The sequence below is a fragment of the Hyperoodon ampullatus genome (genome assembly GCF_949752795.1).
Source record: "Hyperoodon ampullatus genome assembly, chromosome: 4".
NCBI classification, from domain to species: domain Eukaryota; kingdom Metazoa; phylum Chordata; class Mammalia; order Artiodactyla; family Ziphiidae; genus Hyperoodon; species Hyperoodon ampullatus.
The window spans coordinates 65160033-65304211 of NC_136917.1; the positions used below are offsets into that span (position 1 = coordinate 65160033).

The 144179-nt window shown below is 39.1% G+C and overlaps 2 protein-coding genes and 2 pseudogenes across 4 annotated transcripts; 1 reads left to right on the forward strand and 3 right to left on the reverse strand.

Moving 5' to 3' along the window:
- Positions 1–2705: 2705 nt before the first annotated feature.
- Positions 2706–108184, reverse strand: RAD50 (RAD50 double strand break repair protein; the record flags this gene model as incomplete). Its single annotated transcript, XM_079702373.1, has 25 exons — positions 2706–3041; positions 4516–4649; positions 6984–7126; positions 7668–7753; positions 37108–37332; positions 39650–39777; positions 45728–45841; positions 45930–46022; positions 46476–46586; positions 50168–50361; positions 50997–51123; positions 51568–51757; positions 54807–55044; positions 55537–55712; positions 58915–59072; positions 59678–59860; positions 60895–61101; positions 61520–61713; positions 63259–63424; positions 63657–63785; positions 74346–74550; positions 74909–75094; positions 77416–77567; positions 105710–105793; positions 108056–108184. The coding sequence occupies 25 exons, from the start codon at positions 108182–108184 to the stop codon at positions 2855–2857; spliced, it is 3939 nt and encodes a 1312-aa protein (XP_079558499.1). The 3' UTR covers positions 2706–2854.
- LOC307052201 (regulatory solute carrier protein family 1 member 1-like) lies at positions 47812–50061 on the reverse strand (annotated as a pseudogene). The gene is made up of 2 exons: positions 50036–50061; positions 47812–49021 (listed from the first exon to the last, which is right to left on the reverse strand). The product of its transcript is annotated as a regulatory solute carrier protein family 1 member 1-like (transcript).
- LOC307052410 (large ribosomal subunit protein eL21-like) lies at positions 70663–71490 on the reverse strand (annotated as a pseudogene). The gene has a single exon. The product of its transcript is annotated as a large ribosomal subunit protein eL21-like (transcript).
- An 8968-nt stretch (positions 108185–117152) lies between the features above and the next one.
- Positions 117153–119375, forward strand: IL5 (interleukin 5; the record flags this gene model as incomplete). Its single annotated transcript, XM_079703682.1, has 4 exons — positions 117153–117296; positions 117501–117533; positions 119038–119169; positions 119277–119375. The coding sequence occupies 4 exons, from the start codon at positions 117153–117155 to the stop codon at positions 119373–119375; spliced, it is 408 nt and encodes a 135-aa protein (XP_079559808.1).
- Positions 119376–144179: the final 24804 nt, after the last annotated feature.

A 144179-nucleotide genomic window follows, 5' to 3' on the forward strand; every position in this document is an offset into this window, starting at 1 on the left:
AAAAATGGTTCTGAAGAACCTAGGGACAGGACAAGAATAAAGACGCAGACGTAGAGAATGGACCTGAGGACATGGGGAGGGGTTAGGGTAAGCTGAGACGAAGTGAGAGAGTGGCACTGACATATATACACTACCAAATGTAAAATAGATAGCTAGTGGGAAGCTGCTGCATAGCACAGGGAGATCATCTCCGTGCTTTGTGACCACCTAGAGGGGTGTTATAGGGAGGGTGGGAGGGAGATGCAAGAGGGAGGGGATATGGGGATATATGTATATGTATAGCTGATTCACTCTGTTATACAGCAGCAACTAACACAACAATGTAAAGCAATTATACTCCAATAAAGATGTAAAAAAAAAAGTCATTTAATCCTCATAACAATGCTGCAAGATAGGCACCATTTTAGATACTTTTACAGATAGGGAAACAGGAGCAAGAGGATAAATGACTTGCCCAAGGTCCCAAAGCTAGTAAATGGTGGTGCTAGAATTTAAGTCTATGAGTCTGGCTCATATTCTTTACCTCCATACTGCGATGCCTATTCATCTCAAGTGTGTGTGTGGGGGGGTTAATGGAGGATGATGTAGAAGCAGCAATGAAAAGCTTAAAAATGGCACCACCACCACCTCCAAGCCCACTGATACAAGGGAAATGGGAGAGAAATCCACTCTCAAAAGGGCTGTGAGGGAAGTCACATCGTCAGGGGAAACCAGACTTGAAATTGGGAAGTTTTAATTTGTAAATAACTTTGTTTCATTTGCCTATATCTTGTATTCCTTTTTGTCATTTCTTGTTGCAATGGCTAGAGCTTTCAAAAGTATGTTGATAGAAGCTACCTGGTTTTTTTATTTAATGGAAAATATTTCATCTTTTGCTATTAAGATGACTGTTAATTTTTAATTCATGACAAATAATACTAAGAAAATATTCTTTTATTCTTTGCAAAAGTATGAGTTTACTAAAGCTAGGAGATGTTGAATTTTATCAAATAACGGTCAGTGTTAGGTGTCTATCAGAATTTTTCCCCTTTGGCTTTATTATGGTGATGATTTGTAAACAGTTATCTTCTGAAATATTCTTGCATTCTTGGGATAAAGACACCTTGGTTATTATGTATGTTTATTTTAATAGATGACTGGAATTGATTTGTTCTTAATTTATGAATTCCTGGATGTGTCCTCTGAGATTGGTCTGCTGTTTTTTTCTCATGGTACCTTTGTTGATATCATGCTAGTTTGGCTAATAATGGTGATTTTAGTTTTTCAAAGCTAATTAGGATGACTGAATATTGTCAGTCAGTGGACAAGAAGCAGGTGGCTGGAGTGGTGGCTCTGCTGCTTGGCCCTTTCATCCATGGACTGGGTGAGGGTCTGGACCAGACCTTCTCAACCAGCATTCTTTCTGTGAACCACAGAACATAAAAAATGGTAAATAACCTTTTTTCAATTGTCTCAAGGATAGTAGTAACTAGTATCGTATTAGATATACAGAAATTGATTATATATACAGTGGATAGTATATTAGTTTTCTATTGCTGCTGTAACAAATAAGCACAAACTCAGCAGCTTAAAACAAGTATTATTCTCTTATGTAATTCTGAAGGCTAAAAGTCTGAAAATCAGTATAAAAGTCAAGGTGTCAGCAGGGCTGGTTCCTTTTGGAGGCTCTGAGGGACGAGTCTGTTTCTTTGCCTTTTTCAGCTTCTAGTGGTTGCCAAGTGGTTCTCGGCTCCTGGTGATTGTGCCACATGACTGACAGACTGACTCTGAAAGTCTAATTCAAAAGTGCATCACTTGGTAGCATTCTGTGTGGAATGCTTGTGAAAGGCTTCAAGTTGTCAGCTGGCAATTCCAGGGAAAGGGTATGATTAGGCTCTTATTAGAAACAACATCTGGAATGAAAATGAGGCCTGCTTTTCCAGGTCTGCTTGGATCCCACGGGGAGCCAGTCTTGACATTGAGCGAGCTCTGCTTCCCTTCCACACCAGAGTTGCATACTTGGAGAGCAATGGGGATTCATGGTAAGGCCAAACTGATAAATAGCACAGACATATGGGAAAGTTACAGACTCCTTCATGAATGCAGGTCAGGCCCCAAGTGAAGAGAGGCCTTGCTCTTGGGCAGAGCTTTCCAAACGTGGATGTGCACAGTGGGGAACTTCCTCCCTCTAGAAAGAGCCCAGGTTTGGATGACTACCTAGTAGGGATATGTGGGGAGGGAAGACAGTGGGTATTGAATTAGATAATTAAGGTTCTTTTCAAACCCTGAAGCCCCCATTCGACTACTTCAAATTTTAGTTGGGGAAACTGAGGCCCTGAGAGGGAGAGGTCACTTGCCCAGATTTATAAAGTTAAGAGCAGAGCCAAATATTAATATTCAGTCATTTCTGTCATCTTCAGATATTAATACTGATAACGCAGTTTTTTAAACCATATCCAAAGAAATAAATTTACAGGTAACACTTAACACTGACTTTTTAAATGCCCAAGCCATAAAGTATCCAGGCAGGGAACTGCTTCTCACTAATGCTTTGAGAAGTGAAAGGTGAGTAAGAAGCTTCAGATCCCATAGACTCCTTCATCAGTGCTAGGAAGGGAAGCAGGGAAGCTGAGTCCAACTGTGCTGCTGTTGAGCCCCACAGGCCTGTCAGAGGCTGCCTGGAGGGGGATGAAGTTCAGGGAATCAGTCCAAATTCCATGTGAAACAATTTTAATGATTTTTCGAACCTCTCAGACATTAAAAACCCTAGACACAAGGCTCATTTGAAAGAACATATTTTCATATTGACTAAATACCAGAAATAAGCAGTTGGCTGAGGACCCATGTTTCTAAGGCATATAAATCTTGAATGTTTTTAATGAACATTAGATCCTAGGGAACTAATATTGCATTTCACGATCTCTGAGCACTGATCAATGTTCTTCTTAATCCTGTAGAATTTCTCCACATATTCAGAACGCCCTAAGAGCTCCACAAAATCTTCATCATGAGTGATCACCAGAAGCTGGAAGTTACGCTGCTGTGAGCGACTTTTTATTATCCTGAAACAATATATTTATAACATTTTATTACTAAAGAACATACATAACCCTTCCTTTTATTTGAAAAAAGCACTGAGAACCTTGCCAGACACATAAATGTATGCTGTGTGTGATGACCAGGTTTTTCCTGTGCTGTGTGAGTATCAGGGAGGACCTCTGATAGCCCTGCAGGAAGTGGCGGTGGGGAGGGTGGTGGTGGTGGATCCAGGCCTTCAGCCCAGCCAGGTAGCAGTCCCGTCTCCTCTCCAGACAGTGGGGATGCATGACTCTTCACTCAGGTCTGGCTTAGAGACTGGTGAGAATACATGATCTAGTTTATTCTTAAAGCAGGTGGAAATGTTTAATTGAGTTTTCCTTAATATCTGTGCTGCTCAACTTTAGGGGTCTGATTATTCCTTTGCCTGGGGTTTTCTTGACCTGATACTAGTTTTCTCTGGAAGAAAATTACATTAAAAAAAAAAAAAAAGACAAGACAGACTACAGGCAAGGGGAATAACACTGTGAGCCCCACTGCCTTCTTAGGAGCTGGGTCTACTTAGAATTCTGCCACCACCAGTCACTGGATGCATCACTGGTATGACACACAGGGGGCCTGAGTGGGTGTACTGAGAACATTTTTGCTCCTTATCTATGTGCTGAGGTAATTAGTTACACATCTGAGACTTGAAAGACTTTTTCTTTTACCTAACCACTTATTTATCCCTTGCCTGGAGCTGGATGCACTTAGGTTTCAAAAGCACAAGCCCTTACTTGTTGGTCACACGGGACTACTGAGAGATGGCTGGAGAAAGGTGGCTCTGTGGCTGCTCAAGTCTCCTTCTGGCTCCATCCCGGCTATCACACAGGAAATGTTTTCTCTGCTAGAAGGAGTCTGTCTGGAGCAAGAAGTACCCAAAATAGCTTCTCTACCTCACGGAAAGTGCCTTTCCTCTGCCAGCACAGCCCATAAGCAAGGGCTGCCCATCCCTAGAGCGTGCACCCACCACAGGTGAACTATGGTGAAAAGTGTATGCAGTTTTACCCTCTGGATTCTACTTCACCACTAATACACTTTTTGAGTAAGCACTGTCATTCTTCATAGATGCTGACACATGTGAGAAGCTGGGGAAATAGTCTAAAACCCACTGTCACTACCGTTACCACCTAGAAAGGCTTTAGCAGGGAATGCTAACTCCTGTACAGGACATGTGGGCCCCTCTGGTGGGTTTACAGGAAAACCAAACAAAGCCAGGAGACCCTCACCATGGGTTTCCCTATGAACACTCTTGGGGAGATGCAGGATGTGTCTGGGGTGGCTGTTCACCATGTAGTTCTTTTTTTAAGCATCTGAAGAATTACGATCCAGGTAAAGCCTAAGGTCTGGCAAAACCAGTTTCCTCAAGGAAGACACATCTGCAGAGGATTTTCATCATAGAATTCTCTTAACCTTACTTTAAAAACTATCATAACTTGGCCCCAAATTTGAGATACTTACTCAACCAGAGCATGTGCAAGAGATTCAATGTTTTCTCGGTCAAGATTTGTCGTTGGCTCATCCAAAGCAAGGATGCCACAGTTTAAGCAGAATGTTTCAGCCAGGGCTAGGCGAATGATGAGTGAGGCTAATACCTGGAACAAAAGCACCAGAGCTTAGCTGCACTGCACATTTTTCTCATTCACCTTAGAAAAGCAGGCAGGCCTGGCATAATGTCTTTAGAAGGGAAAGGTGGGGCAATGTCACAGGATCACTGACCTTAGGTAAATCACTGCTCTTTTGTTTGGGAGAGCCTGGCACTGTGACCAAACGCTCATGCCATTCCAGAAGGTGAACTATCATTTGCATTATCTCATCCTATCATTTGCAATGAAATACAATGCTAAAAGCAGTGCTGACCCTGCACAAACACCTCACATCAGCTACAACAAAACTTCAAATTACAGACTTGAATCAGAAATGCATTAACATTTATCTGTAACTAGTAATTTTAATAATGCTATAAGATTAACAACCTTAAAAATTCATGACCTGGCTATTTTCCTGATAATGAGATTTGTTAGAAAACTTAGACATAACACATTTTCCAGACACCTTTTCTCTCAGAGACATCTTTAAATCTCTATGTTCTGTGAGATCTATGGCTCCCAAAGAGGCACCACTGCTCTAACCCACACTTAACTGTTTATGTGTATGATTCTGAGGGGGAGAGGGAAAGGAAGGGAGGGGAAAAAGTACCAGGAGTACAGAAGTATGGTTTTATTTAAGCTTGACTGTAGGAAATCCAAGCAACCCAAACTATGAGGCACTTTTGTGGTTAATAGAAGCCTAATACTAAACTAGGCCACCGCTGAAGCCATTTGAGGGTACAAGGGACAAAGAATTAAGAGTGAAGAACTAGTTTAGGAAGTATACACTACTTTCTGTGTGAGCTGTAATGCCCCCCCACCACCACCCACCCCGATTTGTGAGTGAAGGAGCATCAGTGAGTGAGTTAGTGATTTCAGAGCAGTTTATAGCTTTGCTCTGACGCTGGCCCTCTGCGGATGGGCACTTCTCTCCTGCTGCCACCTGCACCATGACCCACTCAGAGTGGGGTATGACTGGAGCTCCTGGCCCACCTCTACCAAACCATTTGTCTATTCTGTCACCCAACACCAGGGAAGCAATTACTGCTAATTAATTTTTATAATTTGGAGTAGCTATAAGAAATCTGCTTTTGTTCAGAAAGTATGTTTAATCCAAACGGACATGTTTCAAACTATTTTCTCATTCATAATTACCACAAAAAATCATCAATGCAAGTAGGGGATACTGACTGTAGATCACAAATTTGTCATTTTTGCAGACTATGATTAAGATAATAATCTGCAGATGCCTTATTAATTGGTATCAGCTGTCCGGGTTGATGACAAAATGCATACATGCATAGAGTGTCTTTAAGCAAAAATTGCAAACCTTTTATGCAAGTAACTCTGATAATGTGAGCATCCGTTTCTGGAACTATAAAATTTTGTTAAGAAAATCAGGGGTCCAGAGATGTTATCAAGTATAATGTTCTGCTTCTAATCTGAAAGGAGGAAGCTCAAAAACCTTTTTAACATCTTTTACAAACCAGTGCACAGTGAAAGAACCCAGCCTCGTACCCCAAGGATGCAGGTCCCACTTTCCCAACTCTTTGAAACTTTATTCCTCTGTGCTCTATATATCCAACCCAGGCTATCCTCCCAGAGCTTCCCATAGAGCTAGATGGTCTGGCCCAGCACTGAGTCCCTGTGTGTGTGGTGGTGGGGACAGAGGCACCTGTGGGTATCAAAGCCTTTGACCCTGGCAGACCCTTCTTTTAGATGGTCCTCAGGCCCAAAGGCTAGGCTGGGAGTGGTGGTGAGGCTACCTTCTCAATTAGACTCTTACTTATTGTACCTATGATGAGGCTACCTTCTCAATTAGACTCTTACTTATTGTAGTGCCTCATCTGGCTCAATCTAGGATCTGGTTTGCTAATACTGTATGTCACTGATTCTAAAACATACCCTTCCCCCACCCTTTGACTTCTCTGAAATGAGGATGCATCTTACAATTACAATTGAATTTTTTCTTTCTTGGTGTCACATAAAATAGTGGTGTGTCTATAACTGATAACCCAGTAACCTTATTCTCATAAGGAGTGCTGTGGAACAATGAATGGTCCTCAACTTCTTGGTTTACATTTAGGCTATCCTGAGAGACTGTTTCAGGCCCCTCTTCTAAAAACCTACTTTACATAATGTTGCAGGAAATGCTGGTTAGGATTGAGAGAGTGTAATGAGAGTGACTGAGCCTGATTCACTTTACATGGCAGCAAGGACTGCTATAAGGAGCTTCCTACCGTTCAAGGGCAACTTTGGGTGCTTCCACTGCACTGACAATGATTCCTCTTTGTCAATTCTCTGTGTACAGGTGGTTCCCTAGGCTCTTGAGATACCTGCCTTTTGTCCGGCACTGCATCGTCCTCGCATATCCAAGGGCGTGTCTCCCTTTAGCATCACCACTCGGTAGTTGTAATTCCGCCTTTTATCAGAAGCTGATACATTTTCATCGGCATCAGATCGAATTTCTATGTATTCAATATCTGACACAGAAAGAAGAAGATTTTAGGGGAACCTACACTCTGCAGTCTTTTGTCACTTGCAAACCTTATCAAAGTAAGTTACAAGCAACGTGTGAGGCTGACATTACCAGAGGAAAACACTGGCTGGTTTGGAAACTCTTTCTCTGGTGATGAAGATTCCTGGCCAGAAGCAACCAGATGCCCCAACCCTCAGTCTCAGAGGTGGCTTTTTCTTAGTTCCCCTATTAAGAGTTTCTTCCTAATGGTTTTCTTCTTATCACATTTTTGGCTTATCCCTATCTGCACTTCGACAGAACCTATTACGTCATCAACTAAATATAATGTGCACCATGGCCAAATCTGTAAGTCCTGTCAGGCTTTGGAATAGAAAACTTTGCATTTTTTTCTTGCTAAGAATTCTAAGATAAGAATTCTTAGAAAATCGGAAAGAGATGTTCAGAGAGAGGCCCAGAGGTAATACTGGCATGATGAGCAGTCTTATGAGGCAAGAGCTGGATATAGGGCTTTAGAAAGAGCATTCATGATACACCATGTTAATTACCTTGTCCACGATAGGTACTTCGCCAAAGGTCACGAATAATTTTGTTGATTTCTTCCATTTTCATACTGTGAAATTTCATTATTGCTCTGGAAAAAGCCATTGATACTTTAAAGATAACATTATAACAATAAATTTAACAGTATTATTTAAAAATATGCAATGTATTAATAATGTATATAATAAGTAATATCATGAGATAAAATCCCCAATATTCTCAATGATAAAAGTAGAATATAGTAAGAGCTAGAAAAAATAAACAGAACCAAAACCTTGCTATTGGCTAGTATGGCAAACTCTCAGGCATATATAATTCTAGCACTCTGGAGTCCTTATCCTTCTCCATTTTCACTCTCTATGATATGACAAACACTCCCTTAAATGCTCAAATACTGTGAAAACTTCTGAAACAATTTTTTAGGAGACATTTCTTAGGCTTAATGGAAGGACTGTCTACAACTGGTTATAGGAAGCCCTGCTGAACAGATGACAGTGAGTTAAAGAGGGGACAGGAGGTGTACAGGGTCCCTTAGTCTATGGGAAAATAGGTGAATCTCTGGAATTGCTGCCCTTTTTCTCTTCTATTATTATTAAGGTTGACCAAAGTCAACCTCTTAAGCTGCTTTTATTTCTCAGATCTGTAAGCTTTTTACCAACCAGAAGTGTTGGTTCAGAGAGGGTGATAAAGAGGCTTAAGCTGAGCTGAGCCTCAAAACTTTTATTTTCCCTTCCTAGTTGAAGATTCAGAAACCCTAACTCCAAATATGTGCATTAACTTTCTTTGACCATGGCACCCCTCTGCCCCCACAACACTCTTAAAATACTAGTAGTTTCGAAACACTAAAAAGAAGAAAAGAAATGTCTGTAAAAACAAAAGTAGCCTGTCAAAATCTAACACTGTTCTTACTAGAGTCACCTTTCGTCAAAAAGCCCTTAGGTTATTTGGAACTGGGTTTATGAATTAATAAATGTTGCACCAGTCACAAAAAGGCAAACATCACTGCCATTACCATACAAAGGATGTGAGGTGGACATACTTCCATTTACAAGTCTCTTAACTGATACATACAAAAAAAGAAACTGAATGTAATACTACTGCCTCTGCAGAATCATTTCATGATCTTCCGGTTTACCAGCAAAAGAGAAAGAAATGACTCAACATAAATACATTTTAAATATCAGATGAAGGATTGTGAAGTAATAAAAACCAGAAAAAAACATATTCTGCTTGTTGATGAGAATGCAACAAGTCTCCATTTTCTATTTTATGCATCTATCTCAGTCTCAGATTTTATACTTCTGTCAAAAAGACAGACACAACTTCTAAGTATTTGTTTAAAAAAAACAAACCTCAGAGAATGTTCTTGAGACCAATCATGTAATGCTTAGCTTTATACATTACGATCTTGATTTTTCAAATGACTTTTCAAAAATGTCATCTTTCCATTCAAGTTAAAAATCTTCCATAATCAACATAAATAAGCACTCTCAATGTGGAGAACAAGCTCCAGGTGGGGCACAGATGTCCCAGGTGCACACACATAGCCTACACCACAGCTCCCTGGTACAACAGAGGTGGTACATCCTCGCCCATGGGTAGGTCTGCTGAGAGACAACAATGCAGGAAAAAGCTCTAGTCCTTTGAGGGATCCAGACTCACCAACGATCATGGCAGACAGTGGATGCCCACTACTGTTGGCTGGACCATTCACTTATCTTTGTATCTTATCTCTCTGCTAATATGGAGCTTACAACCCCACTGTGCAATGATTACAGTAACTGCATTAATCTACTTGAAGGAATAACAATGATAAGTGGCTACTAGTGATGAGCATTTACCTTATGTAAGGTACAATTATGCTAAATAATCATATTTTATCTCATTTAATCCTTACTACAATACTGAGAGTTAGATTTGGTTATCTCCATTTTACCATTAAGAAAACAGATTCTCTAACAATGAATTTTCTAAAAAAGAAATAAATCAATCCTGTTTACAATAGCATCAAAAACAATAAAGTACTTAGGAATAAATTTAACTAAGGAGGTGAAAGATCTCTACTATGAAAACTACAAGACCCTGATTAAAGAAAATGAAGGCAGAAATAAACAGAAAGGCGGGAATTCCCTGGCACTCCAGTGGTTAGGACTCTGTGCTTTCACTGCTGAGGGCATGGGTTCGATCCCTGGTCAGGGAACTAAGATCCCACAAGACACACAGCAGGGCCAAAAAATTAAAAAAAAATTAAAAATTTAAAAAAGGAAAGGTATCTCATGTTCATGGATTATAAGGATTAATATTGTTAAAATGTCAATACTACCCAAAGCCATCGATAGATACAATGCAATCCATATCAAGATTCCAAGGCATTTTTTACAGAAATAGAAAAAAAACACTCCTAAAACTCATATGGAACCATGAAAGACCCCAAATAGCCAAACAAACACTGAGAAAGAACAACAAAGCAGGAGGTATCACACTTCCTGATTCCAAGCTATACCATAAAGCTATAGTAATTAAAACAGTACGGTACTCCCACACACCTATGGACAATCTATGACAAAGGAGGCAAGAACATACAATGGAGAAAAGACAGTCTCTTCAATAAGTGGTGCTGGGAACACTGGACAGCTACATGTAAAAGAATGAAATTAGAACATTCTCTAACACCATATACAAAAATAAGCTCAAAATGGATCAAAGGCCTAAATGCAAGACCAGATACTATAAAACTTCTAGAGGAAAAACACAGGCAGAACACTCTGAAATAAATCACAGGGCTTCCCTGGTGGCACAGTGGTTAAGAATCTGCCTGCCAGTGCAGGGGACATGGGTTCAATCCCTGGTCCAGGAAGATCCCACATGACATGGAGCAATTAAGCCCATGCGCCACAACTACTGAGCCTGCGCTCTAGAGCCTGTGAGCCACAACCACTGAGCCCAAGTGCTGCAACTACGGAAGCCTGCATGCCTAGAGCCCACGCTCTGCAACAAGAGAAGCCACTGCAATGAGAAGCCTGTGCACTGCAACGGAGAGTAGCCCCCACTCCCCACAACTAGAGAAAGTGTGCGCACAGCAACAAAAACCCAACACAGCCAAAAATAAATAATAAATAAAATTTTTTTAAAAAATCACAGCAATACCTTTTTGGATCCATCTCCTAGAGTAATGAAAATAAAAATAAACAAATGGCACCTAATTAAACTTACGAGCTTTTGCACGCAAAAGAAACGATAAAACGAAAAGACAGCCCACAGAATGGGAGAAAATACTTAAAAATGAAGCGACCAACAAGGGATTAATCTCCAAAATATACACACAGCTCATGCAGTTCTGTATCAGAAAAACAAACAACCCAATCAAAAAATGGGTGGAAGATCTAAACAGACATTTCTCCAAAGAAGACACATAGATGACCAAAACGCAACAGCCAAGATGCTCAAGGTCGCTTAATTATTAGAGAAATGCAAATCAATACTATGATGTATCACCTCACACTGATCAGAATGGCCATCATCAAAGTCTACAAATAATAAATGCAGAAGAGGGCATGGAGAAAAGGGAACCCTCGTACATTGTTGGTGGGAATGTAAATTGGTACAACCATTATGGAGAACAGTATGGAAGTTCCTTAAAAAACTAAAAATAGAACTACCATATGATCCAGCAATCCCACTCCTGGGCATATATCCAGAGAAAAACATAATTTGAAAAGATATATGCACCCCAATGTTTGCTGCAGCACTATGGATAAGGAATGGATAAAGATGATGTGGTACATATATACAATGGAACATTATTCAGCCATAAAAAGAATGAAATAATGCCATTTGCAGCAACATAGACAGACCTAGAGATTTTCATACCAAGTGAAGTAAGCCAGACAAAGAATGACAAATATCATATGATATCACTTATATGTGGAATCTGAAAAAACAAAAAACAGATTAAAATGAACTTATTTACAAAACAGAAAAAGACCCACAGATGTAGAAAACAAACTTACGGTTACCAAAGGGGAAGGGGGGAGGGGAGGGATAAATTAGGATGATGGGATTAACATATACACACTGCTATATGCAATACAGAGAACCACAACGACCTACTGTATAGCACAGGGAGCTATACTCAATATTTTGTAATAACCTATAAGGAAAAAGAATCTGTAGGGGCTTCCCTGGTGGCACAGTGGTTAAGAATCCGCCTGCCAATGCAGGGGTCATGGGTTCGAGCCCTGGTCTGGGAAGATCCTACATGACGCAGAGCAACCAGGTCCACGTGCCACAACTGCTAAGCCTGTGCTCTAGAGCCCGCGAGCCACAACTACTGAGCCCATGTGCCACAACTGCTGAAGCTCGCGTGCCTAGAGCCCATGCTCCACAAGAGAAGCCACCAAAATGAGGAGCCTGCGCACCACAACAAGGAGTGGCCCCCGCTCGCTGCCAACTAGAGAAAGCCTGCACACAGCAACAAAGACCCAATGCAGCCAAAATAAAACAAACAAACAAATAAATAAATAAATTTATGTATATATAAAAAGAATCTGTAAAAGAATATATATATGTATAACTGAATCACTGCTGTACACCTGAAACTAACACAACATTGTAAATCAACTATATTTCAATATAACAAAAAAGACTTACAAAAAAACCCAGTATGGTACCGGCATAAAAACAGACAAACAGACCAAGAGAACACAATCGTCAGCCCAGAAATTAACCCAAGCACATATGGTAAATTAATATTTGACAAGGGAGCCAAAAATACTCAATGGAGAAAGGACAGTCTCTTCAATGATGGTGTTGGGAAAATTGGATATTCACATGTAAAAGAATGAAACTTGATCCCTATTTTACACCACTCACAAAAATAAACTCTAAATGGATCAAAGACTTAAATGTAAAACCTGAAACTGTGAAGCTCCTAGAAGAAAGCTCCTTGACATGGGTCTTGGTAATGATTCTTTGGGAATCACACCCTACAGCACAAGCAACAAAAAATAAACAAGTGGGACTACATCAAACTAAAAAGTGTTTGCACAGCAAAAGAAGCCAACAAAGTGAAAAGACAACCTTTAGAATGGGAAAAAATATTTGAAAACCATGTATTTGATAAGGAGTTAATGTCCAAAGCCCATAAAGAACCCATACAACTTGGAAACAAACAAAAAATCCAATTTAAAAATGGGCAAAAGACCTGAATAGACATTTTTCCAAAGAAGTTATACGAATGGCCAACAGGTACATGAAAAAAGATGCTCACAGTCATTAGGGAAATGCAGATTAAAACCACAATGAGGGACTTTCCTGGTGGTCCAATGGAAAGAATCCGCCTTACAATGCAGGGGACGCAGGTTCAATCCCTGGTCAGGGAACTAAGATCCCACATGCTGCAGGGCAACTAAGCCCATGTGCCACAACTAGAGAGAGAAAACCCACACGCCACAATGAAGAGCCATCGTGCTGCAACAAAAGATCCTGTGTGGTGCAACTAAGACCTGATGCAACCAAAATAAAATAAATAAATAAATAAATAATCTTAAAAAAAAACCAAAAACCACAATGAGATATCACCTCACACCTCTCAGAACAGCCATCACCAACAAGAGATAACAAATGATGGCATGAATATGGAGAAAGGGAAACCCTTGTGCACTGTTGGTGGGATGGACTGTAAATTGGTACAGCCACTGTGGAAAACAGTATAGAGGTTCCTAAAAAAATTAAAACTAGAACTACCATATGCTCTAGCAATTCCACTTCTGGGGATATATCCAAAGGAAATGAAGACACTATCTCGAAAAGTTATCTGCACCCCTGTGCTCATAGCAGCATTGTTTACAATAGCTAAGACACGGAAACAATCTAAGTGTCCATTGTTGGATGAATGGATAAAGAAGATGTGAGATATATACCTATATGTATCTATATCTATATATATCTAAATCTATATCTATAACATATCTCTATATACACACATACACATACATACATACAATGGAATATTATTCAGCCATAAAAAACAAGGAAGTCCTACCATTGGGGACAACGTGGATGGACCTTGAAGGCATTATGTTAAAAGAAGTAAGTCAGACAGAAGAAGACAAGATCTCACTTATATGTGGAATTTAAAAACAAAACAGGGACTTCCCTGGTGGTGCAGTTGTTAAGAATCCGCCTGCCAATGCAGGGGACATGGGTTCAATCCCTGATCCAGGAAGATCCTACATGCCACAGAGCAACTCCTGTGCACCACAACTACTGAGCCTGTGCTCTAGAGCCCACGTGCCACAACTACTGAATCTGCATGCCACAACTACTGAAGCCCATGCACCTACAGCCCGTGCTGCGCAACAAGAGAAGCCACCGCAATGAAGAGTAGCCCCCGCTCACCGCAACTAGAGAAAGCCCGCATGCAGCAATGAAGACCCAACGTAGCCAAAATTAAAATAAATTTAAAAAAATAAAACAAAACACCAGACTCATAGAAAAAGAGACTGATCTGTGATTACCAGAGGTGGGGGCATGGGGAGATGGGGAAATTGGATGAAGGTGGTCAAAAGGTACAAACTTCCACTTATAAGATAAATATGTACTAGGAATGTAATGTACAACATGATGACTGTACTTAACACTGCTGTATGACATGTAAGAAAGTTGTGAAGAAAGTAGATCCTAAGAGTTCTCATCACAAGGAAAAAAATTGTTTTTCCTTTCTTTTTATTTTTTCTATAGGAGATGATGGATTTTAACTAAACCTACTATAGTAATCATTTCATAATATGTGTATATCAAACCATCACTCTGTATACCTTAAACTTATACTGTGATGTATGTTAATTATTTCTCAGTAAAATAAAACAAGGAGGGGGGAGAAAACTGAGATTTAATCAAGTTAGTAATATGCTCAAGATCAGAGAAAAATAGGATATTAACAGTCCTTGAATATAATTAAAATTAAAAAGGCAGTCAAAATGCCGTCTTTAAAGTCATCAGGCTCAGACGGTTTTATAAGTGAATGTTATCAATTCTTCAAGGTGCAGCTAGCTCCCAAGTATATAAAGTATTACACAGCAAGGAGAAACATAAGTAAAAAGAGAGAAAAAAAAAGTATAGGCCTATTTTGCTTATGAATATAGATAAAAACATTCTAAATAAAATCAAATTTAGGACTGAAGGTGTTAAAAACAATGTATCATGACCAAATAGTGTTTATCCCAAGAAACCAAGAACAGTACAACAGGAAAAAAAAAAAATTTACTGCATTAAGAGATTAAAAGAAAAAAATTATCTCAATAGGTGTCAAAAAGTATGTTATAACACTGAGTTTTGATAAAACTCCTCAATAAGAGAAAAACAGAAAATTTTCTTAATTAGACAAAATGACTATTAGATAGCCACATCAAGCATCAAAATTTAATGTTAAAATATACAAAAGTGTTCCTCCTAAAGCTAAGAACAAAAGATACCTCTTATTATTGCTACTCTAAAATAATGTCCTGGAGATGCCTAACAATTGAGCAAGACAATAAAAAGAAATGAAGACTAAATGAGGGGAACAAAAACAGCAACTTGTCATTGTTTCTGCAGATGATATAACTGTACACTCAGAAAACCTAAGAAATCAACTGAAAAACTATTAAGACTAATAAGGTGGTCAGAAATACAATAAACATACATTACCTAGTAGCAAAATCCAATAGGAAACATAATAGAAAATAGGATCCTATTCATGGTGGCAATAAAAACTATGAAATACCAAGGAATAAATCTAACAAAAAGGTACAGGATCTAGATGAAAAGCTATAAAACTTTACAATAGGACAACAAACAAACAAAAAACACCCTGAATAAATATGAGAGACATACTATAGCGGTCCAAAATGGGAGATTCAATATTGCAAAGGTGTCCATTTTCCCCCAAGTAATCCATAAATTAAATGCAATCCAAACAAAACTCCCAACAAGATTAAATAATATTTTTAAATGAAACCCACAAGGTGACTCTAAAGTTCATATTTGAGAGATAATGCAAATGAATAAAATCATAGTACTGGGACAGGAATAAAAACTAAATAAATACACACAGAACTTTAGTGTTTATAACTGACATTTCAAATCAATGGGACAGGTTTTAATAGTGTTGGAAAGAGGAAAAAATTAAAATTATATCACTATCCTTTATCAAATTTCAAATAAAATTCATATAAATTAAAAGATTAAAAATAAATGAGACTATTAAAAGAAAACATTTTTGTAACCGTAGGATTGGGAAGGCCCTTGTAATTGAGAAGTCATAAATAAAAAGACTAAAGATCTGTCTACCTAAAAATTAAGTCACAAATAACATCATAAAGAAAGTTAATGGACAAATGACAAACTGGGAATAACTCCTTGATATGTATGTGAAAAGGATTAATATCTAGAATCCATTTTTTAAAATGATACAAATCACTTAGGAAAAGACAACCTAATAGAAAAATTGGCAAAGAGATGTGAATAGGCAATTCTTGGAGAAGAAATACAAACAGCCAACATATGAAAAGACATTTAAATTTAAGCTATTAAACAGGGAAATGTAAATTGAAGTGAGAGCATTTTTGGTGTAACAGACTGTGAAAAATTAAAAAGGTTGATAGTATGAAAATCAGACAAAGAAATGGGTACTTTCATACATTACTGGTAGAAACATAAACTTTGTGCTTTTGGAAGGCAATGTGGCACTAACAAGTAAAAAATATACATACCCTCTGACCCAGTAATTCTATTTCTAAGAAGCTATCTTTCTGATATATCTGCACAAGTGTGCAAAGACATACATTGTAGCATTATCTGTAGTAGCAAGCATTTAAAGGCTTCCTAATATGTCTATCAGTGGTTAAATAAAGTAGGTAATATCCATTTTATAGAATATTATGCAGCCATTAAAGATAATGAGTTATTTACATATATGAACATGATTTTCATCACATGGTAAAGTGGAAAAAAAACAACAAAAAACAGCTACAGTGTAATACTATTCACACAAAACAAAAAAGATTTGTGTGTACATTCATGCAAAAGCACTGTGAAGGAAACGAAAATATGTCACCAATGTAATACTACTTAAGCGCTGATAAATGTTAGACATTGTCAAGGAAATGAACTGAAGTCCCAGCTTGAACCATGTTCTGTGATTTGAAGAATAATGGAGTGGAGGAAGCATAAATATCTGTAATACAAGGCTGAATGGGTTAAGTGGCACAAAATATTATGGCGTACAAAGGAAGGAAAAAGTTACATGTTTGGGAAGGGCTCTATCAAGGTAACATTCAAAGAACGAGAAACAACATAGTAAAATGCAAGGTGTCTTAAAGAAACAAAATTATTCAGTTTGGTTAGAATATAGTGAGTAGTGAGAGATGAAATGGGAAAGGCCAGGTGTGGAAGTCTTTCCTAAAATTAGAAGAGAATAGCTACCACCACCTTTAAAAAAATTAACCTGGTAGAAGTTTAACAGGGGTGGGAGGGATAATGAGATGGGGGAAGTTACCACAGTAATACAGGTAAGAGTTAAGGAGGGCTTGACTTAGGCATGGGCTGTGGAAGAAAAGCAGCTCTGAAACAGAACTGTGCAGGAACCCTGTGGGAGCTGACTGCTGACTGAACTATACAGACCCAAAGATTAACCTAACACACTTTTTAGCACTTGGACTTTACAAGTAACTAACATTTAAGAATGACCTTGAAGGTCCATGACCTCTAGTAAACTATCATTCTGCTGAGGCAAAGATATAAATTTCATGGGCTGGAAACTATTGTGGGTAAGTGGTCATCTGGCTGGTTGCATCAGCACCACCATGTGTCTGGAGTGTGCATGTCATTCAGTTAAATGCATATAGTACCAACTCATATTAAGTGTATGTTTTGTGAAAACTGATTCCCAAAATAAAATGAAAAGGTCTAAGATCTAAGAAAATAGTGATTTATGAATCAATCTTATATTTAAATATTCTTAAGAATCTGAAAGATTTCCTTGAAAATTTCAGTAACAATCTGTTGCATTTTATGAGGACAAATGATGGTTTTAGTGGTATTTATAATTTTGGTGATCCATGAAAGTCTTAGGATGTGATCCTCACAAATGACAAAGGCCTAATATATTTACTGTTTTAAGGGAGGCACAATGAGGCCAAAAGACAGAAAGACAAATACCAGTGAAACTATTCTATATGATACTATAATGGTAGTCACATGTCATTAAATATTTGTCTAAACCCACAGAATGTACAACACCATGAGTGAACTCTAATGTGAACTACAGATTTTGGTGAGTATGATGTGTGAATGTAGGTTCTTCAAATGTACCACTCTGGTAAGGGATGTTGATAGTGGGGTAGGCTATGGTTGGGGTGGGGGGAGGCAGAGATATACGGGAAATCTCTGTACTTTCTGCTCAATTTTGCTGTGAATCTAACACTGCTCCAAAAAATAGTCTATTTAAAAAAGAGAGAAAGGGGTATGCGCTAGTGTAGTATGTAGAGCTGTTTTCATCCATGCCACTCCTTCCTTCTTCACACAGACACCTCCTTTGAATGCCAAGCTAACTATACTGTCCTTCAGCACCTCTTTGCACCATGGCTTCTGCCCCAGCAATTTCTAGATGATTTTCCTTTGTGTTCTAAGCTAACTGCCTCCACACTTGGACCTGTAATGAAAAGCTTCTGCAAGCCTCGGAGTAACCTACTTTCTAAGTACACATGGGTTCTAGCTTGATGTCACAAATGAAGCACATTAGGCATCCCCAGGACAGTAGTTCAGGGTTTTTGCTGCTGCCCTGCTCTGAGGCCACTTTTAAAATCATCTCAGGACTTAGTCATTAGCAGAGAATTGAATGCCTGAAATAGAGTCATTAGACCAAATGTCATTAGGTCATCAGTCATTAGGTAGACCAAAATCTCACCTGCCAGGAAAAGACCCTTCCAGCTCTTACATCTTTCGTATTTTAGCCATCTCCAGGACTCAAACTACTGAGGAAGGTTAGTTACCATTTTGCAAAATTTGAACTGGATTTCCTCATGTCTCAAGCTATTTCAGTAAATAAAATAGTAATTAAAAGGGCCAAATACATGTGTGCCTTCCTAATAAAAAAATTCATTCAGAAGTAGGATAAAAACAAATTCATGAAGATTACCTAAGCTGGACAAAAGCAGTAGAAAAGATTATACTTACAAAAGACATTTGCCAACAGTATTATCCTCATCTTTGTATATAAAATTGTACCTAACTATGAGATATACAGGTTGCCAAAAAATTGGCTAAGATCAATTTTGATTGAATACTCTTCTCTACTGTAGTTACCACCGTGAGAATTTCCTGTCTTCCTACATTTAGGTCAGTGGAAGCCCTCTAATATAAAGGAAGTGATATGATGAGTATCACATTCTACTGAGTATCACGTTCCAAACTAATAGTGGTTTTTATTACTTAGCACAATTTAAAATCTCTAACTTGCCAAACTTAAGTTGCATATTTAAAAGAAAAATGTCCTCTTTTTCTGGATAAAACCTTTAAGACTATTAAACGAATTTCCTGAAACACTTAAAACTGTTGAATTGCTGTACTTCCTTTAGCCAAACTCTCAAATATCAGCTTTTAAAATTCAGGCAATGGGCCACCCACTATTAACACAGTGCTTGATAAATATTTGGTTAAGAAAACCTGCGAGTGTGAAATGCCACCAGCTATCATTTGGTTTTGTAATCTACTTATTTGATGCTACAGGGGCTGCTGATGTGAAACTGTACCGTATCCAAGACAAGAATGAGAATGGTGGCCATGAGGTGAGTCCTGGTTAAAGCCCTCACCCCCAAGCTCTCCTTGAGTGTAAGAAGCCAGGCTCTGAAAAGACTCAAAGAGAGTTGGCTGCCTTGGATGCAAAACTTACATGTCTCCACTGAGTCTCAGAAGAAATATGACTTAATGTGCAACATTCCACATTTGGGGGAAAATGACAGTGGAACACTTTGGGGATAGGGTAGAACAGTGTACTTTCATATATTCAAAAATCACTTCATTTTAATTGATGTCTTCTTTTAAGGGAGTGGATAAGGGATAATAAATTCTAAATAATGGATGTTTTCCCCCTTCTTATCTAGTGTGTCTCTGACCATTGGCAATGCTTACAATCAGTGATTGTTTTAGATGATTACTAATAACAGATGGTAATCAGCTTTTCTTGAAAATGCACTGCTAATTTCCTGTGTTACCTTAAATAGACAGATGAAGGCAACAATTACAATGACTACGTGCTTCTTCTAAGAGGTGAAACAATATGGGAAATTTTGGACCTTACTTTCTTCTAGGTGAGAAGGCAAATTTAAGGCTCACAGTATAAACCTTAAGAAGATTTGCAAGCATAAGCCCATAAACACTCAGTTTTGGAGAAATCAGTACCACTTCTTTTCTTCTCAGTTAGAAGAACCCATCTGATAACCAGATAACAGAACTCAGTAAACAGCCTGACTTTGTTCCTTAGGCAAGCCTAAATTGCTGGAAAGCACCACTGTACCTCCCCACCCCCACAAGCTCCTGGCTGGCCCCATCAAGCTCCCTCACATGCCCTCACTCCGCTCAGTGTGATGCCTCTATGATTGAGGCACTTTTCTCTACTGAAATGCCCTTCCTTCATTATTCATGGCCCAGGTCAAGTATAGACTATGCAGCACCTACCATGGTCTCCCCTATTGAACAGTTACCACTTTGCAGGAGGGACAGGGTATGATATTTCTGTCTTCCCAGAGTCTGCCAAGAGAAGACAGAACAGGGGTTTTTGAATGAACAGGTGCCTTATTGAGGGAATTCCTCTTGTTCCTGCTGCCAATGGCTCTCAGGGTCTGTAGGGATAGCAGGAGGGCTCCTAGGTATAGTTTTCTATTTAGTTAACACATGAAACCCCAGGTCTGCAGGTCAGTGTACTAAGAGGAAGAGCTACCTTGTAGCAGAATATGTGCACATAAAATTTAAGACAAAACCAACCTACATAATACCTAACTTGGCCCCTCTGTCCCCTCTAGTTAGCACTCCATTTTTCTGCTCCTCTTCACAGCAGAATTTTTTAAAGAATTATCTATACTCACTGTCTCCATTTCTTACCACCCATTCTCTCCTCATCCAACTCTAAGGCTTCAGTTCCAACCATGCCACTGAGACTGCTCCCCAAAGTGATGAACACCCTCCATTTTATCAATTTCAAGGGTCACTTCTTAGTCCTTCATCTCATTTGACCTCTCAATAGCATTAGACTCCGGAAATACTTTCTGTACTTGGTTTTCAAGCTACCACTCCTTTAAAATTTTTCTTCTACTTCATCAGCTACTTTTTCACTGTATTTGTAAACATCGTGAGTTTTGGGACCCTTCCCATTTCTATCCACAGTTATTCCATATGTAATCTCATTCCATGGCTTTAAATACTACAGATATGATGATAATTCCTAAATTTATACATTTCCCCTGAACTCTAGACTCCAGATTATACATCCAACTGCCTGCTTGACATCTCTACTTAGAAGTCTACAGGCACCTCAAACTTAAAGTGTCCGAAACAGAACTCTAGATTTTCCCCTCCCCAATCTTGCCCATTTTAGGGAATGGGAATTTGCTTTCCCAACATCCTACTGCTCAAGAAAACACATGTAGGATCAATCCTTCTTTCTTTTGCTTTTCCTCCCCTACATTCAATTCAGAAGCAAGGCCTGTCAACTCTATCTCCAAAACAAAAATGGAGTCCATCTACTTTTCTCCATTTCCACTGCTACCATCCTACACCAGTCCACCACTCTCTCCTGGGTGCCCCTATAATCCATTCTCCACATGGCAACAAGTGTGATTTCTTCAAACTATGAATCAGATTACATTACCTCCCTGCTTCAAACCATCCAGTGACTTCCTATCACACTTAGAATAAAATCAAACTGTTAACCAAGGCTGCAAGGCATGGCATACTCTGGGAACCATCTTCCTCTGACCTTATTCCCCTGCTCACTATATTCCAGCCACTCTTGCCTTCTTCCTATTCCTTGAACACCTCACGTTTGTACTGGTCTTAGGGCCTCTACATCAGCTACTCTCTCCATCTGGAATGCGTGCATCTCAGCTTTGTGCATATCTTGCTTCCTCTCATCAATCAGGTCCTAGCTTAAATGTCACATTCTCAGAAAGATTCTGCCTTAGAAAAGGCCTAAAGTAGCCCCTCAGTTATTCCCATCACCATAGTTAATTTTCATTGTTTATGGATTTATTTCTCAATTTTCTGTTTCTTCATCCCTGTATACTTAGTATACAGTATCTAGAACAGTAGCAAACATGTAAGCACTCAAATCTTAATTGAACAAAATCCTAATACAAATGACAATATATATTATGCACATACATACATACACACTTTGCTAAGGAGGTATAAAATATATAAAAATAAGTTGACTATTGTGGCTCTAAACCAGGAAGTATGAGTTAATTAACAGTTAGTTAAACTTTCTATATAAATACTGGTATTAGTTTTTTAAAGGTTAAAAAAGGGTGGTGGGGGGACCATGGTAGCAGCACAGCAGAGTGGGAATATAAAGGCCTTAGTTCTGAGATCTAATTTATCTCAACCATTTAGCTGGGCAATCTTGGACAGTCTTCTTAATCTCTCTGATGAATACTTGCCCTTTACAGGTAGATGCCCGATTCAATTAGATTATGGCTAACACATATTAAGTATTGAATTAACATTAGTATCTCCTCTGCAGAGCCCCCACCCTTGAGAAATTTAGTCTTAAAGCATGTTTATATAGAAACAACAGAAACCTACGTTTTCTTGGTCAAGTTCCTTAGTGCTCTTAAGAAATAGAGAATTTAACAATATACATTAAAGAATGTAACACTGGGACTTCCCCGGTGGCACAGTGGTTAAAACTCTGCACTCCCAATGCAGGGACCCTGGGTTCGATCCCTGGTCAGGGAACTAGATCCCACATGCATGCCGTAACTAAGAGTCTGCATGCCACAACTAAGGAGCCTGCCTGCCACAACTAAGACCCAGCACAACCAAATAAAAAAATAAAAAATAAAGAATGCAACATGACAAAGAAAGCTGGACTAAATGGCCTGTAAATTTCCCTTTTAATTCTGACTCTATACTGAATGCTATAATGGAATTTAAAAAAAAAGGTTTCCATTTCATAGATAAGGAAACTGAAGCTCAGGGTATTCAAATAATTTGCTAAAGGTCAACAGTCAGATTCAGATTCAGGTAGTCTCTAGAGACAATACTTTTAACCACGGATTATGGATTTTTCAGGATTCAAGAAGATGAAATTTATCAACTTTTACACAAACATTTCTTGCTGTTTAAAACTCAGTTCAATTTTTTCATCAAAAACAACTTAAGTGGGCTTCCCTGGTGGTGCAGTGGTTGAGAGTCCGCCTGCCGATGCAGGGGACACGGGTTCATGCCCCAGTCCGGGAAGATCCCACATGCCGCAGAGCAGCTGGGCCCGTGAGCCATGGCCACTGAGCCTGCGTGTCCGGAGCCTGTGCTCCGCAACGGGAGAGGCCACAACAGTGAGAGGCCCACGTACCGCAAAAAAAAATTAAAAAACAAAACAAAACAAAAAGAAAACAACTTAAGTCATCCTATTCTTTACAGTAGATTTTTACTGATAAAAATTGGTTTTGATTTTTGTCTCTTAAATAAACTTGCCAGTAAGGACTGGGTTTCCTATTCCTTAGTGCTCAACAAATGTTTGATAAGTTTACCGCACACATAGCATCAGTTGGTAAAGAACTCAAGAAGTAAAAAGCCTTCTAAAGGCATATATGCCTATAGCTGGAAAGACTAAAAGGAATTATGGATTTTTTTTAAAAAAGACAAATGTTATGTATGAATAGTCTACCAGGCAAGGACTTTTTTTGGCTGTGGCACAGCATGTGGGATCTTCATTCCCCAACCAGCGATCAAACCCAAGCCACCTGCAGTGGAAGCGCCAAGTCTTAACCACTGGACCACCAGGGAAGTCCCCGAGGATTCTTTAGTAATGTCTTGCCTATGCTCTTATTTCAAAATATTAAATTTCAACAATTTAAACTGTTGGATCTAAAAATCTAGGAGAGATTTCAATATTTGAAGAGGTTTAAAAAAAAAAAGTTTCCACTTGGTACAGACATACATATCTATGAGCCTTTCTGGACCCAAGGAGCATTGTAATGTTAACTTATTCACTCACAGTGAAAGAGGACAAAAGATGTGTCCCTCCAGAAGTCATTGTAGAAGTCGAACTTAATCCAACAAAAATCTTATTAGTATTTATTTTTGAAAATAATATAATTGGCTCAGTTCCAATGTTCACTTATCTTAAAAGACTATGTACTTTCCAAAATTTGTACATGCCAGAGTTATAGCTAGGTGATTCTGGGGACACCTTTGCTATCATCATTAACTAAAAGAATCCTCATACTGAAAAGGGGGTCTTCCTGTCCTCCTGAGCCTTGTGGTCTGAATGCCACTGCTGAGGCTGGTCTGTTCACTATGCTATTTCCAGAGGAAGCCTTAAAAGAGAAGAGACCCTGTCTGTGTACTTCTCTTAGCACTGAGGAGGATATTTTCCTTTTTAGAAAACAACAACAGATAAAATCTAAGGTGACTGATAATTCTTTTGCTACAAATACCTAGAAATGCTAGACAGATTTATAACAAAAATTGTTTTACATTATAGCTGAGTTTACAAGAAAGAAAGGCAAATCCCTACATGGTAGAAACAAAGATGGAACTAAAAACCAGAACGGTCAATGTGTGATATGATACTGCAGCTGAATTTAGTTATTATTTTCATAACCCAGAGTTTCAGTATTATAACCCAGGACAGAAGATGAGGCATAGGACCCAAGTGAGGCAGAAAGAAGTGACTCCCAACATAAAGGCTGAGACTCTTGAACAGCAACCTTCAATAAAAGAGTGGAAAATTAATAATTTGTGAGTTCAAAGTACTGGGCAAATGCCTTACATGGGTTTAAGGTCCTTTGTTATACCACCAGTGTAGTTCAGGAACTCCCAAACTGAAAAATTAACATAAAAACTACACTTAGGCCAGTGTTATCCCAGAGTGCCCAGCAGATACAAAACAAATCTCTGTATGGAAGGACATCCACACAAAAAGGTCACAAGGGCACTTCATAGGAAAAAAAAAAAAGCACTACTAAAGATGAGCTTACAATTAAACACTACATGAAACCCAAGAAATACCTCACTAGGGCTAGAATCAGCACACAAAATAGTAGAAAGAGACTTCTAAAAATGTGAAATAAAAAAATGACAACATGGGGACTTCCCTGGTGGTTAAGAATCCACCTGCCACTGCAAGGGAAATGGTTTCTACCCCTGGTCTGGGAAGATCCCACATGCCGCAGAGCAACTAAGCCTGTGCACAACAACTACTGAGCCTGCACTCTAGAGCCAGCATGCTGCAACTACTGAAGCCCACATGTCTAGAGCCTGTGCTCTGCAACAAGAGAAGCCACTGGCATGAGAAGCCCGCGCACCACAACAAAGAGTAGCCCCCGCTCGCTGCAACTAGAGAAAGCCCTCGTGCAGCAACAAAGACCCAACACACACACCCCCCAAAAATTAAATAATTAAAAAATATGACAATGTGAAAGAGAATATGAAATATGTATACTTAAAATGAGTAAAGACATACAAGAAGGAATCAAAACACTAAGGAAAAAATACAATATGAAAAAAAGAAAAATTTCTGAAAATGAATAAAATAGAACTTGTAGAATTGAATATACCTTGAAATACTGAAATGAAAAGTAAATTTAAAAAGGACAACTCGGGCTTCCCTGGTGGTGCAGTGGTTGAGAGTCCGCCTGCCGATACAGGGGACACGGGTTCGTGCCCCGGTCTGGGAAGATCCCACATGCAGTGGAGCAGCTGGGCCCGTGAGCCATGGCCGCTGAGCCTGCGCATCCGGAGCCTGTGGTCCGCAACGGGAGAGGCCACAACAGTGAGAGGCCCGCATACCGCAAAAAAAAAAAAAAAAGGACAACTCAATAGGCAGTATAAGCAGCAGCTAAAGAATCTGTGCACTGGAAGGTATTTATGAGGAAGTTACCCAGTGTATTACCAGTATATTCAAGAGGGGTTAAGCAATATGGAAGGAAGAGAATGAGAAGGTTTATTTATGTCTAATGAGAAATGAAGGACAGGATAATAGTAAGAAATGGGGGAAGGATAATCCTTGAAGAGATAATATATGAGAATTTTCCAAAATTAATGAAAGGTATCAACCCTCAGATCAATAGGCATAATTCCTGAATAGAACTAAAACTAAACCTACATCTAGACACATTCTAAAAAAAAGGCAGAATACTGGAGACAAGGGGAAAATCTTAAAATAACCAGAGGAAAAAGGCAGGTTACCTCCAAAGGAATAATTAGAATGATTTCTCAACAGCAACCATGGAGGTCAGGAAAAAATGGAATATTTCCAAAGTACTAAAAGAAAAAAAAACCTTTCAATCTAGAACCTATGCTCAGGTAAACTATCAAGACTGAGAGCAAAGACTTTTCAAAGACTGGAAGAGAATTTACTACTAACAATCCTTCACTGAAAAAAATTATTAAAGGATGTACTTCAAAAAAATAAAAGAGAGAGAGTAACTGAAGCTAAAGAAGGAAGGAGTGGGATTCATAAGAAATTGGTAAACATATGTGGACTTATCCAAATAAGCACTGACTATGAAACCATAACATTAATTATTACTAATTTGAGATGATATAAAAACAAGGTAAAATGAAAATACCAGACAATAAAAACACAGCAGATAGGAGAAATTAATTAACATTCAAGAAGAAGATAAAGCAAGTCATATTAGAGACATGGTTCTTAAACTCTGATGTGCATCATAATCACCTGGAAGGCCTGTTAAAACACAGCCTGCTGAGCCTTGTCCCTAACATTTCTGAACTAACAGGTCTGGAGTAGAAAGTGAGAATTTTCATTTCTAACAAGTTCCAAGGTGATGCTGGTAATGTTGCTCCAGGACCCCTTTGGGAATCAATACATTTGATTTTTTTAGGTCAAATATGCATGTTAAAAAATTAAAGGTAAATACCCAAATAACTAAAGTATAATATATCATTTACAACCCAAAGAAGGGAAAAAGGAGGAATAAAGAAAAATCATTCAATCAATCCCATAGAAGTCAGGAAAGTAGAAAAAAATAGAAATAAATATAACTAAGTAATCAATCACAATGAAATGAACGGACTAAATTCACTAGTTAAAAGACAAAAGATGGGGGCTTCCCTGGTGGTGCAGTGGTTGAGAGTCCGCCTGCCAATGCAGGGGACACGGGTTCGTGCCCCAGCCCGGGAAGATCCCACATACCGCGGAGCGGCTAGGCCCGTGAGCCATGGCCGCTGAGCCTGCGCATCCGGAGCCTGTGCTCCGCAACGGGAGAGGCCACAGCAGTGAGAGGCCTGCATACCGCAAAAAAAAAAAAAAAAGACAAAAGAGGGACAGACTGAATAAAAAACAAAATTTTGCTACATGCTGAATATACTGTAAAGTTGTAGCAATTACAACAGTCTTGGTAATGGCACAGAGACACAAAGTGACCAATGAAACAGAATATAAAACCCAGAACAGACCCATGCACACATGGAATTCTGACATGACAGAAGTGACACTGCAGATCATTAGAAAAGGACAGATTTCTCAATAAACAGCCAGGACAACTGGTATCCATAAGAAAAAATGAGATTGGATTCCTACCTCGTACTGTACATTAAAATTCAATTTAGAATTAAATACTTAAATGTATTTGAATGTGAAAAGCAAAACTTTAAAACTTTTAGCAGAAAATATAGGAATAGGGAAGGAATTCTTAAGACACAAAAGAGCTAACCATAAAAGATTGGTAAATATAACTATCTTACAATCAAATCTGTTTATTAAAAGACACTATAAGAAAGTGAAAAGATAAACAAAAAACTTGAGAAGATATTTATAACACATATAACTGAAAAAGAATTAAAATTCAGAAGAGCTAAAAGAACACATGCAAATCAGTAAGACTACCAATAATACATTAAAAATGGGTACAGGGACTTCCCTGGTGGTGCAATGGTTAAGAATCTGCCTGCCAATGCAGGGAACACGGATTTGATCCCTGGTCCGGCTCCCACATGCTGTGGAGCAACTAACCCCGTGCGCCACAACTACTGAGCCTGCACTCTAGAGCCCGCGAGCCACAACTAATGAGCTCGTGCACCACAACTACTGAAGCCCGCACGCCCGCACACCCTACAGCCTGCGTGCCACAAGTACTGAAGCCCATGTGCTTAGAGTCCGTGCTCTGAAATAAGGAAAACCACCACAATGAGAAGCCCGCACACCGCAACAAAAAGTAGCCCCCGCTCTCCACAACTAGAGAAAGCCCGCAGGCAGCAACATAGCCAAAAATAAAACTAAATTAAAAAAAAATGGGTACAAAATACAAACATTTCAAAGAAGAAACATGATCAAACAAAAAGAGATGCTCAGCATCATTAGAAATCGGGACTGCAAATGAAGACCACAATGATTTACCATTTAAAACCCATTGGATTGGGGGAGCTTCAAGATGGTGGAAGAGTAAGACGTGGAGATCACCTTCCTCCCCACAAATACATCAGAAATATGTCTACATGTGGAACAACTCCTACAGAACGCTGGGAGAATACCTCAGACCTCCCAAAAGCCAAAAACTCCCCACGTACCTGGGTAGGGCAAAAAAAAAAAAGAAAAAACAGAGACAAAAGAAGAGGGACGGGACCTGCACCAGTGGGAGGGAGCTGTGAAGGAGGAAAGGTTTCCACACACTAGGAAGCCCCTTCGCGGGTGGAGACTGCAGGTGGCAGAGGGGAGAGGCTTCAGAGCCATGGAGGAGAGCGCAGCAACAGGGGTGCAGAGGGCAAAGTGGAGAGATTTCCTCACAGAGGATCGGTGCCAACCAGCACTCACCAGCCCAAGAGGCTTGTCTGCTCACCCGCTGGGATAGGCAGGGGCTGGGAGCTGAGGCTCGGCTTCAGAGGTCAGATCCCAGGGAGAGGACTGGGGCTGGCGGTGTGAACACAGCCTGAAGGGGGCTAGTGTGCCACAGCTAGCCGGGAGGGAGTCCAGGAAAAAGTCTGGACCTGCCGAAGAGGCAAGAGACATTTTCTTGCCTCTTTGTTTCCTGGTGAACGAGGAGAGGGGATTAAGAGCTCCGCTTAAAGGAGCTCCAGAGACAGGCGCGAGCCACGGCTATCAGTGCAGACCCCAGAGACGGGCATGAGACACTAAGGCTGCTGCTGCAGCCACCAAGAAGCCTGTGTGCAAGCACAGGTCACTATCCACACCTCCCCTCCCGGAAGCCTGTGCAGCCCGCCACTGCCAAGGTCCTGAGATCAGGGACAACTTCCCCGGGAGAACATACATCGCCTCAGATTGTTGTAACGTCATGCTGGACTCTGCCGCGACAGGCTCGCCCCGCATTCCATACCCCTCCCTCCCCCCGGCCTGAGTGAGCCAGAGCCCCCGAATCAGCTGCTCCTTTAACCCTGTCCTGTCTGAGCGAAGAACAGATGCCCTCAGGGGACCTACACGCAGAGGCCGGTCCAAATCCGAAGCTGAACCCCGGGAGCTGTGCAAACAAAGAAGAGAAAGGGAAATTTCTCCCAGCAGCTTCAGGAACAGCAGATTAAATCTCCACAATCAACTTGATGTACCCTGCATCTGTGGAATACCTGAATAGACAATGAATCATCCCAAATTGAGGAGGTGGACTTTGGGAGCACCGATATATATATTTTTTCCCTTTTTCTCTTTTTGTGAGTGTGTATGTGTCTGCTTCTGTGTGTGATTTTGTCTGTATAGCTTTGTTTTTACCATTTGTCCTAGGGTTCTGTCTGTCCGTTTTTGTTTTTTTTTTTAAGCACTTGTTATCATTGGTGGATTTGTTTTTTGGTTTGGTTGCTCTCTTCTTTCTTTCTTTCTTTCTTTCTTTTTTTCTCCCTTTTATTCTGAGCCGTGTGGATGACAGGCTCTTGGTGCTCCAGCCAGGCATCAGGGCTGTGCCTCTGAGGTGCAAGAGCCAAGTACAGGACACTGGTCCACAAGAGATCTCCCAGCTCCACATAATATCAAACGGCGAAAATCTCCCAGCTCATCTCAACGCCAAGACCCAGCTCCACTCAATGACCAGCAAGCTACAGTGCTGGACACCCTATGCCAAACAACTAGCAAGACAGGAACACAACCCCATCCATTAGCAGAGAGGCTGCCTAAAATCATAAAAAGTCCACAGACACCCCAAAACACACCACCAGACGTGGACCTGCCCACCAGCAAGACAACATCCAGCCTCATCCACCAGAACACAGGCACTAGTCCCCTCCACCAGGAAGCCTACACAACCCACTGAAACAACCTTAGCCACTGGGGACAGATACCCAAAACAACGGGAACTACGAACCTGCAGCCTGTGAAAAGGAGACCCCAAACACAGTAACTTAAGCAAAATGAGAAGACAGAGGAACACACAGCAGATGAAGGAGCAAGGCAGAAACCCACCAGACCTAACAAATGAATAGGAAATGGGCAGTCTACCTGAAAAAGAACTCAGAGTAATGATAGTAAACATGATCCAAAATCTTGGTAACAGAATGGAGAAAATACAAGAAACATTTAACAAGGACCTAGAAAAACTAAAGAGCAAACAAACAGGGATGAACAACACAATAAATCAAATTTAAAATTCTCTAGAAGGAATCAATAGCAGAATAACTGTGGCAGAAGAACAGATAAGTAACCTGGAAGATAAAATAGTGGAAATAACTACTGCAGAGCAGAATAAAGAAAAAAGAATGAAAAGAATTGAGGACAGTTTCAGAGACCTCTAGGACAACATTAAATGCACCAACATTCGAATTACAGGGGTCCCAGAAGAAGAAGAGCAAAAGAAAGGGACTGAGAAATTATTTGAAGAGATTATAGTTGAAAACTTCCCTAACATGGGAAAGGAAATAGTCAAGTCCAGGAAGTGCACAGTCCCATACAGGATAAATCCAAGGAGAAACACACCAAGACACATATTAATCAAACTATCAAAAATTAAATACAAAGAAAAAATATTAAAAGCAGCAAGGGAAAAACAACTAACACACAAGGGAATCCCCATAAGGTTAAAAGCTGATCTTTCAGCAGAAACTCTGCAAGCCAGAAGGGAGTGGCGGGACATATTTACAGTGATAAAGGAGAAAAACCTACAACCAAGATTACTCTACTCAGCAAGGATCTCATTCAGATTTGACAGAGAAATTAAAACGTTTACAGACAAGTAAAAGCTAAGAGAATTCAGCACCACCAAACCAGCTTTACAACAAACGCTAAAGGAACTTCTCTAGCCAGGAAACATAAGAGAAGGAAAAGACCTACAATAACAAACCCCAAACAATTAAGAAAATGGTAATAGGAACATACATATCGATAATTACCTTAAATGTAAATGGATTAAAGGCTCCAACCAAAAGACACAGACTGGCTGAATGGATACAAAAACAAGACCCGGATATATGCTGTCTACAAGAGACCCACCTCGGACCTAGGGACATATACAGACTGAAAGTGAGGGGATGGAAAAAGATATTCTATGCAAATGGAAATCAAAAGAAAGTTGGAGTAGCAATTCTAATATCAGACAAAATAGACTTTAAAACAAAGACTATTACAAGAGACAAAGAAGGACACTACATAATGATCAAGTGATCAATCCAAGAAGAAGATATAACAATTGTAAATATTTATGCACCCAACATAGGAGCACCTCAAATCAAAAGGGAAACACTAACAGCCATAAAACGGGAAATCCACAGTAAGACAATCATAGTAGGAGATGTTAACACCCCACTTTCACCAATGGACAGATCATCCAAAATGAAAATAAATAAGGAAACACAAGGTTTAAATGATACATTAAACAAGATGGACTTAATTGATATTAATAGGACATTCCATCCAAAAACAACAGAATACACATTCTTCTCAAGTGCTCATGGAACATTCTCCAGGATAGATCATATCTTGGGTCACAAATCAAGCCTTGGTAAATTTAAGAAAATTGAAATCGTATCAAGTATCTTTTCCGACCACAACGCTATGAGACTAGATATCAATTACAAGAAAAAATCTGTAAAAAATACAAACACATTGGGCTTCCCTGGTGGCGCAGTGGTTGAGAGTCCGCCTGCCGATGCAGGGGACACGGGTTCATGCCCCGGTCCGGGAGGATCCCACATGCTGCGGAGCAGCTGGGCCCGTGAGCCATGGCCGCTGGGCCTGAGCGTCCGGAGCCTGTGCTCCGCAATGGGAGAGAGGCCGCGAAAGTGAGAAGCTCGTATACCACAAAAAAAAAAAAAAAAAAAAAAAAATACAAACACATGGAGGCTGAACAGTACACTACTTAATAACCAAGAGATCACTGAGAAAATCAAAGAGAAAATCAAAAAATACCTAGAGACAAATGACAATGAACACACGACGACCCAAAACCGATGGGATGCAGCAAAAGCAGTTCTAAGAGGGAAGTTTAGAGCAGTACAATCCTACCTTAAGAAACAAGAAACATCTCAAATAAACAACCTAACCTTACACCTAAAGCAATTAGAGAAACAAGAACAAAAAACCCCAAAGTTAGCAGAAGGAAAGAAATCATAAAGATCAGATCAGAAATAAATGAAAAAGAAATGAAGGAAACGATAGCAAAGATCAATAAAACTAAAAGCTGGTTCTTTGAGAAGATAAACAAAATTGATAAACCATTAGCCAGACTCATCAAGAAAAAAAGGTAGAAGGCTCAAATCAATAGAATTAGAAATTAAAAAGGAGAAGTAACAACTGACACTGCAGAAAAAGATCATGAGAGATTACTGCAAACAACACTATGCCAATAAAATGAACAACCTGGGGCTTCCCTGGTGGAGCAGTGGTTGAGAGTCTGCCTGCTGATGCAGGGGATATGGGTTCGTGCTCCGGTCCGGAAAGATCCCACGTGCCGCGGAGCGGTTGGGCCCATGAGCCATGGCCACTGAGCCTGCGCGTCCGGAGCCTGTGCTCCGCAACAGGAGAGGCCACAACAGAGAGAGGCCCATGTACTGCAAAAAAAAAAAAAAAAAGGAAAATCTGGAAGAAATGGACAATTTCTTAGAAATGCCCAACCTGCTAAGATGAATCATAGAAAGAAATAGAAAATATGAACACACCAATCACAAGCACTGAAATTGAAACTGTGATTAAAAATCTTCCAACAAACAAAACCCCAGGACCAGATGGCTTCACAGGCCAATTCTATCAAACATTTAGAGAAGAGCTAACACCTATCCTTCTCAAACTCTTCCAAAATATAGCAGAGAAGAACACTCCCAAGCTCATTCTACGAGGCCACCATCACCCTGATACCAAAACCAGAGAAGGATGTCACAAAGAAAGAAAACTACAGGCCGATATCACTGACGAACATAGATGCAAAAATCCTCAACAAAATACTAGCAAACAGAATCCAACAGCACATTAAAAGGATCATACACCATGATCAAGTGGGGTTTATTCCAGGAATGCAAGGATTCTTCAATATATGCAAATCAATCAATGTGATACACCATATTAACAAATTGAAGGAGGAAAACCATATGATCATCTCAATAGATGCAGACAAAGCTTTCAACAAAATTCAACACCCATTTATGATAAAAACCCTTCAGAAAGTAGGCATGGAGGGAACTTTCCTCAACAGAATAAAGGCCAAATATGACAAACCCACAGCCAACGTCGTCCTCAATGGTGAAAAACTGAAAGCATTTCCACTAAGATCAGGAACAAGACAAGGTTGCCCACTCTCACCAGTATTATTCAACATAGTTTTGGAAGTTTTAGCCACAGCAGTCAGAGAAGAATAGGAAATAAAAGGAATCCAAATTGGAAAAGAAGAAGTAAAGCTGTCACTGTTTGCAGATGACATGATACTATACATAGAGAATCCTAAAGATGCTACCAGAAAACTACTAGAGATAATCAATGAATTTGGTAAAGTAGCAGGATACAAAATTAATGCCCAGAAATCTCTGGCATTCCTATAAACTAATGATGAAAAATCTGAAAGTGAAATTAAGAAAACACTCCCATTTACCATTGCAACAAAAAGAATAAAATATCTAGGAATAAACCTACCTAAGGAGACAAAAGACCTGTATGCAGAAAACTATAAGACACTGATGAAAGAAATTAAAGATGATTCAAATAGATGGAGAGATATATACCATGTTCTTGGATTGGAAGAATCAACATTGTGAAAATGACTCTACTACCCAAAGCAATCTACAGATTCAATGCAATCCCTATCAAACTACCACTGGCATTTTTCACAGAACTAGAACAAAAAATTTCACAATCTGCATGGAAACACAAAAGACCCCGAATAGCCAAAGCAATCTTGAGAACGAAAAACGGAGCTGGAGGACTCAGGCTCCCTGACTTCAGACTATACTACAAAGCTACAGTAATCAAGACAGTAGGGTACTGGCACAAAAACAGAAATATAGATCAATGGAATAGGATAGAAAAGCCCAGAGATAAACCCACACACATATGGTCACCTTATCTTTGATAAAGGAGGCAGGAATGTACAGTGGAGAAAGGACAGCCTCTTCAATAAGTGGTGCTGGGAAAACTGGGCAGGGACATGTAAAAGTATGAGATTAGAACACTCCCTAACACCATATACAAAAATAAGCTCAAAATGGATTAAAGACCTAAATGTAATGCCAGAAATTATCAAACTCTTAGAGGAAAACATAGGCAGAACACTCTATGACATAAATCACAGCAAGATCCTTTCTGACCCACCTCCTAGAGAAATGGAAATAAAAACAAAAATAAACAAGTGGGACCTAATGACACTTCAAAGCTTTTGCACAGCAAAGGAAACCATAAAGACCAAAAGACAACCCTCAGAATGGGAGAAAATATTTGCAAATGAAGCAACTGACAAACGATTAATCTCCAAAATTTATAAACAGCTCATGCAGCTCAATAGCAAAAAAACAAACAACCCAATCCAAAAATGGGCAGAAGACCTAAATAGACATTTCTCCAAAGAAGATATACAGACTGCCAACAAACACATGAAAGAATGCTCAACATCATTAATCATTAGAGAAAAGTGAGTCAAAACTACCATGAGATATCATCTCACACCGGTCAGAATGGCCATCCTCAAAAAATCTACGAACAATAAATGCTGGAGAGGGTGTGGACAAAGGGGAACCCTCTTGCACTGTTGGTGGAAATGTAAATTGATACAGCCACTATGGAGAACAGTATGGAGGTTCCTTATAAAGCTAAAAATAGAACTACCATATGACCCAGCAATCCCACTACTGGGCATATACCCTGAGAAAACCATAATTCAAAAAGAGTCATGTACCACAATGTTCATTGCAGCTCTATTTACAATAGCCAGGACATGGAAGCAACCTAAGTGTCCATCAACAGATGAATGGATAAAGAAGATGTGGCACATATATACCATGGAATATTACGCAGCCATAAAAAGAAACAAAATTGTGTTATTTGTAGTGAGGTGGATGGACCTAGAGTCTGTCATACAGAGTGAAGTAAGTCAGAAAGAGAAAAACAAATACCGTATGCTAACATATATATGGAATCTAAAAAAAAAAGAAAAGAAAAAAATGGTCATGAAGAACTTAGGGGCAAGACGGGAGTAAATATACAGACCTACTAGAGAATGGACTTGAGGATACGGGGAGGGGGAAGGGTAAGCTGGGACAAAGTGAGAGAGTGGCATGGACATATATACACTACCAAACGTAAAACAGATAGCTTTTGGGAAGCAGCCGCATAGCACAGGGAGATCAGCTCGGTGCTTTGTGACCACGTAGAGGGGTGGGATAGGGAGGGTGCAAGGGAGGGAGACGCAAGAGGGAAGAGATATGGGGACATATGTATACGTATAACTGGTTCACTTTGTTATAAAGCAGAAACTAACGCACCATTGTAAAGCAATCATACTCCAATAAAGATGTTTAAAAAAAAAAAATAAAAACCCATTAGATTTGCAAAAATTAAGAATCGACAAAATCAATGTCACAGAATGCATCAAAGAGAACCCTTATATTCCGCTAGTGGTATAAATTAGTAAAACCACTTTGGAAAACAACAACATTATTTTGTAAAATTGAGCATACCCTGCAACCCAGCAATTTTACTCGCACATGTACTCTAGAGAATCTCTTACACCTTTGCTCCAGAAGACATGACTAGAATGTTCCTAGAAGCAAAGGTTATATCAGTAAAGAGCTGGAAACAACCCAAATGTCCATCTACCCGAAAATGGATATATTATGGTATATTTCCACAAAAGAATTCTGTATATCAGTGAAAATGCATATACCACAGCTATAAGCAACTTAAGTAAAAGCAAAGTAAAACAAGCAAAAAAGCAAATTCTAGAAGAGTACACAGAGTATATCATTTTTTTTAAAGCTCAAAAAATGATACATATGATAAAATTATTTTTTAAAAAGCAGAGAGCAGGGCTTCCATGGTGGTGCAGTGGTTGAGAGTCCACCTGCCGATGCAGGGGACACAGGTTCATGCCCCGGTCCGGGAAGATCCCACATGCCACGGAGCGGCTGGGTCCGTGAGCCATGGCCACTGAGCTTGCACATCCGGAGCCTGTGCTCCACAACGGGAGAGGCCACAACAGTGAGAGGCCCGCGTACCAGAAAAAAAAAAAAAAAAAAAGCAGAGAGCAAAAATCTGTGTCAGTGGTTACAAAGAGTGAGGATGACAAATGGATGAGATAAGGAGGAGCATCTATGTGGATGGCAGTTAGTGATAATGGCAGAGTTCCTGGATTGTATATGGGGGGGTGGGATCATGAGTGCTCCTTAATATTAATATGCTTTATAACTTTACTTCATAATTCAAATAAGCGTGTGTATGTGTACACACATATATACATATATTTTTCCATTCTGTGGTAGGTATGAAATAAATTTAAAAAGTTAGGGCTTCCCTGGTGGCGCAGTGGTTAAGAGTCCGCCTGCTGATGCAGGGTACACGGGTTTGTGCCCTGGTCCGGGAAGATCCCACATGCCGCGGAGCGGCTGGGCCCGTGAGCCATGGCTGCTGAGCCTGTGCATCTGGAGCCTGTGCTCCGCAACAGGAGAGGCCACAACAGTGAGAGGCCCGCGTACCGCAAAAAAAAAAAAAAAAAAAAAAAAATTAAAAAGTTAAAAAGGGTGAAAGTAAGACTAAATTATGCTAGTTGATATTGATTGCAATGGGAACCAAATCCCCAGTCCAATACTTACTGGTCAAGGGTCTTATAATAAATGTCCAGATCCTTGTTCACAAGCTCTGTTGTTCTCATAACAATCATCATTTCCCTATACTTTTCCTCGGCATCCCGAAATTGAGGTTCTCGAAGTTCTTTCTTAAAATGAATAATTTCTTCCTCATAACCTTTCTGTCGCCCTATTGCCAAACTGTGATTTCTTTTTATATTATCTATTTTTTCTTCCAACTTCTGATGTTCACTAGGAGAGAAAATGACAAATGAGGACCATTTGTAGATTTTAGCAGCCTAAAGTGGAAAAGACAGATTTCTTCAGATAGATAAATACCATTTATCATTCTCCTTAGCAATCAGCATATGAAAACAGTCTCTCCTTGCTTTTTCTTTAAGGTTTCAGTACTAAAGAAAACTTTCTTCTTTCCAAATCTCTGAAGCATCTAGGTTTTTAAACAGCTGATTTCTGTGTGCTCAATAAAATACTCTTGTAACATGTGAACACTGAAAAAGTTCCTGACGTTTACACACTAACCTAAGAAAAGTACTCTTGGTGATTAATATTACAAATTCACAAACTTCTCATTGTGAACTAAGAATGCACAGTTACCAACTCTGAGAAGTTACTGAGCAACAGGTATCATCAGTTGGTTCACAGTATGTCAGACAAAAGAAAATTTTATCTCAAACAATTTATGCAGTAGCATTACTAAAAGTTTGTATTTCTCTATTAAAACAAAATTTATCTTGTATAAGTATAAAAAAGCATCAATAAAGAGGGGATATATGTATATGTATAGCTGATTCACTTTGCTGTACAGCAGAAACTAACACAACATTGTAAAGCAACTATACTCCAATAAAAATTAAAAAAAAAAAAAAGAAAAGAAAAACATGGAGAGGAGTTCCAAAAAACAAAGCATCAATACTGACAAAAACGTAAAATACTTAAACTTTTCTGATAACTTGGTAGATAATACAGATTTTAACGTATGCTTTAAAAATCTTCATTTATTTAACAATTACTTATTAGGCATCCTCTTATTTGCTAGGCACTTCTCTCAAGATTATGAACATCCTTATAGAACTGGCCTGATTATCTGTTTTGCTGACATTTCTGTTGTGTCCTGAAGAAAGGTTTGAAAAAGAGAAGTTATGCTTAGTAGTCTGAATGAATGTAAAAAGCACTGTTACATACTAATTACAGAAGGAATTATAAAAATATCTGCTTTTGATCTTTAGTAGCAAGGAATAAACTGTTTCATTTAAAAGCTTGTTCTATAAGCTTCACGTTTTTTTTTTCAACGTGGCAGCAAGAACACCAGCATTACAGTGTTAAAGAGCTGAGGCTTGGAAGCCAGGATATCTGGTCACATTCCTGGCTTTCATTTTTATTTCCTATGATCTTTTTTTCTGGGTCTCAGTGTCCTAATGCATAAAAAACAAACAGGCTGAAAGAAGAAGAGCTCTTCTAGTTGTTAAGTCTGATTTCCTTGATATATGAAAGAGATTTAAAATAGCTAAACCAAGAGAACTTACAGTAACATAGGAGTAACTATTTGTTAGGTTTTAATAACTAAATTAAATTTCAATTTATTATATCCTTTAGAGAAACTTAAGCATTCTTTGATTCAGATTTGTTTGTGAAATCACAAGAAAAATGAAAAATCTACAAGGAATGGCTGAATGAATGAGTATATCCAACCAGCTGAGGTGGTTCCAAAAAATCTATTTGGCTAGTACAACCTTTTATACCAGTCTAGTGCCTTAGCATCAACCAGGTTCTTATAGAATTCCTAAGGCAACTCTAAGGCAGAGAAAGCAAGAATAAAATCTTTTCTGCTGTAGCAGGAAGACAGCAACTACAGTAAGTACCAATAAAACCAGATGAAAGAAGAATTCTACTAATCGCAAAAATGATGCTCTGCTTTGCGCATAATTACACCTGGGACCATGTAGAATGGGTCACCAATGTCAAAGTGCTTTGGCAATAACTCCATTAAGAGTTAAGCATTGGGCCTCCCTGGTGGCACAGTGGTTGAGAGTCCGCCTGCCGATGCAGGGGATACGGGTTCGTGCCCCGGTCTGGGAGGATCCCATATGCCGTGGAGCGGCTGGGCCCGTGAGCCATGGCTGCTGAGCCTGCGCGTCCGGAGCCTGTGCTCCGCAACGGGAGAGGCCACAACAGTGAGAGGCCCGCGTACCACAAAAAAAAAAAAAAAAAAAAAGAGTTAAGCATTAAGCTCTGACCCAGGCAGGGTCCAGAGGCCATATATTCTTTAGGCCATAATCTTGTGAAACAGGCTCGTGAAAATCTGGGAACTTGGTATTTTTAATACTGGCCATCACTGCATAGTCATAGTGTGACTATAAATTCTATATTACTACTTCAGCTTGTAAAGCCATGAAATATATTTGTAAAAAAAGTGCCCATCTTCCTTTAAGCCTGAAAGGACACTTTGGCTATAGGCTTACATTCTTTTTAAAAAACATGTATTGAATATTTTTCACATTTCAATAATAAAGACCTTTATTTAAACTAAAGATTATTTTTTAAAACACACTTTTTCATTTGTAAAACCTGCATTTGACCCATTTCCTTCAAATGTTGTTTTCTTTCTTCTTCAACTTCTTTTAGTTCTTCATTCCTTTTTCTTAAAGTAAGGTTATCCTGTAGCCACCTTTCTTGTATCTAAATGTAAATATTAAATTCGTTAATAAAAATAATCAAGTTACCAACATGTGATTCATAGCAGGCAACTGGTGACAGGTAGTGCTAATTCTGCCTAGAATCATGTGTATCTCAGCAGAGGGAGAAGAAGCCAGTGTAAAGGAATCTCCAGGCCTGGAGGAATCTGGATGGCCCATATACACACAAAACAGACACTAAAATGATGAGATAAAATGATATAACTGGATTTTTAATATTTTATACCTATGCCCCATTGGATCATCTTGCATAAGAACCTCACAATGGAGCCTAGTGATCTAAAAGATAACAAGAGAGCATGACTACTACCAAAGTCTCCCCCACTTTTTTTCCCTAGTTGTATTTGTCTACTAACATTTGCCAAGACCATTATATACTGTTAAGTATGTCAGATAAGATTTTTACCTTCAAGCTGACAGACAATCATACAAGGCGCTAAGAAGTTTCACAAAAACAGTAAGTCTATATACTTGATGACACTTTTCTAGCCACTGAATTGCACTGAAAAATTTAAATTTAGCTGTTCTTGTTGAGTAGTTTTGTCCTTAAAAAGCAGCCACTAAATCATTTGGCGGCGGCAGCAGCACCAATACAATTATTTCAGTACTTTTCCTGGTGATTAAAATGGACTATGTTGTCAAGAGACAAACAGGAAACAATTTATAAGTTGACTCTTTGGAACTCAGGAAAAAAATTTTTCCTGCCGAAAATGGTGGTTTGGCCCATAGAAGCCTGGACAGAAAAAAATCATCCTAAGTTTGGAGTCAGGCCTTCTCAAAGATCCTTCTACAGCAACCCTTGTAGTTGAGATAAACTCAGTGATGTGGGAAGGAGGAGGCAGGGGCAGATCTTTGGTAACACTTTGTTGCCAACAGTACTGACACAGGAGTCACCAGGGAAAAAGGATTTGGGAGGTGGGAGAGAAGAAGGGAAGCCATGGACTTGTCTCATATGTTTAATGTTCACATCCAACGCTGCCCATCTATGAATCACTATTTTGAGGGGTTTTTTTGTTTGTTTTTTTTAACTGTCATTAAGGTTCCTTTCAGTTTTCCTGGAACTAATAATATAAATATATATGTATCTATTAAAGGCATCATTATAAGCAGTTAGAGATGACTAAAATGATATGGTTGTAAATGTCCTTTTGTTGCCAAGGCAACCTAATGTGCCACCGCAGCTGCTATGACTCTCCAAGATTCTCCCATGGGGAACTATGCTTATACATTTTCCTTATTAGGAACAAAAGAATGTGGCACTGTTCGCTTTCATCTAATATTATATAACAATGGAATTTGCTTTCATGAATACCTGAAAGGACTCTTTAAAGGGCTATCACATTTTTAGGTGAGACTGATTTTTTGCATGAAATAACGTTCCTGGTCTGTTATCCTGCATGGTCACCAGAAAGCTAGGGATTTCCTTCTTTTAGGTCAGCTTCTAACTGCTCTTTCATTCTGAGAGAGAGTATATAGCACAGTAGTTAAAGAGCATAGCCTTTGAAGTTAGATATACCTAGGCTCAAATCTCAGCATTACAACTTTCAAATAGGATGACTTTGGACAAATTAGTTTAAATTCTCTGAGCCTTTTAAAGATTAAAATAGTTAGTGTATGTAAAAAGTACTAAGTACAGTGCCTGGCTCAATAATTGCTAGTGAAATACCTTTTGGGTCAAATCTGTCCTTATACTTTAAGCAGTAAAAATTCCAGTTACAGTATTCAAAATAGAAAATAGGAGAGAAAGAAGAGATAAAGTATCAGAGAAAACCAGATGCAGGTATACTACACCAAAACTGTTTTCCTATTATACTAGCAATTTGACAATGTAGGGTCAAGTTCTACCTCTGTTACTCACTACTTTTGTGACCTTGGGCAATTCAGGTCACCTCCAGTTCCCTTCATCTGAAAAATGAGGGAGGAAGATTATTAAACTTCCAAATTTTAAAATTCTGTGGAGTAAATTTAATAGGGCTTAAGTGTGTAAATAAGCCATTAGGCTCCTCAACTCTTAGATAGTAACCCCAATCACTCAGCTCAGAGAGCAGTTAATGCATGCAGCTGGCCACTTAAAGGAACCATAAAAGTTAGCTGTTTTCTAGTTACCTGCGATAGAATAATATGCTGAATAAACCCCATTCCAAAGTCCACCAAAAGTCTGGTTGGGAAAAATGCCATTTATAGAGGATTTCCTGAAAGCCATGCAGTGCTCTGACTCAGTGATTGATAGTTAAGGGGATACATCAGAACCTCTGAGGAACTTTAACAAAATATACATGCGTATGCGTATGCCCATGCCCCAGAGGTTCCCATTTACTGGTCTGGAATGGAGAAAGAGATGTGTATTTTCAATAACCCAGGTGATTTTTTTTTTAAGTTTGAGATGTAATTCATATACCATAAAATTCACCAATTTAAAGTGTACAATTCAGTGGCTTCAGTATATTCACAAGGTTCTCATTCTAGCACATTTTATCACCCCAAATAGAAACTCCATACCCATTAGCAGTCACTCTCTATTCCCTTTTCTTTCCTTCCCCGCAACCCCCAGCAACACTCCTCTGCTTTCTGTCTCTATGGATTTGCCTATTCTGTATATCTCATATAAATGGAATCATACAATATGGTCTTTTGTGATTGACTTCATTTAGCATAATGTTTTCAAGGTCTGTCCATGTTGCAGCATCTATCAATATTTCATTCCTTTTAATGGCTGAGTAATATTCCATGATGGTTAATTTTATGTGTCAACTTGACACCACAGGGTGCCAAGACATTTGGTCAAACATTATTCTGAGTGTCTTTGACAGTGTTTCTGGATGAGATTAACATTTACATTGGTAGACTGAATAAGTAAAGCAGACTGCCCTTCCTAATGTGGGTGGGCCTCATCCAGTCAACTAAAGATGTGAACAGAACAAACAAGGCTGAATAAGGGGTAACTCATCCTGCCTGACTGTATGAGGTGGGACATGGTTTTTTCCTGCCTTCATATTTAAACTGAAACCTCAGCTCTTCTTGGATCTAGAGCCTATTAGCTTTCCCAGTTCTCAGGCTTCAGACTCAAACTGGAACTACACCATCAAGCTCTCCTGAGCCTCCAGCTTGCCAACCACAGATCTTGGGACATCTCATCCTCCACAATCACTTGAGTTAATTCCTTATAATAAATTTCTTTATCTATATCTATATCTTTATCTGTATCTATACTTATTGATCTCTTACTGGCTTTGATTCTCTGGAGATCCCTGACAAGTACATATGAATATACCAAATTTTATTCATCATCTGTTCATCAGTTGATAACCATTTGGGCTGTTTTCCATATTTTGACTGTCATGAATAATGCTGCTATGAACATTCTTGTACAAGTTTTTATGTAAACATATATTTTACATTTTCTTGGTTATTATACACTTAGGAGTGGGAAAAACCCAGGTGATCTTGATGGGTGCCTATAGCTAACTTTTGCTCTCCAAACACTCTTAACATTTATTTTAGGCTCCAATCACACCACCTTCTTCTACACTCATCAAGGGATGATAAAGGTGCTGAAACACACTGCAAAAACAAACAAACAAACAAACAAAACCAACCATGAAGTTTGTTGAAGACCTGCTTTTTATTAATCTATACAGTGTCTTCCTTTCCATGAATGCCTATGGAGACATTTTTCTCTGGTCTCAGTCCAGAGAACTGGTTTGTTTTTAGCTTTGAGATGATGTGAAACTTAATTAATTATGACTTTCTCTCTTCATGTGACTAAAATCTTTAGCAAGCACATCAGATTTCATGGCCTACATTTTATATACTTACTACTCTCCTGGTTTCATTTCCTTCTTCTTGTCCTTATTTCTACATTGTCTCATTTTCTCATCAATTTAAAATGTTATTTAGCATTGCTCTATGTATATAACTTAGTAAACAATTTCTAGAACACGGTAGGTTATAAAAGTAAACTAATATAGTCAGATCCACTAAATTTAGACCTTCAACTTGAAAAGGGTCACAGACTGGTGTATCTTAATTATCTCTCTATATTTGTATGGACATTACTGATTTATAGATTGTGATTTTAAATAGAAAACCCACATATAAGCTAGTGATAACTAAGTATTTTGTTATATACGCATCATAAATTTATATAGCACTTATTAGATGGCAGAGATTTGATTTACCTTTGACTGATATTCATATATTTGACATTCCTGGCACTATGGCCAGAGATTCTTCAGAAAATGGGTATGGCTAATCTTCAAAGAGATTTTAACCATTATTTATAACCAAGTGATTAAAGCTTTCAAATAGCAAATTTCATTCAAAACAGCAGGAACAGAGAAGTGGTGTAGTTTTTAAAGGCAGTAACTATCATGCTTATATAAGGCATGCTGAAAATTATTTTCTTAATGTGATCTTAATTATACTGTGGAAATTAATTTCCTTAATCAAGAAAGTAAATGATAAAGGAATCAACTGAAAAACAACTTAGTATATATATATTTTACTTACAGACAACTTTTAAGAATGATACCTAGGGCTTCCCTGGTGGCGCAGTGGTTGAGAGTCCACCTGCCGATGCAAGGGACGCGGGTTTGTGCCCCGGTCCGGGAAGATCCTACATGCCACGGAGCGGCTGGGCCTGTGAGCCATGGCCACTGAGCCTGCGCGTCTGGAGCCTGTGCTCCACAATGGGAGAGACCACAGCAGTGAGAGGCCCGCATACCGCAAAAAAAAAAAGAATCATACCTAAAAGTGAGAATGAGAATTGGCCGAAGGGGAAGGAGACTTTAATTTTATGCTTTTATGTTTAAACTTTTACCAGGTAAGTCTTTTACTGAAAATAAAAATTAAAAAAGGAAGAAGAAAAGACAATGTTATTAGAATTGCTTTTCTCAGGGAACCCTCCTACACTGTTGGTGGGAATGTAAGTTGGTACAGCCACTGTGGAAAACAGTATGGAGGCTCCTCAGAAAACTAAAAACAGAATTACCATATGATCCAGCAACCTCACTCCTGGGCATATATCCAGACAAAATCATAATTCAAAAAGATATGTGCACCCCTACATTCATATCAGCACTATTTACAATAGCCAAGACATGGAAACAACCTAAATGTCCATCAACAGATGAATAAAGATGTGTTACATATATACAAGGGAACTCAGCCATAAAAAAAAACAGAATAATGCCATTTGCAGCAACATGGATGCAACTAGAGATTATCATACTATGTAAGTCAGAAAGATAAATAACCATAGGATATCATTTATATGTGGAATCTAAAATGTGACACAAATGAACCTATCTATGAAACAGAATCAGGGACAGAGAAAACAGACTATGGTGGCCAAAGGGGAGGAGGGTGGGAGAGGGTTGGACTGGGAGTTTGGGATTAGCATACACAAACTGGTATATATAGAATGGATAAACAACAAGGTCCTACTGTATAGCACACGGAAATATAATCAATATCCTGTGATAAACCATAATGGAAAAGAATATGAAAAAGAATATATATATGTAACTGAGTCACTTTGCTGTACAGCAGTACTTGACACAACACTGTGATTCAACTATACTTTAATAAAAAATAAATTAAAAAAAGAATACAATCAGGTAAAAATGTTATGATGAAAAGAATCACAACAGCTTGAGTTATACCAAATGCACCTTTTTTTATTATTTCATTTTACAAATGAAAATATGTCTGTTTTTATACTGCCAAAGGAAAATTTTGTCTCTCAGTAACATAAAAAAGAAACATACTTTTTATATAAACATATACACATAAAAAAAAAGAATTGCTTTTCTCTACTGTTTGCATTTCTACTCAATGCAAGTATTGAAAATAAACATAAAAAATAAAAAAGAAAGAAAAGAATGTTACAGGTATAAGTGCCACCATAAATCATTAGCAAAAAAAGGACCTACCTTCTGTGTATCAATATCTTGTCTCATGATTCCCATTTCCTTATTAATCTTTTCTTTGTGTTTCTCACATTCACTTAGTTGAGCTATTACTTTATTAAGTTCAGTTTCTTTTTGCTACAAAAATGAAAATTTCTTAAGCACAAGAAATAAAAATATAAATAAATCATTTTAAATTATATCCAATTAAATAGTTTTAAATTACCTTCTTATAGTCATCTTTTCCATCTTGAATATAATTCTCAATGTCTTTCACATAACCATGAATATTTTTAACCTTCTCTTTGATATCATTTATCTGTGGAAAAATATTTATTAAAAATACACTAGTTCGGACTAGGGCATTTAAGAAGATTTATTTCCAAGGAATATCTTTTATTAAGATAACAAAAACTTAATAGGAGAGTACAGTGAAACACTGGCTTGGAAGTTAGAAGCCCTGGGTTCCAGTTTCCATCACCAACAGATTTTATCTGAAATCAAATTTTATGATCTCCCTATGATCTCCTTTATTACCTGTGGAATTAGATTAAAAGGTCTCAATTCTCAACTTCTATTTTAGATCAAGAAGCAAAATAATTTACATTTAATCATTCTAAAAATTTTTGAATGTTAAGATTACATCACAAATATGAAAATACTATTTCATCATGTTTTTAATTTCATGTGAAATACTAGTGTCCAACATGGTGCTCTGAATAATAATTTTAACATATATTTTTGATAAGTAAATATATACATGAAATCTTACTTTATCCTGTGCTATTTTGTTGCTTGTATTTTTTTTGTTGATTAATTCTTCTTTCTCCTGCTGGAACTTTTCCAGTGTTGTTTCCAAAGGGCTTACCTGCTCTTTAGCATCCTAAGGATATAAAAATTATAAGGTCTTATATAACATTCCATTATCTTATTTCAGGTGTCAGACTTCATAATAAAATCACTTTCTATGTACCTGGCTTTAAAAGTCAATTCATTTGCTTCTTCCAACAACCCTATGAGGAAGGTACCATTATTTTCCTGCTATATTTCAGATGAGCAGAGATGATTTGTCCAGGGTCCCAAAAGCCAGTAAATGAAGGAGCCAGGATTCAAATCTCATCCAGCTCCAGAGTCTTTCTCTCATCCAGCTCCAGAGTCTTTCTTTTAACCACTACGCTATACTGCGTCAGCCACTGACTTGATTCTTAATCTATACCACATACTCCCAATTATATGAGCATGTGGCTTCAGGTATAAATTTTCATGAGTTTGTAGGGGCCCATATCAGCTCTGTGTGACTGAAAAATAGGAAAGCTTTTTCAGTCCAGGTCTTTCTTTTATAGATGGAAATATGATCATAAAAGAACTTTTTTTTTCAATTATTCTTCCATTTTCTGTTACAACTGATGAATCATAATACACAGAGCACTAAGTATGATTCCAAACACAAAACCATGTGATCAAGTTTGTAAACCAAAAATTGAGTTAACAAGCCATACCGTGCCTTCAGCACAGACACAGCCAAATTATAAAGTTTATCTGCTTTTAGCTGCATGGGTAGTGGGATTTCTCATGACTTCTGCTTTTTAAAGTATTCACTCTCATTCTAAAATGGTATGCTATACACAAAACCATCAGTTTTATTCCAGAATACATCATCTTAATAATAAAAAGCTTTTGTATGCACGTACTGCCAATACATTTAAAAAGCCCAAATTTTAACAAAAGATTAGACAAGTTCATCAGACAAGAGATCATAAATTATTTTGGCTGAAAAAAAATCTTTAAAAAAAATATGGGGCTTCCCTGGGGGCGCAGTGGTTGAGAGTCAGCTTGCCGATGCAGGGGACACAGGTTCGTGCCCCAGTCTGGGAAGATCCCACATGCCGCGGAGCAGCTGGGCCTGTGAGCCGTGGCCGCTGAGCCTGCACGTCCGAAGCCTGTGCTCCGCAACGGGAGAGGCCACAACAGTGAGAGGCCCGTGTACCACAAAAAAAAAAACAAAACAGGCTCAACATTCTGCTTGCAGGTTTCTACAGTGAGTGAGTGAGTGAGTGAGTGAGTGAGTGAGTGTGTGTGTGTGTGTGTGTGTGTATGTATAGCTTTTTTTAAGGGAATGGAGTATGGTCTAGTCCACTTTTCCATGGTTGTGTAGGAACTACAATGTTCTTTCCTAGCAAAACAAGAAGTGCAAGGTCTGCATTTCCACCAACTCGATACAAAGCCCCAAGAGCTTCCTGCAAAGTAAAGCCAGCACAGAGGATCCAATCAATGTCTGCAGCAGGAAAAATTAATGGTGCAAGAAAGGAGGGACTTGATGATGGATGGCCAGTACGTGGTTCAAATTCTAGAAGTGGCCCTGCAGCTTCAGAACAGACATTTTCTCTGGTCTCAGGCCTGTGTGCCCTGACCCAGATCTTTAACCAATATGAAACTGGATGACAAGGACTCAGTTTGCTCAGAAGTCTGATTGAGTGCATCCTCCTTACCTGCTAAAAGTCTGGGTATAATTTCTACACCAAAGGTGCAATGTAGTTGATGAGAAGTTTCAGTTGAGGCTAAAGTGACAGAACTGCTCTCATTTATTGACTCCTTAGACTTGGGGACACCTTCCTTATCAGTGCTAACAGGCCATCACCTAGACCCCTGAAGTTAATATTTTCTACATCTTCTACTCTAGTGTCATGCTGAAGTGTCTGTTAATTCTTCCATCTTCACTGATACAGATATGGCCTGATGAAAGAAGACCTGTTCACTCTGGGTAGCTGGAAAATGCTCAGTTTGGGTCCATCTTTCAGAAAGGTCCTTAATACCTGTTTGGCCCTCAGTTACTGTCTTTGATTGACAGAAAACCTTCAGATGTGTTTTCTGAAGCTGGTTTACTACTAATGACCAAAAGATCATGAAGTTCCTTCAAGGCTGCTGTTACAGATGAGCAAGACTCCTCTGCTGACTCTACAGAGGGCTGACAACACCCACAGAGACTTAAGAGAAGGGGCAATTCCCATATTTCTTACTTGTTCCAGACATTTCCACATTACTTTCTGGAAGCTGTAAATCCTGAGTGGAAATGGAATTTTAAAGGAAGGGTTACATTTTGATGTTTCTACTTCCAACAAGGGATTATCCAAGGTGAGATAAGATGCACTGACGTTCCTGACATTGGTATTCTGACTGCCTGCTGAATTAATAAGCACAGCAACTAGGGGCTGTTCAACTATATCTACTTCCATAAGTGTTTCTGAATTTGAGCAGCCAAAGCATCCTGAAGGTAGAATATTTTTCTCTGTACCCGAAAGGTCCACAGTCTGCTGTAGCCTGTCTCGATCATAAAGGAACTTTTGATCTTAAGCTTAGTTTGCTGAGGCTAAGTAGATATTTTATGGTAATGAAAGCATACTAGTACATTGACGTTGGTGTGCCCACACTTATTTTGGAAGGAAAGGGGTTTTCAAATAACAAACTATTTTACTAATCAGAAGTCCACATCATTTGGCCTTATAACATCTCTACAGAATAAGTATATGATAACCACTGTTCAAAACCATGATCCTCAAGCACTTTAAGATCCGGAAATATCTAATGAATCCATAAAGGTAGAAACAATTATTTAGTGTTATTTCAATGTAGGAATATTTTATATTAGGAAGTGGTTTGGTGTGGTGGGAAGTCAAATGTCTTACACATCAGAAGACCTACCAGAAAATTAACCTTGCCTCCTACTAACTGTATGAATTTGGGCAAGTCATGGAATATCTGTAAGTCTCAATTTCTTTTCCTATAAAAAGGAGATTTAGTCACATTTATCAAAATGATACACTGAATACAAAATGAGACACTGAATGGTTTAACGTCAAAGTGCTTTATAAGCAATGAAAAATACAAATGTAAGGTAATACATTTTATACCATACTCTAAGCCTCTGTTATTTTGTAATCCAAAACTACTTAAGAAACATTTACAGTAATTAGTAACAGACTCTAATCAGATTCTAACCAGATTTAATTGGTTGGGTCTTAGATTTGATAAATCTAGATGAGGGATGCCAAATGGGTTCCATTTCATGTGTCAACTCAGTGTCTGCTCAGTGTAGTGGGAAGTATTCCGAGACTACATCTGGAATTAAAAAGAAAAAGTGCTATGCCTGAGAGGCAGTGTCTGTCATGGATATAGGATCTGTAGGTAAGACAAACCTCCCATACAAGTAGGAATCCTTATATGGAGTTAGCCAGCCACCACCAGACCACCTCCAGTAACAGGAAGTTCACTACTTAACCAGGCAGCCAGTTCTTCCTTATTATGGTCAATAAATTTTCTTCCAGAAATTTTTACCTATTAGTACAAGTTCTATATACCATTTTCACTTGATCCTCACAATAACCATAGTTCTGGCCATTGCCCCAATAAAGAGAATTTCACATATTTGAACTGATTTTTAAAACTAATATGTATGAATGTTTTTACCTTTATTTCTCTGTATAAGGACTGAACTTCAGTGGATAATTCCACAGTCTGCTCCTCCAGTTGCTGACGACGTTGTAAATTAGTGGATATCTGAAGTTTCTCTGATTTAAGTTCATTTGTTATACTTTTTAGGTGCTGAATTTGTTCCTGCTGGTCCTGTATAAGCTTACGATTCAATTCAATCTTACTGGAAACTGCATGAAAACATATTGATACAGTGATTAATGTAAGGGTATAGAAAATACTATAAGCAGCCTCATTCCAGTTTTATAGGTCTCTGTGGCATTCCCAAAGGCTGAGTTTCTGTGGGTCCCACCTACTGCAATAAAAATGCCACAAGAACCTGTCCAGCTCCCAAACCTGCTTGCTGTCCCCTCCTGAATAGGGCAGATATGACTGAGAAAGAGTACAGCTCATTTGTTACTCATCATTCAAAATCTGTTCTGCAAAGAGAGGAAACAGAGGAGAAGTGATGCCTTTGAGAAAAGAAACTGCATATACCATGGACTGGAAGAAAGACTGTTCTTTGTCCACATAATAGTTATAAAATTTATGGTAGGGCTTCCCTGGTGGCGCAGTGGTTGAGAGTCCGCCTGCTGATACAGGGGACACGGGTTTGTGCCCCAGTTTGGGAAGATCCCACATGCCGCGGAGCGGCTGGGCCTGTAAGCCATGGCCGCTGAGCCTGCGTGTCCGGAGCCTGTGGTCCGCAACGGGAGAGGCCACAACAGTGAGAGGCCCGCATACCGCAAAAAAAAAAAAAAAAAAGTATGGTAAAAAGCATATGTTGGGAATGTTGAAGTCTTTATAAGGACACAGACTCTATTACCTGTATCTAATTTGTGTTGTTTTTCTTGTTTTTCCTGGTTTACTTGTTGAACAGTTCTATCCAAATCTAGTCCTTGGAGTTTAGCTGCTTGTTGTGCAATTTTTCTTTCAACATCCTTAAGTTCCATCTTAAGAATAAATCAAAGTTATTTCCTTTAAGAAACTTATGCCATTAACATTATTCAAAATCTTTAAGAATTAACTGCTTTTAATTACTTTTTAAAATCTAATTTGTAACTGCTCTGATATAATTTTAACAAATTTTCAAGGATAAAAATAAAATTAATTTTTATGATGAAATTAATTTAAATGATGTAAACAAAAGGAAGCAGACTAAAAAAGAAATATAAACAAGACTACTTCTTAATTCTCAGAACTTATGGATAATGAAATCTAAACTCAGGAATATAAATAAGCTAAGCAGTTACTCCCTGAGACTACCTGAAATTCAGGATAGGGAACTCTAAACACAATCTGTACCAGAATACTAGCTACTATCTTTAATACTCACATTTCATATTCAAACCACCATGAAACAAGTTTTATTCTGCCTTAAACTGCAGTAAACTTACCTGGAACCTCTCCATAATTGTAACATCTGTCAGACACACTTTAGCACTTTCTTCCTCAGGTATAATTGTACCCAAAAGTGTTTCCTGTTCCTCTATGTCATTCTTTAGCCGCTGTATGTCTCTGTTCACACTCTGCAGTTTGTTTCTTAATTCTGGTATTTCCTTCTCCTTCAAATCAATTATGCTTTGCCTTCACAGAACACACACAATTAAAAATAAGCAATCTAATGTTTTCTCATAATGAGATTGAGGTTATGTATTTTTGGCAAGAATACCACAGAAGTGATGTTGTATCCTTCTTAGGGCAACATATCAGTGGGTACATGATGTCAGTATGTCACTCTTAGTTAAGATGGTGTCAGCCAAATTTACCCATTGTAAAGTTACTATTTTTCTCTATGTAATCAATAAGTATCATAGGAGAAATACATTGAAGAAAATGTAAATATCCTGTTTCTCCTTAAACCTCTGTCCACTGATTTTATAAATAGTACCTACTGACAGATCTTGATACCAGCAATTTTTACCGTATTGTTTGCCAAACTGAAAGATATTTTACAAATTACCTGACCATACTCATCATAAGGGTCAAGACCATGAAAGACAAAGAAAGATTGTCAAAGACAAAGAAGAACTATGGTAGACTACAAGAGTCTAAGGAGAAATAACAAGTATATGCAATGTGGGAATCCTGAGTTGGATTCTGAAATAGACAAAGGATATTAAATAGAAAGACTGCTAAAATTCAAATATGGTTTGTAGTTTAATTAAAAGGATTATACCAAAGTTAATTTCTTGATTTTGATAACCATATTATGGTTACATAAATTGTGAACATCAGGAGAAGCTGGGTGAAGGGTATATGTGAATTCTCTGTACTATTTTTGTAAATTTTCTGTAGGTCTAAAATTATTTCAAAATAAAAAAGTTTAAAAACTGATGGAAGGACAGAAGAAAGGAAGGAAAGAAAATAGGAAAGGAAACCACTCAGTCAAATGCTACATGGGTTTATGGTACAAAAGCTGTTAAACCCACTTTACTGCTGCTACTCTAGCTAATGAATTACCAACCCTATGGCAGGTACTGGCCCCACACCTATTTTTGTTGATACCTCTGAAACAATAAAACTTGTATGTAATCTTTAAAAGAAAAAGCTAATAAGCTTATTTCAGAAAAATCCCAAATTCTTAAAATCAAATTAGTATAATAAATTAAATTGGTTTCTAATGGGAGCCTTATAATAAACCAGAAACTCAAGGATTAGCACTTAGATACTATTATTACATAATGATTTTTTTAAAGTCCATACTATGACCAAGAAATGCCAACCTGAATTGATCTGAGTGACAGAGACCTGTAATTTTTTATACCAAAGCAATGAAAAAATTCCCTGAATAAATATGAACATATTCAGATTATGAATAATTCATGCTCACATTACTTCCCAGTGTTATAGACCAGAAGTTGGTCTTAAGTTATGTACCCAGTACCTAGAAAGTGACAAAGCCATGATAGCCTAATGACAGTCAAGCATTCACTTGACTGGGACATTTTTGCAGAGAACTACAGGCATCCATTCAATTTTAACCCCATTTTTACATTTTCACACACACACAAAAACCCCTTATTGATGTAGTCCAGGTTTTGGTGCCTTCTTTTCTGATGATTACCTAAGACGCTAAAATAAGTATTCTCAGAAACAGTAAAGATATTTCCTGAGAGAATGGTTACTGAGGTCTAGTAGGGTTTTCTCTTTTGTTTTTTAAATTTTTCAGAAACTCAATTTTGTGACAGCATTCTTTTTTCAAGGGAATTTTATGTAAAAGGGACCAACAGATACAGTACTGAAAAAAACCTGTGGGAAAAATACTGAGTTTTTATTTAAATGAGGTGTTATAAAAAATGAACCCAAGTCAGTACTAAGAAACATGATAAACAGGTACATTTTCAGCTGAAATTTCACTCATGATGGTATGGGACAGGCTGGAAGGGACATGCTATCACTTCTGTTGTATTTTATTGGTTACACAGACCAATCCTGGAACATGAGAGAAGACTAATACAAGAGTGTGAATACTAGGAGGCAGGGATCACTGGGGACCATCTTAGAGGCTGGCTACCACACAGCACATCTTCTTGCATCTTCCCTTCCTTCTTTTCCTTAAACTCCTCTTCAGTTTTCCAGGACAACGTACCCTCCGGGTTTTTTTGCTTCCAGAGTTTGTCTCACTTTCGTCCAATTTATTAACATTAAATTAATTTTCCTAAAACACATCTTTCATTAAATCTCTTAGGATGGCTCCCCATCACCTAATAGAGCTATAACTAGGCCTGAACATAATTGTAGCTCTATCTTCCCTACTTATGTGAATCAATCACTACAAATAAGTTCTCAAATTCCAGATAATGTTTCTACTGCAGCACAGGTCTTACTCTCCTACTCTTACACATACCCTCTCCTCTTTCCCCCTCTTAAATAAGTCAAACCACCTTCCCTGTGCTTTACATCCCTCCTCCTACCCTGTTCTCAAAATCCTATTCTCATTCTGTAGTCCACTGGCTTCTCTCTTCCTAATTAATGCATTTGTTTGAACCAATTAAGTACTTTATTAAGCCCAGCTTTCTATGTCTAATTCTGAGAGCTTTTCTCCTTACATAGACCATCAGCTCCATGAAGGTCATGTCTTATTGGTCTCTGTGACCATCTTTGTGCTCTGGGAGACACCAAGGCAATCATCACATACTTTCTGACTTGATTTTATTTATAAATAGAAAATCATCTGAACTTCTTATACAAGCAAGGGAAAAATAAACAATAGAAATCATCTATGATTCATTCTTTCTGGAAGTGAAAAAAACATAAAAGTATAGTTTAAAATTTGTCTCTTGAGGGGAGCTTTCCGGTACTTTCTTTGCTGGGTTTAGAAAGTGACACATAGTTATAAAATCTATCAAAATTTCTGCCCTCAAGCCAAGTCTCATGAATGAAACAAACATACACAAATTAAAGATTATATCTACCCTGTGACTAGTTTAAGAAACTAGCTTATCTTGAAACAAAATAATTCTTTCTTATCATATAAATAACATGAGATGAGCATACTGGCTTAGAATCCTGACTTTAACCTTTATTCATTCAACTCTTGCTTACTGAATACCTACCATATGTTAGACAGTGGAATAGGTACCTCTTACAGTGCTGCTGTACAGGTACAGTAATGGTAAATCCCTATTCTCACCTCATGGGCACTAGTCCCAGCATTTCATCACGCCGCTTTTCTTTTTTCTTTAGCTCTGATTCTGTTGTCTTGAGCTTATCTGGAGCAAGCCTCAGCTTAGACTGCAAATCACTGATGACTTCTTGTAATTCAGCTTCTGTCTGAAAAACTCTCTGACAGACAGGGCAACACGACTGGTCTTCATCCGTTAGCTGAGTAATGAATTGGGAGTAAACTGCCGTAGCTCCAGCCAGCATGGCTATTTAAAAAAAAAAAAAAAATACTCCCAATGAAAAGAATACAAAATATAGTTTTGTCAACATGGTTATATCCTTTTCTGTAAATACATGATTATTCTTCTTGCTTTATAAACACACAATGAAAGAAATCAAAATTCTGATATTTAAATCTTCCCAAGGGCACAATACATTCAGATTTGTAGAAATTATTTTCTGGTAACACACAAGTATAATAAAACGTTTAAAGCTTGTTACGTGCCAGAAACTATAATCTCATTTACTCCTCCCTAACACCCTACACGTGGTAGGCAATTATTAATGAATCTGAAGTGCAGAAAGGTTTCGATAAATTGCCCAAAGTCACACAGCAAGTAGGCTGTAGAACCAGAACTGAAATTTAAGCCACCGAGCTCCAGAACCAAGTTTAAAAATCTCCCATCCTTAACAGTTACCTGTGAACGAAAATTCAAAAACATCAAAATGCTTTTTCTAATATAAAGTAGGTAACCTACCTCGTTGTTTTGAGGATTTTTCAATTTCTTCTTTAAGCCTGCCTAAGTCACTTTCAAAATCCTGGCTACCACAAACATCAAACAGTTTGTCTTCATAGCTGGACAACTTCTCTTCCTTCCTTTTTAGCTCATTAGTTATATGATTTTTATTTTGCTCAGCTGAAGCCAGTTCCTTGCTAAAATAAGAATAAATATGGATTACAATTTTAAAACATGAGAAATGAAAAGTGTGAGAAGGTAGATCCAAGACAAACTCTGCCAGAAAATATTACAAAGGTCTGCTGTGACCAAGCACTTTTTTTTTTAGAAGTCACGGCAACAGTCCACTACTGCCTGAATCTACCCCTAGCACATGGACTCACCCTGGTCATATGCCTGCTCCCAGAAAAATGTGTACAGACAAAACCCTGCTTGGTTTTGCAGGGGTTCATGGTCTTAGATCTTGGGTTAAGAGCCTCAGCAAGGAGAATATGCTTGCCAGATCTGGAGGGAAGAGAAAAAATGGAGAACATTCTCCTAACTCTGTGTGGACCCTTTCACAACTGTACTTCTGTTCCATCCTGTAGAGACTTTTCCTTTGTTCCCTCCTTGTTGCTGTCATCTACTTAAAACCTGATCATTCACTGCCTCTCATTCATCAAAGACTTCGCTCACTGGTACAATTTATTTCCACTCCAACTCTCTTTTTTTTTTTTTTTTTGCGTTACGCGGGCCTCTCACTGTTGTGGCCTCTCCCGTTGCGGAGCACAGGCTCCGGACGCGCAGGCTCAGCGGCCATGGCTCACGGGCCCAGCCGCTCCGCGGCACGTGGGATCTTCCCGGACCGGGGCACGAACCCGTGTCCCCTGCATCGGCAGGCGGACTCTCAACCACTGCGCCACCAGGGAAGCCCTCCACTCCCACTCTTAAATATAATCCTAGCCGGCCTCCATGCCCACACACAGATCAGGGGTTTTCAATTTACAGGTTTTGATGCATTAGGCAAGTCATATAATCAATTCAATGCATTGTATTCAGCATATTTTGAAAAATTAAGCATAATATGTAGAATATATTGGAGTAGATTGTGTGTGGTTAGGATAGGTACTATTTTAAGAAATTTGTTTCAGATAAATGTGTGTGAGTGCACATGTGCCTCATCTTGATACTTCCCATTGTGAGTCACAGTAAAAATTTGGAAAAAAAATAACATGTAGATGATGCTCTCACCATCCTAGCCATTGAGCATTGCTCATTAAGATCACTATCTCAGCAGCACCAAACACGGTTGAACCCCTCCTTGAAAGACTATTTTCTCAAGGCAACCCAGACATCACTCCTGTCTTGTTTTCACCCTGGCTCCTGGGGCACTGACTTCGCTTGCCCCTCTTCCTTTGCTTGCCAACAGTTTAAATGTTGGTGTTTTCCAGGAGTCTGACTACAATTTTTTCACTTCTCTTTGAATAACTCCTTCAAGTTGACATGACCTGACTCCAATTATCGCTTACAAAGCAACAACTTCCAATCTTCTGAACTTCAAACTCCAGTATTCTATTCCCTAACAGACATTTCCACAAGAAACACAAATTTAACACGGTCAAATCCACTATCTTCCTCAAAAATATGTGTGGAATTTTTGACCCTATTATCTAAGTATACCACTCAAGATGATATTTGAAAAAATTGGTCACTTTTTTAAACTGTGGGAAAAACATAAAATTTAACATCTTAAGCATTTTTAACTGTACAGCACAGCAGTGTTAACTATATGCACATTGTTGTGCAACAGATCTCTAAAACTTTTTCATCTTGCAAAACTAAAACTCTATACCCACTGAAAAACTACCCCCCCACCCCCATCCCCTGGCTACTCTGAACCTCCATTCTACATACTTGCTAAGAGTTCGACATCTTTGGATACTTCACATAAGTGGAACCAAGCAGTATTCGTCTTTTTGTGCCTAGCTTACTTCACTTTAATATCCTCAAGCATAATATCTTCATCAAGTCATAGCATATAAGAGGATTTCCTTCTTTTTCAAAGATAAATAATATTCCATTATACATACACCAGTTTTTCTTTATCCATTCATCCATCATTTAGGTTGCTTCCACCTCTTGGCTATTGTGAATAATGCTGCAGTGAACATGGATTAGCAAATATCTCTTTTGAGATCATGTTTTCAATTCGTTTGAATATATACTCAGAAGTGGAATTGCTGGATCATCTGGTTATTCTTTTCCTAATTTTCTGAAGAACCTCCACAGGTTTTCTACAGTAACTGCACCATTTTACACTCCCACTAATAGTGCACAGGGTTCCAATTTCTCAACATCCTCACCAACACTTGTTATTTTGTTTTTTTTTCAACTTTTTATTTTATCTTTTAATTGAAGTATAGTTGATTTACAATGTTGTGTCAGTTTCAGATATAAAGCAAAGTGATTCAGTTATATTATTCTTTTTCAGATTCTTTTCCATTATAGCTTATTATAACACACTACTATATTTTCTGGTTTTTTTGATAATGGTCATCCTAAGTGGTGTGAAGTGATATCACTGTGGTTTTGATTTGCATTTCCTTGACGATTAGCATCATCTTGAGCATCTTTTCATATGCTTGTTGACCATTTGTATATATTCTTTGGAGAAATGTCTATTCAAGTCCTCTGCCTGTTTTTTTTTTTTAATATTTATTTATTTGGTTGTGCTGGGTCTTAGTTGCATTAGGCGGGCTCCCTGGCTGTGGCATGAGAACTTTTAGTTGTGGGATCTAGTTCCCTGAGCAGGGATCAAACCCGGGCCCCCTGCGTTGGGAGCTCAGAGTCCCAACCACTGCACCACCAGGGAAGTCCCTCTGCCCACTTTTTTAATCCGGGTATTTGTTTTTTTATTATTGAGTTGTATGAGTTCTTTACATATTCTGGATACTAACCCTTATCAGATATATAATTTGCAAATGTTTTCTCCCATTCTGTTGATTGCCTTTTCCCTGTTGATCGTTCCCTTTGCTGTGCAGCAGTTTTTAAGTATGTTATAGTCCCATTTGTCTATTTTTGCTTCTGCTGCCTGTGCTTTTGGTGTCATATCCAAGAAATCATTGCCAAATTCAATACAATGAAACTTTTCCTCTATGTTATCTTCTAGGAGTTTTATGGTTTCAGGTCTCACTTTTTATAAAGGAATATTTTAATCCTCTCACTTAGTTCTGCAAACTTTCAAGGAACAAGCTCAACTCATTATCTGTTACCATTTTACTTAATTTGTAAAATATAGGAAAATCAAAGTCAATTAATAAGACATACCACTTCATGACAATAAATGATTTCAAAACAATTAAAAGTGAAAGCATGAAATAAGAGACTTCTATTACATCTTCAAATGTTGTAACTACTTACTTCAATTTGGCAAGTCTGTCCCTGGTCTGATTAATTTCTTTTGATTTACTATGAAGCCAGTCTTCAAGCTGTTTTTTGTTGGGAAAATATCCTAACAATGAAGTTAATTCATCACTGTGCCTAGATTTTATTTTTCTGATTTGTTCATCTTTGTCAGCCTATAGGAAAAAAAAAATTGTTTAAAAATAAAGCTCAATATCTCCACATTATATAAAGAACAAAAATAAATTTTAGATTGATTACAGTTCTAGGCTTTAAAAATAAAACTATAAAAATGCAAGAAGAAAATATAAAATTTCTTCTTTTTTTTTAAATTTTGGCCACACCACACGGCTTGAGGAATATCTCAGCACCCCAACCAGAGACTGAACCCGGGCCATGGCAGTGAAAGCACCAAATCCTAACCACTAGGCCACCAAGGAACTCCTGAAAATTTCTTAAACTCTTAAAGTGAGGATGGACTTTCTAAGCCATTAGAGAAAAGAATAACAAGTCTGATGATTTAAAACTTCTGTATGGTATATGATAAAAATTAATAGCAATGTACATGTGTGTGTTTGTGTGTATACACTTCTGTATTATTATTGTTTTGTAATTAGAAAACAGTTTTTAAACTTGAAAATCTATTTTATATTAAGTTCACTTAACCCCTAAAGTAAAAAGCCAATATCAACTAAATACTTCACAATGTAACGATTATGAATGTAAGATAAGCTATTTTAAATACCAGAAAGTATAATTAGAACAAAAAGAAAGGTCATACTTTGTCTTTGGTCAGCATCTCCATCTGGGTACGTGTTGCTGTATGATGATTTAACTGCTCCATCTCCTGGTCCAATTTACGCAGGGTCCTGTCTAGATCTGCTTTCTCATTTTGAAGGCTTATTACTTCTGTTTTTAGAGTTTCTACATTGCTGTTTTTCTCAGCTTTGCTTAGCTCACGTTCCTTAATAAGTCAAATAAATGAACAGGTTTATATGTGTTATGTTAAAATAATGACAAAGTGTATTAGAAATCAGCTACTCCTCAGGATGGTCAAAATATTACTGTTTGATTTTATCCAACAACAGAAGAAGCAGAAGGAATAAAATTTTTAAGAAAGATCTTATAAAGTTACCTTACTATTTTATAACAGTAGAGACTTAGTAAATAAATCTAGAAGAGTCAAACAGGAGGGAAAAATGAAAATTAGTGCAAAATTAAGAAAAATATGCCTAAGTATACAGTTTAGTGACTCTTCAATCAATAACTAAGCATTTATCAAGTACCCATGTAACTCACTACATTGCCTGGCATATAGAAACTAAAAATAGTGTGATATGGTGCCTGAACAGTATCTCCCCATCACAACAGGACAATATTGTGCTAAACTGACAAAAATGTATGCTAGCTGTTAAGTTTGGGAGTAAATAGAAATGTTTAAATTATCAAGACGGGACCTGAAAGTGGCATTTGCCAAGCTTTAGGATGCTTATTTTGGTAATGGAGGTGTGAAGGAAGGGAAGAGATTAGAAACAAAGAAGAAATTTTGGAAATTCATGAAAGGAAGAGGTGGGCTAAGAAAGTTTCTACCACAGAAAAAGTGATAACACAGCAATGATCATATAAAATCTGTAGTGTGTGGAACCTAGAGGGAAAATATTTTTTTTTAAACTTAGGTAAGTGGTTCTCAATCAAGGTACTCATAAGAATCACCCAGTTCTGTTTTGAACACATTTCTATGCCCCACTCTTAGAGATTTTTATTTGGAATGTTTAAGGTCTAAGCATAAGATGATTAGATGATTCTAATTTTCAATCCACCAGGTTCCAGGAGCAGAATTGGGTCATTAAGATATTCAGATAAATTCATTTTACGTGAGATTGATAAACAAGGTTGACATTTTTATTAAAATGCCATAATCTCAGGATTAGCAAAATATAAAATACTTCTAAATATCTTACACCTTAAAATTATTAGATTGCTCAAATAGTATCTTACAGCCTTTGTGAGCTCCTGGTCCAGTTCAAGAATCCTGTCTGAAGATCCTTCCAACTGCTGTAATTCATACTTCACATTTTTCAGCTCATTCTGCTTCTTAGTTAGGATTTCTGATTTTAGCTCAATTATTCTTCCCAGTCCAGTTTTCTTATCCCTTATCTCATCTATCTGTTTTTGTTTCAGAGTCTCTTTTCCTGCAAAGTCATTCTAAATACATAATGAGAAGCATGAGCATTAACAATTTTTTCACTAAAAACTTCATTAAGAAAAAGTTTCTTTGATGCAAAAGTAACACATGCACTCTGAGGAAAATATAGAAAAGCATAAAAAAATAATGATCATAACCCAGAGATAATCATTATTAACTTTGAGCAAACTTTTTCTTTACAATTAACTTTAAAAAGAAATTTTACTTAAAATCAAATAAAAAACATAGGTCTATATCTTCTTTGTACTTTTATACTCATAAACTTTAAAAAATTTGCTTCCATAAGGTTTTATTCTACCTCAGAGCAAATTTTATCCTAACACTAATCCAAAAATATGACAAAATAAGGTCAATCCAAAAATTAAAACAATTCAACTAGACAATCTGATACAAACAAAAGAAAATAACAGTATTTACCATCAGTTGCCTGGCAGTTTCTGCTTCCTTTTCTTGCCTCTCACTCACAAGTTTGTGAAAATTTTTTATCTGTCTCTCACTGAATGGTCCATGCTCAAAGCCATCCAATTCTAGTTGTGTTGCCAAAGACTGAATTAATGAATCTCTAGCTCGCATATGTTCTTGATGACGATCTGCCTGTAGCTGTAGACGACCTGTGAAAAACACAATCATAGTAATTCTTTTATCAGCTGATTTTTTAAAAAATAAAAGAGCAAGATCTCTTACATCCTTTGCTCAGTTTCCCCCAATGGTAACTATTGTATTGAGATGTAGTAAGAAATACATATCTGGTTTTTGTCCTCGGCTCCTGGTACAGAGCTCCAAAAATGCTTAGAATTTCTCAGTGATAGGGGTGAGAGGAGTATCTTTCGTTATTCATTATAAGTCCCTTTCAACTGTACCTGAGTTTATTCTAATGAGGTGACTCCTGGAAAATGGGACCTGGTCATCAGAGGAATCAGCTCTGTGATTAGAGAGTAGGAAGTTTCAGTACCCACCCCTCCCATTTCTGGGGAGGGGCTGAAGCCTGAGTTCAATCACCAATGGCCAATGACTTAATTAATCATGTCTACATGATTACTTCCATAAAAACCCTAAGCAATGGCATTCAAAGAGCTTCCAGGTTGGTGAATACTACATGGAGGTGCTGGGTAAGTTGCGCATGTGGAGAAGGCATGAAAGCTCGATGTCCCTCCCCCATACCTTACCTTATGCATCTCTTTCATCTGGGTGTTCCTGAGCTATATCCTTAATAAACTGGTAATAGTAAGTGCTTCCCTGAGTTCTAGCAGCTGTTATAGAAAATTACTGAACCTGAGAAAAGGGTTGTGGGAACCCCTGATTTATAGCCAGTGGTCAGAAGTACAGGTGCCAGACAACCTGGGACTTGGGATTGGCAGCTGGAGTGGAGTGGGAGACAGTCTCATGGGACTGAGCCCTTAATCTGTGGGGTCTATGCTAACTCCGGACAGGGAGTGCCAGAACTGAATTAAATTACAGGACACTTAGTTGGTGTTCACTGAGAATTGGAGAATTGCTTGGTGTGGAAAAACCCACACACCTGGCATCAGAACTGTTGCTGAGTAGAAAAACAGTGTTTTCTTTTAGTAATTTGCAAAATTATAGTATATCACAACCAGGATACTGACACTGATACAATCCATCAATCTTATTCTTATTTCCCCAGTTTTACTCATATCTGTGTCTGTATTAAGTTTTACATAATTTTTTTTTTTCTTTTTTGGCTGTGTTCCGTGGCATGTGGAATCTTAGTTCCCCGACCAGGGATGGAACCTGCGCCCCCTGCAGTGGAGGCTCGGATTCTTAACCACTGGACTGCCAGGGAAGTCCCAGTTCTACATAATTTTATCAACTGTGTTGGTTCTTATATCCACCATGACAGCCAAGATACTGAACAGTTCCAATACCATAAGAACCCCTCTTGTTTTTTTAAAAACCATAACCACATTAACCTTCCTCCTGCTCTTCCCCCTACTGGGGAACCCTGGCCATCACTAATCTGTTCTACATTTCTAAAATTTTGGCATTTCAAAATGTCATATAAAGTGGAAACATACTATATATAATCTTTTGAGACTTTTTTCACTCAGCATAATTCCCTGGAGATTTGTCATTCATGCAGAAAATGTTTAATATTATAATAGGGAAAAAGACCAAGTGTAAACACTGTCTCTTACCCTGTTCAACAAGTAGTTCTGATTTTTCTTGATTGAGAAGCCTAGATTCTTTACTTAATTTTTCCAGTTCACGCTGACATTCTACCAGTCTCCTTTCTTTCTCCCTAACTGTTCTCTGGTGATTGTGATATAAATCATTTAGCTGCTCATCAGACCCTTGAAAAACCTGTGTAGAACCAAAATAAAGAGCTTTAATGTATAACAAGGTATCAGTCTGAGGTACAAAATATGAACCAAAGCTTATTCAATATCCTTCTTTTTAACATAAACATGGAAGTAACACAAACATCAAGATTTGTATTTTTGTTTCAAAATATGACTGTTGAAATGAAATCAAATGAGGTTCATTACAATAATCTCAAAATTCTGAAGTAAAACAAAATTCTACCACCACAAACCTTTTCCATTTTCTGTTCCAGTTCGCTATTATCTTTTTCCATTTGCTTCTTTCGGCTATCCAAAGCTTTAATTTCATTGTCAAGTCTCATTATTTTAGAGAGATTTTGTTCAATTTCTTTTAGACGATCCTGAAAATAAACAAACACCCTACATAAACAGAATTCACTATAGTTTATACTGCAAATAACTGAAGATAAATAACATGTCCCAGGACCAGGCACTTAGTAAAAGTGATCTCATTTAATGGTAACACTGCTATAAAGGGAGCACTAAGAAACTGAGGATCAGAGACATTACGTAACTTGTCCAACTCCTTACAGCTAGTAAAGAAAAGCAGGAATTTAACTCCCTTCTAACTCCAAAGCCCATCCCCTGCCCTCAACAGCTCCCACAAAAGTCATTCATTCATTGGGTACTTGGAGCCACATTATGTAAAGTACATTTTAAGAACTTAATCCTTGGAACTTCCCTGGTGGCACAGTGGTTAAGAATCCGCCTACCAATGCAGGGGACATGGGTTCGAGTCCTGGTCCGGAAATCCTACATGTCATGGAGCAACTAAGCCCACGTGCCACAACGACTGAGCCTGTGCTCTAGAGCCCATGAGTCACAACTGCTGAGCCCGCGTGCCTGGAGCCTGTGCTTCCCAACAGGAGAGGCCACCACAATGAGCAGTGCGTGCACTGCAACAAAGAGCAGCCCCCGCTCGCTGCAACTAGAGAAAGCCTATGAGCAGCAATGAAGACCCAACACAGCCAAAAATAAAAAAAATTTAAAAAAACATCACTTAATCCTTAAAAGGCTAACTATTTAATTTATTAAAAAAGAAATTAGAACTACTGAGTGGACTGGAAACTCATGGTGCATCACAAGTGAAATGTGACAAATGATCTCAGTGGCCTGCTTCCAGGGACAGCTGGTTGCCTCATTTCCTAGGAATATGAGTGAACTGGCTCAGAGTCTTCCCTCCTTGGATACTCTTCTGGTGTTTGCCTCTACAATTCCAAGGCTGACCAACTCCTCTTCTAAGACATTTTTAGAACCTAATATTTAAACTAACACATTATTACAGGTATCAATTGTAAGCTTTCATAGCTGCACCAAAATGCATCCTCAACTTCAATGTCATTTGATAAATTATACTAATACCATATCTTATGATTTGTATATTAAGAGGTAACACGTTATCACCACAGAAACTTTACTTTATTCACCAATGCTTCCTCAGCACATGTAACAAGTGTTCAGTATGTTAGCTGAAAGAGAAATTTGAAAAAAATTTTTTTACCAATAATAACAGTCATAGCTATCATTGATCAAATGCCTGCTATATTGCAGACATTGTACTAGGTGCTGCCATACATTCCCTCTAATCATTATGACACTACAGGCAAACCTCAGAGATATACTGGGTTCAGTTCCAGACCACTGCAATAAAGTGATTATTGCAATAAAGCAAGTCACAGAATTTTTTGGCTTCACAGTGCATATAAAGGTTGTTTACACTATACTGTAGAAGTGTGTAATAGTATTATGTCTTAAAAAAAAACAATGTTCATATTTTGATCTCTTCCCATGAATCACGAACGTTCTTAATGGCATCTAGAATGGTGAATCCTTTCCAGGACGTTTTCAATTTACCCAGATCCATCACTGGAATTACTATCTATGGCAGCTATAGCCTTACGAAATGTATTTCTTAAAAAGATTTAAAAGTCAAAATGACTTCTTGATCCATGGGCTGCAAAATGGATGCTGTGTTAGCAGACATGAAAACATGAATCTCATTGTACATCTCCATGAGCACTCTTGGGTGACCAGAAGCATGGTCGATGAGCAGTAATATTTTGGGGAAAAAAAAATCCTTTTTTTTTTTTTTTGTCTGAGCAGCAGATCTCAACAGTGGGTCTAAAATATTCAATAAACCATGTTGTAAACAGAGATGCTGCCATCCAGGTTGCTCCATTTATAGAGCACAGGCACAGTAGATTTAGCATAATTCTTAAGTGCCCTGAAGATTTTTGGAATGGTCAATGAGCACTGGCTTCCACTTAAAGTCACATGCCACATTAGTCCCTAACAACAGTCAGCCTGTCCTTTGAAGCTTTGAAGCCAGGCATTGACTTCTCCTCTCTAGCTATGGAAGTCCTAGATGGCATCTTCTTCCACTATAAGGCTGTTTTACATACGTTGAAAATCTATTGTACATTGAAGCCACCTTCATTAATGATCTTAGCTAGATCTTCTTTATAACTTGCTGTAGCTTCATCAGAACTTGCTGCTTCACCTTGCACTTTGAAGTTTTGGAGACAGCTTCTTTCCTTAAACCTCAAAAACCTCTGCTACTTTTAAGTATTTCTTCTGCAGCTTCCTTACCTCTCTCAGCCTTCACAGAATTGAAGAGAGTTAGGACCTTGCTCTGGATTAGGCTTTTACTTAAGGGAATGTTGTGGCTGGTTTGATCTTCTACCCAGACCACTAAAACCTCCTCCATATCAGCAATAAGGCTGTTTCAACTTTCCTACCATTCATGAGTTCACTGAAGCAGCACTTTTAATTTCCTTCAAGAACTTTTCCTTTGCATTCACAACCTGGCTAACCATTTGGCACAAAAGGCCCAGCTTCCAGTCTCTCTTCACTTTTGATATGACTTCCTCACTGAGCTCAATCATTTCTAGCTTTTAGTTTAAAGTGAGAGACGTGTGACTCTTCCTTTCACTTGAACATCTAGAGGCCATTATAAGGTTATTAACTGGTCTAATTTCAATATTGTTGTACCTCAAGGAGTAGGAAGGCCTGAGGAAAGGGAGAAAGATGGGGGAATGGCTGTTTGGTAGAGCAGTCAGAACACATACAACTTTTATCTATTAAATTTGCCATCTTATATGCGTGTGGTTTGTGGCACCCCAAAACAATTACAATAGTAACACCGAAAATCACTGATTGCAGAATAGCATAATATAACGATGAAAAAGGTTGAAATATTGCAAGAATTACCAAAATGTGACACAGAGACACAAAGTGAGCAAATGGTGTTGGTGGTATAGTGGTGAGCATAGCTGCCTTCCAAAGTGGCACCAACACACTTGTTTGATTGACACAGGGTTGCCACAAACCTCCAATTTGTAAAAAAAAAAAAAATAAGAAAAAAAAGAAAAAAAAATGTAGTATATACAAAGCACAGGAAAGCAAAGTATGCCTGTACATGCTAAGTAGGAGACTCAGAGGACTTGTATAAAGCCACATACTTAAAAATGGGAGATGAGACTGGGAGGCAGGATGGTATAACAATTAAGACTACAGGCTCTGTAAGCTGGAATGATTGGACATCTCTGTGTAAAGAAGTAAACCTCCATAGAGCTGATTCACTTTGCTGTACAGCAGAAACTAACACAACATTGTAAAGCAACTATACTCCAATAAAAATTAACTAAAAAAAAAAGGAAGTAAATCTCAACCTTACCTCATACCATATTCAAAGTTAACCTGAAATAGAGCATATACTTAAATATAACAACTCAGACTAGAAAACTTCAAGAAGAAAATCTTTGTGGCCTTGGGTCAGGCAAAGATTTCCTAGATAGGAAACAAAAAGCAAAAACTATAAGAGAAAATTTTGACATGCTGGACTTCATCAAAATTAAAAACTCCTGCCCTTTGAAAGCAGTTAAGAAGAAAAAAAAATTTGCAAAACACATACCCAATTAGGGCTTATATCCAGAATAATTAAAGAACTCTCACAGCTTCAATAGTAAGACCAAAAACAAAACACACACACACACAAAACCTATTGAAAACAGGCAAAAGATATGCATAGACACTTTACCAAAAAAGATATTCAAACGGCAAATAAACACATAAAAAGATGCTCAACGTTGATTAACATTAGGAAAATGCAAATTAAAACCATAATGAAAAAAGCTGCTCAGAGATTCTATCACACATCTATTTTAATGGCTAAAATAAAAAGCTGATAATACTAAGTTCTGACAAGGACGAAGTGCAACTGCACTCTTGTACATTGTTGTGGGACTACCAAATGTGCCACTTTGAAAAATAGTTTGGCAGCTCTTAAGGTAAAACATACACTTAACACACAACCTAACAATCCCACTCCTAGAGAGTTACCCAAGAGAGATGAAAACATATCTCCAAACAAAGACCTGTACACAGAAGTTTATAGCAGTTTTATTTGTAATAGCTAAAAGCTGATAACAACCTGAAGTCCATCAACAAAGGAATGGATGAACAAACTGTAATATATCCTTACAATGGAATACCCTCAGCAATAAAAAGGAATGAACTACTTGTACATGCAACCACATAGATAAATTTAAAAGCATTATGCTAAGAAGTCAGACACAAAAGGCTATATAATGTATGATTCCACTGATGTGGCATTCGTTGGAAAAGGCAAAACTATACTGACAGAAAACAAATCAGGGATTACCAAGGGCTGGAAATGGAGGTAGGGGACCGACTACAAATAGACTTGAGAGAACTATTTGGGGTGGAAATGTTCTATATCTTGACTGTACTGATAGTAATGCTACTGTATGCATTTGCCCAAACTCATCAAATCATATACTTTCAAAAGCGTGGATTTTACTAAATGTAAATTATATTTCAATAAATCTGATTAAAGAAAAAAGAAGTATCAGTTTAGGAATCAGAGAAGCCTGGAATCAAATCCTGGCTTTACCCCTTACTTCCAATGTGAATACCTGTGCCTCACTTTTCTCATCTATGCAACTTCATGGGGTTACTGTGGGGCTCACATAATACATTTTAACACACTTTGATCAGCAACTGGGCATACAGTAGGCCCTCAATGAACAGGACCATTCACGACACCTGTGAAAAAAATTCTGTGTTCACAAAATATCTTTGAGCAATCTAACAAAGAGAACTGGATTAATTCTTAAGAGCAATGAATATTAACACCTCTGTTATGGTACCCTACTTCTCAGAAACTACTCGGTTTCTATGAATGTTTTCACTGTATTGTGGCAGCATTAACATTATCTTGGGGCTTCCCTGATGGCGCAGTGGTTAAGAATCCACCTGCCAATGCAGGGGACACGGGTTCAATCCCTGGTCCGGGAAGATCCCACATGCCGTGGAGCAACTAAGCCCATGCGCCACAACTACTGAGCCTGCGCTCTAGAGCCCACGAGCCACAACTACTTAGCCCGCATGCCACAACTACTGAAGCCCGCGCGCCTAGAGCCCATGCTCCGCAATAAGAGAAGCCACTGCAATGAGAAGCCCACGTGCCACAATGAAGAGTAGCCCCTGCTTGCTGCAACTAGAGAAAGCCTGTGTGCAGCAACGAAGACCCAAAGCAGCCAAAAATAAATAAATAAAATAAATTTAAAAAATTATCTTGGCTTAGATCTTTTGTGACATCTCTAGCTGATTCATTCCTTAAATCCAGCCAGTAACTAGATGCTGGGGATTCCTTCTTTGACATCTGTGTTTTGGCTCGAACCCCAGAGCACAAAACACAGGCTCTATCCCCAGAGCACACAACCTAGTAAAAGAAGCTAAAACAAATAGAAAGACAACAAAAAATATAGCAGCAGTGTTCAAAGCTTAGGTGTGTGAAATAAGACAAAAGAATCAGGCACTTGGGCTATAAGGTGCACAAGGATCATGAACTTATGTGTGGAAGAATAAATAAGAGGGCCAGAGGGTGCTTTTGAACTTGAAAACAAATTTCTCAAGCCATTTCCACTGAGGGCAAGAAAGGAAAACAGGCCTAAGTGGGCCAAGGTCAGGATAGGATGTGGTGGTATGGGAATAAAGTAGTTTATGAGAGAGTTCCTGAAAATGTAGGAAATCTGTAAAAATGGGAAAGCATGAATTATAGTGCAGTACTGAAATGGAGCTGTCTTCTGGATGGCTGCTGGGAAGATGATCTGATTCAAGCTTTATGCTGAGTTCTATGAAGGGAAGAATCCTTTTAATTCAGAGCTAAAAAAAAAAAAGGACTTTGGAAATCATCCACTTAATAAATATTTACTGAACCACCTGCTAAGTGTCAGGCACCAGGCTAGGCTCTAAAGATACAGAGAGTAAGATTAAACCCTTGGACTAGCCAAAATTAAATACAAATAAATAAATAAACAAACACCTCAACGTTTGCTACAGCCTTGTTTAGAATCCTGGCACTGCTCAATAAATACCAGGTATTATCACTTAGCTCTACCCTGACATTATTTCCTATACAAATGCTCCAATTCAACTATGAGGATTTCCTTGATACTGTTCAAAGACAGCCTGCATTTTACTGTCACCATATCTGTAATTACCAATCTACTTAAAGTCAACAAAATGATACCCCAAATTCAGTCCTATGAAATCCTCTCTGGCCACCCCAGACTTTCTCTTCTTTCCTCCTCAAAGCTCTCACAGCTCTTGCCTTTTTCTGCCTTATATGTGCTTGTCATCTTTCCAACCAGGCTGCTCCTGAAGAAAATAAAACGTGTTCCAATATCTTGGTAACTACCACAGTACCTACACACAGTTATTAGAACAACTACTTCTAAAATATAACATATTTTTTCTCACTCTTATGTCTATTGCACTAAATTCTAAACCCATTAGGCTCTTCATAATCTGACTGCAAATCCTAGCTCCCACTCCTTTTACCTTGATTTACTTAACCCAGGCTCTTCCTCACAGTCCTGTTTTAATAAGCTTGTATTTGTGAATATGTACATATATACACGTGCATGTTTGTATACACACATGTAGTGTATTTTTGCAAGAAAACCCACCTGATCATAAGATATATGTGGGAGGTCAGACATGAGGAGTAGGAAGAGCATCTCTTACTTTTCAACTAATATTCTTCCATAATTTTTTCATTGTGAGCACATATTAGTTTTAAAAGAAAAAAATACAAAATAAAAACAAACATACAGGGACTTCCCTGGTGGCAGAGTGGATAAGACTCTGAGCTCCCAATGCAGGGGGACCGGGTTCGATCCCTGGTCGGGGAACTAGATCCCACATGCATGCCGCAACTAAGAGTTCACATGCCACAACTAAGGAGCCCTGGAGCTGCAACTAAGGAGCTGGCAAGCCACAATTAAGGAGCCTGCCCGCTGCAGCTAAGACCTGGCGCAACCAAATAAATAAACAAATAAATAAATTTTAAAAAAAGATTACAAAAAACAAAACAAACATATATAAAATAGCTTCTAGTCTGTCAATTTGATTTTTCCCCATCTTTATGGCCCAGATCAGCTTCTCCCTTGAAGGTCTTGTGATAGCTTTCCATTCCAGGCTATCACTTTTTTTTTTTTTTTTTTAACAATTCAGGTCTTTTATTTTCTTTACATCTATCATGCCATGAATTCATAGGGAATGGGTTCCAACAGTTCAGGCTCTTTTCCATTGGTTCTCACAAAGCGTGCTTCTCTGGGTGGAGAAGGCTGGCACTTCAGCTAAATCTAAGTACCTTTCTGCTTGGCTTCCTTCTTTTTCTGATCATTTTCCTTCAGACTGTTTCAGGAAGCTATCTTGGCTCTTAGAGTGCTTAATATGCTTGACATGCACACTAATTCTCTTGGCAAGAATCTTGCCCTTAACTTGCTTATTTACAACAATGCCAACAGCATGCTGGGTAGCACTGTAGACTCTTCCAGTTTTGCCATGGTAACATTTGTGGGGCATTCCTTTTTGAACAGTGCCCATTCCCTTGATATCTACAATATCACTTTTGTAGATTTGCATGTATGTGGCCAAAGGAACACCTCCATATTTCCTAAAAGGCCTAGAGAACATATAGCAGGTGCCCCTCCTCTTTCCCTTTGTGTTGGTCATTTTGGTGAATTACTGGAAGATGGCGGTTCCATCCCAAAGGCCAGGCCATCACTTTAAAAATCACTTTATTGAGATGGAACTCACCCACCATACAATTCACCCATTTAAAGTGTACAGTTCAACATATTTTAGTATATTCAGAGTTGTACAACCATCCCCCATGACATTTTCACTTCCAAAAAAGAAACTCTGTGCCCTTAAGCAGTCACTATTTATTCCTCTCTACCTACTACCCTAGGCAACTGCTAATCTATTTTCTGTCTCTTTAGATTTGCCTATTCTGGACATTTCAAATAAATGGAACAGCATTATACAATTATGTAGTCTTTTATGATTGGCTTCCTTCAATTAACATGTTTTCAAGGTTCTTGCCTACTGTAGCTTGTATCAGAACTTCATTCTTTTTTAAAGCTGAATAATATTCCATGTATGGATATGCCACATTTTATTGATCAGTTAATGGATATTTGAATTGTTTCCATTTTTGGCTATTATGAATAATGCTGTTATGAACTTTCCTATACAAGTTTTTGTACAGATGTACATTTTAATTGCTCTTGGGTATAAGATACTTAGGAGTAAAATGGCCAGGTCATATGGTAACTCTACGTTTAACATGTTCTTTTAATTTATTTATTATTTTAATTTATTGTTGGCTGCATTTGGTCTTTGCTGCTGCATGTGGGCTTTCTCTAGTTGCGGTGAGCAGGGGTTACTCTTCGTTGCATCATGCAGGCTTCTCATTGCAGTGGCTTCTCTTGCTGTGGAGCACACGCTCCAGGTGCACAGGCTTCAGTAGCTGTAGCACGTGGGCTTAGTAGTTGTGGCACACGGGCTTAGCTGCTCCACCATGTGGGATCTTCCCGGACCAGGGCTCAAACCCATGTCCCCTGCATTGGCAGGTGGATTCTTAACCACTGCACCACCAGAGAAGTCCCTATGCTTAACATTTTGAGGAACTGCTGAACTGTTTTCCAAAGTGGCTGCTCCATTTAACATTCCCACCATCATGTATGAAGGTTCCAATTTCTCCACATCCTTTTCAATAATTATGACCTATCTTTTTGACTTTTAGCCATTCTAGTGGGTGTGAAGTAATAGCTCATTGTGATTCTGATTTGCATTTTCCTGATGAATAATGATGTCAAGCATCTTTTCATGTGCTTATTGGACACATACATATCTTCCCTGGAGAAATATCTATTCAGAGCCTTTGTGCATTTTCAAATTGTGTTACTTTTTTTTATTGGGTTCTTCATATAACCCAGATAGATGTTCCTTATCATATATGACTTGCAAATATTTTCTCCCATTCTATGGGTTGTGTTTTTGCTTTCTTGATGGTATAGTCTGTAGAACAAAAGGTTTTTCTTTTGATGAAGTCCAATTTATCCATTTTTTCTTTTCTTTTCTCACTTGTGCCACAGTCACCATCTTTTAGCTCTTAAAGAACCTATGTTCTAAACCAGTCCCCAACCTTTTTGGCACCAGGGACCGGTTTTGTGGAAAACAATTTTTCCACAGACTGGGGCAGGGCTGGGGGAGTGATGGTTCAGGCAGTAATGCGAGCAATGGGGAGCAGCAAATGAAGCTTGCTGGCTTGTCCTCTACTCACCTCCTGCTGTGCAGCCTGGTTCCTAAAAGGCCACAGACCAGTACCGGTCTATGGCCCAGGGGTTGGGAACCTCTGTTCTAAACTATATCATTCACATAGCTCTTCACTTTACTTCTTTGTAATCCTAACTATCTTTTAAAATATAGTCCTTATTTCTCCAACTAGACTATAAGATCATTAAAAGCAAGGTCTAAGTCTTTGGCTTCCTTATCCTCAAGAGCACCTAGCACAGTGCTATGCACAAAACAATAAATATTCACTAAAAGATGCATTCATGGGCTTCCCTGGTGGTGCAGTGGTTAAGAGTCCGCCTGCCAATGCAGAGGACACGGGTTCGTGCCCCGGTCCGGGAAGATCCCACATGCCGTGGAGCGGCTAGGCCCGTGAGCCATGGCCGCTGAGCCTGTGCGTCCGGAGCCTGTGCTCCGCAACAGGAGAGGCCGCAACAGTGAGAGGCCCGTATACCGCAAAAAAAAAAAAAGATGCATTCATGTCAATGGGCACTGGGACAGAAAGTAAAAGTTTTTCCATATTACAATTCCAAGATCTACACCAGCATTTATAGGTGAGTTTTAAAAAACTAAAGCAATCATTAAAAAAATTTTTTTTTTAATCTCCCACTATCTGCAACTTTAAAAAGCCATTTTTAAGAATGCTCTTATTTAGACTAGGAATACCTTAAGGGGCAAGGACACTACTGTAGCTCTCCTTGTACCTACAGCCCCAAGCATAGTATACCCTGGAGCACAGGAAACACTTAATAAATGCTTGTGAAATGAATAAATGGGATTTCTTTAAGATCTTACTTATAAAGCACAGAATTTAGAAAGCTAACTCATTTGCAAATATATCAACACATTTTGCACCAATTTCAAATTTTGTGCAATGTCAAGAACATCCTGCAAATTATAAAAATTCCCTAGAAAGACCTGTCAATTAAAAAAAAAAGTCTCCTTAAGAATACAGAACTGTAAGGTTGAGCCATTACACTGATATTTAAGAATTAGTGATCTACATTACTAATTTAATATGATGCTACAAATTTGTTTACCCTCAAACCCAAGCTCTTTGGGCAACTTAAATACAGACGTAAGACATGAACCATAACATTATATAGTCTCTGATAATTTTTTCAAGAAATATACACACCATTCAAATGCACAGAAAAATAATGCTTTTCGGGTGAGAGATACCACAGTAAATGGTGACCTTCTCCTCAGCATACAACAAACCAAATTACCTTCAATGGATCAAGTTCATTCTCATAGGATTTGACAATTTCCTTTGACGATGTTAACTGGGCTTCCTTACTAGTAATCTGATCGCGAATCTCACAAGCTTTTTCCTTATTTTGCTTCAGATATTTTAGTTCTGTTTGACATTCTTTTACTTTCTGACCTTGAGTCTGACGTACCTGCCGAAGTGTTTCCAAGGCTTTAATGTACCTTTGAAGATATTAAATAAAAATCAAATTTCTGGCTAAGCAAATTATAGTATATTCAAACAATGGACTATAATGCAGTCATTAAGATTACATTTACAAAGAGTTTTTAATAACTCAGAAAATGCTTATGACATAATAGTAAGTACAAATGTTACATATATACTGTCAACCAGGTAAATAAAGATGCAAAGAAAGAAAACTGAAAGGAAATATGCTGACTGGTTGCCACTGGATAAGAGGTAATAACTGCTGACTTTCTTGCTTTACAATTTCTTTCTGTTTAAAAAAAAGAGGCATCCAAATTGCAACTCTGGCTCAATAACTTAATGGACTACAAAATCTAATTAAAGGTTACAAACCTTGTTGCGGAAAAAATCTCATCAAATTTTTGCTTCAAAGCCTTTCCTTCACTTAAAGGCCAATTAGACTCTTCTTGGTGACAGAAAATGACATTATTTAGCACAGATTTGGAAACCCCAAGAGAACTTATCATCTCTCGGTCAATTTCTGCACACTTGGAGCTGAGACTGACCTTTTCGCCATGCCTATAGAAAATGAAAATCAAGAACTTATGTAAAATATTCTGTTACTTAGTCAATCTTTCATGCTGTACTTGCAAAAAAAAAAAAAAACAAAAAATAGAGGCCCCTCATCCACTCCCTGTGGATAGCTTTCTCATATTAAAAGGTATAACTCTTGGGCTTCCCTGGTGGCGCAGTGGTTGAGAGGTCGCCTGCCGATGCAGGGGACACGGGTTCGTGCCCCGGTCCAGGAAGATCCCACATGCTGCAGAGTGGCTGGGCCCGTGAGCCATGGCCGCTGAGCCTGCGCGTCTGGAGCCTGTGCTCCACAATGGGAGAGGCCACAACAGTGAGAGGCCCGCGCACCGCAAAAAAACAAAAAACAAAAAACACATGATGATACATAACAGACAGGCAAAGGTACTTGAAAACATCTGAAGACTGTACAGTTTATTATTTATTTATTTATTTAAAGTCACCAATTTATTCTGTAAGGTCAGTAAAACCTCACTGCTGAAAAATAGGTATATATTTAAATAGGAGGAAAAGAAAGATCAATTAACCTTACCACAATTATTCAGAATAAAATCTTAGGAAAGCAGCAATATATTTGGACTTTTCTCATGAAATAAATTTTTGATAGTATAAAAAATGAGTTGTATATACATGAAATGTACATTACTAAAACTTTAAAAATATTTGCCTTATATGTAATATTTTATTATTTTTATTTTATGGTAAATAAGTTCTCAAAGTGTAAATTATATTAATTTAGAAGAAAGATAATTTTTGCCAATTACTTTTGTATTGTTTTCTTTTTGACTGTACAGCTTAGATAAGGGATTGTTCAGTAAAAGACACACAGTAAAAGGAGTATAAAGGCAAACCTTAGTTATGCCCATCCAAGCAAATCCAAGGAAGATTCTTAATCAACAGACCTAAGTTCTACGGTCACATTGACAAAGCAATCAAATAGAGAGAACTGCCTCAGGGTCTTTTAAATAAGTTCCCTACTTCATTATACCCAGGGCCAGAAGCATCCCTGCCCTTGGATTCCAAGAGATCTCTCAGCATCTTTCATCAGAAGGATAAATTGACCATTTTCTTTCATATCGTCTGTCCAGTATCTGTTAACAACTAGATTAGGCGAGTGGATGCAGTATCTGTCTTTACTGTCATTTTATATGTATTCTGAAAATGGTACACTGAATGTACTAAGAATGTTTTGTAGGGGGACAGAATGGACAAAGATAGACCAGGAGATTAAGACATTAGACCAGGGAAAGATGATGGTACCTTGAACAAGAACGGTTCTCATAGAGATGGAGAGAAACAGACTGAAGAGCCAGTTAGGCGAAATCCATAGGACTTGGTAATGAACTGAAGGAAGCTGTCAAGACAGACTTAGGTTCGTGTCACTGGATGGATGGGGGTGTCATTCACTGAGATAAGGAGGTCTATTTTGTATAGCAATAGCATTATCCTAATTAACACAGAGGTTATTTGTGACCTTAGTTGGAGCTCTTTCAGTACAAGAATGGGGCTAGAGTAGGAGTCAGGAGGAAGTCAAGAAATGGAGACAGTGAGTATCAACAACTCTTTTGAAAAAATTGCCTGTAAAGGGGAAGATGGAGACAGACCGTAACTGGAGTGAAATGAAATCTGAGGTTGTGGGAGAGACCTGAGTATGTTTAAAAGCCAGTAGCTAGTACAGTGTATTTAGCACATAACAGGTGTGACACATTATTGGTTAAATAAAGAAATTATTTAATTAGTTTAACAAATGAATAAATGAAAGGGAGGGATAAGATGATAAGTAATTTGCTCAACAAGGATAAAGCCATGAATTCAGGGCAGCCTACCTAATTCCAATATACATACCCATTACAATATGATACCTGCCCTTAACAGAATGACAACAGTTGAAAGGGACCTGTCTGCTTATCTCATCCTTCCCTATAGACATGATTACTAGCACTTTTCATTCATTCAGTCTATATATGAGTGATTATGCACCTTCAATTCAGCAACTGTCCATAAATTACTCAAAGGAGTGGAGCATTATCACTAAGTCTTTAATGGGATCATTCTGTTTAACTGATAAATCATATCAAATAAAAAATTAGATGTTGATAGTGGACAAGGCTGCGCAGGTGAAGAGTCAAGGTGGATCTCTACTTTCTGCTCAGTTGTGCTGAGAAACTAAAACAGCTCTAAAGGTAAAGTTCGTTAAAAAATTAATAAGCTCCCCTAAAATAAACTTAAAGTAGTAGGAAAAAACATAGTTTTATAGACCTAAAGACAAAAAAATGAACAGATAATTCAAATATATAATAAACACCTACTTTGTTCTAGTAATGACTCCTTCCAGGGTTTTAAATTCTGTCTTTTTGCTTTTCTGAGTACAAACCATAGATCTCTGCACAGCTACAAGTTCTCCATTGACATCACGAAACTGCAGACGAATCTGTGCTCTAACATCTGTTTCTTGAGCAACCTTTGAAGGTAAAGAGAGAAAAATTATGCTACCTTAGTAAGTATCAGAACATTAGTTCTGAAAGAAAATATATAGGCAATCTTAATCATCAAAAATGAAAAAATAAAAGAAAAACAACCAAAATAAATGAGATTACATATCATTCAAAATACAGAAAGACACTGAATAGCCAAAGCAATCTTGAGAAAGAAAAACAGAGCTGGAGGAATCAGGCTCCCTGACTTCAGACTACGCTATAAAGCTACAGAAATCAAAGCAGTATGGTTCTGGCACAAAGACAGACTTACAGATCAACAGAACAGGATAGAAAGACCAAAAATAAACCCACACACCTATGGTCAATTAATCTACAAAAAAGAAGGCAAGAATATACAGTGGAAAAAAGTCTCTTTAATAAGTGGTGCTGTGAAAACTGGTGAGCCACATCTAAAAGAATGAGATTAGAACATTCTCTAACACCATACACAAAAATAAACTCAAAATGGATCAAAGACCTAAATGTAAGACTCGATACTATAAAACTCTTAGAGAAAAACATAGGCAGAACACTCTTTGACATAAATCACAGCAATATCTTTTTACATCCGCCTCCTAGAGTAATGAAAATAAAAACAAAAATAAACATATGGGACCTAATAAAACTTCAAACTTTTGCACAGCAAAGGAAACCATAAACAAAGGAAAAGACAACCCACAGAATTGGAGAAAATATTTGCAAATGATGTGACTGACAAGGGATTAATCTCCAAAATATACAAACAGCTCAACAGCTCAATATCAACAAACAACCCAATCAAAAAATGGGCAGAGGGCTTCCCTGGTGGCGCAGTGGTTGAGAATCTGCCTGCCAATGCAGGGGACACGGGTTCGAGCCCTGGTCTGGGAGGATCCCACATGCCGCGGAGCAACTAGTCCCGTGAGCCACAACTACTGAGCCTGCGCATCTGGAGCCTGTGCTCCACAACAAGAGAGGCGGTGATAGTGAGAGGCCCACTCACCGCGATGAAGAGTGGCCCCCACTTGCCACAACTAGAGAAAGCCCTTGCACAGAAATGAAGACCCAACACAGCAATAATTAATTAATTAACTCCTATCCCCAACATCTTCTTAAAAAAAAAAAAAGGGCAGAAAATCTAACTAGACACTTCTCCAAAGAAGACACACAGAGGAGTGATCAAGATGGTGGAGTAATAGGACATGAAGCTCCCCTTCTCCCATAAATACATCAAAAATACATCTACACGTGGAATGATTCTCACAGAATATCTACTGTAAGCTGGCAGAAGACCTCAGACTGTTGAAACGGCAAGAAAATCTCCAGTAAGCAGGTAGGAAAAAAGAAAAAAAAAGCGAGAAAGGAATTGGGATGGGACCTGCGCCCCTGGGAGGGAGCTGTGAAAGAGGAAAGGTTCCTGTACCCTGGGAACTCCCTCACCAGTGGGGAGACTGGCTAGGACAGAAGGGGAGTTTCTGAGCCTCATAAGTGAATGCAGCACTGGGTTTGTGGCAGCCAGAGCAGAGGGAGAACTACACAGATGGTCAGTGCTGCCACCCTGCACTCCCTAGCCTGAGACACTCTTCCACCAGTGTGGGCAGGGGCTGGGTGATGGAACTCTGGATTCGGAGATCAGAACCAGAGAGAGGACTAGGGTTGGCTGTGTGGAAACAGCCTGCAGGGGGACTGGAATCCAGTGTGAGCGCAACTGAGGGTGTACTCAGAGGAAGCCTGGGCTGCCTTAGAGGCCCGTCGCCATTGTTTTGGGGGTGCATGAGAGGAGGGGCAGGACCTAGATTGTAGCCTTTCTCCCTGTGCGTGTGGTCTCAGAGGGCACGACACTGCCTGCACGGGCTCCAGGAGTGGTCTCCTGGCCCCCGCTGCCTCCCTCCCAGAACTCAGGAGTGGTTTCAACCCACTGCCACTACCCGTCCAGATGCCAGGAGTGGTCGCAAGCCCCCACTGCCTCCACTCCAGACCCCAGGAGGGGTTGCGAGCCTCGCTGCCTCCCTCCAGGACCCCAGGAGTGGTCCTGAGGCCCTGCCGCTGCCTGCCTGGACTCCAGGAGTGGTCACAAGCCACCTCAATTCCCATGATATGCTCTTAGGGTGCCCCTGAGCCACCACCACAAACCTGAGGACCAGGCATGAGCTGCCCCATCTGCACACCTGCTATCAAGGAAATAACAACAAGCATATGCTGAGGAAAGAGGCGATAGGCATCCATACTAAAAAGAGCCCTTGCACCAAATATATTAAACTCACACAAGCTACAGAGGAACACCCCCACGTATAAATAGCCCTCCGCAACCACAGTATATAATTGTTTCTCCTAAACTCACAAAGTAAGAGAAGTATAAATAAAATGAAGAAGCACAGCAACCACTCCCAAAGACCAAGAGAATTCCCCTGAAAGAACAATGAAACACACCTCTTCTAATAGACACCAGTTTCAAAAAGGAGATAATGAAAATACTAAAAGAATTAAGAAAGACTATTGATGAAAATGTAGAATACTGTAAAAAGGAACAAGAAGCTATAAAGAAGAACCAAGAAAAATTAGAAAACTCATTTGCAGAGACAAAAGCTGAGCTAAAAGCAATGAATGGCAGAATGAACAATGCAGAAGAACAAATAACTGACCTGGAAGATAGAATAACAGAAACCACCCAATCAGGACAGCAGACAGAAAAAGCCACATCAAAAAAAAAAAAAAAAAAAAAAAGAAAGCAACATAAGAGACCTATGGGATAATATAAAGCATTCCAATCTACACATAACAGGGATCCCAGAAGGAGAAAGAGAAAAGTGGATCAAAAATGTATTTGAAGAAATTATGGCTGAAAACTTCCCAAACCTGAAGGAAACAGATATGCAGGTTCAGGAAGCACAGAGGGTTCCAAACAAGATAAACCCAAAAAGACCTACATCAAGACATATCATAATAAAAATGGCAAAATTTAAAGACAAAGAGAGGATTTTAAAGGCAGCAAAAGAAAAACAAAGAGTTAATTACAAGTGGACTCCACAAGGCTATCAGCAGATTTCTCTACAGAAACATTGCAGGCCAAAAGGGAGTGGCAAGACATATTCAAAGTCCTGAAAGGGAAAAACGTGCAACCTAGGATACTCTACCCAGCAAGATTATCATTTAGAACAGAAGGAGGGCTTCCCTGGTGGTGCAGTGGTTAATAATCCGCCTGCCAATGCAGGGGACACGGGTTTGAGCTCCGGTCTGGGAAGATCCCACATGCGGCGGATCAACCAAGCCCATGTGCCACAACTACTGAGCCTGCACTCTAGACCTCAAAAGCCACAACTACTGAAGCCCGCGCACCTAGAGCCCGTGCTCCACAACAAGAAGCCACCACAACGAGAAGCCTTTACACTGCAACGAAGAGCAGCCCTCCATCACCACAACTAGAGAAAGCCTGTGCTCAGCAACGAAGACCCAACACAGCCAAAAATAAAAATAAATAAAATAAATAAATTAAAAAAGAATAGAGAGGTAAAGAATTTCTCAGAAAAGCAAAAACTAAAGAATACAGCAATACTAAACCTACCCTAAAGGAAATATTGAAAGGTCTTCTCTAAATAAAAAAGAAGAATCTACAGGAAAGAGAAAATCACAATTGGAAAGTAAATCACTTAAATAAGCCAGTACACAGATTAAAAAAATAAATAAAAAAAAATCAAAATATTTCTGTGAAAGTGATGATAACCACAATGAAGAGCAAAAGAATGATCATGAAGATGTAAAAGAGGACACCAAAATCATAATATGAAGAGAAGAGTAAGAAAATATAGATTTTTTTTTTCCTACTATGTGTTTGAGCTTATATGACTACCAGTCTAAGGGAAATATTGGGTTGGCCAAAAGGTTCATTCGTTTTTTTTCTGTAAGATGGCTCTAGTAGCACTTAGCTCTCTTTAACTTCATTCAAAACAATTTTGTTAGATTGTATGTGACAGTTGTCATATCAGCGTGCATTTAAAAAAAGACTTCTCAAAATTGGTGAATTTTTGTGTAGCCATTTAATATTGAAGATGGAAGGAAAAAAGCAACACTTTCAGTATACTGTGCTTTATTATTTCAAGAAAGGTAAAAACGCAACCAAAACGCAAAAAGAGATTTGTGCAGCGTATGGAGAAGGTGCTGTGACTGACTGAACGTGTCAAAAGTGGTTTGCGAAGTTTTGTGCTGGAGATTTCTTGCTGGACGATGCTCCACGGTCAGGCAGGCCAAGTTGATAGTGATCAAATCAAAAAATTAATTGAGAACAATCAACATTATACCATGCAGGAGACAGCCGACATACTCAAAATATCCAAATCAAGCACTGAAAATCATCTGCACCAGCTTGGTTATGTGAATTGCTTTGATGTTTGGGTTCCACATAAGTTAAGTGAAAAAAAAACCTTCTTGACTGTATTTCTGCATGCGATTCTCTACTTAAACTTAATGAAAACATTCTATTTTTAAAACAAATAGTGATGGGCAATGAAAAGTGGATACTGTACAATAGTGTGGAACAGAAGAGATCGTGGGGCAAGCGAAATGAATCACCACCAACCACACCAAAGGCCAGTCTTCATCCAAAGAAGGTGATGTTGTGAATATTGTAGGACTGAAAGGGAGTCCTCTAGTATGAGCTCCTCCCAGAAAACCAAACAATTAATTCCAACAAGTACTGCTCCCAATTAGACCAACGGAAAGCACTCAATGAAAAGCGTCCAGAATTAGTCAACAGAAAACATATGATCTTCCATCAGGATAACACAAGACCACATGTTTCTTTGATGACCAGGCAAAAACTGTTACAGCTTGGCTGGGAAGTTCTGATTCATCCGCTGTATTCACCAGACATTGCACCTTCAGATTTCCATTTATTTCAGTCTTTACAAAATTCTCTTAATGGAAAAAATTTCAATTCCCTGGAAGACTGTAAAAGGCACCTGGAACAGTTCTTTGCTCAAAAAGATAAAAAGTTGGACTTTCCTGGTGGCGCAGTGGTTGAGAGTCCGCCTGCTGATGCAGGGGACACGGGTTTGTGCCCCGGTCCGGGAAGATCCCACATGCCACAGAGCGGCTAGGCCCGTGAGCCATGGCCGCTGAGCCTGCGCATCCAGAGCCTGTGCTCCACAGCGGGAGAGGTCCCAGCAGTGAGAAGCCCGCGTACCATAAAAAAAAAAAAAAAAAACAAGATAAAAAGTTTTGGGAAGATGGAATTATGAAGTTGCCTGAAAAATGGCACTAGGTAGTGGAACAAAAGGGTGACTACATTGTTCAATAACGTTCTTGTGAAACTGAAAAATGTGTCTTTTATTTTCACTTAAAAACCGAAGGCATTTTTTGGCCAACCCAACCGATATAGGAAGGGGTTAACATACTTGAAAAAGAAGGTAAGCACAAATCAAAAACATATAATGGATTCACAAAAATGAAAAAGAAGAGAACATAAGTATAATACAAAAGAAAACCATCAAACTACAAAAGAAGAAACAGAAAGGGACAAAGAAGAAATACAAAATCAACAGGAAAACAAGGTTTAAAATGGCAATAAATACATACCTATCAATAATGACTTTAAATGTCAATGGACTAAATGCTCCAATCAAACAACACAGAGTGGCAGACTGGATAAAAAAACAAGAGCCTACAATACGCTGCCTATAACAGACCCACCCTACCGCAAAGGACACACACAGATTGAAAGTGAGGGGATAGAAAAAGACATTTCATGTTAATGGAAATGACAAGAAACCAGGGGTCGCAATACTTATATCAGACAAAATAACTTTAAAACAAAAGCCATAAAGAAAGATAAAGAAGGACACTATATAATGATAAAAGGAAGAATACATGAAGAGTATTTTACACTCGTCAACATACACGCACCTAATACAGGAGCATGCAAATACAGAAAATTACTACTACGAGACACAAAGGAAGAGACTGACAGGATTACAATAATAGTAAGACTTTAACACCCCACTCAAATCAATAGACAGATCTCGCAGGCAGAGAATCAATAAGGCAACAGAAATCCTAAATAATACAGTAAAACAGTTAGACGTAACTGATATTTGGAAATTACATCCAAAAAAAACCCAGAATATACATTCTTTTCAAGCGCACATGGAACATTCTCTAGGATTGACCACATACTCTGGCACAAAACAAGCCTCAACAAATTTAAGAGTATAGAAATTATCTCAAGCATCTTTTCTGACCACAACAGCATGGAACGAGAAATTAACCACAGAAAAAGAAAGAGAAAAAAACAATTACATGGAGACTAAACAACATGCTACTAAAAAACCAATGTGTCAACAATGAAATCAAAGAGGAAACTAAAAAATACCTTGAGACAAAAGACAATGAAAACACAACCATACAAAAACTATGGGATGCAGCAAAAGCAGTTCTTAGAGGGAAGTTCATAGCAATACATTCCTTCCTCAAAAAAAACAAGAAAAATCTCAAATAAACAACATAAACCTACCACTTAAAAAAATAAGAAAAAGAACAAACAAAACCTTAAGTTGAAAGGAGGAAGGAAATAATAAAGATCAGAGAGAAAATAAATAAAATAGAGATCTAAAACGCAATAGAAAAAAAATCAAGAAAACCAAGAGCTGGTTCTTTGAAAGGATAAATAAGATTGACAAACCTCTGGCCAGGCTCACCAAGAAGAAAAGAGAGAGAACCCAAATAAACAAAGTAAGAAATGAAAAAGGAAACATAACAGCTGATACCACAGAAATTCAAAAAACCATAGGGAGTACTATGAACAATTATATGCCAACAAATTCAACAACCTAGAAGAAATGGATGAGTTTCTAAAAACATAGTCTACCAAAATTGAATCCAGAAGCAATAGATCATTTGAACAGACCGATCACTAGAAGTGAAATAGAATGTGTAATTAAAAAACTCCCTACAAACAGAAGTCCAGGACCAGATGGCTTCACAAGAGAATTCCACCAAACATACAAAGAACTTATACCTATCCTTCTTTAACTCTTCCAAAAAATGGAAGAGAAGGGAACACTCCCAAAGACATTCTATAAAGTGACCATCACCCTGACACCAAAACCAAAGACAACACCAAAAAAGAAAATTACAGGCCAATATCTTTGGTGAATAGAGATACAAAAATTCTCAACAAAATATTAGCAAACCAAATCCAACAACACATAAAAAGATCATACACCACGATCAAGTGGGATATATCCCAAGTTCCCAAGGTTGGTTCAACATACACAAATCAATCAATGTGATACACCACATAAACAAAAGAAAAGACAAAAAACACATGTCATCTCAATAGATGCAGAAAAAGCATTTGACAAAATTCAACATCCATTCATGACAAAAAGTCTTACCAAAGTAGGTACACAGGGAACATAATAAAAACTATTTATGACAAACCCACAGCCAATATAATACTCAACGGTGAAAAGCTGAAAGCCTTCATACTAAAATCTGGAACAAGACAAGGATGCCCAGATGACTTCCCTGGTGGTCCAGTGGCTAAGACTCTGCACTCCCTATGTAGGGGGCCCAGGTTCAATCCCTGGTCAGGGAACAAGATCCCACATGCTACAACTAAGAGTTCGCATGCTGCAACTAAAGATCCTACATGCCGCAACAAAGATCCCGAGTGCCACAACTAAGACCCAGTGCAGCCAAATAAAAAATAAATAAATAACAAGGATGCCCATTCTCATCTCTTTTATTCAACGTCGTATTGGAAGTCCTAACCACAGCAATCAGACAAGAAAAAGAAATAAAAGGTATCCAAATGGGAAGAGGTAAAATTGTCATTATATGCAGATGATAATATATATAGAAAACCTTAAAGACTCCACACAAAACCTGCTAGAACTGATAAATTCAGCCAGGTAGCAGGATACAAGATTAACATACAGAAATCAGTTGCATTTCTTTACATCAACAATGAAATATCAAAAAGGTAATGTAAAAAAAAATACCTTTTAAAATTGTAACCCAGGACTTCCCTGGTGGCGCAGCGGTTAAGAATCCACCTGCCAACGCAGGGGACACGGGTTCGATCCCTGGTCCGGGAAGATCCCACATGCCGCAGAGCAACTAAGCCCATGCGCCACAACTACTAAGCCTGTGCTCTAGAACCCGCGAGCCACAACTACTGAGCCCACATGCTGCAACTACTGAAACCCGTGCACCTATGGCTCCTGCTCTGCAAACAAGAGAAGCCACCACAATGAGAAGCCCACACACTGCAACAAAGAGTAGGCCCCTCTCGCCACAACTAGAGAAAGCTGGAACGCAGCAACGAAGACCCAATGCAGCCAAAAATGAATGAATAAATAAATTTTTAAAATAATAATAAAATAAAATAAAATAAAATCAGAACCCCAAAAATAAAATACTTAGGAATAAACCTCACCAAGGAGGTGAAAGACTTATACATTGAGAACTATAAAACATTAATTGTAGGAAACTGAAGATTATTCAAAGAAATGAAAGATATCCCAGGCTCTTGAATTGGAAGATTACTGTTAAAACGGCCACACTACCCAAAGCAATCTACAGATTTAATGCAATCCCTATCAAATTACCCATGATATTTTTCACAGAACTAGAAAAAATAATCCTAAAATTCATATGGAACCATAAAAGACCCAGAATTGCCAAAGCAATACTGAAGAAAAAGAACAAAGTAGGAGGCATAACCCTTCCAGATATCAGACAATACTACAAAGCTACAGTAAGCAAAACAGCATGGTATTTGCACCAAAACAGATATATGGATCAATGGAACAGAATAGAGAGCTCAAAAATAAACCCACACACCTACGGTCAATTAATCTTCGACAAAGGAGACAAGAATATACAATGGGAAAAAGACAGTCTCTTCAGCAAGTGGTGGGAAAGCTGGACAGCCATATGTAAATCAATGAAGTTAGAACACACCCTCTCACCATACACAAAAACAAACTCAAAACGGCTTAATGACTTAACATAAGACATGACACCATAAAACTCCTAGAAGAGAACACAGGCAAAACATTCTCTGACATAAACTGTAACAATGTTTTCTTAGGTCAATCTCCCAAGGTAATAGAAATAAAAACAAAAATAAACAAACGGGACCTAATCAAACTTACAAGCTTTTGCACAGCAAAGGAAACCATGAACAAAATGAAAAGACAACCTACAGAATGGGAGAAAATATTTGCAAACAATGCAACTGACAAGGGTTTAATTTCCAAAATATACAAATGGCTCATACATCTCAACAACAGAAAAAAACAACCCAATCCAAAAATGAGCAGAAGACCTAAATAGACATTTCTTCAAAGAAGAAATACAGATGGTCAATAGGCACATGAAAAGATGCTCAACACTGCTAATTATCAGAGAAATGCAAATCAAAACTACAATGAGGTACCACCTCACACCAGTCAAAATGGCCATCACTAAAAAGTCTACAAATAACAAATGCTGGAGAGGATGTGGAGAAAAGGGAATCCTCCTACACTGTTGGTGGAAATGTAAGTTGGTGCAGCCACTGTGGAAAACAGTATGGAGGTTCCTCAGAAAACTAAAAATAGAATTGCCATATGATCCAGCAATCCCACTCCTGGGCATATATACAGACAAAATTATAATTCAAAATGATACACATATCCCAATGTTCACAGCAGCAATATCCACAATAGCCAAGACATAAAAACAACTTAAATGTCCATCGACAGATGAATGGATAAAGAAGATGTAGTACATATATACCATGGAATACTACTCTGCCATAAAAAAGAATGAAATAATGCCATTTGCAGCAATATGGATGCAACTAGAGATTATCATACTAAGTGAAGTAAGTCAGAAAGAGAAAGACAAATACCATATGATATCACTTATATTTGGAATCTAAAATATGATACAGGGACTTCCCTGTTGGCACAGTGGTTAAGAATCTGCCTGCCAATGCAGGGGACACTGGTTCGACCCCTGGTGCGGGAAGATCCCACATGCTACAGAGCACCTAAGCCCGTGTGCCACAACTACTGAGCCTGCGCTCTAGAGCCTGTGAGCCACACTACTGAGCCTGCATGACACACCTTCTGAAGCCCATGCACCTAGAGCCCATGCTCCACAACAAGAGAAGCCACTGCAATGAGAAGCCCATGCACCACAACAAAGAGTAACCCCCGCTCGCTGCAACTAGAGAAAGCCTGCGCACAGCAACTAAGACCCAACACAGCCAAAACTAAAAAATTAATTTTAAAAAGTAATAATAATAATAAATAAAATATGATACAAATGAACCTATCTATGAAATAGAAACAGAATCATGGACATGAGAACAGACTGGTGGTTGCCAAGGGGGAGGGGGTTGGAGGAGGGATGGAGTGGGAGGTTGGGGTTTGCAGATGTAAGCTTTAATATATAGAATGGATAAACAACAAGGCCCTACTGCATAGCACAGAGAACTACATACAGTATCCTATGATAAACCATAATGGAAAAGAATATTAAAAAAAGAATGTGTATATATATATATGTATGTATGTATAACTGGATCACCTTGTTGTACAGCAGTTAACACAACATTGTAAATCAACTATACTTCAATGAAAAAAAAAAGACATACAGATGGCCATCAGGCACATGAAAAGATGCCCATCATCACTAATTATTAGAGAAATGAAAATCAAAACTACAATGAGGTATCATCTCACACTGGTCAGAATGGTCATCATCAAAAAGTCTAGAAACAATAAATGCTGGAGAGGGTGTGGAGAAAAGGAAACCCTCCTACACTGTTGATGGGAATGTAAATTGGTACAGCCACTATGAAGAACAGTATGGAGCTTCCTTAAAAAACTAAAAATAGAGCTACCATATGATCCAACAATCCCACTCTTGGGCATATATCTGGAGAAAACCATGATTCGAAAGGATACATGCACCCCAAAATTCACCGCAGCACTATTTACAATATCCAAGACATGGAAGTAACGTAAATGTCCATCCACAGATGAATGGATAAAGAAGATGTGGTAATATATATATACAGTGGAATATTAGCCATAAAAAAGAACAAAATAATGCCATTTGCAGCAACATGAATGGATTATCATACTAAGTGAAGTAAGTCAGACAGAGAAAGAAAAATATCATATGATATTACTTATATATGAATGTAAAAAATCTTATGAATGTAAAAAATCTTATTTACAAAACAGAAACAGACTCACAGACTTCAAAAACAAACTCATAGTTACCAATGGGGAAAGGTGGTGGTGGGGAGGGACAAATTATGAGGTTGGGATTAACAGATACACAGTACTATATATAAAATAGATAATCAGCAAAGACCTACTGTACATCACAGGGAACTCTACTCATTAATCTGTAATAACCTACATGGGAAAAAAATCTGAAAAAAATAGACATATGTATATGTATAAATGAATCACCTTGCTGTACACCTGAAACTAACACAACACTGTAAATCAACTATATTCCAGTATAAAGTAAAAAAAAATTTTTAAGTAAATTTAAAAAACACACAAGGAGGAAAAGAATACTGTTTGATTTACTAGAACTGTATTATCTACCTCCATTATTCAGCATCATTAGGAGATCAGCTATGTGGATTTTTCAAATAAATGAATTTTATCCTTTTACGTACCAAGTGTTTTTAAAAACATTTAAAAAAACAATCACAAGCTTACAGAAAAGTAGAAACACAGTATACACCATGACTTTTCACCCAAACCACTTGAGAATAAGCTGCTGATCTGATATCCCAACACTGATATTTCCTATAAAACATGGGCATTTTCAACCATAAAAATCAGGAAACTGAGAGTGATATGTTACTACCATGTGGTCCTCAGATCCTATTCAATTTTGCCAATTCTTCCAATATGTCCTTTACAACAATAGGATCCAGTTCAGAATTACACATAGAATTACACATTGTTCAGAATTACACATTGTTGTCATGTCTCTTTAGTTTCTTTCAGTCTGGAACAGTTCCTCAGATTTTCTCTTTCATGACTGGTAATTTTAAAAATTACCAAATGTTATTTTATACAAGGTCTTCCAAAATTTGGATTTGCCTAATATTTCTTCAGGACTAGAATCAGATTATGCATCTTTGCAGCAATATTACAGAAGTGATGATATGTTCCTTACATTGCATCTTATCGGATGGGCACGATTTCAATTTATTTCATTACTGAGGATGTTACCTTCAATCTCCTGGTAAAGGTGGTATCTACCAGGAGATATTCCTGGCAGAATATTATTTTTTCTACTTTGCTGTTAATAAATATTTGGGAAAGAGATACACTGAGACTGTGTAAATGTCTCATAACCTCATCAAGCTTTTCCTCCATTAGTTTTAACATCTCTATTAATGTTTCTTAAATGAATGAATGATTACAGTGATAGTTATCAAAGAGTAATTTTCTAATTCCATTATTCCTCCTACAATTATTAGTTAAGATTAAACTATAAGGAAGGGCTTTGTCCTTCACACCCGCCCCAACCACCACCTTGTTTTTCATTTTTTAAATATCACTATGGACTCATGAATTCCTCTCTTAGGCTCCAATTCCCAACCAGGTTTTTGTGGATGCCCTCCTCTCTCAGCCTCATCTACTGGTTTTTGTGGGGTTTTAAAAATAAATTTATTTATCTATTTTTGGCTGCTGCATTGGGTCTTTGTTGCTGCGCGCAAGCTTTCTCTAGTTGTGGCGAGTGGGGGCTACTCTTTGTTGTGGTGCACAGGCTTCTCACTGTGGTATCTTCTTTTGTTGCGGAGCACGGGCTCTAGGCGTGTGGGCTTCAGTAGCTGTGGCTCACGGGCTTAGTTGCTCTGCAGCATATGGGATCTTCCTGGACCAGGGCTCGAACCCGTGTCCTCTGCATTGGCAGGCGGATTCTTAACCGCTGCGCCACCAGGGAAGTCCCTCATCTACTGGCTTTTGGACCTCCATCATGGTGTATTATCTTTATATATTGCTGACTTTGATTTGCTAATATTTTGTTATTGATTTTTGCATGCATGAGAGTTACCCATCTGTAGTTTTCTTGTAATGTCTTTGGTTTTTGGTAACACAGTAATACTACCTTCATAAAATGAGTTGGGACATAGTTCCTTTGCCTCTCTTTTCTGAAAAAGTTTATGTAGACTTACTTCACTCTGTATGACAGACTCTATGTCAGAAAGAGAAAGACAAATACCGTATGCTAACACATATATATGGAATATAAGGGAAAAAATACCATGAAGAACCTAGGGGTAAGACAGGAATAAAGACACAGACCTACTAGAGAATGGACTTGGGGATATGGGAAGGGGGAAGGGTAAGCTGTGACAAAGTGAGAGAGTGGCATGGACATATATACACTACCAAACGTAAAATAGATAGCTAGTGGGAAGCAGCCGCATAGCACAGGGAGATCAGCTAGGTGGTCTGTGACCACCTAGAGGGGTGGGATAGGGAGGGTGGGAGGGAGGGAGACGCAAGAGGGAAGAGATATGGGAACATATGTATATGTATAACTGATTCACTTTGTTATAAAGCAGAAACTAACACACCATTGTAAAGCAATTATACTCCAATAAAGATGTAAAAAAAAAATTTTTTTAAAGTTTATGTAGAACTGACTCTATTTCCTCCTAAAATATTTTGTACAACTCACCAGTAAAATCATCACAACCTTAAGTTCTTGTTAAGTTTTTAACTACAAATCAATTTCTTTAGTAGGCATATTTCTTCTTGAGTAAACTTTGGTAGCTTATGTTCTTAAAAGAATTTGTCCATTTCATCTAAGTTACTGAATTTATTGGCATAAACCTGCTAGCAGTATTCCCTTATTACCTACATAATGTCTGTAGGATCCGCAGTGATGTTGCCTCTTTCATTCCTAATATTGGTAATTTATGGCATTTTTATCACTTTGCTTAGAGGCTTATTCATTTTATTGATTCTTTTTTTTTTAAAAAAAGAACCATCTTCTGGTTTCACTGGTTTTCTCTGTCTCTGTATTCTATATCACTGATTTTTGCTCTTATCTTTAATTTCTCTCCTTTACTTATTTTGAATTTAATTAGCTCTTCTTTTTCAGGTTTCTTAAGATAGAAGCTCAGGTAATTAATTCTAGACATTTTTTCTTTTCTAATATAAACATTTTATTATATAAATTTCTAAGCATTAGTTAGCTACATTCCACAAATTTTTTGTATGATATGCTTTTATTTAAAGTATTTTTGAATTTCCTTCGTGATCCCTTTTTTGATCCATGGGTTATTTAGAAATGTACTGCCTGGGCTTCCCTGGTGGTGCAGTGGTTGAGAGTCTGCCTGCCGATGCAGGGGACATGGGTTCGTGCCCCAGTCCGGGAGGATCCCACATGCCGCGGAGCGGCTGGGCCCGTGAGCCACGGCCACTGAGCCTGCACATCCGGAGCCTGTGCTCCGCAACGGGAGAGGCCACAACAGTGAGAGGCCCGCGTACTGCAAAAAAAAAAAGAAAGAAAAAAAGAAATGTACTGCCTAATTTTCAAATATCTGGGGATTTTCTGTTATTGATTTCTAGTTTAATTCTGTTGTGGTCAGAGAACACATTCTGTATGACTTCAATGCTTTAAAATTTGTTTTCACTTGATTTATGGTTCAGAATAGTTGTGAATGTTTTACAGTGGCTGAAAATAATGTGTATTCTGCTGTTCACTAGTAGAATGTCCTATAAACATCAATTAGGCTAATTTGATTAATAGTATTAAAGTTTTCCACGTCCTTCTGATATTTTGTCTACTCTTTCTGTTTCTTTACCAAGAGCGGGTATTGAGATCTCCAACTATAATTGCAGATTTGTCTATTTCTCCTTTAGTTGCATAGATTTTTTTGCCTCTTCCATATCAAAGCTCTACATTTAGAGTTGTTATATCCTTTTGGTGAATTGACTCCTTTATCATCATAAAATGTGACTTCTTACGTCAATGTTACTAGTTCTGAAGTATACTGTCTGATATTAATATAGCCAATTCAGTTTTCTTTTTATTAGCTGGCATATTCTAGTATGCTAACTAAAGGATTTTCCATCCTTTTACTTTTAACCTATCTGTATTATTATATTTAAAAACACTGTTATTCCCTCTAAAAAATAATACAAATGAATGTATATGCAAAACAGACTCACAGATACAGAAAAGCAAATTTGTGGTTACCAAAGCGGAGGGGAGAGGGACAAATTAGAGGTACAGGATTAACAGATACAAACTCCTACATATGAAATAGATAAGCAACAAGAATGCACTGTATAGCACAAGGAACTTTACCCATTTTCTTGTAAAAACCTATAATGGAGTATAATCTGCAAAAATACTGAATCACTATGCTGTACATCTGAAATTAATACAATATTGTAAATCAACTATACTTCAATCAAAAACAAAAACCCCCACTGGTATTCCTTTTGCTTTATTTAGGTCTTTTTGTTATATCTTCTATTCCATTCATTAAACTTCATGTTTTCCTTTCCATCTGTCTGCATATTTATAAGATTTGTAATTTGTTTTAAGATCGTCTGCTAATTCTGTCATCTCTTTCATTTTCTATTTATTTCTATGATTTCATTTTCTCCTGGTTATGGGTTCCTTGCATGCTTGGTAACTTCTGATTGTGAATTTTACATTGTTGAATGAATAATTTTGTTTTACTCCTTTAATGGTGTTGAATTTGGTTCAGGCATGCAGCTAAATTTCTTGAGGCTTGATCCTTTTTTTTTTCTTGGATGCACCATGCAGCATGCAGAACCGCCCATCCCAAGGATCGAACCAGGGCCCCCTGCAGCGCAAGCACGGAGTCTTTTAACCACTGGACCTCTGGGGAAGTCCAATATTTAATGGTGGATATTGTTTCTTTATTTGGCCGAGCTGCGCAGATTGCAGTATCTTAGTTTCCTGATCAGGGATTGGTACTGAACCCGTGCCCTCAGCAGTGAAAGCGCGGAGTCCTAACCAATGAATTACCAGGGAATTCCTTAGAGGCTTAGTCCTTTTGAACGTTTGTTTTTAAGGTTTGTAAGGGGGCATCTACAGCAACCTTTACTCTAGGACTAATTTCGTAACACTTCCCCTCAGCCTCAAGAAGCTCCTTTAACATTTCTTATGGTACAGATCTGCTGGTAACTAATACCTCTACCTTTTTTATTTCCCAATCAGAAAATGTTCTCCATTTCATCTTCAATTCTTGAAGGATATTTGTTGTATATAGAATTTTAGATTGATTTTTATTCCCCAGCATTTTAAAGCTGTTGTCTCACTATCTCATGGCTTGGAAGTTTTTGATGAGAAGTCAGAAATCATTATTTTTCCCCTCTGCATAATGTGTTACTTTTTCCTCAGTCTGCTTTTAAGAATTCACCTCTGGTTTTCATCAAGTTTAGTGTAAAATGCAATATAAGTGTGTTTATGCCACTTGTTATGTGTTGAGCTTCTTGGGTCTTTTTCATAATTTTATTTCTCTGTTGGGATCTTTTTCCACATTATGGCCAATTTCCTTTAAATTCCTTAACTTATGTGTCATAGCTTTTAAAATCCTTGTCTGCTAATTCCAAAATTTGTCATCTCTGGATATGTTTCTATTCACTTTTTCCTCTCAGTTATGGATTACATTTGTTTCTTCATATATACACTAATTTTTTATTATATCCTGGACATTGTAGATGCTACAATGTGAGTTTGGATTGTGCTGACTTCCTCTAAAAAGTGTTGAGTTTTGTTCTAGAAGGCAGTTAATTTATTGGCTACTCAGCTTGATTCTGTCAAAGCTTGTTTTAGGATTTGTTAGGATGGCCTGAGGCCTCAACAGAATACTAAGGAGTTCCACGAGCTCCTCCTACTCTGGCATGTCATGACTCAAATGTCTCCCAGCATTGTGTAAACTCTAGAATCTCCATTCAGTTCACAATCCCACTCCTCGACTCCAATAGTTGTTCGCTGCTAGTCCTCACTGAATCTCGTTCTGGAACACATGCAGCTTAGTATTTGGCCAAAGGCTCATGGGTTCCTTGTACAGATTCCTGGTGCCCCATCTCTGCACAAAAACCCCACCCCTATACCCTGCCTCACAATTCACAACCACCTCAGCAAACCCAAACTTCTTTGTTTCATCTGCCTACTGACTACGGTTCTCTGTTGGGTTCTAACTCTATGCACTGAAGTTTGCAAAATATCCCTACATAGAAAACTAGAATAAACGTGTAGTCACTGCATATATTTCTCTTTTCTCAAAAATCACAGCCCTGCACCATCTGTTGCCCAATGCCTGAAAAGAGTGGATTCAAATATTTTTTCCAGCTTTATAGTTGTTCATCTTGGGAGCACAAGTATGATACTCACTACTCTACTGCAACCAAAATCACAAGCTCTGGATTCAGCCTTTTTTTAAAATCATAAATAACTTTTGTTGGACTTTTCATGACTTTTGGGCATAAATTTAACTTTTATATTAATTCATCAAATTGTTTAACAAATATTTATTAGGCACTTTGTAGTTTTCATTTGTTGTTTTGGTTCAAAAATGAGTTTTAAAAAAAATAAATTTAATTAATTTATTTTTGGCTGCATTGGGTCTTCGTTGCTGTGCACTGGCTTTCTCTAGTTGCGGCGAGTGGGGGCTACTCTTCGTCATGGTGCGCAGGCTTCTCATTGCAGTGGCTTCTCTTGTTGCAGAGCATAGGCTCTAGGAGCACAGGCTTCAGTAGCTGTGGCACGCGGGCTCAGTAGTCGTGGCTCGCGGGCTCTAGAGCACAGGCTCAGTAGTTGTGGCACACGGGCTTAGTTGCTCCGCAGCATGTGGGATCTTCCCGGACCAGGGCTCAAACCGGTGTTCCCTGTATTGGCAGGCAGATTCTTAACAACTGGGCCACCAGGGAAGCCCCAAAATGACAGTTTTTTCCTTTGAAGCATGGAAGACAGAGAAGTTAAACAAAGAGTAGAGAAAGGAATGTTAAACATCATCATAAGAGAAGTACAGGTTGCTTTGGTAGCACAAAGTAGAGGCATCTAACCTATTTAGGAGAGTTCTGGGAAGGTTTTCTAAAGGAAGTGAATATTTAAACTGAGACCCCACAGAGATAAGCTTGAGTTCGCAGATGAAAAGATCTGAGTCACTGAATGTCTAAAGTAATTTCAGAATGTTTGGTGCAGAAAGTAGGGAAAAGGAAAGTAAAGACAGAAAATGGTTTCAGTAATTAAAAGCTTTCTGAAACATGTTAAGGGTTTTGGACTTAAAGCAATGGAAAATCACTAAAAGGTTTAATCCAGGGGAAAAGCATGCAAAAGATATGCATTTTTAGAAGAACCATTTTGTCTTTAGGGTAAACAGACTGGACTGAGGCAAGATAGGAAGCTGAGAGTAATCCAGGAGAAATTCAGGATATAGACATCTCAGTTAGGAGGTAGCCAGAGACTGATATTCAGCTTTTCGAGCCCAGGGACTTGATCCTATCATTTTGTTAGGGGAACCACTGACTGAAACCGCCAACCCTGGTCAGGCCCCATAGTAACCACTTGCGTGAGTTATCTTACAACAGGAGGTCCTGGTAAGGAATGCATAACTAAACAAGCTACCACCAATTGGAAGAACTCGGGAAAGGTCAAAAGGAGAGAGGAGACACCAGTCCATATGTCCTACCAACCTCCCAGAATCCTTCTCACTGGACTGCATCTTGGCTGAGCAATGTATGAGCCACCAGGAAGGACACTGAGTCAGAATGATTGGCCAGAGACAACCCAGAAACTAACGCCATTACCAAAAAACCCGAGACTGCGAGCCACGTGGCTGAGCAGTTCTCCTGGGTTTCCTTACCCTACTGCTCTCCGCCCAGATGCCCCTTGCCAATAAAGTCTCTTGCTTTGTCAGCACGTGTGTCTCCTCAGACAAATCATTTCCCTTCCTCTCAGGCCCTGGAAGGGGTCCCCCTTCCTGCAACAATTTCATCCCAAGGAAAGTAGCTGCTGAGGTCTTAGTCCACAGTAGTTAAACAAAGGATTTTTCCATCTATGTACCAGAAAATGAGTTAATTTGTTTACAATGTGCCTGACTAGCAGGCCAAACACACATATTTGTTCTCCTGGCATCTACCTTTCTGTCAAGTATCAAAATAGTAAATGTAATTCAGAGAAGGGGTATCTTGTAGTATTTCAAGCACAATATTGTTGTTGATGCTCTTACTGAGGAAGAGTCACTTCAAAAAGAGTAATTTAGATTGAGCTGATTTATTAGGGCAGAGAAACATATATTATACTTTAGAACAATTTCTATCCAAAATAAATAAAATAAAATAAAATAAGTCCTTCTCTTTCCAAACAATCTAGTTGTAAAACCATTAGATGGGGCAGAAGAAGGTAAACGTCCATGCTGGCTGGAGGTGGGGGGACATGGTAGCTCAACATAAAGCATGCTAACTGAGCTTGAGTAGGCGGAGAAGGGTATCCATATGGGGAGATAGCTTGGCACAGAGTTTCTAAAGTCCAAGGGTGTCAGTTCAAGCAGGATAAAAAGGGCATCTCTGAGTAGGGATGACCAAGCTCAGGAGGAGGAGGCCGATGTCCATACTGGGAGAAGGCATGATGTGGAGATTCAGAGCCTGACAACACTGAGGAAGGAATCCACGTGACGGGGGAAGCCTGCCAGGGTAATTCAGATCCCAGATTAGAGAGGGCATCCCTACAAGAGGCCACCTGGTAAAGAGTATTAGGGATTGAGAAAGGTAAGTAAGCTGTCCATGGGTGGGAAATGGGAGGTGGCCTTGCATGGGAAGTCAGAGCATAAGCAAAATGGGAAAACGTCCATTTGAGAGAGCCAGCATGAGGAGTTACAGCCCAAGCAGGGTGAAGAGAGCTTGCACATGGGGGTAGAGTTGGTCCAGTATGGAGTGTTAGAGTTCTAGGGAAGTGATAGGAGATTCATTACATACGGGGGATTGATCAAATAAGCAAATGATTAAGAATACAGTCAATTCCTTGCTTCTCACTTCCTTCATTTTATTTACCAGGCAAATGCCCAACCTTGATTAAATCCAACTTTCCAGCTTACTCAGTGCTTGCCACTGAGCAGCTGAACAAAACTGAAAAAACACAACCATAATGACTGATCTCCCTATAAATTTTCACCCACAAACCTCAAGTGACCCCCTGACACTGTCATGTAACCCTTTAACACTTCCCTAATCAATTTACTCTGAGATAAAAACTACTTTACACTTTTACTAGCCTCAATCAACCCCTTCTCCCACCCTCAGCCAATGATTTCACTTCTCTTTTCCACTTAGGATACAGAAACAATCAAAAGAGAATTGATTCATTCTCTCAGTACTAAATTTACCATATATACTCTGCCTGCCATCCTTTTACAATGGATAAACAGCGTGCACTCCTGTTAACTCCTTCAGCTGAGCACTCCTGTTAACTCCTTCAGCTGAGCAATAGATCCTATCTCTTCTTGCCTACTCAAGGATTTTGCTCAGTGATTATCTTCGCCCTTGCATCAATTTCCCCCTCTATCCAGAGTCATTTCTATCAGTTTACAAATGCTCTAGTATCTCCCACTTTTAGGAACACAACATATGGGAGCAAAATGGGATAAAGGAACAGCTGAAAAAATAAGGATCCAGACAATTTACAGTATCAGCCAAAAGCAAAACAAAACTGTTAAGATGCAGACAACAGAGAAATGAGCTTCTGAGGGTTCAGGTCAACTGAGGAGATGCAAATTAGATCAGAGGAAGAATGGAAGGACTGATGTAGCCGAAAGTTTGAAAGAAGTAAAGGAGAAAAGTGGGAAGTTAAGCAAATGGAGCAACATGGAAATCAAAGTTCCTAAGAAGATAGAAACAAATGAACATAGGTAAGAAAAATTATTGAGGAGAACCAGAAAAATTCAGGCATTTGTTTAAGACAAGGTAAACAATATTAGGTTCAGGGTCAAATTAAAACAGGGAAAAGGAAAGACAAGAGAAGCTGAAGATATAAGAGGGTGAGAGGAATTGAAATAATGAGAAGAACATAGCATATAGGGAAAACTGAGGGGATGTGGGCAATTCAGATAAGGGGAATGGCTCCATCCACAGTAGGAGGTGTGAGTGACTCAGGAGAGAAGAGTTGATGAGCAAGTGTGGGTGGGAGCTCAGAACTGGGAAATGAGAGCAGCCGAAAAGTGGGTAGTAAGTGAAGAGAGCTAAACCACCATGGCCAGAAGAACCACAGAGAGGACATAAGTGGACAGCTGAGAAAAACAGCTCTAGAAATATGAAAGTATTTGGGAAGGGGTGAGTGATAGATGAGATTGGCAGAGATACTAGAGCATCAATCAACATGGAAACATCCAGAAAATACATACATACATACGTATGTAAAAAAACAAGAATAGCCAACCCTCTCCTTGATCCTGCAAACCTTTTCAGCTATTGCCCTATCTCTCTTTCCACTTATAGCAAAATTCACAAGACAATTCTATGTGTTTCACTTCCTTACCTCCTGTTTTCTCAGATTACTAAAACTGGTTTTGTCAAGATCACCAATGGCCTTCCCATAGTCAAACCTGCTTCTTACTTGAGCTATCGACATTTCTTTTTTTAATTTTTATTGGAGTATAGTTGATTTACAATGTTTGTTAGTTTCTGCTATACAGCAAAGTGAATCAGCTATATGTATACACATATCCCCTCTTTTTTGGATTTCCTTCACATTTAGGTCACCACAGAGCACTGAGTAGATTTCCCTGTGCTATACAGTAGGTTCTCATTAATTATCTATTCTGAACTATCGACATATTTGACACAGTTGATGACTCCTCCTTCTTGTAACACTTTGTTCTTTTGTCTTCTAAGACACTATTCTCTGTTTTCCTTACTTCACTAGTTGTTCTTTTAGCATCTTTTGCCGGCTCCTCCTCCTCTTTCTTATTTCTAAATGCTAATGTGCTCTAGGCTTAGGTCTTGGATCTCTTCTCTATATTCACTTCCTATGTGATCCCATCAGGCTTTAAGACTAACTACATACATATATAACTGTATGCATCAATGATTCCTAATTTTCTTTCTTTAACTCAAACCTCTCCCCTGGTCATACTTCTACTTACCCACTGGACACCTCCTTTGGATATCTAACAAACATCCCCAATTTACATGGTTTTTTTTTTTCTTTTTCTTTTTGACTGTGCCGTGCAGCTTGTGGGGTCTTAGTTCCCCAACCAGGGACTGAACCTGGGCCCCTGACAGTGAAAGCGCCGAGTCCTAACCAATGGACCGCCAGGGAATTCCCATCCCAATTTACATGTTTAAACTAGAGCCACCCAAACCTCCTTTCCCAGTGTTTCGTCATTACACTATTTTTCTACTTGCTCAAGTCAAAAAACTTGGGAGTTCTGCTTTACGCTTCTATTTTTCTCATACATCACTACCCAAATCATTAGCTAAACTGCTGGTTCTACCTTTAAAATACAGCCCAAATCCAAGCATTTCTCATACTTTCTACCATTACCACTTAATCTAACCACCAATATTTCTCACCTGGATTACCACAAAATCCCCTTTGCTAGTCTTCACACTTCTACCCTTGCCACCTACAGACGGTCTTCTCTCAGCAGCTAGACTGATCACTTTAAAATACAGATCATGCCCTCTTCTTGCTTAAAATCTTCCAATAGATTCCTATTTAAATTAGAACCCAAGGTCCTACCAGATCTAGACCCTTCAACTACTCTAACTTAATTTTCTACCAGTCTTCCCCTACCATTTTGCTCCTTCTTGTGATTCCTTGAACACACCAAACATGCTCCTATCTCAAGGACTTTGCACTTAGTATTAACACTGACTGGAATATTCTCCCCTCACATTTTAAGTGACTCACTCCCTGTTGAATGAATGAATAAATATTTAAAGATAATTTGTTGCTATGTAAAAAAGAGAACTTCAAGAATGAGGCAGGAGTTTCTCTCTAAATAAATCCACTTCTTACTATCAAAGAAAAAAAAAAGAATGAAGCAGGAGGGACTTTCCCAGGGGTCCAGTGGTTGAGACTCTGTGCTTCCACTGCAGGGGGGGATGGGTTTGATCCCTGGTTGGGCAGCTAAGATCCCACATGCCACGTGGCACAGCCAAAAAAAAAAAAAAAGAATGAGGCAGGAAAAACAAGTTTGGAGACTACCAGAATAATTCAAAGGGAAAAGTGTGGTGGCTTGGACCAGGAAAGGAGCAGAGATGGAATGAAGGGACATATTCTGGACATATTTTAGAAGAGTAGGTAAGAACTGCTTATGAATTAGAAACAGGATGAGATAAAGGAATCACTCAAAGGATGGCACACAGGTTTTTGCATGAGCAAACATGTGGATGATGATATCATTTATTAAACTGGAGAGTACTAAGGTAGTAACAGGTTTGAGAACGTGAAAGGGATGGGGGAACGGAACCAAGAGTTCTATTTTGAATATGTTAAATTTGAGATGCCCATTAAATAATCAAACAGCTGGACATATATATCTAGAGTGTAGGAAAGAAGTTAGGGCTATATATATAAATATGGGATTCCTCAGCATAGAACTGTTAGCGGAACCATTGACCGACACTGCCCGCCCTGGCCAGGCCCTATAGTAACCACGTGCATGAGTTATCTTACAACAGGAGGTCCTGGTAAGGAAGGCGGAACTAACAAGCTACCACCAACTGGAAGAATTCGGGAAAGGTCAAAAGGAGAGAGGAGACGCCAGTCCATATGTCCTACCAACCTCCCACAATCCTTCTCGCTGGAATCCATCCTGGCTGAGCGATGTGTGCACCACCAGGAAGGATCCTGAGTTAGAATGACTGCCCAGAGACAACGAGGAAACTAACCCGATTACTATAAAACCCAAGACTGCGAGCCACGTGGCTGAGCAGTTCTCCTGGGTTCCCTTACCCTACTGCTCTCCGCCCAGGTGCCCCTTGCCAATAAAGTCTCTTGCTTTGTCAGCACATGTGTCTCCTCAGACAATTCACTTCCAAGTGTTAGACAAGAGCAACATAACCAATACTTAAAGCTATGAGAATGAATGAGATCACCCAAGAAGAGCCAGGCAAAAGTAGACTCATCAAAGGAGACTAAAGTATGGCCAGGAAAAAAGGAGGTATGAGATTATGGTGTCATGAAAGCCAAGAGAGCAATGTTTTTTAAAAAGGGGGAAAACAACTCTATCAAATCTGCAAAGAAATTATTGAGAATTAGAAAATAACTGTTTTATCTGGCAGTACGGAGATTACTGGTGACCTTACAAGAGCAGTTTTAGTGAGGGGAAAAAAGGAGAAAAATCTAAACAGAGTAGGCTGAGGAGGAAAGGGGAAGCAATAAAGTGAAAACAATCAGTACACACAACTCTTGTGAATTTTGCTATAAACTGGAACTAAGTAGTAGCCAGAGGCTGATCTGCAAGTAAAGGGAGATTTTGTCTGTTTGTAGACTGAAGCTACCAGACCATGTTTATATGCTGATATAAATGATCCCCTAAAGAGGGAGAAACTGCTAATGCAGGAGCAAGGACAACTGAAAAGCAAAATGCTTGACTTGGCAAAAGGGACTGATTTGATCCAGCCTCTGAGAGAACTTAATTGACTTTAAGATAAAACAATAAACAATTTAAAGGTCTCCTCTTATAATTATTATTTTTAGGCAATGAAATAGCTTTATATCATATATTAACCAAAAAAAGAGACATGTATGATGACCAATAGCTCCTGTTATTTATGTGTTAATACCACATCAAAGGTTACAACCTACTTAGATAAAACTAAACAACTAGCTACCTGGCTACAAGTCTCCCCAAAGTGCCAGGTCCAGAATGGGTTTCAGGCTTATTCTCCTGAAAAGAAATGAGATCTATTAATGTCAGGTTGTCCAACTAACTGAGTGCGTTACACCCACATCAAATCACACTGGGCTAATAGAAGCAGATATCAAAAATATATATGACCACGCCAAATGGCTCCATTCCTTTGGACAGGGTAACCCAAGCACTGACTCTATCTGGACCAGGATCAAAATTGTTACCAAACATAACCTGGTTCCTACTCCTTAGGCCACTGGTTACAACAGTTCTTTTATTGGTTTTTGGCCCCTGCCTTTTTAATCTGCTTGTTAAGTTTTTCTCTTCCAGATTACAATAGTTTCACATCAAGATAATGGTGATGCAGAGATTCTGGCCATTCCTCGGAACAGATCCTGCTGGAATAACAACAGAAGTCACCCTGGGCCCCTTAATGAGACAGGGTGAGAGCTCCGTGAACCCAACTAGGTAGGGTCTATGAGCCACATGCCAGCCTGAAGAAGCTACAGAAGACAGACCTTTGCCCTACATCCTCCCAATAAAGATTTCTTGGGGCTTATGTCTCGCACGGGGGATTTGAGGCAGGAGATAGATGGGCCCCAGGCTGAGCAGCTGGAGTTTGTCCCCTGTGGACAGATACTCCAAGATGAATAGCAAGGAGCTGAGCTCTGCCCAGATAAAAGATAAAGAGACCACATGTTCCTCATTCTCAAGGTCAAGGAGACCTTCCCGACTACAGTTGCGCAAAAAGGCTCCTCAGGGGCCAAAAAGGGAGGGGGCGTCACCCCACAGTAGGTGATGTCAACCTACCCACAGGCCTCTTCGCTAGAATCCATCTTGGCTAAGAGACGCATGTGCACACAGGGGAGGACCCTGAGTTAAACCAAATACAGGCTCAGGGCCAGAAAAAGCAAGATGACTGGCCAGAGTAAACCCAGAAGAAATGTCCCATATAAGTGACTGAAACTACCACGAGGGCGCAACTCTCTCTCTCTGAGCCCGCCGGTGTGAGTCTATTCACATGTACTCTTTTTCCTCCTAATAAACACTTTACTTGTTTCACTACTTTCCATGTCTTTGTGGAAATTCATTTCTACAAAGCCAATGGACCAGGGCCTTGTCACTGCCCACTGGCCCTGGTGGTCTAATGGCTAGTACTTGGTGCTTTCACTGCCACGACCTGACTTCAATCCCTGGCCAGGGAACAGAAATCCTCTTCAAGCCACTGCAGGCCAAGGCCACCTGAGATCACTTTCATAATCACAGGGTTATCTTTAGTCACATAAACGTGGAAACAACTTAAAAGACTATCAACAGTGGGTCAGCTAAATAAATTAGAGAATATAAACTCAATGAAATACTATTTAGTAATTAAAAATAATGAAACAAAGGTGTATATATATTTTAACATATCCACAGTATATCACTAAATAAATATTTGATGTGTTTTGATACAATGGAAAAATAAAATTCTATTGATGCATTAAAATATTTACATGAGTGTATTTATATACACACACAGATATGTTTTTATAAACACAGAAAAAAGCCTGGAGGAAACACACAACAAACTCTTGGCAGGCGAGGTAATGAGAGAGGCACCTGACCCCACTATAGTATACAAGAAAAACCTATTCAGGGAGAGGGATAAATTAGGAGTTTGGGATTAACAGATACATACTACTATATATAAAATAGATCAGCAACAGGGATTTACTATATAGCAGGGGGAACAATATTCAATATCTTGTAATAACCTATAATGGAATAATCTGGAACAAAATATGTATATAACTGAATCACTTTGCCGTATACCTGAAACTAACACAATATTGTAAATCAACTATACTTCAATAAAAAAGAAAGAAAGAAAGAAAAACCTACAGGCCAAAATGCATATAGAAAAGCCTATGTCCTATACACACACTAAGAGTTTAAACACCATAATTCACAGGATTTCCCTGGTGGCGCAGTGGTTAAGAATCCGCCTGCTAATGCAGGGGACACGGGTTTGAGCCTTGGTCTGGGAAGATCCCACATGCCACGGAGCAACTAAACTCAGGCACCACAACTACTGAGCCTGTGCTCTAGAGCCCGAGAGCCACAACTACTGAAGCCTGAGAGCCTAGAGCCTGTGCTCCACAACAAGAGAAGCCACCGCAGTGAGAAGCCGGCATATCGCAACGAAGAGTAGCCCCCGCTCGCTGCAACTAGAGAAAGCCCGTGTGCAGCAACAAAGACCCAACACAGCCAAAAATAAATAAATAAATAAATTTGTTAAAAAAAAAAAGATACCATTCAAACATTCATACACCAAGACTTTCATCATGGTACATTTTAATGAAAAACTGAAAGCAATCTAAATGTAAGAAAATGATGCAATTATTAAAAATGTTCATAAAAGGTTACATGTTTTAAGTAGGAAATACTTCAAGACATACAAAAAAGTAAAAAGATTAAAACACCAATGTATCAAACATCCAGATTAATATAGTTTTTTAAATAACATGGGACTTTATTATAATGTTAGGTGGAAAAACACCTCAGAATACAAAATTAGAGTATGACTTCAGCTATATAAGACTGCATGTAAAGGAGAAGAAATACATGAAAATGTCAACAATGGCTATCACTGGGCGCTAAGACTGTATGTGGGTGACTTTCGTACCTCTTCATACTTTTCCATTGCCAAATTTTCTACAATGAGCTATCATCACTTCCATAATTATAAAAATTTTATTTTAGGGACTTCCCTGGTGGTCCAGTGGTAGAGAATCTGCCTTTCAATGCAGAGGACCCAGGTTCGATCCCTGGTCGGGGAACTAAAATCCCACATGCTGTGGGGCAGCAAAACCCAGGCACCTCAACTAGAGAGCCTGAATGCCACAAACTACAGAGCCCACGCACCACAACTAGAGAGAAAACCCGCATGCCACAACTACAGAGAAGCCCGCGCACCACAACTAAGACCTGACGCAGCCAAAAATATAAAAACAATTTTTTTTTACTTTAAAAGTACAAAGTTTTGGGGCTTCCCTGGTGGCGCAGTGGTTGAGGGTCCGCCTGCGGATGCAGGGGACGCGGGTTCGTGCCCCGGTCTGGGAGGATCCCGCGTGCCGCGGAGCGGCTGGGCCCGTGAGCCATGGCCGCTGAGCCTGCGCGTCCGGAGCCTGTGCTCCGCAACGGGAGAGGCCACAGCAGCGAGAGGCCCGCATACCGCAAAAAAAAAAAAAAAAAAAAAAAAGTACAAAGTTTTACTAGCACCATTACCTTGGGATCATGAACGAATGTATTTCCTTTGGTTCCAGGAGGAAAATCTCCAGTACAAATATATTTTAGACATTCAATGATGGTCTAAAGAAATAAAAAATTATATTATTTAGTTATTAGAGAACTGCAGGATTTAATCATAAAATGTTAACTCATTATAAAATATTATTACCATAGAGACTATAAAAGATATGATCAGATAAAATTTGACATTATAAAACCTGTTATATAAATATGATTAAGTGTTAAAGAATAATTGCTGTAAGTTCATAGAAAAGCTACATACTTAACGAGGTATACTGAAATAAAATAAAGAATTTTTATTTGAGGGAAAATTTCTCTATTTCTAATTAAAACCCTTTAAACTAAGTCAAGTTTTTAATAACAATGGCTAAAGTAAAACATGGTCACCATAGTTGACAACACTATATTGTACAAATGAAACTTAATGAGAGTGTAACTTAAATGTTCTCACCAAAAAAAGATAAATACACGTTAATTAACTAGATAGGGGGAATCCTTTTACAATATACATCTGTGTCAAATCACCATGATGTATACTTTAAATAGCCTACAATTTATATGTCATTATACTCCAATAAAGCTAAATTTTTTTTAAAAGCCGAAACTAAACAAATGGCTAGTATCTACAAAGACCTTACTATGTGCCAGGTATTGTACTAATCACTTTCACATACATTAAGCTTTTAATTCTCACATCAATCCTAGGCTGTAGAAACTATATTTTTTAATAAATTAATTTTTTTATTTATTCTTGGCTGTGTTGGGTCTTTGCTGTGCACGGGCGGGGTGAGCGGGAGCTACCCTTCGGAGCCGTGCACAGGCTTCTCATTGCAGTGGCTTCTCTTGTTGTGGAGCACCGGCTCTAGGCGCGCGGGCTTCAGTAGCTGTGGCTTGCGCGGGCTCCAGAGCGCAGGCTCAGTAGTTGTGGCGCATGGGCTTAGTTGCTCCACAGCATGTGGGATCCTCCCGGACCAGGGCTCAAACCCGTGTCCCCTGCCATGGCAGGCAGATTCTTAACCACTGCGCCACCAGGGAAGTCCCACGTAGAAACTATTTTTTAACCTCCATTTTACAGAGGAGAAAACTAAGGCATGGAGCATTTAGGTCACTTTTGCCCAGTCACACAGCTAATAAATGGTGAAGGAAAAAATTTGTATTAAAGCAGCTAGGGCTCATAAACACGAAACATACTAGTCTCTCTACCAGTAGAGCACTGAATACAATGCTAGATACAAAAAAAGCATTCAATAAATAATATTTCTACATAAACAAAGCAGACAAGAGTCTGGCATTCAACTCTCAACACTAAACCTTATGTCTTTTGCTATACTTTTCACTTCATTTACTCCTCTCCCTGTTACAACGATACCACCTTGCTTTTTCTCAAAGCACCCTTTCTGGCCAGAGAGCCTCTTGGCTGTACTTTTTTCATAATTGCATACTATTCCAGGTCCAACTCAAATTTCTAAATATTTCCAGTACTGGAGCACAGTATATAAGCTGCGCTCTGATCTTTTTTTTTTTTTTTTTTTTTTGCGGTACGTGGGCCTCTCCGTGCTGTGGCTTCTCCCGTTGCGGAGCACAGGCTCCGGACGCGCAGGCTCAGCGGCCATGGCTCACGGGCCTAGCCGCTCTGAGGCGTGGGGGATCTTCCCGGACCGGGACACGAACCCGTGTCCCCTGCATCAGCAGGCGGACTCTCAACCACCGCGCCACCCGGGAAGCCCATGCACTCTGATCTTTTATTCTGACTAGGTAAGAGTATCCTAACAACAAAATACTGTCCCAATTTAACCAAGCCCCAACGCATGTTTCATTTTAAAATTATGTCATTTACTTATCATTTATTATCTTAGTCGGGATAGACAGGCTTCTTAAAGTCATATATTTATCATATTTTATAACTTTTAAAGAAATCCTGTACGGGGACGACTACCAGGAAGTGAATGCTATGCCATGTGAGTAAGGAACGATAAAACATCAATGTAGACAAAAAGGCTTCCTGTGGGACTGTGAGCTCGCTGAGCCCGGACGGAGGTAGCTCCCGGTCTCTTAGGATTCTGATGGAAACCTTGTCCACCGGACATGACTGAACACAGGAGTCTGGTCGGTTCCTGAGGTCGCAGTGGCCTGAAGGCCACACCAAGCCACGCCCCTGGGCCGGGAAGTCAGCCGGAGACCCAGGTACACCCTGGGGCCCCAGGAGCTGAGTCATAAGGACTCCTCTCATCCTAATCAAGAGTTCCGAACTCTGCAGATATTTTACTGCAGATTTCTAACACGTGGCGACCCGTAAACTGAAGGCGGCTATTTAGGACTTACCGTTTTCCCCGCCCCATTGGGTCCAACCAAAATTGTGAGGGGACTGAAGAATGTGATAATTTGTTTATCTTTATCCTCTATTCCAAAACTCCGCACGCCCAGAATGCTCATCTTTTCGATCCGGGACATATTTGCAAATGTTTCTTTTCTCAACAGCAGGGGTCTAGAGCCCAGGGCTCACCAAGGTTTAGCAGTGAGGCCCGAGCAGAGCAAGAGCGGGTCTTAAGGACTCGCGCGTCCCAGGGTCGGGGCTCCAGGTGAGAGCGAAAGCTCGGGCTGGAACTGTTCCTCCCACACCGGCTTTGTTCCCTGCTGGAAGGCGAGAGTGGGGGTGGGGGCCAGCCCGGGGCTGCCCGCGGGAAACGCAGAACACAATCCGGAGAACGCCGCGACCGTGGCCTCTCACACACTCCCGCCTCCGCGGCGCCGCGGGTCACGTGGGACGCTACGGCCTGCGCGCTTTTACGCCGCAGGCCCGGGGCACGCCGGGAAGTCAGAGGCCCGCTGTGCGCGCGCAGCTCTGGGTTCCGGGAACCTTACCGCGCAAGAAGGTTGAGTGCAAGGTCATCTAGAAAGCGGATTCCGGCTCCTTGCTGGCGGCGGGGGCGGGGCGGGACGGCACTGAGAGGCACTAACTCTAAGAGAAGACAAAGACTTGTGATGGACAGCGATTCTCAAAGTGTGATCTCGGGACTCCTGGAGCGGAGGGGGGTGCGGTGTTCGCTCCTGTCAAAACTTTTTCTAACAATACTAAGATGTTATTTGCCTTTGCGCTCTCAGCCGCTCCCTAACGTACTGAGTTTTCTAGTAATTACGTGATGTGCGGGACACATCGCAATGATGGCTAATGGAATGTGTGCTTGTATATTGTCCTTTTTAAAAAATTTCAAATTTAGTTTCTACTTGAGTAAATATTAGTAGTTATAACTCACTTAAAAGCCCTTTGGAATCCTCAGAGAGTGGTTTAATACCAAAAGTTTGTGAACTGCCGTTGTAGACCAAAAGCCAAAAAGCTATTATAAGACTATAAAATGTTATGAAAATATGTGAAGGAAATCCACTGCTCTAAGTACCACCCCAAGATAGGAACAGACACCTTTAAGAGATTCTGTTATGCAAGATGAATAATAAGAGATCTGTACACCATCGTGCCTATATTTAACAATAACGTATTGTATACTTAAAAATTTGCCAAGATGGTAGACCTTGTGTTAACTGTTCTTATCACAAAAAATAAATTAATAAATAAATTAATTAATTAAATAGAAAATAAAAATAAGGTGAGAAGAAACTTTTGGAGGTGACAGATATACCAATGGCATTGAATATGTCTCCTGCTTAATATGAAGTAGCCAAAATTACCTCTTATGCAGCTGGATTTAAAAAAAAAGGTTTAACTTGAGTCTTTAGCACCTTTAGAATGAGCTTCCAGTTTACAGGAAGTATTAAGCTAATAATATCACAAGGATGGAAAAGGCAAATCTGGAAGGTGGAATGTGCTACAAAACATTGGCCCAGACTTTCAGATTACTGTTACTAGAACAAGAACTTTTGTAGATTCTAAAAGGATGGTTGAGAATTAAGAGATTTGAGTTTCATGTTACCAAGATGCAGCGCATGATCCTGGATTGGATCCTGCTTTGGACATAGAGATGTGAAGGGAATTTTGGGTATATGTGGGGAAATTTGAATGTAGACTGGAGATTAAATGCTAAAAAAACCCCACTGTTTTCATTATGTTAGATGTGATGATATTTTGCTATATGAAAAAGATCCTTTTTTGAGATGCATATGGAAGTGTTAACGATAGAGTGTCATGCTTTCTATAATTTACTTTTAAAATACTTGAGAAAAACCGAGTTGAAGGAAAAAATGGACATTACAAGGTGCCAGATTCCATTACAAAAATTTTCAACTTTGTAACAGTAGGAAACTATAAAACTAAGATAACAACTCTAGGAGGGGCGGGTGGAAAGATTTGCAATAAAAATGATTAATCTTTAAAATAAAAAGAACTAAAAAGGCGAATCAGTCAAGTTCCCAGTTCCCAGTAAACTACTACTGAAAAATGTTTAGTTTCACTTATAATTAATGAAATGGAAAATAAAATACCATGAAATACTATCTTATATCTATTAGTGAATCTCTTTATCCTTATAATACTTTCTGACATAAATTGTCTTTTTCTGATATTTACATTGGTACATCAGCTTTCTTTTGATTAGTATTTGTGTAGTATGTCTTTCTATCCCTTGATTTTTAAACCTCTTAATGTCATTTTGCATGAAGTGAACTGTTATTCCTGATAAATTTGGACGTATTTCTCATATCTTTTTTTGTGCCTTTTCCCTCTTTTTCTCCTTTCCAGGTTTCTGGATTGATTGATTTTCATTATTCTCTTGTTTTATTCTACTGGTTTTGAAGTTGCACATTCTATTTTGATTCTTTTAGTCATTATTCTTGAATTTTTCACGTGCCTATTTTGAAATCTGAAGTTAATACCTTTAGTATCCTTTTAAACAGTACAAGAACCATAAAATGCACCAAATCTGATCACTCCTTGCATCTTAATCTTTCACATTATCATTGTTTAGTATTTTTGTTCCATGTTGTCTTGAAATCCTCTGAGTTATTTTTAAAAACCAGCATTATTTATTTATGTTTACCAACATATTTATCAAGCTTTTTTACTACTACTGCTTCTTGTATCACACCTTCCTTTGTCATTCATTTCACTCATTACATTAGCAGAACTATTAAACCCTAGTGCTAAAGAATCTTGAGGGAAAGAAATCTATCCCACAGTGCTGATATCAGGATTAAACAAAGTTATTTTTGTGAAAGTGCTTTATAAATGGTAAAACACTGTAAAAATATGAGATTTATTTTTTGTGCATTGAATATTTTTAGAGGGTTAATCTGGTAAAATGTAACAAAGCTATTAAAATGATCACACAAGTTCCTCAGCATAAGGAAATTTTTTTTTTCTTTTTTTTTTTTTTTTGCGGTACACGGGCCTCTCATTGTTGCGGCCTCTCCCGTTGCGGAGCACAGGCTCCAGACGCACAGGCTCCGGACGCACAGGCTCAGCAGCCATGGCTCACGGGCTCAGCCGCTCTGCGGCACGTGGGATCCTCCCGGACCGGGGCACGAACCCGTGTCCCCTGCATCGGCAGGTGGACTCTCAACCACTGCGCCACCAGGGAAGCCCAGAAATATTTTTTAAATTATACAGAGAGCTTTTTAGTAGCATTGTTTTTAATTGTGGAATACTAGCAACAACCCAAATGGTGAAGTAAACATCAATTTCATCTAATAGCAGGTAACCATTTAAATAATAAGTAGCTACATGAAAGAGAAGTATTAATAACAAAAAAGATAAACAAAATTGCACATATTGATTACAACTCTGTAAAGTTGTCTTAGTAAAGATTGGAAGAGGTCAACAAAAACCTAATACAGTAGTTGCTATGCCGAGGGGAAGAAGTTCTGTGTTTATTTTCCTATGATGTTATTTATCAATTAAAAACTTATTTAAAAGATATACTTGGAGATTGAAAGGATGGAGGTTAGAATAAGGTCAAGAAAAAGAAAGAGACGCTATCATTTTACATTTAGTCACTGCAAAAAAAATTGTGCATCATGCCCTGTTAATTGATTAGAATCAGTTCATAGAAAAGTCATTTGACCTTAATGACTACACAGTTAGTAAAAAAACACAGGTATCAGTTTTTAAAAACATGTTGCCAATTTGGAAGCCGCTAATAGAGACAAAGGTTTTAGGGCAAAAGGATGAATGTTGCCTACTAATATAACTTTTCAACACCAAAGTCCTTTTTCTAAACTATACAATTACTAGTAATTCTTAAAAATTCTCAATACTGTTTGCTAATTTCTTTCTATTCTCCTAAAATAATGTGGGTTTTTAAAAATACCATGGTAGTTCACATTGGTTTGTTCTCTATAGATGAGCTGACAGCTTTGCTCTATCTTTTTTCCAGGAGTCCTGCCAAAGTTGTTTCTATTACCAGGCTCCTGGCCCCAGGGAATAGACTCCTTCAGTTTCCACAGTATTCACATTAATGTGTTCAACTAATACAACCAAGTTCCTGCTTATTCATTCAGTTATTTATTCAATAAACATTAATTGAGTGTGTACAATAGGCTGGTCATTGAGGATAAAGAGATCAATTAAATAAAACCCTTATTCTTAAGGAGCTCACAGTCTAGTGAAGTAAAAAGGTCCCAGGTGCATGACACTTATGGGATACAAAGTCTTTTTACATAATAATAATATAAACAATCATTAACTTTTTTCAATTTGCAAGGTTATTTTTAATAAACTTTTATTTCATTTAGCTTTAGATTTGCAGAAATGTTGAAAGAATATTATAGAGATCTCCTGTGTACCCTGTACCCAGTTTCCTCTGTTGTTCGTATCACTATGGTACATTTGTCACAACTGGGTAACCAACATTGGCACATTACTAGACTCCACAGTTTTTAGGGGGTTTTCTTAGTTTTTACCTACTTAGTTTTAGGGGGTTTTCTGTCTGGGATGTCATCCAGCATACCACATTGCACTTAGTCATCATGTCATCTTAGATTCCTCTGGGCTGTGACAGTTTCTCAGACTTTACTTGTTTTTGATGACCTTGACAGTTTTAAAGAGTACATTTCAGGTATTTTGTCCTTCAATTTGGGTATGTGTAATATTTTTCTCATGGTTAGACAGAGGTTATCAGTTTTGAGGATGAAGACCGCAGAGACAAAATGCCATTCTCATTACATCATGTTAAGGGAACATGCTACTAACATGAGTTATCACTGTTGATGTTGACCTGATCACCTGGTTGAGACTTGTCAGGTTTCTCCATTGCAAAGTTACTCCTCTCATAATCCCCCTTCCAGACTGCACACTTTAAAATGAATTGTATTGTATTCCACACTTACCTTAAGTGTATTCCACACTTATAGAGAATTATGCTTCATTTCCTTGAGGCTAGAATATCTACAAAAATTACTTGGAATTCTGCATAGGAGATTAAAATTATTAACTTTTGTTTGCAGGTTAACATTAATAAACACTTTTTTTTTTTTTTTTTTTTTTTTTTTTTTTTTTTTTTTTTTTTGCGGTACGCGGGCCTCTCACTGTTGCAGCCTCTCCCGTTGTGGAGCACAGGCTCCAGACGTGCAGGCTCAGCGGCCATGGCTCACGGGCCCAGCCGCTCTGCGGCATGTGGGGTCTTCCCGGACCGGGGCACGAACCCGTGTCTCCTGCATCGGCAGGCGGACTCTCAACCACTGCGCCACCAGGGAAGCCCTCAAATACATTATTTTATGGTCCCTGCTCAGAGAGTTTGCAATCAGGTTGGGGAGATCAGACTAATAGAGGAATAGTTATTGACTTATGAAAACATTGTAAGAAATGTAATTTTGTACACTCATGTTCACAACGGCATTATTCACAATAGCCAAAAGATGGAAGCAACCCAAATGTCCATTGAAAAATGAACGGATAAACAAAATGTGGTATATGCATAAAATGGAAGATTATTCCACCTTAAAAGGGAAGGGGAGCTCCCCGGTGGCCTAGTGGTTAGGATTCCGGGCTTTCACTGCCGTGGCCCAGGTTCAATCCTTGGTCGGGGAATTGAGATCCCCCATAAGCCTTGCGGTGAGGCCAAAAAAAAAAAAAAGGAAGGAAACTCTGCCACATGCTACAAGATGGATGAACGTTGAGGACACTATCCTATATGAAATAAGCCAGTCAGTAAATGACAAATACTATATGATTCTACTTATCTGAGTTACCTAGAATAATCAAATTCATGGAGACAGAAAGTAGAACTGAGGTTGCCAGGGGCTGGGAGGGAGGGGGAAAACGGAGAGTTGTTGTTTAATGGGTACAGAGTTTCAGCTTTGCAAGATAAAAAGCGTTCTGGAGATGGATTGTACAACATTATGAACATACTCAACACTACTGAACTGTATACTTAAAAATGGTTAAGATGGGGCTTCCCTGGTGGCGCAGTGGTTGAGAATCTGCCTGCTAATGCAGAGGACACGGGTTCGAGCCCTGGTCTGGGAAGATCCCACATGCCGCGGAGCAACTAGGCCCGTGAGCCACAACTAATGAGCCTGCGTGTCTGGAGCCTGTGCTCCGCAACAAGAGAGGCCGCGATAGTGAGAGGCCTGTGCACCGCGATGAAGAGTGGCCCCCACTTGCCACAACTAGAGAAAGCCCTCGCACAGAAACGAAGACCCAACACAGCCAAAAATAAAAATTAATTAATTAATTTTAAAAAATACAGATTCCCAGCCCCACTGTAGACTTTAAAAAAAATGGTTAAGATGTTACGTTTTATGTTACATGTATTTTACCACAATTAAAACATTTTTGAAGATACATAATTTTGAATAGGAGGATTTTTAAATAACTTGCCCTCCAATAGGGACCCACAGTTATACTGTAGATCAGAGACTGCAAAATAGCACCCTGTATGGTTCTTAAAACTATGAATTGCCAACATTTAAAAATCAGGAGATGATACATAATAATCAGGATTTCTGGCTTCTTTGAAAAATTGGATGATTTGGCAGCATAAGTCCAAGGGTGTCACATGGCAACAGTCAGCTGGAGCTGACCAGTACTTGCCACCTGGAGACACGTCACTCTGCTGCAGTTTTCTGCAGCCCCACCATCTGTGCTGTTGTCACACCTTGCCCATCTCACTCATTTTCATAGCCAGCATGACTCCCTAAAAATAGTGATTGGTTGGTGAGTTTTCTCCTGCTTAGTGAACACTAGTACAGTGGTGTCTCAATCCTCCACCACCTAGTTTCCCTGTGCAACCCTATAACAGAGAGAAGTTTAAAACTCAGAACCTCATGTATTTAAGGTACTAAAATAACAAGTCACTTGGCAGTTCCTCTGAAACCTTCATCTAAGCCCACACTTCCTCAGTGTAGCCCAAAGGAGCTGAGGAGAACCAGAACAAACTCTCTCTATGAAATCTTCTGGGGAGAGAAGGCTCTGCCAGAACTCAGCTTTGGTTTTGAAAGCACCATTTTAAGAGCACCTTGATCCAGTCTATTGTGATTCCTACCTCACTCCTGCAGCAAGCCACGGTCACTCCTGCAGTCTCAAGGAAAAGGGCTTTCAAGTGTTCAAACCAGGCATGTCTAACGAAGAGTCCAAAACTTTAGCACAAACAAAACCAGACATGGTACAGGAAGGCTGCCACTAAAGTCCCATACTACTTTTATCCCACCTGTGCAGAGCTGTGACTACCCCCATGTAAAAGGCTTGACGGGACTTCCCTGGTGGTCCAGTGGTAAAGAATCTGCCTTACAATGCAGGGGACGTGAGTTCAATCCCTGGTCAGGGAACTAAGATCCCACATGCCACGGGGCAACTAAGCCTGCGCGACACAACTACTGAGCCCGCGTGCCTCACCTAGAGCCCATGCACCATAACTACAGAGCCCACGTGCCCTGGAGCCTGTGTGCCACAACTAGAGAAGAGAAAACCTACACAACACAACTAGAGAGAAGTCCGCGCCGCAAGGAAAGATCTCGCATGCCTCAACAAAGATCCTGCATGCCGCAACTAAGACCCAACGCAGCCTAAAATAAATAAATAATAAATAAATCTTTAAAAAATAAAATAAAAGGCTTGTCTACCTCCTAGATGCCTCTATTTCACATACAGAACTACATCCAGCTTTGGAAAAGGATTCTAGGTAACAATTCATATTTGGTACAATCTGTGTTAGATACTCAAGGTAGTCCTAAAGCCAGGCTTTCAGGCCACCAACACAGAACCACTTTGGGATGCTCACTGAAACTCTCCATTATAAGCAATGGCTTACACTTCCATTATGTGTGCTAAGGCCAGGGAAGAAGGAAGTGTGTAGTCTAGAAGGGGGCCTCATTTGCTCCCTTCTGGGGTTATAGGTCAGAGCCTAAGGTACACAAAGGCTGATTCCCCTGATCACACCTATTCATACATGGCCCACCCAGGGTGTGAAAGGACACTCTCACCCTTGTGGGATGTGAAGGAGAGGCCACGCCCATATGTTATGTGGCTGTGACGGATGTTTTTTGGTTGCCTTCCTAGCATCTAGGTCCCTCTTACTACTACCTAGGGCCCCAAATTTCTCAGGTATGAAGTTTGGGTGGGATGAAGCCCGTCTCCAGCTCCAGGGAGAACCAATTAGTATATCTCATACCCCTGGCCACAGTTCAAGGGTGAACATGGGATCAAGGGTGAACAAGGCTAAATTCTTGGACTTTTAATTGAGCGATCAGAAAAACACAATTTGCTTTCTCCTGAGGCTCATGAACAGGGTATATATAGATTCAGGAGGTTGGACATCATCTTGGGTCCACAGTGACCCAAGAATGGGTCACTGCCTGAGAATGAAGACAATGGTCACTGAGATAAGCAACATAAAGGAACCTCCACCCTGGATCATTTGGTTGTATGAGCTAACAAATCCCCCATTTGGCTTCAACCAGTTTGGGTTAGGTTTTTGATCACTGGCAACAGAAAGGATCCTAATTGAGACCCCAGTGAACACAACTTGACCCAGCTAAGTTTTGATGGTCTCTGCTCTAATCACCAGTATTTTCAATTCCTTTTAAGACAGATCAACCTGGCTACAACTGCATTAGAGTTTACTTGACGTGAAAAGAAATTCTCGATATTTACATATTTTAGCATAAAATTCTATTTAGTGGCTTACATTATACTTCTTTTTACACAAATCTTTTAAAAGGAAATTCAATCTTCTGATTTTAAGAAATGCAAATGTGGGGCAATGATGTATCCACCTAAGGATTTTCTTTTGTAATGGAAAATGTTTTTAAAGGTGAAAAATAGGGATTTTTTTTATTATCAAAAGATAAAAGTAAAATTATTTTTTAAGGTACAGGCATTGGAAACAGTTTCACTATATGCCATTATTAAGCATTCTCTATCTGATTGTTAGAAATTATTCATTTCCTCAAAGAGAGAGAATAAATTGGTTGGGGATGAAATCTCATACTATGCACATTCTTTGCCAAGGCAAACGCTCAACATTTCAGAGCCATGAGAATGCTTCTGCATTTGAGTTTGCTGGCTCTTGGAGCTGTCTACATTTGTGTCATTGCTGTAGAAAGTCCCATGAATAGACTGGTGGCAGAGACCTTGCTACTGCTCTCCACTCATCGAACTCAGCTGATAGGTGACGGGGTAATTTTCTTTTTGATTCCTACAGTCTTTAAAATATATAGGTAATCATTTGTGGTGGCTAATTTTTAAAGATCTGTCATTAATCATGAAATTATGAGAGTGTTAGTACTATATAATTGATAACCATATTACTAGCAAGAATTTTACTAAAAGTTATGAGTGCTAGAGTGCTTTAAACATGAATATATTTTCTTTCCTTTTCAGAACTTGATGATTCCTACTCCCGAACATACAAATGTAAGTTAAATCAAGATTTAATAAATGATTGAGTGAATAAGTAAATTTCATATTTTAAGCTATAAAGCATTAGTTATCACTGGAATGATTTAATTTTCTCCATTTTGTTTTTGTGTGTGTGGATGCAAATGTATGTACTTATAAATATTAGGAATAACTTTACAAGTAGAATTCACTAAACAAGTGGATCAGGCCCTTTGGTGATGTTGTCAGTTCTCCATCTCAAAGAGCCTCATGTAAGGCATTTTTTTTTTTTTTTTTAGGTATTTAATGTCTTTTTCTTCACTATATGCTTTTTAAATTTTATTTATTTTTTTAATTGAAGTATAGGTGATTTACAATGTTGTATTAGTTTCAGGTATACAGCAAAGTGATTCAGTTATATATATATATATATATACACACACACACATATGTCTGTTCTTTTATATATATATTATTTTTCAGATTCTTTTCCCATATAGATTATTACAAAATATTGAGTAGAGTTCCCTGTGCTATACAGTAGGTCCTTGTTGTTTATCTAGTCTATATATAGTAGTGTGTATATGCTACTCTCAAATTCCTAATTTATCCCCCCCCACCTTTCCCCTTTGGTAACCATAAGTTTGTTTTCTATGTCTGTGAGTCTGTTTCTGCTTTGGAAATTAGTTCCTTTGTATCATTTTTTAAGATTCCACATATAAGTGATATCATATGGTATTTGTCTTTCTCTTTCTGACTTCCCTTAGTATGATAATTCTAGGTCCATCCATGTTGCTGCAAATGGCATTATTTCATTCTTTTTTATGGCTGAGTAGTATTCCACTGTATATATGTACCACATCTTCTTTATCCATTCATTTGTTGATGGACATTTTGGTTACTTCCATGTCTTGGCTATTGTAAATAGTGCTTCTTTCTGGAAGAATTCCATACTGGGTGAGAGGGGCCTCCTAGTCTCCATTCAACTCTATCTATGGCTTTCCTCTCACTCTCATGTCTTTCCGAAAGTTTAGCAAGTTAGGTTTATATTTTTAAAATCATGGTCAGTAGACATTAAAATATACAATGAATGCCCTATATTAATATATGTGTCATTTCCACATATTTAAATTATTATGACCATATAATGGAATTGTATACATTTGGAGTATGTCATGGTTGTATTAAAATGTAAAATATATGATTTCATTAGTCTAAATAGAATAAAATTACCAGCTAGAACTACAAAAGGAAACTCATGGGAGCTCAATCAGTATTGTAGTTGCATTATACTTCCTAAACATTTTAATTTCGGTTAAGGAGTTAACTTATATCATTTGTAAAACTCCTCAGTAGTTATATAAACTTTATCTACTTTTGGAAATTATATCTCAGTGTGAAGTGGTTTGCCACTTGGAAAAGGAACAAGTAAAATATTCTTTGGAGAAGAGAACTCATGTAAACAACACAACTAACTTCTGGAACTAAATTTTTATACCTTGTTTTGATTATTTATAGTTTTTAAATCTTCCTCATTTAGCACCAACTATGCATTAAAGAAGTCTTTCAGGGAATAGACACATTGAAGAATCAAACTGCACAAGGGGATGCCATGGAAAAACTATTCCAAAACTTGTTTTTAATAAAAGAATACATAATAGACCTCCAAAGAGTAAGTTAAAAACATTTAGTGGAAACTTAAGTAAATTTGTCTGGCTCTGCCTATGTTTACAAGAATTGACAGTTTCCTGCAATACTTACTGTCTACTCTTTTCACAGAAGAAGTGTGGAGGAGAAAGATGGAGAGTAAAACAATTCCTAGACTACCTGCAAACTTTTCTTAATGTGATAAACACCGAGTGGACAACGGAAAGTTGAGACCAACCTGTCTCACTGTAGCGAAAGATTCTGGAGGAGGAGAAGGATGTTTTACTGCAACAAGGATGAGGGCCAACCAAGGGTGGGGCCTTAATATTCAGTGTAATGAAACTTCAGAGGCAAAGTAAATATTTCAGGCATACTGCTACCTCACACAGGCAGAAAGTATAAAAACAAAATATTTGAGCTGTATTTCAGATATCAGAATCATTGAAGTATTTTCCATCAGTTTGCTCTAAGCAAAATAGATATATACTTTTATCTATCTTATTTAACATAACATTCTGTAAAATGTCTGTTAACTTAATATTATTTATGAAATAATTGAGAACTTGGAAAATTAATATTTATTTCACCTTAGGCTATGTTCCAATAAAACAAAAATAGACAACTCTGGTTCAATTTGTTGCTGGCCTTTGTCTGACTTCTGAAGTGAGCACAGTCTGTGTGAGAACATGCCGAGTTTGGAGAGCATTCCCATCTTCCAGGTGGCAGAAGTCGCAGGTTGCTAGGCATACCATGGGTGGATGAGATCTAGCAGGACTTAGTGGGGAAGGGGGTAGCAGGGACATGGGCAGGGGCTGGAGCCTGGTTTCCTCTCCATGGTATACCCAGAGCCTAGGTTGGTGCAGGTAAAATGGGAGGTGATGAATGAATGATTATAAGGGCCTTCCAGAACTGGCCAGAGAATTAAAATGAGTTTCACGGCTTCCCCTGGGGAGGAAGGCAGTGTAGGAATCTGTATCTAGGTCTCTTCCCAGCCTATGAGAAGAATGTGGCAGGCCAATCCCACTGCCAGTTTGGGGAAGAAACGCTCCTTGTGGAGCCCAGAGCACTGTGACCTGGGGGTTCTTCACCTCACCTGACATTGTGGCATAACAATGGTCAGAGAAGCACTGGTAGGCAGTTATATTGGGGAGGCTAGGTTCTAGAGGTGCCCATCATCTGTATTCCCAGGGGCAGAGCAGCATTAGGCAGAATAACACTCCAATCTGCCTGTTTATGACTATCAGTACCATAATTGGAAGTTCCTCTGCTTGAGGAAATTTCTTAAGGATTCAGAAAATATGTTCTTTAAGATATATTTTAAAACTGAGACCTGGAGGAGAGGCCCAGTAACAATATTCAGCTATGCCATTAATTCCTTCCTTCGCTTACTGATCACAGGCCCTACTGCATGCTGGGAGAGAGTTGTGGCCATGTGCTACAGGGCCTTACAGATGGTGCCATTACCCTGGGCATTATCTGCATAGATTGCACGTGTTGCGCTTGACTGCTTGTGTGAAGCAACTGCTCCTACTGTTTCTGGGTGTGGGAGAGGGGCCAGGGCAGTCAGACACAGATTCCCAGGTGGGAGAATGCAAGTCCTTTTGTGCAAGAAGACATATTCCCCTTCCAGCACAAACACAGGTACGGTAGTCAGCACTCTGCTGTGGCTTAGGCTCCCAACTTGTGCACCCACCAAGCCCCAATAGCTGGGGCTGAGATGATGAAGAGGTGTCAGCACAGTACTACGCTGACTGTTCTCGAAACTGACAGGAAACAGGAAACTCAATGTGAGAAGAGACTGAATGTCAATTTAATTCAATTCAGCAAATATTTATTGAGCTCCCATATGTTCCAGGACTGTTCTAGGGACTAAGATTCATCAGTGAATAAAAAAGACAAAATTCCCTGCCCTTGTAAACTTATATTCTCTCTCAAAAAAGGTCATTTTCTAGCCAAGATATGGAAGCAACGTAAGTGTCCATCAACAGATGAATGGATAAAGAAGATGTGGTGTATATATTGATATATATGTACAATGGAATACTACTCAGCCATAAAAAAGAATGAAATTTTGCCATTTGTAACATGGATGGACCTGGAGGGTATTAGGCTTAGTGAAATAAGTCAGACAGAGAAAGACAAATACTGTATGTTATCACTTATATGTGGAATCTAAAAAGTTAAACAAACAAGTGAATATAACAAAAAAGAAACAGACTCACAGATATAGAGAACAAACAGTGGGGAGGGGAAGGGGGGCAATATGGGGGTAGGGGATTAAGAGGCACAAACTACTAGGTATAAAATAAATAAGCTACAAGGATATATTGTACAGCACAGGGAAAACAGTCAATATTTTATAATTACTATAAATGGAGGATAATCTATTATACTCCATATAGAATTTTGAAAAATTTGGAATCACTATGTTGTACACCTGAAATTAATACTGTAAATCAACTATACCTCCATTAAAATAAAAATAAAATTAATTTGGCAGGAAAAAAAAAAGTCATTTTCTCACTTTTTTTATCAAGGTCCAATATAGTTATTGTGGATTTAAGGCTGGAATATCCTAAAGTCCCACTAATGAACTCTTACCAATCTACCATCTCAGAGAAGCTGAACGCAAACAGGGCTGTATGAAACTAACCAAAATGGGACTTCTTAGACCCACCAACGATTTTTAAGGCAGAAACAATGATTCTTCAGCTGATTCTACTTTCCCTGTAAAAGCAATGCCAACCAGATGGCCCCTGGACAGAAAGAGTGGGATTCTTACAAGTTATATCAACTGCTCCCTCACCTAGCCTGACTACTGTGGGGCTCCAGAGCCTAGGGCATCAAAGGAGAGGGATTTGGAAGGCTCCAGGTTACAGGAAAACTTTCATGAGTCTTGCTTTTCCTCTCAAAGCTTATCCCAATAAAAGAGCATCTATTTGCGCTCTGTCTTAGTGATGTCGCTGTTATTGCCCAGTGGGAGGAGCCAGAGTGAAACATTAGGCTGGGTTTTGGAGGGCCACAGAGGAACCTTTCCAGAGAACACCTCAACACAATGCATCTAAAACCAAAGTCCCTCTTTGTAATCCATCCTCATCCCCTCAAACCTGCTGCTGCTGGTCCTCCTTGTCCTTCTTTCTCTTCTTCCATTGAGGTTCCCTATTTGGTTAATATAACCATGACTACCTTCCCATCACCTTTCTGGAAGACTCCCTGACTTTTACCCTCTGTGCCCTTCCATCCACCATTCAGCCTCGGAAATGTCTCTCCAATTCCCCCTCTCCATCCCCACTGCCTCAGTTGAGGCCCTTGCCTCTCACCTAGACTCAAGCCATCACCAGCTCCCTACTTTAGGCTCTCCTCATGACTGTCAAGTCAGGGCTTTTGATAAAATACACTCACGGCCATTATGTCACTTCTGGGCATAGAAACCTCTGGCTCTCAGGTCCATCTCCTTCACAGGTCATACCTTTGTCCCCTCCAAGCCCTGCCATTCAGAAATACAGGCATCTCTCACTAAACATTGCTGGCAATAAAATGCTAACCAGGAGCCTCATTCTTATTATTTAAATGGGAAAAGTTTTCATGCATTACATCTCAATCCAAAATCCTCAACCAATTTTCCAAGCATAAAACACAAAACACAGTAAAATTCCTGTGTATAAGCAACAAGCTAACATGTTAAGTTGTAAAATATTTTAAAATTTATTTCTGTATTTATTTATTTAATAAATTGTGGTAAAATAAGGATGTAAAATATTTAAAACTGTACTTCCTGATCACTAAACCATTAATATGGCCTCTTTATCCATATAACATGCTACATGTCCCTTTAGTTGACATTCAGAGCCTTTCCAATTGTCTTCTGTGAACTTTGATATGCTACCAATATATTTGGAGTAAACCTAAAGGCTTTCTCTGTTGAGCTCCCTCCCTCATCACTTTGTTTAAAAATGCATTGAGTTTGGGGGACATATATCTAATATTTTCCCTATGTAAGTATTGGTAGAAAAGGATTGTATTGAAAGGCATATATGTTCTTTTTTTTTTCTATTAGTTCTTTATTACAGATCTTTAAAATTTATTTATTTATTTTTGGCTGTGTCAGGTCTTAGTTGCAGCACGTGGGATCTTTCCTTGTGTTGCACGGGCTTCTCTCTAGTTTTGGCATGCAAGCTCCAGAGCATGTGGACTCTGTAGCTGTGGCCCGCAGGCTCTCTAGTTGTGGTGTGTGGGCTCAGTAGTTGCCCCGTGGCATGTGGGATCTTAGTTCCCCGACCAGGGATCAAACCTGAGTCCCCTGCACTGGAAGGCAGATTCTTAACCACTGGACCACCAGGGAAGTCCTGAAAGGCCTATATGTTCTTTGAAGAAATGTTCTACGTGGAAAACTGGGGAGAAGTTCTGTAGGGTATGCTAGCTCTTATTCTTCCCAGAATACCCAGGAGTTTTTACACCTCTGTGCTTTTGCCCACACTGTCTCAGTACATCTGTCTTTTCCCACGTGGGGAACATGCAATTGCCCTTTGGATGTTTTCATCCATCCCTCTATCTTGGCTCTCATAGTCTGGCTCCAATACTACCTCCTCTTTGATTCTCTCCCTGGCTATTACTCCCAGCAGTATTAGGTGTCCTGCATTACTTTGGACATTCCTCTATCAGAGCTCTTGTTTTTATATTGTAGTATTTTCAGATCCACCTTATACAACTCTGAATATGTATCAGTCAGAATCATCTAGATGATGTTATAGTAATAAATCACCTCTGAATCCCAGCAGAAGGACACAACAAAAGTCTCTTTCTTAATCACACTATGGGTGTGGTCTGGGCAGCCCTGCAGAGCAGCTGTCCTCCAAGTGTTGGCTCAGTGTTCCAGGATGCTTCCATCCTATAGTACTGCCATATCAGCAACTGCTGTTGCCATTCCCTTGGAGAATCACACCTCAGTTCTTAAAAACTTCCACTTAAATCACATTGGTTAGATCAAGTCACAGTGCCATGAGTAACTTCAAGGGGTGGGGGGAAATACAATTCTCTCATGTGCTCAGAAAGAGAGGAGAATCAGACATATTAAAGGGTAACACTAATCTCTAATACAATAGACCCTCAACAGATGTTTGCAATGTTCCAATGTTTTGTCAAGGGAGGGAACCAAACTACCGTCTACTGACCGTTTACTGTGGTTAGGACTTCCTTAGACATTTTATATCACTATCTCAATTAATTCTCATCACAAGCCAATGTGAGATAAAATTATTCTTTTTTTATGATATGGAATCAAAGGCTCGGAGAGTTTAAATTATTGGCCAAGGTTACACAGCTAATAAGTGATACAGCTGGGATTCAAACCCTGGTATGTCTCATTCCAACCCTCCCATAATTTCTTTTTTTTTTCTCTCCCTTAATTTCTGAGGAAGTCATATTCTCTTGGCCTTAAGAAATCAGTGAAGTAGAAAATAAGGCTGACCAACTTATTTACTCCTTTAAAAGCCCTGTCTCTAAGTTCAGTCTCATTCTGAGGTACCAGGCATTAGGGCTTCAACATACAAATTTTGGAGAATACAATTCAGTCCATAATACACATTAAAAAGAAACATTTTCCTCTAGCATCTGGGATGATACAGAGGCTTACCTCCACAAGGAGCAGACAGATCCCATGTTCCCTCCATTTTAGGGACCCACAGAAGTTAGAAACAGCAGGCTGTACATCTGAAAAACAAAGTGCTGACACACGTGTGGAAAAACCAACTTGGGAGGCCCCAGGGTTTTTCTGATGTAGTGCATCATGGACATTCCCACAAAGTAGCTTCCGTGAGGGCCTCTCAGGCAGGTCAGGCGAACCTCATGGCACCCTGGTATGTGCCCAGCCCCAGAGCCAGAAGCTGCACTCCTCTGTGGGCCCAAGTCCTGGTGAGTATTTCTCACTGAGAAAGTTCCCTATTATAGGTGACCCTAAACAAAGTCCAAGGCAAATGCCAGATGGCTTCCCTTCCTTCTACTCTGCAATCCATTCTCAGTGCTACTTATGAAACAGAGCTGAGCAGCCATTCCTCAGGATCCCCAACACCTTCTCCTAGGAAGAAGCCGTAGGAGATACTGAGGATAAAATGAGAACATCTCACGTGCATCTAATCAGAGTTCCAGAAAGAGCAAAGAGAATGGGGAAGAGGAAATATATGAGGAGACAATGGCTGAGAATTTTCCACTGTTGATGAAAACACCAATCCATGGCTTCAGGACATCTAGTGAATCAAGCAGGATAAATTAAAAGAAACCAATACCTAGATACATATAGTAAAAGTCTAAAACACCAAAGGGGGAAAAAAAACACTTAAGAGCAGCCAGAGAGAAAAGATAGATTGCCTACAAAGGATATATAATTAGAGCGAGAGCTAATTTCTCAACAGCAAAAAATTAAAGCCCAGTAACAGCACAATGTTATATTCAAAATGTTAGAAAAAACTGTTAATCTAGAATTCCATGATCAGTGAAAATTTCCTTCAAAAATAAGGATGAACTAAAAATTTTTTTTAAATTGAGTTTATTTTTTAGGGCAGTTTTAGGTACATAGCAAAATTGAACAGAAAGTACAGATTTCCCATATACTCTCTGACCCTACACATGCACAGCCTCCGCCACTATCCACATTTCCCACCAGAGTGGTACAGTTTTTATGATCTATGAACCTATACTGCTTATCATTACCACCGAAGTTTACATTAGGGTTCACTCTTGGTGTTGTATGTTTTACGAGTTTTGGCAAATGTATAATAACATGCATCTGCCATTATAGTGTCATACAGAATACTTTCACTGTCCTAAAAATCTCCTGGCTCCACCTTTTCATCCCTCCCTCCCTCCTAAGCCCTGGAAATCACTACTATTGTTACTGTTTCCATAGTTTTACGTTTTCCAAATGTCATATGGTTGGAATCATACAGTATGTACCCTTTCCAGATTGGCTTCTTTCACTTAGTAATATGCATTTAAGGTTCCTCCATGTCTTTTCATAGTTTGATAGTTCATTTCTTTTTAGTGCTGAATAATATTCCATTATCTGGATGTACCACAATTATTTATCCATTCACCTACTGATAAACATCTTGGTTGTTTCTAAGTTTTGGTAATTATAAATAAAGCTGCTGTAAATATTTGTGTACAGGTTTTTGTGTGGATATACATTTTCAACTCATTTATGTAAATACCAAGGAGCATGATTGTTGGACTGTATTAGTTTTTGTTAGAAAATGCCAAACTGTCTTCCAAAGTGGCTGTACTGGGGGCAGGGGGAATTGGATGAAGGTAATCAAAAGGTACAAACTTCCGAGTTTTTAGATAAATAAGTACTAGGGGTATAATGTATAACATGATAAATATAATTAACACTGCTGTACATTATGCATGAAAGTTGTTAAGAGAGTAGACCCTAAGAGTTCTCATGCCAAGGGAAAAATTTTTTTCCTATTTCTTTAATTTTATATCTATGTGAGAGGATGGATTTCACTAAACTTATTGTGATAATTATTTCATGGTGTATGTAAGTCAAACCATTATGCCGTACACCTTAAACTTATAGAGTGCTGTACGTCAACTACACTCAGTAAAACTGGAAGAAAAACAAAACCAAAAACAAAGCCACTGTATCATTTTGCATTCCCACCAGCAATGAATGAGAGTTCCTGTTGCTCTACATCCTTCTAGCACTTGGTGTTTTGGAGTTTGGCCATTCTAAGAGATGTGTAGTGGTATCTTGTTATTTTAATTTGCAATTCCATAATGACATAAGATTTTGAGCATTTTTCACATGCTTATTTGCCATCTGTACCTCTTCTTTGGTGAGGTGTTATTCATGTCTTTTGCCCATTTTAAAATAGGCTAAAAACATTTTAAGAGGAATAAAAACTGGGATAAACCAATAAACTCTCACTAAAAGAACTCTGATAGATTGCACCTCTGCAAGGAGAAAAATCATCTCAGAAGGAAGGTCTGAAATGCAAGAAGGAATTACCCAGTTACTATTTTATACAGGATGATATTATTTTCCTCCAGAAATGATTTATTTCACTTTAGCATAAGGACAGGCCATCTTAATTTAGTCTGAGATGGGTGATAGAAAGCTGGGCTTTGGTTTTAACAGACTGGTTTATTTTGTTAGTTCTTATTCTGAGAGTGTAAGTCTTCAGGGGTCCCAAGTGAAAACCTGGCAGTATTTACAGGAACCCCACCTACCTGGTGGGCACTGAACTTCCATTTTTGTTCCATTTTACCCATGAGACCGCCTAAAACTCTGCTTTATCCACAGTCCAGTCCCTCAGCCACAGCTTTTCTGTCAGCTTCTCTGTGGCTCAGCTCCTCAACCTCTAGAACAATGCTTACTGGTCAGTAAATGCCCCAAGGCAAAAGCTGTGCCATGTCAGGCTCACTTCTAAGTTTCCTTCTCTCTAGGACCTTAGTATCTTAAGTCTTCACTGCCTTGTTAGCTCTCTGATTTTTAAATCTAGTTAAAAACAGCTTTCTTAATTGTTCTTAGCCAGAGGGCTAGTTTGTGCAAGCTGGTCTAAGTCTGAGGGACGACTGTACACTGAATAGCATGTTGATTGATTATCCACCTTTCTTGCCTCTAGGAACAACTTAAGGTAACAGCCATCACTATAAATCCCTAAGCGTCAAAGATCAAGGCACCCTGGTTGCCACTATAGCCTTGCTGACAATTGTAGTAATTATGCCCACCTTTTCTCTGATGATTAAGTGCCCCCAACCTGGCCACTGCCATTCTAGGGATCCCATCGTGCCCATTGATATTAGGGAGTCAATGGAAGCGTCCTCCACCTTCAACCCAGCTTACAGAGAACATCCACTACCAAGCTATGCAATGATGCCTGTTTCTCCTCACTAGTGCATCCCTTGCTGTGTTAGTGAAGGAGTGTTCTCTGTGCCCTCTAGGGAATGTCGTCAGAGCTTCAACACCACAGAAAGGAAGTTCTGGTACCTCCATTTCATATTCTGCAGGCCTTCATCAGGGTCAGGTTTCAAAGAGCCATTCCAGCAAATTGTCAAGATTAGCTCTTGGCAAGGTGTTCTTGCCAAAACATTAAATCCTGAGTCAGTAAGTAGCCCCCATGTCAATGAATTCAAACCTACTCAACTCTTAAGTTCTTCTAGACTAATAGCCTCAGGTCCACTATGTTCTGGATTCTGACAGTACATATTAGTGAGCTCCTTTCACTTCCTTGCCAAGACTGTATGTCAGTTTTAAAAAGCTATTGCCTCTCAGCTTCAAACCTACTTTCTATACTCTGCTGGAACTGGGGTTCTGCAAACCAATTTCTCCTTTGCCAGCTCTTTCTCTGTTAGAATCTGTCAATAGCAGAAGCTAGATTAGGAGGCTGGAGGAAGAGGGGACTTGATCCTTTCTGTTTGCTTCCTATTCTTTATTTCTGTTTCCTACTCCCACCTTTAATATTCATATTCCTAACCCTAAGGTTAACCCTGGCAGCAACAGTTTGTTCCAGTAGCAGCAATTGATTAGTTTGCAGTTTTTCCCATATTCATAGAACCAACCTCAGCACAACCTCATTTCCCTCTGGGACTGCAGCATCAGTCAGTCAGCACTCCCTCAGAGGTCTGGATCCCATTCCCATAAACCCATTTCCTGAGCTCAGAAATACTACCAACAGTGGGGCAGTGCCCACTTCTCAGAGGTCTGAGTTTCAGGCCCTCCAAGGTACTAGGTTTTAATATTGTTAACCCTTTCCCTCTGATACCCAGCCATACAGGTGGTAATTGCTTCCCACAGTTGCTAGCTTCATAAAATACCTTATTGTTCCCTTTTTATTTTATTTATTTATTTATTTATTTATTTATTTATTTATGGCTGTGCTGGGTCTTCGCTGCTCTGCGCGGGCTTTCTCTAGTTGCAGCGAGCAGGGGGCTACTCTTCGTTGTGATGTGCGGGCTTCTCATTGCGGTGGCTTCTCTTGTTGCAGAGCACAGGCTCTAGGCACACAGACTTCAGTAGCTGCAGCACTCAGGCTCAGCAGTTGTGGCACATGGGCTTAGTTGCTCCACAGCATGTGGGATCTTCCTGGAACAGGGCTCAAACCCGTGTCCCCTGCATTGGCAGGTGGATTCTTAACCACTGCGCCACCAGGGAAGCCCTTCCTGTTCCCTTTTTAAAAAACTGTTTTTTTATTGTGGTAAAAGTCACATAATATAAAACATACTATTTTAACCATATTTAACTGTACAGTTCAGTGGCACTAAGTACATTCACATTGTTGTGCAACTCTCACCATCAATCCATCTCCCAAATTTTTCACCTTCCTAAACTGAAACTCTGTCCCCTTTAAACACTAACTCCCCACTCCCCCTCCCCCTCCCCTCCCCTGGCATCTACCAATGTACTTTCTGACTCTATGAATTTGACTATTCTAGTCAAATTCAATACTTCATATAAGTGGAATCAAACAGTATTTGTCTGCACTTATTAATGTGTATTGGAATGCATTTTTAAGGTTAACTTAATATATGTCCTGCAAACAGATTGTACCTTCTCTTTTTTTGTCCCTGTGCTATACAGTAGTCACTGACCAGCCAACTACTTCATACACAGTAGTGTACATATGTCAATCCCAATCTCCCAATCCATTCCACCCCCCACCCCCTTGGTGTCCATACATTTGTTCTGGATTTCTGTGTCTCTATTTCTGCTTTGCAAATGGGTTCATATGTACCATTTTTCTGAATTCCACATATATGCATTAATATACGATATTTGTTTTTCTCTTTCTGACTTATCTCACTCTGTATGACAGTCTCTAGGTCCATCCACATCTCTGCGAATGCACAATTTTGTTCCTTTTTATGGCTGAGTAATATTCCATTGTATATATGTACCACATCTTCTTTATCCATTCCTCTGTTGCTGGACATTTAGGTTGCTTCCATGTCCTGGCTATTGTAAACAGTGCTGCAATAGTTTTTTAAGGAACTTCCATACTGTTCTCCATAGTGGCTGTATCAATTTACATTCCCACCAATGGTGTGAGAGGGTTCCTTTTTCTCCACACCGTCTCCAGCATTTTTTTTTGTTGTTGTTGTTTTGTTTTTTGGTTTTTTTTGCGGTATGCGGGCCTCTCACTGCCGTGGCCTCTCCCGTTGCGGAGCACAGGCTCCGGACGCGCAGGCTCAGCGGCCATGGCTCACGGGCCCAGCCGCTCCACGGCATGTGGGATCCTCCCGGACCGGGGCACGAACCCATGTCCCCTGCATTGGCAGGCGGACTCTCAACCACTGCGCCACCAGGGAAGCCCTCCAGCATTTATTTTTTGATGATGGCCATTCTGACCAGTGTGAGGTGGTACCTCATTGTAGTTTTTTTTTTTAATTAATTAATTTATTTATTTATTGGCTGCTTTGGGTCTTTGTTGCTGCACGCCAGCTTTCTCTAGTTGCGGTGAGTGGGGGCTACTCTTTGTTGCAGTGCACAGGCTTCTCATTGTGGTGGCTTCTCTTGTTGCAGAGCACAGGCTCTAGGCACATGGGCTTCAGTAGTTGCGGCATGCAGGCTCAGTAGTTGTGGCTCACGGGCTCTAGAGCACAGGTTCAGTAGTTGTGGTGCACGGGCTTAGTTGCTCTGCAGCATGTGGGATCTTCCCAGACCAGGGCTCGAACCCGTGTCCCCTGCATTGGCAGATGGATTCTTAACCACTGAGCCACCAGGGAAGCCCACCTCATTGTAGTTTTGATTTCCATTTCTCTAATAATTAGTGATGTTGAGCATCTTTTCATGTGCCTCTCGGCCATCTGTATATGTTCTTTGGAGAAAAGTCTATTTAGGTCTTCCGCTCATTTTTTGATTGGGTTGTTTGGGGTTTTTTTGATATTGAGCTGCATGAGCTGTTTGTATATTTTGGAGATTAATCCCTTGTCAGTTGCTTCGTTTGCAAATATTTTCTCCCATTCTGAGGGTTGTCTTTTTGTCTTTTTTATGGTTTCCTTTGTTGTGCAAAAGCTTTTAAGTTTCATTAGGTCCCATTTGTTTATTTTTGTTTTTATTTTCATTACTCTAGGAGGTGGGTCACAAAAGATCTTACTGTGATTTATGTCAAAGAGTGTTCTTCCTATGTTTTCCTCTAAGAGTTTTATAGTATCCAGCCTTACACTTAGGTTTTTAATCCATTTTGAGTTTATTTTTGTGTATAGTGCGGGAGTGTTCTAATTTCATTCTTTTACATGTAGCTGTCCAGTTTTCCCAGCACCACTTATTGAAGAGAAGACCATAATTCCAAAAGATACATGTACCCAATGTTCACTGCAGCACTATTTACAATAGCCAGGACATGGAAGCAACCTAAATGTCCATCAACAGAGGAATGGATAAAGAAGACGTGGTACATATATTGTTCCCTTTTTGCTTTTCTCATTTTCAAATGCCTGCTTAACAGTTATTTATATTCAATTCCCTCTATTAAAGTAACTGGTATAGTTTCTGTCTCCTGACTGGGCCCTAACTGAAACAGGCTATCTGAGATCTGACTCTGATTATTAGCCCAGAGGCAGTGAGGGATGTTGAGGGAGGGTCACAAGGAGAACAAATGTCATCATGTGAAGCATATGTTTCAGGAGAAATAATTATTCTGTCTCCAAACAAGGAGAAGCTACTCTACTCTGGTAATGGGGAAAGGGCTGCTTATGCCAGTTAAGGAGGCCTCAGAAAAACTGGGGCTTTCAAGAGTCTCAGGTTTTCCCACCCAAAATTTCCTATCACAGGTCTCACAGTCTTACTCTTTCCCTATAAGAGCCCCAACTTTGATAAAGAAGAATGTCAAAGGTACACAGCTATTCTCCCTTGAAGTGCTACAAAGACCTGCAAATAATCAGACCCTGAGCCTAATTTTCAGCTCAGTCTGCCTTATGGCTGTAGGAGATAAGGGTCTGCTATAAAGTTGCCATAGACATATCCTAGTATTCAGAGCATATCTTTAAGTGGAATTAGAGTGCCCTGAGCCTATAATTCTCATCTGGAAAGGTCTCCAGTGCTATCAGAAGAGTCAGTGTATTCTGCAATCCTTATATAATAATTAACATGGTTCCCATAAATCCCAGCCACTGTAACTGCCATTGCCTTGCTCTCCATCTGCCCTTCACCCAAATTAACCAAAGTGTAAAGCTTGAGACATCTGAAAGCCATGGCATGGCAGAAGTTATTGCCAGGACTTCCGTGGCGGTCCAGTAGTTAGGACTCCGTGTTTCCAATGCATGGGGCACAGGTTTGATCCCTGATTGGGAACTAAGATCCTGCAAGCCACGCAGAGCCACCATAAATAAATAAATAAATAAATAAATAAATAAATAAATAAATAAATGCCAACCTACTTATTCTCAGCAGTAGGTTCCTATTATTTTAGAGGGGTGAGTGATCCAACTCCAAAATTTCATTCCAAGGGTTCATTACACCTGATACCGATTGTCATAGTCCAGGTCTCCTCAGAAAGCAGAGCCTGTGGCAAGGATTGAAGCACTGACACTTTATTTGGGAGTTACAGTAAGTCCCCTACATACAAACCTTCAAGTTGTGAACTTTCAAAGATGGGACTGTGCCCCTGTAGGGCAGCTGTTGTACTGTACTGCTGTACTTTTCAAGGTGCCGTACTGTAAGATTAAAAATGTTTTATTTTTTGTGTTTGTTTGTTTGTTATGTATTATTTGTGTGAAAAGTATTATAAACCTGTTACAGTACAGTACTATATAGTCGATTGTGTTAGTTGGGTACCTAAGCTAAATTTATTGGACTTACAATCAAATTGGACTTACGAACGTGCTCTCGGAATGGAACTCATTCGTATGTAAGGGACTTACTGTATAAGCCCAGGTTGGTGAGGCTGAGGAAAAGGGGGAAGTGAGGGGAGAAAGAAGTGAAGCAATGTGATGTGATACACTGGCCACAACGTCACACGGAGGCAGGAAGAAGCATAGCAAGTCTCAGCAGGTATGTTTGCTTGTCTCATGGAATTGCTGCAGAAGTGCTGAAAGGAGAACGTATACCTTAGAACAGTGCAGAGAAAGGGCAAAGGAGAGAGGAATTGATATGGTAGACTCCCTTTTTCTCTCCCATACCCCATTTTTCAAGGTTTACTCCACAGGAGCTTACTTCCCTGAACTTCCAAACCACATCACCCAGTCATCAGCAGCCACATAAGAAGCCAGACCTCATTCCACACAGTGTGGCATTACGTCTATGTCTGCAAGTGAAGGGGAGAAGCTATAAGAAGGCACACAAACATGTGTCCAGTACAAACAGGAATTCCCAAAACTGATGTAAGAAGGCAAAGAAAACTGGAAGGGTTCTATAACCGTTAAAGAAATTCAATCAATCATTTAAAATCTTCCCACAAAGAATACACAAAGGCCAGGTAGTTCTATAGGTAAGTCTCCACAAACTTTCAAGTCATATGTAATTCCAAACATATATAAACATTTCCAGAGAATAAAATGGAATATTTTACAATTCATGTTGTGAAGCTAATATATATTATAAAAAAATCAGAAGGGGATTGTATAAGAATAGAAAATTATGATCCTATACTCACTCATGAACATGGATGCAAAAACTGTAAACAAATGTTATTAATTCAGGGACTTCTCTGGTGGCACAGTGCTTGAGAGTCCGTCTGCCAACACAGGGGACACGGGTTCAAGCCCTGATCTGGGAAGATCCCACATGCCACGGAGCAACTAAGCCCGTGCGCCACAACTACTGAAGCCCACACGCCACAGCTGCTGAAGCCTGTGTGCCTAGAGCCCGTGCTCCGCAACAAGAGAAGCCACTGCAATGAGAAGCCCGCGCACCGCAATGAAGAGTAGTCCCCGCTTGCCGCAGCTAGAGAAAGCCTGCACGCAGCAATGAAGACCCAATGCAGCCAAAAATAAAAAATAAATAAATTTATTTTTAAAAAATGTTATTAATTCAAATCCAGCATGTATAAAAAGATATTACATAATAAACTAACTTGAGTTTATTCCAGGAGTTCAAGATTCTGTATTAGAAAATCTATTAATATACTTTACTACATTAACCAATTAAAGAGATAAATCACATTATATCAATGCAAAAAAAATTACTGAAGTTTAAAATCCATTTATTATAACTACTTTTAGCAAAGCTGAAATAGAAAGGAACTTCTTTAAGCTGATAAGCTTACAGCAAATACTGTGCTCGATGGTGATATGTAAAAGCATTCCTCTGAAAGCAAGGACAATGCAAGAATGCCTGCAGGACCACTGTATGTGCCCTTCACAATCCCAGGGAGCACCATTTACATCATAACCATTGCAGATTTGAATATGTATCATGAGGATTTCCTACCAGACAGGAGTAAAGTATCTTGAGGAAGAGGCTTTTTCTTCCAGTTTGCACAAAGGCTTTATATGGGCATGTGGTGGCCCTGGATAACGTTAACTCCATTTCTGTTAAAAACTGTGACTGATGGTCCTGGACTTTGCAATAAGATTTTATAAGTAGTACTAATAAATATGAGGATTATAACAGAAGACACAAAACTCATACATACATACACATATGTATATATATACATATATATGTATGTATATATGCAAATGATACAATATGACAAAAATAAAACCCAAAAGAAGATAAAGTCAGTCAAATGATTATAAGGAACAAGACTTCAGCAAATTGCTGGATCAATATACAAAATCAATTATATTATTACACATCACCAACAAATAGAAATGCAAGTTTAAAGAAGATATCACCTATAATACTTACAAAAATATAAGGTGCCAAAGAATAAATCTAACAAAATATGAGAGAAAATTTAAAACTTTACTGAAAGACATTTTCAAAGGACCTTAACAAGTGAAGAGACCTACTATGTTTATGCATATGAAAACTCAATACCATAATTTGGAACCTGATCTAAAAATTCAATGCAACTTCTATCAAAATCCCAACAGTTTTTTTCATGATACTTACTTAGTTGATTCTAAAATGTCCATGAAAGAATGAGAGTCTAAGAACAGCCACTGCAATCCTAAAGAGGGAGATCACAGAGAGAGAACTTGCCCCACTAGATACCAGGCTTTAATAGCTAGGTCAATCTGATACTGACATGGGGTAGAGCAGTGGTTCTCAAGAGAGGGCGATCTTTCCCCCAGGGAACATTTGGCAACTTTTGGTTGTTACAGCTGGAGAGGACGGAGGGGATGCTACCATCATCTAGTGGGTAAAGGCCAGGATGCTACTAAACATCCTACATTACACAGGTCAGCTCCCACAACAAAGAATTATCACATTCAAATGCCAATAGTGCCAAGGTTGTGAAATCCTGGGGAGAGAGGTAGACCAACAAATAACTAACAAAAAATACGACCTTGGGGTGGGCATATCCAGCAGGAAACAGCTGGAACACGCATGTTAGGTAACTTGAGGAGAGTTTACTTAATAAAGGGACCATTATAAAAGTGAGAACAGGGTGTAGGAAAACCATGAGGGAAAATGCAGTCCCCTGGGGCTAATCACAGGAGCTGTAACAGAAGAGGGAATAGTTACTGAAACTCTGAGCTCCAGAGGGCTGTGTGGAGAGGGCCACTGGTAGGAGCTGGGACACTCAGTCAAGGGACACAGCCAGCATGCAGCAACCTTGCAAGGAGAGAGCTGGGAGGACACGTATCCTGACTTGACTGAGCTCCCAGCCAAACCCAATGGGGAGCCCGTGAGCAAAGAAGTCATTAACGTAGTCCACACAGGTCTCTGCCTCCCAGGACTTGGGAAAGGTTAAAGAAGGGGTGGGAGAGGGTCTGAAGGAGCAAACAGAAGCTCTCCAGCACAAACAGAAGGATTTCATAAATAATCCCCCAAAGTACAGATTATTAAGGAGAAGATGGATAGTCAACATTCCTCAAATTTACCATAAGCAGAGTGAAAAGACAAGCCACAATCTAGGACAAATATTTGTATCATGTATAAAAGACAAAGGATTAGTTTCCAGAACACGTAACAAAGTCCTCATAATCAATAAGAAAAAGATAAATAACCCACTAGGAAAAAAAAGGTAAATGACATGAATAAGCATTTCTCAGAACAGGAAACACAGATGGCCAATAAACATATAAAGAGATGTTCAACCTTGTTAGTAGTCAGGGAAATGCAAAATTAAACCACAATGAGATAACATTTTACACCCACCAGACTGGCAAAAATGAAAAAGTCAGATATTACAAGTCTTGCCCAGGATGTGAAGTAAAAGGAATTCTTACATGTTGTAAAGTATACGTGTAAGCAGGACAGTAAACTGGTACTTCTGAAATGTAGTACTTAGTAAAATGGAAGATGCATGTACTCTTTGACCCAGAATTTCAATCTACTAAAGAAATTCTAAAGAAATTCTTGCATGTGTACATCAGGAGCTATAAGCAAGTATGTTCATAACAGCACTGGGTTTTTTTTTTAAATAAATCTTTTTATTTTAGAATAATTTTAGATTTACAGAAAAATTGTGAGGAGAGTACAGAGTACTCCACACTCAATTTCCCCTCTTATTAACATCTTATATAAGAAATGTACATTTGTCACATTGATGAACTAATACTGATATGTTATTATTAATTAAAATCTATACCTTATTCAGATTTCCTTACTATTTGTCTAATGTTCTTTTTGAATTGTTTTTAATTGCTAAAATTGGGGGGAAAACATAAATATCCATCAGTAGATAAATAAATTGTGGTTTATTCATTCACCAGATTACAGTAAATACAGCAAATGAAGGTATAGCTACATGGGTCAACATGGATGAATCTGAAAACATTTTGTCGAGCAATAAAAGTCAGTTTTAAATATATCCAACATGATCCCATTTATGAAAAGGTTAAAAGTCAGCAAAATACAATCATATATAATTTGAGCATATTTATATATGTGATAAAACTAAAAAGAACAGCAAAGAAATAATTAACCAAAAAATCAAGACGGTGGTTATCTCTGGTGGGGTTGGAGTGGGATGCTATGGAAGAGACATCTTCACGGGATAGGGTGGTGGGCACATGGGGTTTTATTTTGTTAAGCTTTAAACTGTCCATGTACATTTTATTTTATTTTATTTTGTATGTATGATACATTTCATAATAATAATTCTAAAGCTCTTATCCCCTTGCTCTTTTTTTCCCCCTAAAGCATATTTTCCACACAGTCCTCATCCTCCAGAATTCTGGCTTAAGGGAAAAGGTGATGCATTAGTGTCAGAGGAAACAGGAACCCCAGCCCTCCATGCCCAAACCAAAGAAATGTGATTATGTCTCTTATCATCCTTTCAAATCCCACCACACATCATGGTGCTTCCTGTTTCTCAGAAGCTGAAAAAGGTGCTGACATAATGTAATGAGTGGAAGCAAGGCTGTTTATACAGATCCACCCAGAACCCTGGGTATCACCCCAGTGGACAGGCTGGACTCTCAGCTGTGGTCAGGCGCAAAGGCCAAACTCAGGCCCCTATTTGGGGAATGACCCCAAGTTTGAAGATTCATGGAGCAGGTGACTCTCGCTGTATAAGTAAGCAAGGCCACGTCATCTGCCCTCAAAGAAGCCTTGCACCACAGTGAAGGCACTGCTGGGCTCTGGGCTTGGACTCCAGCTGGGGCCTGGGGATGTCTGCCACCACCTGTGCCTTCAATTCCTCCACATCCATCCCTCCCTTGTCTGGGCACATGGTTGTTTATCCATCACCCAGAAAACACTCACTGAGCACCTGTGATGTGCCACTCACTGTTCTCAGTACTGGTGACATGGCAAGGTGCAGGACATAGGCCTGCTCTAGCAGCATTACAGCATTACACCAGCAGACAGGTCAGACAATAGGCAAATGAAACAACTATAAACTGTGGTAAGTGCTATCCAGGAAAAACAGACAAAGGTGGAGGAAAATAACCCCATGCCAAGGTGTAAGTATGAAAGTCAGGGTACCCAAGTTCAAATTCTACTGCCTATTCTCTGGGTAAGTTAACTAACCTTTCTAGGCCTCAGTTTCCCTTTCTATAAATTGGAAGTGATAAACAAACTTACTGTATAGAGTTGACTGAACATTTATTCTTTCAAAAAATATTTGCTGAGCACCTCTATGTGCCAGGCACAAAGGATTATTAGTGAAAATGACAACAAGGCCTTGCCCAAAAGGTGCTTACAATGTATTGGAGGAAGTTGCTGGATAAGCAAAGGCCATTTCAGGTAGTGATAAGGGCTAGGTACTGATATGACAGAGGGAGATCAGGGAGGTGCTGGGGAGCAAGGGCCACCTTACATGTCAGGGAAGTCCTCTGTGCTAATAGTGAAAAGGAGCCAGCTCTGGGGAAGTCTGGGGGAAGAGACTGCCAAACAGAAGGACTACCAAGTGTGAAAGTCCTGAAGTGGTGTGAACTTGGTGCAGTTGAGGAGCAGCAGGAAGACAGAGGCGGCTGGAGCACATTAGTTGAGGGTCAGGAGACAAGGCTAGGGAGGGAAGGGAGGGCCCATGCAGGCCATGAGAAACTTGGCATTTCTTCTACTATGGGAACTCACTGAATGTTTAAAGCAGAGGAGGGACATTACCTGACATGTTCTTAAAAGATCTCTTGCGTCTGTGTGGAAACAGCTGAGTGTACTAATGTTTAATAAAGAAAATAAGTTAGGAGGCTATTACTCTAGTGTTGGTGGCTTGAACTTGGGTCTGTGTGGGATACAGGATGAACAGTGTGGGATGGGCTGGAGGAGGCAGAATCCCATCATGCAAGGCTTGTAGTGGGACCACTCCCTGCAGCTTCTTCCCTGCCCTTGGGATCCATATCTGAACTCCACTTTCTGTTGGAAAAGCCCTCCCCCTCTTTGAATTCCACCCTCTCTGTAGGTAGTAGGCCTCCCTGGACCTAGGGTCCCTGCCTCCTTTCTCCCCACCTGCTGCCTCATAGCCCTGGAGCCCTCTTGTGTAACTCAGATGAATGCTAGGCTCATCCAGCTCCTGAAACCTGGATGAGCAGGCTCCAACTCCCATCTGCCCACATGCAGCATTTGCCAAGGTAGCCGCATGTCCCAGGGGCTTGTGTTCGCGTGACCATCACTGGGTTCCTGCTCCTGCTGTTTATCCAGATACTTTACGAGTGCTGCTCCTAGAATGCAGCCCTTTCCACTGTATCCTGTTCACACAGCAAAGCTGACCAGCCACCCAGATCTCTATGACAGAAGCAATCTCAAACTGAACACTAGTGTTCCTGGTCTTTGAAGTTGTGTGGTGGATTTTCCTCTTCTCCATCCCCTTTTCATGCCCTCATCTCCAACTTTGTGCCATCTTACCAGCTCCCCATCCCTTCTCATCCAATTCCAGTTCATTTCTAATACAGAGCAATTTCCTAGCTCTTTTGGGACCTCAGCTCCTATTTTCACCCAGGGACCCACGATCTCAGCTTCCCAGCTCCCTCTACTGTCTGACCCAGGTATTTCCCCAAGAATTCCTGCTAACACTGGATACTGTGACTGGCTGCAAGGCTGCCACTGAAGCCCGGGCACATATAGTGGTCCTAAGAGTTTAAGGTGCTTAAGACATATCAGAAAACAAATGAAACCTGTCTGACACAGAAGCCTAGGCTGAAGGAAGCCAAGCTCTGTTTACAGTTTTCAGGGGCGTTCACATGCCCCAACACCGCCCTCTGGTGGCTGACAGATGTTAATTCTAAAACCCACTGTTCCCACCTCTGAGGCCAAGCATCAGCCTTCCCCACCTTGATGCCCAATGGCTTATTCCCCAGGTGTAGACAGAGCCACGTCCTTGGACCGAGTTCTGTCTTCTTCAAAGGAGCCATTAGATTTCTGGGGGCCTACCCAGTTGAGTCTCAGCAGTGGTCTGAGTCCAGTCAAGGAAAGAGGTCAGGTGGGACCCTGAGCTTGAATGGCCTAAGGGATCTAGAGATCACCACCCATCTTTGGTCTCAAGTCCTTCTCTTGACCACTTCACATCTCACAGCTTTTTGATCTCCACCCTAAACACTGCCCCAATGGGCATCAAGAACAAATCCAGGGGACGAGGGTGACTCTGGCCAATGGTTAGAACCATATGCACTGACAATTAAAATTGTGTCCAAGCATCACTTTTTCTCTCCTCATCCCTCAGGCTCATATCAGTGTTAGCTCCGTCAGAGGAAGGGGCCTGCCTTACTCATCCCTCAGATGCTAACACAGTGCTGGCAATCCACAAATTTCAGACGGCAGAGTGAACGGATGCAGGGATGAATGCGTGTAATGAATGTGGCTCATTCGCCCCCTCCTGCCTTCTCATCCTGCCTCTAGAATGCAGTGCGCTGTGGCTCTTAATAGCTTTTCACTTAACTACCTCCCCTACTCTCCCACCTCCAGCCCTCAAGTGACAATCTTTCTGGTTCCCCTCTGGTCTTGGTCTCCAAGATCCGCGCTTGTTTTAAGAACACTGGGCTAGGTTGTGTCAGGAATCCCAGCTCTGCCATCAATAAGCTCCTGGAGGTTCTCATCGCCCCATCCATAACCAAAATGGGGCACTCCCAGCCCTAGGAAGTAAGTGGAATGAGAAGGTACCCAACCTTACTTAGGACTGTGATGTCCTAACCCAGAGCTGCAGTTCTCTCTTTCAGCAACAAAAGTGTTGCAGGCGTGATGTAAAAATATACATACATTCACAAATGTACAAGACAAAAGCTTCCCAGAAGTATCCTCCATTAGTTGGGGATATGTTGTTACTTTATAGCCTCAGTGTCTTTCACTTTGCCAGGAGGGCACTTTAATTATCCATCTTTCATACATGGGGAAAGTGAGGATTAGAGAGGCCAAGTAACTTGCTCAAAGTCACACAGCTTGGGATACAGAATGAGGACAAAAGATAAGTGCTGGGAGAGCATTCTGAAAAGAGAAAGTTTTCTCAAGTGCTCAGCTTTACCATCAGCTGTTTTCTGTCACTCAGGCTGTGGATGCAAAGGTTAAACAGTGTTAGCAGTAGACAGCTACAGGAGGATTTCTAAGTTGGGTGGGGATTGGGGTGGGTGGGGGTGTGCTCCAGCTTTGGGCTCCCACATTTTCTGTTCCTGTAACTCTGGGTTACAAAACTCAATTTCCTTGAGGGCAACCACTGCATTTTATTCTACAGCTTTACTGAGGTATAATTAACATAGAAGAAACTGAACTTAGTTAAAGTATACAATTTAATGTTTGGAATCTGTATGCACCTGTGAAACCATCACCACAATCAAGATAGCAAACAGATCAATCACCCCCAAAAGTTTCTTTGTACCACTTAGCAATCCCTTCTACTCTTTTTGTGCCTCCCCTCCCCTAGGCAATCATGGATATGTTTTCTGTCACTAAAGTTTGTATCTTCTAGAATTTTATAAAAATAGGATCATCCTCAGCCTAGTTTCTTTGACTCAGCAGAATTATTTTAGGATTTATCCATATTGTAGTATATATCAATACAGCTGACCCTTGAACAACATGGGTTTGAACTGCAATGAGTCCAGTTAAATGAAGATTTTTAAAAATAAATACATATATGTGTTGTAAATGTATTTTCTTTTCCTTATTGTTTTCTTAATAACATTTTCTTTTCTCTAGCTTACTTATTTCTAAGAATACAGTATATAATACATATAGAAAATATGTGTTGGGGAATTCTCTGGCAGTCCAATGTTAAGACGCTGTGCTTCCACTGCAGGGGGCATGGGTTCAATCCCCGGTCAGGGAACTAGGATCCTGCAAGCCACGTGGCGCGGCCAAACCAAAAAAATGTGTGTGTGTGTGTGTGTGTGTGTGTGTGTGTGTGTGTGTGTGTGTGAATCGACTGTTTATGTTATCTGTTAAGGCTTCCAGTCAACAGTAGGATATTAGTAGTCAAGTTTTGGGGCAGTCAAAAGTTATATACGGATTTTGACTGTATAGGGGAATCGGCATCCCTAACCCTTGCGTTGTTCAAGGGTCAACTGTAGTTTATTCCTTGTTTGATTTATTTTTAAATTAACATACAGTTTTAAAAAAAACTTTGGGCTTCCCTGGTGGCACAGTGGTTGAGAGTCCACCTGCCGATGCAGGGAACACGGGTTTGTGCCCCGGTCCGGGAAGATCCCACATGCCGCGGAGCAGCTGGGCCCGTGAGCCATGGCCGCTGGGCCTGTGCACCCGGAGCCTGTGCTCCGCAACGGGAGAGGCCACAACAGTGAGAAGCCTGCATACTGCAAAATAAATAAATAAATAAATAAAATAAAAATAACTTAAAAAAATCTTTTTTTTGTGAACAGTTCTATGAATTTTAACATGGGTATATTTGAGTAACCAACACCACAGAATTAGAACACAGAACAAAAAAATCCTGATGCTATCTCCAACTCCTCTACCCCTAACCTCTGGGAACTAATGATCTGATCTCCAACAACATAGTTTTGTCTTTTCAAGAATGTCATATTAATGGAATCAGTCAGCACATAGCTTTTTGAGATCAGCTTCTTTTACTCAGCATGATGACTAAGAAATTCACCCAAATCATGTGTTCATTTCTCTCTCTTCTTTCTCCCTTCCTCCCTCCCTCTTCCTTCCCTTCCTCCCCCCCTTCCTTCCTCCCTCCCTTCCTTTTGTTTTTTTGAAGAGTAGTATTTCATTGAATGGATACATGAGTTTATCCATTCACTTGTTGCATATTTGAGTTGCTTCCAGTATTTCACAATTATAAATAGAGCTGCTATAAACATTTGTGTACAGGTATTTGTGTGAACATACATCTTCATTTATCTAGGATAAACACCTAAAAGTAGGATCGCTGGATGATATAATAAATGAATGTTTAACTTCATAAGAAACTGCTAAATTGTTTTCTAAAGTGGCTATATCATTTTGTATTTCCATCTGCAACGTATGAGAATTCCCGTGGCTCCACCTCCTCACCAACACTTCGTCTTGCCAATATTTTTTATTTTAACCATTCCAATAGATGTGTAGTGATAGCTCATCATAGTTTTAATTTGCATTTACCTATTAATGATGCTGAAACAGTTTCATTTGATGTAATTGTTGATATATTATTGCTTAAGTCTGCCACTTCATTTTTTTGTTCATTTTCTGTTTGTTCTCTCTCATTTCTTTATTTTCTTGTCTCTGCCTTTTGAGTTCTTTATATATTTTAGATATGTCTTATCCAATATAGGATTTCAAATATTTTCAAATCTATGGCTTAACTTTTCATTTTCTTGATGATTTCTTTTGAAAATCAAAAGTTTTACATTTTGAAGTCTAACTTGTCAATTTTTCATTTATGGGTTGTGCTTTTGGTATTGTAGCTCAGAAATCTTTGCTTAATCCAAGGTCACAAAGATATTCTCCTACGTTTACTTCTAAACATTTTATAACGTTAGTCCTTACAATTATGTCTATGATCCATTTTGAGTTAATTTTTGAGTGTTATATGAGGTTATTATGTAACTTCTTCTTCATGCACATAGTTATTCAATTGGCCTAGCACCATTTGTTGAAAATACAATTGAGTTGTCCTGGCACCTTTATTAAAAATGAATTGGGGACATCCCTGGTGGCACAGTCGTTAGGAGTCTGTCTGCCAATGCAGGGGACATGGGTTCGATCCCTGGTCCGGGAAGATCCCACATGCCACGTAGCAACTGAACCTGTGTGTCACACCTACTGAGCAACAAGAGAAGCCACCACAGTGAGAAGCCCGCACACTGTAATGAAGACCCAATGCAGCCAAAAATAAATTAATTAATTAATTAAAAAAAATGAATTGACTATAAATGTAAGGGTTTGTTTTAGTACTCTCAATTCCGTTCCAAATATATGTATGTATAAATTTGGATATACATATATATTTATCTTTTGTCAATACCACACTATTTTGATTACAGTAGCATTATAGTAAGTTTTAAAATTTTTATTATTTTTCTTTGAGTTATATTTGAAACACAAGATTGTGTAAGTTTAAGGTGTGCAATATATTGGTTTGATACATTTATATTGCAATATAATTG